The sequence below is a fragment of the Balaenoptera musculus genome, chromosome 8 (genome assembly GCF_009873245.2).
Source record: "Balaenoptera musculus isolate JJ_BM4_2016_0621 chromosome 8, mBalMus1.pri.v3, whole genome shotgun sequence".
Lineage (NCBI taxonomy): Eukaryota > Metazoa > Chordata > Mammalia > Artiodactyla > Balaenopteridae > Balaenoptera > Balaenoptera musculus.
The window spans coordinates 26,402,183-26,546,361 of NC_045792.1; the positions used below are offsets into that span (position 1 = coordinate 26,402,183).

The window sequence follows — 144,179 nt, forward strand, 5'->3', positions numbered from 1 at the left end:
TATAGATCTACCGTAATTAAACGATTTTTTACATAATAGTAGACTGGATAATGGTCCCCAAAGATATCAAGTCCTAATCCCAGGAACCTGCGAATATTATTTATATGGGAAATAAATGTGATTTGGTTAGGAAACTTGAATCCTGGATTATCTGAATGGCCCTAAATTCAATCACAACCATCCTTATAAGAGAGAGACAGAGGGAGATTTGACACATGCTGAAGAGGAGGCCATGTGTTCATGGAGACAAAGAATTGAGTGATGTGAACACAAACCTAGGGATGTTGGCAGCCACCAGAAGCTAAGAGGCAAGGAATAGATTCTCCCCTGGAGCTCTAGAGCCTCCAGAGGGAGTATGGCCTTGCTGACACCTTAATCTCAGCCCAGTGAAATTAATTTTAGACTTCTAGCCTCCAGAACTGTGAGAGAATACATTTCCATTCTTGTAAGCAACCATGTTTGTGGTAATGAGCAAGTTCACACAGAACAGATCCACATTCCCATCTCCCTAAGACTCTGGACTCTTCCCTTTATAGTACTCTGGGAAAGTTCTGACATTTCCACCTAGTTGACAGTAGGCAGCTATTGTGTCAACGTTACCATCATTTCCAGGTTCTCAAGCCAATACGTTAAATCACGTTTCCTGTGTGAATACACCAATATCAATATGCCTGGCCTATCTCATGTCATCTGTTTTGGTTTAATACCCTTAGAATCTACTCCCATACTTGTTCCCCAGACTCCTACCAGTGCAAAGTGATAATATCCTGTACAGGTGCCTTCCCTTGGGCCTAACCTTGTACTCGTCTGGGATATGCTGGCATCTAATTGATTATTTTCCAGAGTGTAAAGGTGGATAGTAGGTGTGGATCCTGATGTCCCCATATGAGATAATTTTCTTAGGCAAAGTCACTGAAAGCTTTTTTTCTTGGGTGTATGCAGTTGGGGTAAGACTGTTTCCGTCAGAGAGAAGGGGTTGCTTCTGTCAGCTACAAAGGACAAGATATTCCCCTAAAGCTGCCATAATAAGTTTTCTGATGTTTCACACTTGCTTTCAATTTATCCTTTTTCCTGTGTGTATACCCTGGACATCCAAAATGACTAGCCCGTGACTTCCTTGGCAGTCTAGGAGGCACGGGTTCGATCCCTGGTTGGGGAACTAAGATCCCACATGCTGCGTCGTGTGGCCAAAAATCAAAAAAGAAACAAAACAAACAAAACAGAACGACCAGCCCTCACAACAACCTCTGTAATCCCCATCATGGCCATAGTGACAAAATGCCACATCCACTTGATCTTCCTAACTCACTGTCCTCCAACACCTCACACCACCACTAGTGATAATGTGAGTAAATGTGAAATCACCTCTTGCCACAAGTATCCATTTCCCCTGACAAGGAAGGTATTTGTATATCCACCAAATGCATGCAATGCAATTCCAGAATCCTACTTTGAGGCTGTGTTTCTAGGAGCTACTCATGGTACAAATTACTATATTATACAGGACTGCAGCAGGAAACAGATGGCACACCCAAATGGAGTGAGCAAAGAGTGTAGGCAAGGATAAAGGAGATTACAAGAGATGGTGAAGCAGCCTGGGTTAAGCAGGAGCAAGATGTTTCTACTCAAAAGAAGAAAAGGCAAGGAAAACTGGTTGCTGAACCTATGAGATCTACTTCTGGGCTATGTCAGGAGCTGTGATGTAGAGGAATACAGCTGTTTCCAAACCACTGCATGGGAGGAAGGCAAGAAAATACACTCCCTGACCTCTTTCCCTTCCCACCCAGTCTTCTCCTAATGGTTTCTCCCATTTGCAACACTCAAGCAAGGAAAAGGGATTCTGGTTAATATTGTGCATAGAAGTCAACTTCCTGGGGTACTGAGCAGGGTGAAGGGTAGAGTAGATTTAGGGGGGGGAGAGCCAGTTTAGCAGGCTTCCTGCTAAGGCAGTACTAGGAAGAGCACAGAAAGAGTGCTAAGTATCAACAGAAATAACATGGTACTGTTAGGACCACCAAACTTCTGGGCTTCCACTAGTCTACTGCTTAAGGTCTAGGCCAGTAGAAGAGTGGCCTTACACCTAGCACATGGGTGCTTTCTCGGAGGTGACCTGCAAAGGTTTGCACTATGCCAAGCATTAGGCTCTACTTCTGATTAAGTATTCAACAAATTGCACTTTTCGTCCCCCTAATGTTGGTTCCTTTCTAACTTTTCCACTGAAGAATGATCCTAAAAGAACAGTGACTGCATATTCCTAGGCAGGAAAATTCCTTTGCAGTCCCCTGCGTCTTGTCTTAAAACTTGAGCAAGTTTGCATTCTATTTTACTATTATCTGTATTGCTTTCATCATAAAGATTCTTTCCGAAAATTTAGATAAAAATGAATGCCTCCAGGTGTCCTATTGTAACTCCTAAGGGTGACTGCTAACCCCTAAGGGTATGTATAATGTCCTTTAAATTTCTGCTTAAGTGAGCTGATTATTCTTACACTGTTGCCACTTTTAAGACATCCAATCCTGATGTTTCGATTCTAATAGGAAAATATAGGATATAAGTACATAACACTATGCACAGACTATGGATGCATACACAAGTAGTTAAGTGCATGAAACTACAAGTGATACAAGTTATCTCTGGAGAGGGAAAAAGGAATAGGACTGGGGGTGATGCCGAAACTTAGCCTTTGTGCACCGGTGCTGAATTGAATCTTGGAGACAGAGTTTTGTGTGAAGTAAAAAAGAAGAACTTTATTGCTTTGCTGGGCAAAGGGGGACACAGTGGGCTAATGCCCTCAAAACTGTGTGTCTCAACCTGGGAGGATTTGGTGAGGAGTTTTACAGCAATGGTTCAAGGGTGAGGTTGCTGATAAGGATCAGGGTGTGTGCAGGGCCTACATTCCTTTAATCTGGCCTCAGATGTTCTCCTGATGAGTTTCTTGTGGTTCTGGATGTTATCCAACTGTGACCTTCTCTCTGAATAATGAATGCTTCATCAAGTAGTTAATATCTTCCATTTGTTGGGGGTTTTAGTTCTGCAGAAGAGCTCAAACATATTGTTATGTGTATCCCTTGAGGCAGAACTAGGACCCTGCACTATTGTTTGACTGCTCCTCCCTTGTCTCTGCATCCCCTCCCTTTCCTGATTAGCAGCTGTTTGAATCTGCCCTTTGCAACTCAGGGAAGGTCATGGAGACTGAAGCCTATTCCCTACAAACAAGAAACAGGGAACACAGAAAGGCTTCCATGCCCAAGAGCCCCACAGAGTCCTGCTTGGTTTCAGGGGTGAGAGCTATTTAGCAATATCTTTGGGATAAAAAACTTGAGGCAAATATGGCAAAATAGTGTTAAACTAGTTGTTGGTGACACACCTGGCATTATTTCATGAAATCAGCAAAAACTACAAATAAAGGCTCCCAGGCCCAATCATCCCTGCCCCAGGATTGCTTATATTCATTTACAGCATATCACTGAATTTAGTACAGCACAGTTCAGACTCTGGATCTAGGCTATCTGGTTCAAATATGGAGTCCACTGTATAATGGTGGTATGATCTTTATTTAGTATGTTGCTTAACATCTCAGTACCTTATTCTTCCCACCAGTATACTGGGGATAATAGGACTTACCCTATAAGGTTATGAGGATTGAAGAGATTGATACATGTGAAGCACTTACAAAGGAAGACAGGTATTCTACTACAAACATTCTCAGACAGACAAAGAATATTAACTGGAGATATGTCCAAAGACTTCTGCCAATCCCAAATTCACAAACACTGATGGCATATTTTCCCCATAAAATGAAATAATTATTATCTCTCTTCACATCTCTTTTAATATGATCTAGTACTAGGAGATGGAATTGTTTTCAGGAATATTTTTGATCAAAGATGTATGTATATACATGTACATATAAATCTGTTTAGTTGTTCAAGTTCAGATGGCAGTCCTTCAGCCAGTGAGGGGCTATTTAGTTACCCAAATCTAATTAGTTTCTGAGGTTCAGATACTTAGTAATAAGGATGGTGAATATTTTAATTGAAAAATATATCCAAATCCATTCAATTCCTGAGTTTGAATAGCAAGGGGTATGTGAATATGTGTATGTGCACACGTACACACATAGATCCATTTTTAAAAATCAATCCATCAGAGTTCCCATGCAGGAAACTATTAACAGAAACCATTTTTTTTTGCCAGAGCTGAATTATGTTTACTGTACAAAGAAACTAAAACTGTCCAAAATGAGCTCAGGAATAGTGCGAGTGTGGACGGCAGCAAACGGTAGTGTTGACATGGTGAATGCATCTACAGCTGGATCTCCTATACCACTCTGCAAAAAAATGTATCTCCTGTGCCCCTTTTGTTCTCAGGAAGCTACTTGAGGATATGATCCACACAAATGAAGGAGTAAATCTAAGACAGACATGAGATATAGGAAATGGGAAATCAGGGAATCCAATATAGGGGAGACACAAGCAATTCCTAGGATGATGGTGAAAAGAGATTGCAGGATGACAGCTGTGCCCCAGCCACAGAAGGCAAAAAGTCCAGACTGGACAAAACAGATTATTGCTCCAGGAGCAATTTCTTCAAGATGGATGAAACTGATAAAACAACTGGTATGTCTGAACGTAGAGTTTTGGATTTAATTCCAATAAGTATATAGAAACCCATGTAAACAAAATAAATTATTAAGTCAAGGAAATAAAAATGCAGTACAGGGTAAGAATAACACATCACTTAGCTGTACAGTGTTACATAATCTTAATGATGTAAACATTCTTAATCACAGTCAATAATGTAAACACTGAATTACGTATGCTGGGAAAAGGGGAGCAGGAAGGGAAAGTGCAATGGTTGGGAAGCAGAAGAGCAAAGCTTTATATCAGGAATTAAAGAAATATCTCAAACTGTAAACAAGTAAAAGCAATATAAGCATGTTACCTGAAGATATGCTAATAAATAACAACAAAATAAAACCAGTGAAACAGCTTGCTCTGGGGACAGGAAATAGGAGAGGAAGGTCAAGGGAGTGGTATTTTTCATTTAGCAAAAGAATTTTTTATAGATCTATTTGATTCTAAACTATGTGAATCCATTTGATTCTATGTGAAACTTTAAGAAATAACAGAACCCCCCACCCCCGCCCCCCCAGAAATCTAGCACAGTACCTGGCTCATAAAAATTCAATAATGTTAATTATTTTATTATTATAATGACAAGAAAGATGACAATTTTTCATATCACCATTACACTCATGCTAGGGATAACAATGCTTCCTCTACTATAAATGCTATTTGATCTTTTTAAAACATGTTATTTACTATGCTTGGAATATCTGGGCATGCTTAATGAAATAAAAAATTATAAAACATTCCAAATTTTTTTTTTACTTAAGCAAAGTATCTAATTTTATACAATTTACACACAACTTTTAACCAATGAAACTATTTCACTTCTTGACATTCAACAATTATAAGACTTTTAACTCCCCAAGACATGCACTACAACCACAGAACAGATTCTGTCATCAATATGATGGTCTTGGCATCTTATATATAATGTTTCCACTTTAAATTAAGTCCTATTTAGCAAAATAGAAACAGGCTAAGATAATGAACAGGCAGTTTATAAAAAAAGAATACAAACAGTGAATAACAACACTGACATACCAACCTCATTTGTAATGAAAGAAACACAAATTTAAAAAATAAGGTACCATTTTTCACCTATTTTGGCATAGATTAATTTTTTTAAAAAAAGATCCTATCTACAGATGACCAGAGAGTATGTAGGTGGGGGGTGAGAGAGTGGTCACACATATAACAATAACTAGAAGTATAAATTGTACAGCCTTTTTAGAGAACGATTTGGCAATACTTACAGAGGCTCTAAAAATGTTTATTTAATTCCTTTGAACCAATCATTCCATTTCTAGAAATTTACTTTCTTAAGGACATAATTAAACACGTACCTCAAAATGTGGTTACAAGGATATTCAACGATCACTGCTTATAGTAAAAACTGCAGACATTCAAAATGTCTAACACAGAAGAAAGAATGAGTAAATTGTGGCACACCTCCGTTATGGCAGACAGTGGGCTTCCCCTAGATGTCATTCCCCCAGACTTTGCCTTAGCTTCTTCCTTACCCCAAAGTGTCAGAGTTCAACTTTCTCAGTGAGCTGATCTGAGTCAAGAGAAACTTTGGGGAAATTTTCTGGGGGCTCTTAAGAGGAAAAAATCTTCCTCACTGACAAAACTGAGATGTGAGAGGAAAAACAGCCTTTCCTGCCTTTTAGATGAAATTTTTATGAAGATGTGAAGCTGGAAGTTACAGCAGCAGCTCTTACAACCACGAGGGAGACAAGCCTAAGGCAAAACCAATAAGCTGAGGCTGAGGCAAAAAAAAGTGTCCTTAATGACACCTCTGAACTGTTTATGTGAGACAATAAATGTCCTTGGTTACTTAAGCTGATTATATTTGAACATTATTACCTCTGGTCAATAGCATCCTGATAGAAGCCATACAACACAATACTTTAGAGTCACTAAAAGTTATGCTACAGCAGTATATTTATGAACAGTAGATGTACAGTTCAGAGAAAAAAAAAATTAAAAATAGTATGTTCCCATTTAAAAAAAGAGTAACTATGTTAATATGGAATCGTTTGCCAAGAAAAAGGACTGGGAAGATACTCCAGGTTTTAGGGATAGTTACCTCTGAAATAGTTATCTCTGAAAGATAGGAATTCGAATGTTCCCTTCTTGTGAATTCACATTTTCTGTTGTTTTCTAAAATGAACATATATCACTTTAAGATTCTCCCACCAGTTTCTATTTCTTCAGTAAACCCAATGCGATTTTGGGGAGGAAGAAGAGGTAAACATGTATTCTAGTGAGCTATCCTGAACTGGGAGTCTGCCTTTTTAATAGGAAAAGTTGTTTCTTCTTTTTTAAACTGTTTTGTGAAATAAAATTTGATACTCTCAGGCATTTATTTTTAGTGAATACAGAAGATTACAGTTTTCATTTCCCTTTGTTACTTAGAAAATCATATCATGACTTTGTACCATTTCGTATTGAAATTTCTTCTGTGAAGCAAAAACAGTCCCAAAATGAAGGATCTTCAGGGGTCATAGGAACAGCAGATGATATTAAATCATTAAAGGTGAGAATAGTAAACTGCCTCTGGGTTGGTTTAGAATCATCTTGAAATGAAACCTAAAAGGGTAAAAAATTAGATTACCTCAATGTTATACTGCATAATAATCTTATGGTCAATTTTATAACTAGGAAAATAAGAAATCAGTAATCACATTTCAGCAATATTAAATTATACTTCAATAACATTAAATTACAACACAGTAGCATTTCTAGATAATTGCTTCTACTCCTTATATTAGTGTTGCCAATATAACAAATCAAGAAAAATATGAAATAACTTGATTCTCAAACTTTTTGTAGATAACAATAACCTGTGGTATTTGTTTAAAATGTAGATTTACTGAGCCACACATCCAACAATTCTGATTTAGTAGATGAGTCAAAAAGGATCCCAAAATATATAACTTTAACAAGCAGGTGGGTTATTCTGATAGAGAGGGACCACCAGGCAAACTTTTGAGAAATACTCTAGAGGGTGCGTCTGATAAAATACCCATAACCACACAGAGATGCAACACTTCATTAGGAAATGACTCATTCAACACTAAATTTAAACTATATCTTATACTCTGTGATAGAGCCTTTGTTCACAACTCAGCCCAGTGTGGACTGTCTTTAACATTCTATACATTCTACTAAAGATAGTACTTGGGTCTTCTACAGTGCTTTTACAAGGTTAATATCTATTTTATATGATGTAATTCTCATAACTATGCTGATATGGTTGTTACCCCAACTCTATAGATGGGGAAATTGAGGCTCAGTAAGATCAATCAATTTATACAAGCTTACAACACAGGTTAAATGGTAGACCTGAGCCTGAAACTCAGCCAGGTCTTCTGAATAGTACCCTCACCCTTTTCTCACTATGCCACTGCTGCCTAAATAGGCTGTCTCCAGGGAAATAAAAAGAAAGTACTGCCATGCGCAGACATTACAAAAAATATAAAGCTCTATGGAATCATAAGGTATTTGCAGAAAGGGTAATGCTGAGACTTTAGCACACAAGGACAGGTAACCTGGGTTGGAACATCTTCAGATTACAGGGGTCAATTTTAACATGTCATCCCTTTTAAAAGAAAATAATCTATGAAGAATTTTAATCTTTTTAATCTGTCAAAGGCATGATCTGTAGACTGAGCTTTTTTTCTAAAAGTAATGATACATACATATTGATCACACTACATTCTCTCACGCAGATTCCATAAAAATAATAATAAGCATATAGTTTCAATTATTGTGACATTATCAGTATTCCTTAAATAAATATTTCCACAGAATCACAACTATATGTAGGCTGAGTCAAGACCCTAAGGTTTCTTTTTTAAAAAATTTCTCAACTTACCAATTAATAGCAGAAGAAAGTAAAAATCGATTTTGATTGGAAGAATTGATGTTATGCTAGAATATATCACAAGATCTCTCACATTTTTGATACTTTGGAAATAATTTAGGAGAGTATTATAAAAAGGCGAAGGAGTTCAATTTGACAGATAATTCCATTACTCACTATCCCTCAACTTGGTACCCTTAATATTCAAAGACAGCCCCAATTCACCAGGAAATAAACCACTGTTAAGATGACCAAGACAGTGATTATCTTGAATATCTACTGAATATATGAATACTAGGACAGTAACACCAAAATTTTTTCTTTGTCATATTTAAGTGTATTTGAATGTGAAGAAGCAGGTAACATACTTCTAAAACATTTCTGTGAAATCCCAGATGATCTTAAGGATTAGATAATGAACACTTCTAAAGTCTATAATTAAAAAAAAAAAAAAAAGCCAAAACCTCTAACCTGATATAAACCAAATGATTATTTCCATCAATAAATAACAAATTCAACTTTAATACATGCTTTTTAGAAAAAACTCAGAGAAATCTTAAAATCTTACATTCTGATGTCTAGATCCATTTGGTTTCCTAAGAGCTACTGCAACAAAATGGTGCTCATCTATTTTGCTTTCCTGAAAAATAAAACATAAGTAAATAGAGAATACTAAATAAAGAAACTTAGATATATTTCTATTTACATTTTAAAAATTTCACTCCCCCCAACCATATACACACACACATACATATATATCTCCACTCCCCCTGACTTGAAGGAACAGTCACATATATTTCGGCCCTTTACTCTGTAATATTTCAATATATATTTCCTAATAGGGACATTCTCTCACATAACCACAGTAGTTAATAACTTCGGTAAATTTAACATTAAAATAATACTTAAATCTACTCTCTGTACTCCAACTTTTGTGAATTAATCCAGTAATGTCCTTTATACCATTTCCCCCCCTCCAGTACAGGAGGCAGTCTAGGGTCAAGTATTACATTCAGTTGTCATTGTCTTGCTAGCTTTTGTCTTTTATGATGTTAGTATTTTAAAATACAAGCCTCATCCCCCACTTTTTATTAATAAATGTTGGCTATTTTCAGTCTGATGGTTCTTAATGATTACATTTATATTATACATTCTTAACAAGAATACTACATAGATAAAGTATCCTATCTAGAGGCACATCTAGATAGCCATCTGCCCTCACTGGTGATGTTAGTTTTGTATATGCTTAAAGTGTACATTTAAAAAAATTAGACTGCAACATTGGTTTATAAGCATTTAGTTAACTACACACTACAGCCTATGGAAAATCATGGTGGAAATTCATAGGTAAGACTTAAAAAATATGTAATTTCCTATTTTCCCCTATGTATGAGACAAAGGGGGAGGGGGCTTTAAAATATAATAGACATTGAGGCAGTTAACAGAGAAAAGTATGAACAACTATTAAAAACTAAACAAAATTTCACCAAAAAGCCACTTTACTAAGGCAGTCTTCCATAAGACATGAGTTGAAACAGGAAACTACAATCAGAAATAGTATTACTTAGGGACTTTTCATCCTTCATCCTCTTCCTCATATCTTCATACGTTAAGATATCCAAATTAGCAAAAAAAAAATAAATAAATAAAAGAAATTCAAAAGAGATAAATTTAGGAAAACACTCCAAGAGAAGAAAAAATAACTAGCTAAGTATGAGAAAACGTTTAATAGGTCAAAGTTTGTTATTGTAAACAAAACTATTCTTTTTGAACATGGTTCTCCCATTCTTTACACTGAATGTATCAATATTATAAACACTGTAACATACAGAGATGTTTTGGCTATAATTATTTTTGGAAAACAACTTAGATCAGCAGTTTTGTAGTGTCTGTAAGGTGGAATATCAAGAGGTAACCGTGGGCAATCACTAGTTTTCATCCAGCCTGTCCACTAAAATGCCACTAAAATGCTCAATTTTTTTACTTACCTCATTATAAGCCAAAATTCAATGAGACTGATTTCAAAATATTCACCGTATCTACTCAGACCTCATCAACATCACATAAATATGAAATTTGAAAACAGCAAAACTAGAGAAGTTATTTTACAATGACTCCAGTTTATCAAACATTAATATTTGATGTCTCACTAGAATAAAAGTTCTATGAGGTGATCACCTTTGCCCTAAATCCTTTCTGCCTAGTACATCTATAATAAATATTAGTTGAAAAAAGAAATGAAACCAGCAAGCTAGCTAGCTAGTTAAGCCAGTACATTCAATGCTACTGAACTTAAGACTTAATTTTAAGACTTTATAAATTTTCAAAAATTTCCTAAGCTGATAGTTTTTTACCCATAAAATTATTGGGAATACCAAAATTTCCTTAAAATCTCCAACAAACCCAAAGGGAACAAGAATATTTTACTTTTTCAGGAGATAGTTTAGCATTAGATTACAAAGATTAACCTGCTTTAGTCAAATTGTATGTCATTTTCTTAGTATGTATTTTCACCTTATAAACAAAGTAAAATAAAAGTTTAAGGTATAACTTAAATCATTCAAGTTTTACAATGTTTTCCCAATGGTAAAGTACTGAAGAAATCTGTCATAAATGTTAATATTTCTACTTTTTAAAGCACTTCCTTTCAAAAGCAAAGAATTTCTGTTTCAACTAATCTCATCACTTGAAACTTTTTGGTGGTAAATTTAACTTTCGTAACAGAAACCGGTTATGAAAATTGAGAGCCTATGAAAACATGAGATTCCTCTTGGCATAAGAATTCATATTTCTTCTAGAGTATTAATTTCCAGGTGTGAGATACAATACTCAGGTAAGTGGAAAATCCTTTGGAGGATTTGTTGTAATAAATAATGGATTCTTGATTATGTCCACGCTAGCATTTTAGGTCTGTAACAGATACAGTGCTAAGTAAGATACTGCCCCTGCCTTCAGGGAGCCCTGGGAAAGTAAAGCAAGTAGACAACTACAAAAATTATGAGGCAAAATGTGGTATGTTGTAAGAAAGAAAAAAAAAGCTTGGTCTTAAATGAAATAAAGAAAAGGCACCTGAAATGGATTTAAATTGTTAAAGGAGAAGGCAAGGAGGAGATTGGGGCAGGGTGGATGGGTGGGTGGTGGTGAGGTCACAGAAGAATTAAAACAAATATAAATACAAGAGGGTTGGAGATATTTAAAGCAGAGCAGATAGCAGGTTGTGATCTGGCTGCAATGTGGAGTGTATATAGGGAAACAACGGCCAAAAATGAAGAAGGATGAAGCAAAATAATGCAAGAGGAACCCAGTTAGGAGGCTACTGCATTAGTCTAAGTTGGATGTAAACAGTGCCCACACTAAGAGTTTTCAGAGGGCAGCACATCACTGTTAATTAGAGGGATTGGTATAACAAGGGGAGGAGGAGGGGAACTGAAAATGGGTCTGGGTTTTCTTAATCCTCGATGACTGGATGGTGGTACCATCAAAAAAAGTAAAGTTAGAAAAAGAAAATAACTTGAAGGGCAATTATTATTTTGACTTATCTGCAGAATTTGTGGTGTCTGTGTAGTTTTCAAGGAGAAATACATAGCAGTGAGAAATAGGAGTCTGAAGAGTGAAAGAAACTGAGTTAAAGGTTTGGTAGTCATACGCAGAAAGGCAGTGTGCTTGAAACTGCTAAATGTGAGAGCGGATCCATGAAAACAGTAGATGCCTGGGAAAATGTCTATACTTAGAAGGTGGCAATGAAATGTACTTCTTAAATATAAGAGTTTTAGGGTTCAGTCTGTTGTCTTCTTTTCTATACACTTCTAGATGGTTTCACAGACTATCTTCCACTAACAGCTCTCGTTTAATGACAAGCCTATTCTTTCCTTAAAGCTCTCAGCTTCTATTTCATAGCTAAACTCTCGTCTTGAATGTTATTCAAAACACTAAGCAGATTTTTTTTTAAATCCTCATTTGTTTTATAATTTTCATTTCATATTCTTCTTTTGAGTCTCCAAGTAAATAAACGCTCATTTTTCTCCCGGGATGCAGAATTTTACCGTATGTCCTATGATGGCTCTGTCCTTTAGTTCTGCTTAAATGAGGATAGTATCCTTAGCCTTCTGCACCATTAATTTGTGTGCCAATAGATACCTTCCATATCCACACGTGCAGCCTAGACCCTATTTCTGGTATCCTGCAGGCACTCTTTTAATGCTGCCTACAGGAACAGGACTATTTTTTCCACTTAGCTTATCAGTTCTCACACTAGGAAGAGAATCTATGAGTCTGAAGTAGTTCAGTTATTCATTGGCTATATGCATTAATTAATGAAAACTAGTCTCTGACATGTACTATTTCTAGGGATTTGTCCCGTCTCCAACCCAGGTAACAGTACTTTCTAAAATACCTTTAAAGGTACTTTCTAAAATACCCTGTGTGCTTAAATTTGGTCATCAAATACTTATGGAGGAAAAAACCAAGCCATGGGGCTAATCATGTTTGGCTATGACTCTCTTTCAGGAAGTTGTGTCTACACAGTACAGAAAGGAGAGAAGAGCAAGATGGCTACAAAGTTGTCCTGTGCAGAGGTTTCATTTGGAGTTACCCATGAAAAGTAGGGAAGGGTTGAAACTTCTTCCTACCTTGTTTTCAGTTTACTAAAGGAGCTGGATTCTATAGAGTAGGAACAGAAGGCAACTTATTCTCTTTCACCATTTCCCTTTAAACAAGTTCTGACAATTCATTTTTCTCTTTCCCTGGATGAAATCTTGATCAGATCTCATAAATGACATTTCTGGTCATTCTCAGTATCGAATTTTCTCTGAAAAATGTTTGACCCAAATTAAATTTTATTCTCATTTCATAAGAAATTCTTCCTCCCACTATCCTAGCTCAAACCTAATTCAGGGTTGGAAGTCTCCAATAGGGAAAGGAATTGATTTCACCTCTCTTCCTAAATGCAGATGCTCCCTCATTCACTATGCTGCCACCTCTAGTTCTTCTAGTGTGGGTGAATTTAGTGTGTATGAGTGAGAAAGGAAAAGACTGAATGAAAGGGAGGAAAGGACAGTGAAGATCATTCATGCCACGGTTGTACACTGAAATCATAGCCCTTCCTCAGCTGCATACCTAAAGACTGGTTCTTTATCTTGTGGGGGTACCTGGAGATGCCCAGACAGGAACCTCCCGTCTGTTTCTTGACTCTAGGTATGCCTCCCCTGGCTCTACGCTCATCATTCTCCCCTCAAACCCTGGCTTCTGGCTATCCATACCACCAGATTCATTCTGTTAAGTTTACTCTCCCCTTCCAGGCCTGTTTATAGTATAAAAATAATCCACACTTAAATATATGCATCTAACATATATTATTTTTATATCTAACTGGTACATTGAATGGGCAAAACACCCAGGTACATTCAGTAAAGAATTTAATTTTTCTTCCATAGATGTCTTCAAATATGCCCTGCTGGATCTCCCTTCCCACCTCCTGAACAAGCCCTTAGACAAACCCCATAGCTCTTCAGTCACTTTCAGCTTAAAAAAAAAAATCCCATTTCAATTCTTAGAACACATTCTTCTCCTTGGCCTCACCTTGCTTTTCTGCTCTGGTTTCCTTAAGGTAGGTGGCAGAGAGAAAAGGGATAGAGGAAACAGGCAAAGTAATGATCAATGCTGTTGTAATCTAGTTTTTAGAACTCTGGGTCACATCAAGTATCCAAATGCTAGCTTAGTGAGCATCTGAGGAATTTTCAGAGAACTACTTCCAGTTCCTCTGTCCTGTACCACTGCCTGGAACTAGCAGTGCATTTAACAGCTGACTTCTTGTAATTCTTACCCTCAGCAATTAATACACAGTAGAATGCCCACTGCCTCTTTTTGGAATTCCTCTTGGGTCGGGTCCTTTCAAGACTCTTCAGGTCCATTTTCCACAGCATCTATTTGGTCCACAGGAACTCAGACATCTTTGTCACCCAAAAAGTTTAAGCACAGCTGGCCCCATCACTGACTCTTCCCCCCTCACCCTGCTACTAGGCCTGCTCCATCTGGCACCATAAAGGATTCCCCATGAATGAAATGGCTGACATTTGCCCCTTTCAGTATGAATTATTTTTTTAAAAAATTGTATTAAAAAATACAGTATCCTAAATATAATTTACTTTTTAATTCACAGAGTACCTTACATGGTATGTTAGCAGTTTTGATACAACTCTCTTTCTCAAGATACTTTCTGCCCTTGGATCCCCCTAACACTACTTTCTTATTTTACTTCTTACCATTTTGGTCATTCTTTCTCATTCTCCTCCCCACTCCACCTTTAAAAAGTATTCTCAGGACTCTGTTCTAGGTCTTTCTCAATTCTACCTTAGGTAATCTCACTGCTGCAACTGTAAATCCCATGGCTTCAACTACCATCCACGTGTTAATAATTATGATTTTTTTCCTTTAGCTCAGCCTTTCATTCTATTCGCCTGCTTGACACCTTCACTTAGATGTTTTTATGGTATCTCAAACTTAAATCCCACTTGTTCTCTAGTATTCAGTATCTCAACAGATGGTCGTATAAGTCACAGAATTGATCATAACATCTTTATCACCTCACTTCCTTAACCTCCATATACCATCATAGACAGAACTTGGTCTTAAAATACAATTCTGATCTTACCACTCTCTATTTAAACCTTGTTAAATTCCCTTGAGAAAATTAGTGAATCTCTGAGGGTTTTTAAAGTACAAATTGTTACACATAAGAGTGGTAGGCAGTCATGTTTCCTGCCACACAGACCAGATAAAGTTAAGAAAGCTGGTGTATAGAATGAGAAATGTGGGTGGGAGAAAACTAAAGCCAGGAAGGCAAAAGTAAAAGATAAAAAGAGTTCTGAGTTTTCCAGTCCCTAATTCTAGCCAATTCTGAAACCTGGTTATATAAATCACTCTAGTAACCTACAATAATGTCTTTTTGGCTAAAATGAATTTGTGTTAGGTTTTTCTCACTAGCAACCAAGAATTGCTAGTGACAGAAACCAAATAAAGAAAGAGACCAAAATATTAACCAACCCATAATGCCCTACATGATCTCATCAGCCTAACATAGCATCTCTCTCAAATCCCCTCAACACAGTACACTGACAAAATGGCATCCTTTAGTTGTTCATACACACAAAGCTGTTTTATTCCAGGGCCTCTTTTCCCTTCTCTTTTACTTAATGAAATATGACTTATCTTTCAAGTATCAGCTTAAATGTTATTGCGCTCATAGTATCCCTGACTTTACCTTCAGAGCACACAGACTGGATTCCAAATGTGTCTAGTTTCAATGACTAGCCTCCCCAAGTTAAGCATATACTCACATGCACAAAATAAGAAAATTCTTATAGTTATAGCAATTCTGATACATTTCTTACCTCAAATGCCCATTCTTTTTCTTCTTCCCCATCCAGAAACAAACGTGTTTCTTTATAAACTTGGCCTATATCCAGGTTTAATGGGGATATATCAAATTCAAGCCGCTGCAATTCAAATCCTAATCCAACACCTATTGCTTTTATGAAGCTTTCTTTCAGTGCCTAAGATACAGACAGACATTTTCTCTTAGAGCTTTAGTAGACAAAATTGTTCATAAAATCTACTGTCCCCAAAACATATGGATTTTTAATTCTTTACTACTTTACAGCTATAAGCTATTTATTTTACCCTTATAGTAGCATGGAAACAAACCAGTTGTGAGAACTTAAGACAAATCATTTAAGCTCCCTTTGCCTCCATTCCCTCATGTATAACATGTAATAATAGTAGTACCTTCTTAGTGGGGTTGTTATGATAATTAACTAACTTATGAAGGGCTTACAATAATGTTTTCTGGCACATAATATTATATAAGTGTTTGTTAAATAAAGTCTCGTGTATGAGATCCTTTAAGACAGATATATTTATAAATAATGATAAATAAACTGTCTTGTTTTTAGCTTTAAGAGTATCTTCTAGTTGAGCATTAAATATATGTTAAATTTTCTTAAATATAATATAATAATGTGTACATAAAAATCATGAAGTTCCCAAGTAATGACTTATTTACTTCAAACACTGTATGAACTACAGGTTTACCACAGGACTTTTGCTCCTGTTTTTAGCAAAGATAATGGAATCAACACAGGGGCTTACTCTCAAAACTAGAAAGAAATTATACCCAATTCCTATAAAACATATCCAGCTGAGTCCATTCATCCTTAAAGCTTCTGATTGTTTCCCATTCTTTGTTGGTAAACTTTCTTTTCATAATATGAAAAAATTCTGGAATTGAACCACGACCTGTCAATTGAGGAAACAGAGAATTACCAGAACTATTAGACAGCGCATAAAAGAAAACTATAGTCCAACTTTACTTTTGAATACAGTCACAATAAGCCTAAACAAAATATCAGCAAATCAAAATAAGTTGAGAAGGGTAGCTTAAGAGAACAGTGAAATTCTGTGAATTCTTAAATAATTAAGGGGAAAAAACATATGGTTATATAAATAGATGCTCACCAAAAATTTGATAAAATTTAGCAGCCAACCTATTATAAATCTTAAATAACTAGAGGAAATTTCCTATATATGATAGAATATCAGAAATCCAAAACATGTACTCTTAAAATAGAGCAACAGTATGCTGGGGTTTAAAATTTTGCTTTGCTATTTCACAGGAAAATCAGGGAACAATTTCTTTACTATAATTTTGGGGGAATTGGTAGAAAGCTAAGGAGTGTTCTTTTATCCTAAGTTATTAACATGACTGGAAAGTTAATATACACTTACTTCCTTCACAATAACTCTTTTTAAACATGCTTTCTAATATGACTTTTCCAAATAAAAACAGATTTTAATTTCTGTTCTATTGGCTCATTTTTAAAAAAATCTCAAGTATATCCTTAGCTCCACTGTTCCACAGACAATAAAATTTTACATAGCATCCTAAAAATAAATAGAACTCAAAGGATCTGACTCCCAGAACTAAGAGCTAAGACACAAATTAAAATATATGGTATGCCTTTCATATTATGTTTTTTCAAAATATTATAATTATGTGTTTGTCTATCTTTACTACTAAGCAGAAACCTTCTATCATCATTCATTTACTTATTCTACAGGTATGTAGAATGTGTACAAATACTATACCAATATGAATTGAACTAATGGTTAAAAACAAATCAGTCGTGGTTCTTAGCCTCACACAATTACAGCCTAATTGGTCAATCAGAAAGTCTGGCAACAAGGTAGGTGAATCACAAATGTTTACTATATGAATAAATGTACGTTAACTATTATGTGGTAAATTATTCCTAAATGCTCTATTGCCCTGTATCCTTAGTTCATGATTACATTACTTCCAGCAAGCCTCTTGAAAGAAGTCCCTCTGCAGATTCTGTTAACATAGCTTGTCTACTCCGCAACTCCCATTTCTAAAATACTCAACTCCAAAATCTGACATTTCCAACTGGCTGCAACCATAGCATGTCTGCAAAGAAGAAATATGTCAAATCCCCCTACTTAATGCTTTACTGGCATTTAACCACTAACTAACCCCATGAGAATTCAACACTTAGAACGACGACTGTATCATTCACTCTAAAAATACCCAAGTGCTAGATGCCAGGAATATGACGGTAACCAAAACAGACATGGGTCCTTATGTTCATAGAGAGTTTACAGTTTCTCCTACAGTAACCAAGTACCTTTCCCATAGTTACCTCAAGGGTAGAAAATATTAAAAACGAGCTCTCCCACAAAATTGTCTACAATTCCCCCACCATCCCTACTTCAAAACAGTCAAAACAGTCTCCTCTTGTTTACCTAGGAAATACTTCTAATGACCTTCCAGTGATATGTGGTTCTTCACTTCAAGGCAAAGATCCTCGTTTGTTTTCAAGTTCAACAGACTCATTTAATTAATCTGTCTACTCCTTAGCCCTCTACTATTCTTAAGAAAGATAACTTTACAATCCATTTTTATTAATCAACTAATGTTTATTGTTTGTATCTGTTCATATTAATGTTAAAAGGCTATTATTTCCTAAAAGCAGCCCTGCAAAGCTGTAAAGTCATTTCATGCAACAGCACTGAAATATTAAACTGGGACCTTAGGAGTCCCAGGGCAGGAGATTCTTACCCTTTTGGGTCTATGAACCCCCTTTGATAGTCTGGTGCTTATTCCTCAAGCCCCTTAAATAAAGACTGTCTTATTAAAATGCAAGCATCACTAGTACATACTGGCTTGACAGATAAAACACTAAAGAAAGTAAAGAAAGCAAGCTTGCAAAAGTTACAAAAGTAAATCTGGAGATTTTAAACACTGGGAGCACTATACCTACATAAATCGTAAACTGTTTCCTCTTGAATAGATTCGGGTACAAATAGTGTAAATAATAACAATGAGAAGAACAGCTACCTTGGATTTGGAAGACAGCATTATATATTTTGAGTGGAATTGTAGTTTTAACAGAATACTATCCAAAAAGCCTAAAATTTAAAAAGACATGCCTGTTGTCATCTATAGTGTCATTATGTTTGTTGGTTTCTTCAAATTATAATTCCATAACCTTCAAGAAACCCCCTGATTTTTACCTAAATATGATGGGGCAATCGAGGAAAAAATTTAAATATTCACGCTAATAAAAAAAAACTCATTTAATATAAAAAGCAATCTAGCACAACCACTGGAAAGCAATCATAACTGATCATGTACAGCTAAAAAAATATCCGATATGAGTGTGTTTTCATATACTTTTGAGAGCATCGTATCCCACAAAATAAGAGATTGACAGCAACAGAAAAAGATGACTTTGTAAATATTCAGCCAAAGACAACAGCGCCACATTGTGGCATTATGATGAAAATACACAGTGAATGAGTACTCTGTTAAGGACTTAGTTTATCTAGGAAATTGGAATTAAAAAAAAATCAGTAGGAAATACCAGAATAGTATGTTTGCCCCTCAAACTAGCTGAGACAGCACAATTATTAGACACATAAGTTGGCAAAGCCTCCTAATAATACCAACACATATTCATGTCTATTACAATCTTCGATTTAATAGACATATAAGAACTTAAGTAAAAAAAAGATAAAATAAAGATAAAATAACTGAAAAACTTATATAGAACCACTAACCAGGTTTAGAAAAGCCAGATCCCTCATCTTATAGCTTAATCTTTAGGGAAAGCAGCACTAGATATTAACTAAGTGTTCTGCAATGATCAACTAACCAAGGTCGCAGAGCAACTAGAAAGTTTATTAAACAGAGTAGTAACCTACAATAGTAACCTACAACAAAATAATTTATACAGTTGAGCCTTGAACAAGGCGGGTTTGAACTGTGAGGGTCCATGTCTTCCAAAACTCATGCCCACATAGAAACTAAAAATGTGACCTTATTTGGAAATAAGAGTCTTTGCAGGTGCAATCAAATTAGGATGGATTAAGGTGGGTCCTATATCCAATGACTGGTGTCCTTATAAGGAGAAACATTTAGACACGAAGTGAGAATACAGGGAAAAAGGCAACATAACAATGAAGGTAGAAAGTAAAGTGATATAGCTACAACCCAAGGAATGCCAAAGATTGCCAGGAAACTAGGAAGAAGCAAAGAAGAATTCTTCCCTGGAATCTGCAGAGGTAACATGGCCCTGTCAACACTTTGACTTCTGGCCTTCAGAACTGTCAGAGAATAAATTTCTGTTTTTTTAAGACACCAAGTTTTTGGTACTTTGTTAGGAGCCCTAGGAAACTAATACATACATGCACACAATTTAATTCATTTACACAGACACACTCATATACTCTTAGCTTTAGTGTTATGCCCCTGGAGTCAAATGTTCAAATCCTGGCTCTAACACTTCTTTACTATTATTTATTTAACTTCACTATGGCTGTTTCTTAAGCTATAAAACAGGGAAAAAGAGCTGGGTAGTTTAAGAAATAAACATACAAAGGGCCTGGAGCTATTAAGTACCTAATAAATGTTAGCTCTAAGGCTATTGTGGTAGTTGTTTTATATATATATCCTCTTTTGTGAAATGTTTTATCAAGTCTTTGTCCATTCATTAGATAAGTCTTTTTTTTTTAATGTATTTTTAAAAAATTAATTAATTTATTTATTTTTGGCTGTGTTGGGTCTTCGTTGCTACGTGCTGGCTTTCTCTAGTTGACGTGCGCAGGCTTCTCATTGCAGTGGCTTCTCTTGTTGTGGAGCATGGGCTCTAGGCACACAGGCTTCAGTAGCTGCGGCATGTGGGCTCTAGAGCACAGGCTCAGTAGTTGTGGCGCATGGGCTTAGTTGCTCTGTGGCATGTGGGATCTTCCCGGACCAGGGCTTGAACCCATGTCCCCTGCATTGGCAGGTGAATTTTTAACCACTGTGCCCATTAGGTTAGTCTTAAGTGGCTTTTCTATCAATACTTACAAGTATTTTAATTATTAACAATATTAACCTCTGTCTGTCTTATTTGCCCCAGTTTGTGAGAGAGAAGAGATTTAATATGAAATCAATCACATATGCTAACTTTGCGGGTTCTTCTTATCTTTCTAAGTTTAAAAGGCATCCTTCTTTCAGAAATCTGGCCAAATATACAATTCTATTGTGTTCTAGTAATTGTTATTAAAATTTAATTCTAATTAATTCTGTTGTACACTGGGTAACAAGGATCTAATGGCTTTCAGATGATTTTACTCATGAAAAAAAAAGTTGATGGGTTACAATCTTTCTTTTTGTTGGCTCTATAAATTACATCTAATACAGTGTTTCCCAAACACTAATATGTCTAACAATCACCTGAGAAATTGTCTGAATATAGAATCCTTGGTTGTATCTAAGAAATTCTAGTTGAAGAGGTCTGGGAGGGTTTCAAGGAACCTGCATTTTTTCAAGGAACCTGCATTTTTAACAGGCATCCTGGCTGATTTTAATATCCTGACCACCATTTCAGAAACACCATTCTATACATATAACAGTAACAACTATCACAACAAACTTAGAGCTAACATTTACTTATTAAGTACTTAATAATTCCAGGCACTTTACATGTTTATTCCCAATCTAGCCAATGCTGGTGGTGGTATAACTGTTGAGCCATCAGTATGTAAAACATATACACACAAGTTCTAGGGTAATTAAAGATTTAAATGTTAAAAAAAAAAATGCAATTTTAGAACAAAATCTAGGAGACTCTATAACCTACGGTTGGAGTAAATCTTTTACCAATTTAATTATTTTTTTTTAAATGAGACAGAGTTCAGAATTTATCAAGGAAAAGTTAGATATATTAATTAAATAAAAGACAAAATTCATATGGCAAAAAATACAACCAAATTCAAAAGATAAATAATAGAGTGGGAAAATAGTTGTAACAGATTTGGTCAATGAAGTGTCAATATCCATAATACATAAAGAGCTTTTATACATGGATTAGAAAAGATTAATAAGCAGTTCACAGAAGAGCAAATTCAAATAGCCAACAAGCTACCCTAGTAATTAGAGTAATGCACCATTTAATAAATAAACTAATCTTTAACCGCTGAACTGAAATATTATGTAGAAATACTGGGCACTAACTCTTAACCCTCCTAGCTGTCTATTCTTTTGCTAACACCACGCTCTTTTGTTTACAATGCCTAATATAAGTTTAAAAAATGGTAAGGCAAGTTCCCACTCACTAAACTTTGTATACTCTTCTTAGACATCAGTTCCTTCATAAAAACTTTAAATTCATTTATTAACCCTGTTCCATGGAATTTTTCAGATTTTGTACTTGCAAATCCTTAAACAGATATCAATAAAATCTAGTATTGAGAGGTCATATATTATAGAATGCAGTGTCTAAAAATATAGGCTTTGAGGTATGGGTTCAAATCCATGATATTCTACTTTTCAGCTTAGTTGCCTTGGGCAAATGTCTTAACCTACTCTATAAAATAACAATAACTTACAACTTAGGCTTAAGAGGGTGAAATAAGATAATGCATAGAAGGGATTTAACACACAGAAGTTGCTCAATAAATACTAGTTCTATGTTGTGATCCCACTCAAATCCTCCACACAGTGGAAAAGACCCATCCTGTAACTTGGAAAAGGGGAAAACTACCTGCCAGTAAAGACCTGGTTTTCCAGTAAGTTCAGAGCACAAAGAGAAGTGTGACTTATTTAAGCTGCTTGCTGGCTGTAAATCTCCAAGTTAAAAAAAAAACAAAAAACAAAAAACAACATTTTGCACATCCTGCAAAATGCAGATCCAAAAAGAATGTAGATCAGCTTAGAATGTAGATCACAAACAATAGTGGAATACAGATCTTCCTTGACTTATGATAAGGTTACGTCCCGATAAATGCATTGTTAAGTTGAAAATAGTTTAGGTCAAAAATGCATTTAATACCCCTAACCTACGGAACATCACAGCTTAGGCTAGCTTACCTTAAACGTGCTCAGAACACTTATATTAGCCTACAGGTGGGCAAAATAATCTAACACAAAGACTATTTTATAATAACGTGTTGAATACCTCATGAAATGTACTGAATACTGTACTGAAAGTGAAAAACAGAATGGTTGTACTAGTTGTTTTACCCTCGTGATTGTGTGGCTGACTGGGAGCTATGGCTCACTGCTGCTGCCCAGCATTATGAGTATGGAATGGCATATGGCTAGCACAGGAAAATGTCAAAATTCAAAATTCAAAGTATTGCTTCTACTGAATTGCTTTTAAACCATCATAAAGTTGAAAAATTTTAAGTTGGACACTACAGACTGTAGCAGCAACAAAGTTGGAAACCGAATCTGATGGATGCAAATGGAGGAGAGAAGAAGCTAGGGAGATAAATGCAGGGTGAGGAAGAAGACTTGAAGGAAGAACTATTTTTAATCACAACTCACTGATGAGAACAGTTTATATTCCAACTAGAATCTGATATGAATATCATTTTTCACTGTAGTTGCACTTTTTAATTTTTCAACAAATTTTAGGAATATTTTATGTGAAATTGAGAACTCCTATCATTTGTACATTCAGTAAATATTTACTGAGCACCTGCTATGTGCTAGACACCCTGCTAAGTACTAGGTATACTGTGGCAAAAACAAAACAAGCATAGCTCCTGAACTTATTTAATTAAGGAGAACAGATAATAATCAAATAACTAAGTTATAATTACAAATGAGAAAGGCCATGAAGGAAAACAAGATCAGGTGGTCAGGAAAGTCCTTTCTGAGGAGGTACTGGTACTGGCTACTTCTCATCCTTCCGGTCTAAGGTACTCTCGAAAGAGAAGAACAGGCAGAGGGATCAGCTTTTCTGAAATGACCTGAACAGGAAAAAGTTTGCTACATTCAAGGTAATAAAAGATGAGTATGGACAGAAAATAGTGAGCAGAGAGCGGCTAAAAATGCAAGTGGAGAGATAAATGAGAATAAGACGATACAGTCATGTTAAAGGGACTGAATTATGAACCAACCTAAAAGTTTTAAGAAAATTGCCTTAAGGAAATTTTTAAAGACCACTCTAACTCTGTACCGAAAATGTACTGAGAGAGAACAGAAGTGAAGAGGGGGAACCAAATAGGAAGCTATTAAAATAGTGCTATAAATAGTATGGTGGAAAGAGACAACAAATAGGCTCTACCACAGCTATCATATAATATCACCACTTACTTCATACTTACTGTACTTAATTTACATAACAACTGTTCAAGAGGAGCAGTTCTAAGATACAGTCATTTCAAAGCTATTAAATTAGTATTAAATCTCAAAATATTGAGTCATTTTGTCCTGCCAATTAATATCCAGCAAAGTTTATAACAAAAATGTGAACTTGAAAGTATAAACCCGTGGGGAAAAATATTTTCGGTCTTTTCCCAAATTTTAATAATTTTTATACTGTATGTCTTATCTTGCCTTGTAAACATGGGAACAAAACTGAACAATTCATACTTTTATACTGTATACAATCCTTACTTTTATACTTCTAACTGCAAAAGCCTTTAGTGGTAGATAAAAATTAGAAAATGAAGGAAAAACAACCAATATTTCTCAGTTGGGTACAGCAAATTATAAAGATGACCTACAAAACACCTCACCCCACCCCTGACCCCAGGGTTGGGATTGTATTGCACTGGCAATTTATCTATACTAGGCCCCCCAATATCTTATAATCCCTCTTCTCTGGATATCCATTAAACAATTATTTACTGAGTGCCAAGTATGCACCAGTTATTTCTGTATAAGTTTCCTCTCTCCATTAAGCACAGAATAATGTGGTGGTTACAACAGGGTCCTTAATTGTGGGCATCTGGCTAGAAGGGAGAAACCCAAAACTTCTTACATCCATTAATATATTCTCTCCTGCCTTGCCATAGCAGCAATGGGAGAACTGGGAGATGGCGGGAAATGATCTGCACCTAGCAGAAATGTCTAAAGTGATAAGGAAAGACTCCACAAGTTCCTACATGATGTTTACCTGCAGACAAAATGGGAGTAACGGAACTGAGTCTTACAATATACTCACGATGCCCCCAAAGTCTAACTCCATGTTGAGAGTTGATAATCTAATAACAACGCCCGGAATAAAGTACAATACTTCCCTTGCTCCTATACTGTTTTACCCTCCATCATTTAGCAACTCTTGGAAACTTCCCCTGCTCAATTTCCTCACTTACTCTGATAAGCAGAGCATTTCAAATGAATCGCCAGTGAAGTAAACCAGTGTCTACTTTCCTGAGAAATGATGCTGTGTCCATTAATCTTTCAGACACTAGTGACACAGTAACAATACTAATGACAACTGGAAAATAGCTCTTCCGCAATGCATTACTGGATACATCAATAGCTTTTTGGCAATGAAACAGCCAAATAGGAAAAGGCCTGGATACTGTGATGAGTCAAACAAGAGCAATGAAAAAAGATGGTGGATAAAAAAAGTCTAATAAAATATAATTAACAGAACCTTCATTGTTTGCTCAATTACCTTCCTATCATTTATTAAGTTTTAATTAGTAATTACTTGTTTATCTGGTATTGACCATAAGCCAACATTGCCCATTAAGCCAATTGTAATTAAATCTGTGTCTCACAGGCATAATTTCCAAGCAGATATCAACCTGATGAGCCAACCATTACTGTGTAATTGTGCTGACTGCATTCTAAGGAGTAATGGTCTCTCCAATAATTTCTGATTTTTAGGGAAAGGTCACATAAGGACCACAGAAAGCTATGAAGTTTATGGGCTCATTTGCATGCCCACTCTGAATCCTCTGTAACAGTGGTTCACAATAAGCCTTCTATGACCCTGCCAAAAACCAGACCCTCTCTTTGAGAAAAATGTACCTGTGCATACAAAATGTAGCAAACAATTTCAGGAGGTTAAAAAAAAATGACTTGATGCTTATCCAGGGTCAAGAACCCCTGTTATCATTAGCACAGCCTCCTTCTGAACAAAGTTAAGAATAGAGTTTTAATAGATTTATGATCAGGTCAGAGAAAAAGCTGCTGGTGGGAAAATTCAGAGTAAAGACACTGACAATAAAGATGAGAGAGGAGATTCACAGCAATACTCTGAGGCCTAACTACTGCAGCACAGAGTGCTTATTCATTCATTTGACAAATATTTATTGCACATTATTTTGAACTAGGTAGGGTGCCAGACGTGCTAGTAGATAAAGCTACTAGCTAACAGTTCCTGCTCTCATACAGCTTATGAGGACCACTGGGAAGACAATCAACATCCTGAAAAATAATTATAAAATGAAATATATAATTGGAATGAAGGAAATATACTTTATGAGAGCCTAGAACAAAAGAACCTGGCTTAGATTGAAGGTCCACAAAGCCTTCCCTAAAGTAAGACTAAAGTGAAAGCTAACCAGTAAATAAGTTACCTATGCAGAAATGGGGGTGGGGGATAAAGTTATTACAAATATTCTAGTCCAAGGGAAACATAAGCAAAGATCCTGTGGTAGACACAGTGTGGAGATTAGGAAACTGCACTATGAAATTAGGAAAATGTTGGTTCTCTTATTTTAACAGCTTTCTTCTTATCCTGTTACTTATCTTTTAATAAAAATGATAGTATGCTGTGTCCCACCCACCCCATAATATACGTAAGGCACTTAGGAAAATGCCTTGGCACACAGTAAGTGCACACTAATGTTAGTGATGATGAAAATTATAGAGTAGTTGAGAGAACCTGTGTTCTAGTAAAATTACCTAGGTATAATCAACCCCACAATAAATGTTAGCAGTTCCTACAGCCACCAATTACAAATTTCTAAGGCAAAATATAAACAACTTAAAATATTTTAATAATTGCTTGCTCTTCATTTTCATTTATATAAATGTGCTACAAAGAGCTATATTTAGATACAGTACAAATACATGTTATCTCTACTTAAGGACTACAATATACTTTACCACTGAGATTATTATTTTTTAAACAAACCAACAACTAATTGGTTAATTTTGGGAAAGACTTAAATGAAACCAAGTTCTTACAATACATATAATTACTATTTTTTTAATAGAATGATACTCAAAATTGACTCTCTGTTGAGCTCAATTTGATTGAACATTTATTACTTAAATAAAAAAAACTGAGCTATGGAAAAACTGTTCTTTAGAAAATTTAACAGTCTTTGAGAATAGTTTCAAATTTAGTCTTACTTAACAAGCTGAGGTATAATTCAAAAAGAAAACCTTTGTTTTCACTTTGCCTCTACGCAAAGTATTATATGAATCCCCAGTAATGGAGAATCTATCTTTTATGTAGAAGAACATTCAAGAAAATATATAGTAAACAAAGGATGTTGGGGCCCTCAAGCCAACAGCCACCCCCAACTGTGTTCCCTGAGGGGATTCAGGATGGAGAAAAGCAGGACACTGGCCCTAGACAATTAAGGTGCATATCAAAGGAATTATTTCAGTAAGCCCAAACTCTTGCATCTTCCCATACACAGAAAAGTGCTAAATTCATTAATGAAATGTCTGGTTTTCTTTAATTAACAGTAATCTTTTTATGTTCTGACTACCGGGCTTTGTTGCAAAAAACTCCTATATATCCTGGTTCCTCCCTTATTCTTTGAAGCAGTCTCTCAGAGCTATTTGAGAGGCTGCTTCCCGGACTTGAGTCCTCAGAAAGTCTGCAGAATAATTCTCAAGTTTTGGGTTGTGCATTTTTTTCAGTCGACAATACCCTGCTCTCTCAGATATACTACCCTTGAGTACTGAGCACATTTTTCCTAAACTTAAATATCTACATCTCCTTGTCTGATATTATTCAACAGGTAAGAACTAAGACAAGACACTTAATAACTCTTGTACTACAAAAATGCAACATTACCTGGAAAACTAGTCTTCATTATATCAATTCCAACTTGTAGCTCAGATTCCGCAGCAAGTACAGCATAGTCTCCTTGATGAGAGATGTTAAAGTTGAAATTGGGGTAAGGATTCAATGAGTCTTTCGCAAGAACTGGTTTTCCTTTTGCAGTTCTTTGCAAACGAATATTATTCCAAGGTATATTCAATTTCTCTGCAACTAATTTCCTTATCATCAGACGACCAGCCTGTTAATAAAACATTTGGTAAGTATTGATGTCTATACTAAAGATTTAGGTAACACTGCCTATAACATACAAAGTCTATTTTTGTGGTTTCTAAAATATTAATTTCTTAAAGTTTTTAAAAGTACGTAAGTATTAAATACCCTGCTTTAAGATTTAAGAAATGCTTATGAAGACAGACAAGTTAAAGTCCCTCTTTAGCAATTCCCTCCCTCCCCTTAACAAGTAACCAATGTTATCAAGTATTCATCCCTTCAGTCTTTTCTCTAAGTACCCAAAATATGTTCATTTGCTTTTACTATCTATCCATCTAGTTATATGAAATCCTACTATATGTACTATTCTACCATGTATAATCTTTTAAATTTCTAAGTGTTGGGGATTATTTCATGTTTGTATATAACCATCTGGCCTGTGCATTTCATACTATCAAGGTACCACAACTTGACTATTTCCCTGTTGTTGGATATTTTAGGCTGGCTCTAGTTTTACTATTATAAAAAAATTCCCCAGTGAGCAACCCTGTTATACTTACATCTTTGTGCATATGTGCATGTATTTCTAGATCATATATACTTATCACTGGGCTCGACAATTAGCAATGCATGACCTATCTTTTTTCACATATACCCCATCCACTCTCTCCTTCCATTAATTATTAAGAAAGAAATGGAGCTTCCCTGGTAGCACAGTGGTTGAGAATCCACCTGCCAACGCAGGGGACATGGGTTCGAGCCCTGGTTCGGGAAGATCCCACATGCCGTGGAGCAACTAAGCCTGTGTGCCACAAATACTGAGCCGGCGCTCTAGAGCCCACGAGCCACTACTACTGAACCCACGTGCCACAACTACTGAAGCCCGCGCAACTAGAGCCCATGCTCTGCAACAACAGAAGCCACTGCAATGAGAAGCCCGCACACGGCAACGAAGAGTAGACCCCCTCGCCGCAACTAGAGAAAGCCCGCGTGCAGCAACGAAGACCCAACGCGGCCAAAAATAAATAAATTAAATAAATAAATTAAAAAAATATATATATATTAAAAAGAAAGAAATGACTAAAATCACACAAAAATACCTAAGGATATAACAAGGCAGATAATACTTTGCAAAACCTTTCAAGTTTTTTCCCCTTCAGTTCTAAACAATGACTTAAATACGGCAAGACTTTGAATTTCACAATTTCTTACAAATTACAGAAAGTATAAAAATATTCACCAATATGCCTTCAAAAATCAATCAGCCCACATTTCAAACGAAAAAGTGCTTTGATAGAGGAACATTTTCAAGGTAACAGTCTTTGATGGTAGTTAGCAGCTGTTTCAAACTGCGCTATATACACAGAAGTCGTTTTGAAACCCGTTTCCATTTGTTGCTAAAAATACGTAAGTAAAATAAACAATTATATCTAAAGTACTGTTTCCCAAGCTATTTAGTCAGAAAGGTATGCCTAGGGCTGCATCCTTCCTTGACTTCAGTTTCACTGGTAAAAGGAGGCTGGTCTCTTCCAGTTCCACGGCGTGCAAGGCTAAAGTAAGTCATACTGTCAATATTTCTTAGGGCCTATCACGTGCAGGAGAATGGAGAATGGTGGGATACTTAACAGGCTAAGAATGTGCTATGGGCCCAAGCAAGGAAAAATAATTTTTTATAACTTAAAAATAAGAAAAAAACCATTGTGGGGAAAAAAACTACTTTGTAGGCCTTCTCAACACCTATTTTAGGGTTTAGCACGATCTCTATTTTCAATTACAACGGGGGAGGGGCTAATTTTTACAGCGGATGAGGCCTCCGAGGAGACTACAAAGACGGTGGAGACCAGGCCGCGCGCACACACCGGAGAGTCAGCAGCACCTACCACTGTCGCCCTGGGGCGGCCACAAGCTGGCGCCGACGCTAACGTGGGAGGGGGGAGTCTCTACAGCCCTGCCCACCATCCCCAACATCTGCTTCCTCGGCCCTCAATACGAAAGACCTGTAGTACCAAAGCTGCCTTAGCGTCGCGTGCAAAGACGAACTGGCCAATGCGCTCCTTCTCCTCGGGCTGGATCGATCGCACCGCGAGCAGCCATTCGGCTCGGCTCGGCAGCCAAGCGCCACAGGAAAAGGCCCAGCGCACGCCCTCCATTGCTGGCACCAAGCAGAAACGCTTAGCGGGGAAAACCATACACTGAAAACCTCACCGCCACCTCGGGCTTGATGGCGCGGACGCTAAAGGTGCCCCACCCACTTCCTCCCGGCGCCCGTGCGGAGGGGGCGGAGCGTCGCGCTACGTCAACTGCACGTTGCTCACCGAGAGCCCTCACTTCCCCGCCACCGACTCTGCCACCTCCTCCCCCGGGAGCGGAAGTGGAGACCCTCCTCTGCGCTTTGCGGCAACGCGTGACCGTCACGTGGGGCGGGGCTTCGGAGGCGAGCGAAGGGAGGGACAAAGGCCAGGAGCGTATAGAACGCCACTCACACTTGGAGAAGAGATAACGGGACAGAGGTGCAAGCCAATCGCAATCAGGCCTGTGGAGGCAGAGACTGGGGTGGAGACTTCGGAGACTGCAGTTCCAGGTGGGTGATTTCTAAGCTGTGAGGGAGGAGTGGGATGGTAGCGTCTTATTCCTGGGGACCAGGATGGGCCCCTATTATCCACAGAGAAGAGAATTTTCTTGGCTTCGGCTATCAATGCCGCTCCTTCGTGTTCCAGGGCGGGAGAGGTTTCTGAGGCAGGAAGGGGACTGCATGGTGCCCTTAAGAGTTGTGTTTCCCGCGGCCCTGAGTTGCCTTCCTCCCCCGTCCCCTTAGGCCGAAACTCATCTAGACACTCCAACCCTAGCATCCCACCCTGAAACCTGCCTTCTAAGGCTGGGGCAAAGACTCTGCATTGCCTCCAGTGCAGGGCGCGGACCCTGCCTGACTCCAAGGCTGCTACCAAGCAGCTAACTGTGTTGAGGCCATAAAGTGACCCAGGTGCGGTTTTTGTGGCTGCCAAGCCTGGGCCAGAGCCCTAGGGAGAAAACTGAGGATTCTGTTGTTGAGGTACCGGTGGTCCCATTGTTATCAGAGGTCTTTGCTCTGAAAGCAACAGAACCAAGTTGCATAATTTCAGGAGCCCTTCATAATTAACTCTGTGCCTTTGCTCAGTTATTTGCTTGTGATCAAAGATCCTTGCGGGTTTTAGTCCAGGGAAAAGTTCATCTCTGTAGATGAATTTAAATGCCTAACTTTGTGGTAGATTAAATGCGACACTGGGATTCAGCCAATTCCCTTCTTCCTTTGGCTGCCAGGGAACGTTAACTAAAAGCCGGCAGTAGTAATTAACACAGTTACCTGCTTCTTATTTCCATCATCTTTAAGATAGGTTTTATTCTGTTTTCATCTATATTTGCTTCTGTTAACTTTTCATGATACCATCATTCCCCTCCAATCATTTGCAAGTAAATGGGATCTTGAACACACACAAACACAAATCCTCAAAGGGCTGTAAAATGAAGTACTAGCTTCATACATCAGTTTTGCTAATACTATGTGTCAGGTGCTGTATCTGCTTACAATCTGGCAAAGAAGATAAAACATGTACAAAAAACTACAGTAAGAGAAAAGTAAAGATATATAAAGTATAAAGTACTATTACCCATACCAGCAATGATTGTAAGTCATTTGTCCACTTTTAACTTTATGTATCTAAGCACCATATTAACACTTTTCCATTCTTGTCTCTTTGAACTGACTTTTACAATTTTGGTATATTTACTTTTCTATTTCTAAAAACACTTCTATGTCCATTATATCCCATGCTCTTCTATGCAGTAATTTTTACTGATGGAGAAACAGATGAGAAAGAGAATTTGTGGAATTATTTAAACTCAGGTTTAGGAACTTATGGTCCACTCTTTTACCTTTCAGCTAAGCTCTGTGTAATCAATCTATAGAACCTAATAAAGGTAGGTAATGTAGTGGTTATTTGTACTTGTTTTCTCTACTCAGAATGTTCTCTTCTCCTCCCATCAGCACATTCCTTGTTCCTCTTTGTCATTCAGGTCTCAGCTCAAATGTCATACCAAAGAGAATGTCTCCACAGAACATGTATAAAAATCTCACTCTTCCCACTCCTTATCCCCCAGCCCTGAGCCTAGTACCCTAGTGGACACTCTTTATAGGTTTGTTTAATCCTCTTCCCTATCTACTTTTTAAATTCTTACTTGTCCATCAGGGCTTAGCTCAAGCCTTACTTTTTCTAAAGGACTACCACAGAGTACGTAAAAATATATATATTGTCTATATAATTCATTTGGCAGTTATTCTAGTACTGCCTTATTGGCCTGAATTATTTATATGTGTGTTATCTTGCAAATTAGAATGTAACTGCTCAAGGGGGAGTTCATGTGTACCTTGCCTTTTACAAATAGTATACTTCAGCAAATGTTTTTGATGAACTTTTAGAATAGATTTTACTCTTCATGAGCTAATACTGATATTTATATTCTGTCTACTTCCTTCCCTTTTTTCTTAAGGCAGTATAAAGTGTGCAGTTAATAGCTTGCCTAACTATATTCAATAAACCCAAAAATGTATTATAGTATTTTTTATTGCATTGGTTAGGGGGAAAAAGCACTAAAGTGATAGCTCAGCAAGCTTGTAGTAGTCATCTTTCCAGATCCTGATCTGTGGCTTCTTAGGATTCTGAGGGACTTGTGCTCTAGTTTCAGTTCTATCACCAATTATCTATGTGACTTTGGGTAAATCACATAACCTCTTCCAGGTATCAGTTTCAATGGAAAAGCATCAAGTGAGATTATCTCTAAGATTTGGTGATTTTTTAAGGTAATGTTCATTAGCTTTTTATTCTATTGCAATACCTTGATTTCCCCTTTTCTTTTAATTTCTGTATCCCTTCTATCCCAAAGTTCTATTGGTTCTACTACTAAAATAGAGCTAAAATCTATTTCTCTCCATCTCCAGTCTCTAGTCTAAACCACCATATTTCTCACCTGAAATACTAATTAGTTTTCTATCTTGCTCAAGAAAGGGAAACATTCTCTTGCTATGTCTGTCCTCCATGCCATAAGCACTCGTGAAACAACCTGTCTTCAGAGCTAAGTCTAGAAGTCCATTCTCTTAATCATAGTGCTATAGGCCTCCTTAATTAGACTGAGAAGGAGATAAGAAACTTGAAAAGTGTTGTGGCACAGAAAAGAATGGGGAACTAGTTAACAGTGTGAATACTTCTGAGAGGTTAATAAGATGAGGGGAGTGAAGTTAGCATTTGACTATAAGATGGTAGTGTGGTGACATTGACATGAGCAATTTTATTTATTTTCATTTTTCTTAGATTATTTTATTTATTCATTTATTTTATTGAAGTATAGTTGATTTATAAAGTTTCAGGTGTACAGCAAAGTGATTCAGTTATATATATATATATATATATATATATATATATTCTTTTTCAAACAAGACATTGAATACAACTCCCTGTGCTATACGGTAAGCCCTTGTTGTTTATTGTATATATATAGCAGTGTGTATATTTTAATCCCAAATTCTCAATTTATCTCTCCCCCCCTTTCCCTTTTGGTAACCATCAGTTTGTTTTCCATGTCTGTGAGCCTATTTATGTTTTTTAAATAAGTTCATTTGTATCATTTTTTAGATTCAACGTATAAGTGGTATCATATGATATTTATCTTTCTGTGTCTGACTTACTTCACTTAGATGATAATCTCTAGGTCCATCCATGTTGCTCCAAATGGCATTATTTCATTCTTTTTTATGGCTCAGTAATATTCCATTATATATATATATATGTATGTATATGTATATATATATACACACACACACACACACACACACACACACACACACACACACACACTACATCTTCTTTATCCATTCATCTGCCAGTGGACAGTTAGGTTGCTTCCATGTCTTGGCTATTGTAAATAGTGCTGCTGTGAACATAAGGGTGCATGTATCTCTTCTAATTAGGGTTTTTGTCTTTCCTGGATATATGCCCAGGAGTGGGATTGCTAGATCATATGGTGATTCTATTTATAGTTTTTGAAGGAACCGTCACACTGTTCTCCATAGTGGCTGCACCAGTTTATATTGCCACCAACAGTGTAGAAGGATTCCCTTTTCTCCACACCCTCTCTAGCATTTATTATTTGTAGATTTTTTGATGATGGCCATTCTGACAGGTGTTTTGATTTGCATTTCTCTAATAACTAGTGATGTTGAACATCTTTTCATGTGCCTATTGGCCATCTGTATGTCTTCTTTGGAGAAATGTCTATTTAGGTTTTCTGCCTATTTTATGTTTGGTTTTTTTTGATATTGTGTTGTATAAGCTGTTTGTATATTTTGGAAATTAAGCACTTGTTTGTTTGCATTGTTTACAAATATTTTCTCCCATTCTGTAGGTTGTCTTTTTGTTTTTTTTATGGTTTCTTTTGCTGTGCAAAAGCTTTTAAGTTTAATTAGATCCCATTTGTTTATTTTTGCTTTTGTTTCCATTACTCTAGGGGAGAGATCCAAAAAAATATTTCTGTGATTTATGTCAAAGAGTGTTCTGCCTATGTTTTCCTCTCGGAGTTTTGCATTTAGGTCTTTAATCCATTTTGACTTTATTTTTGCATATGGTGTCAGAGAATGTTCTAATTTTATTCTTTTACATATAGCTGTACAGTTTTCTTAGCACCACTTATTGAAGAGACTGTCTCTTCTCCACTGTGCATTCTTGCCTCCTTCATCGTAGATTGATTGACTTTGAGTGTATGGGTTTATTTCTGGTCTTTCAAACCTGTCCCATTTATCTATGTGTCTGTTTTTGTGCCAGTACCATACTGTTTTGATTACTGTAGCTTTGTAATACAGTCTGAAGTCAGGGCATGTGATTCCTCCAGCTCCATTCTTCTTTCTCAAGATTGTTTTGGCTATTTGGGGTCTTTTGTATTCCATGCAAGTTAAAAAAATTTTTGTTCCAGTGATATGAACAATTTTAATAGAGTGAAAAAGACGAACTTGATTGTAGTAGGTTGCGATGATAACTGGTGGCAAAGTTACTGCAGACAGTTCTTTAAAGAAGTTTTTCTGGGAGTGAAAAAATAGGATGGTAGCTAGAGGAGAGTAAAAGGTCAAAGGATAGATTTTTGTTTGATATTTGTTTAAAGATGGGAGATACTAAAATTTGTACACTGATCGAAAATGTTCAATGGAGTGGGAGAAATTGTGGATGTAGGAGTTTGTAGTTGTGTTCACCACTCTAAAGTGTACTCCAGAGTGGAGGACCTTGTCTCTATTGTTTTTGACTGTATGCCCAATATCTGGAATAGTGCTTACTACAGTAATAGTTACTTCATAAATTTTCTATTATTTGTTGAATAAATGAATGACTTGGACTCTATTTATCTTACCTTCTGTCAATTCATTATTCACACATCAACCAGAAAGATTATTTAAAAAAATAAATCAAATCATGTCACTGTCTAGTTCAGTCTTCCATAATTCCAGTTGCACTTAGAACAAAATTCCAGTTCCTTGTGGCCTATAGGATCCTGCATGAGGTAGCACCAACCTTCTGTAACCCTATTTCCCCAAGATTCTTGCTCTCATTAACTATACTCCAGCAATGCTGGCCTTCTCTCATATCCTAAAACTGAAGGACCCTTTCCCACTTTTGGGCTTTATACGTGATTTCTCTCACCAGCCCCTTACCTTGTCATCATTCGGGTGTCAGCTTAAATGACACCTTCTCAGAAAGGCTCTTCCTAATATTGTAGTGGATGAGAGCATGGGCTCTGGAGCCAGAGTGTCTGGGTTTACATCCCATCTCCTTGATTACTTGCTATCCATTATTATCTTTAGTGTTTTGTTCCAAGATACTGAAAACTCATTCTTCACATTTTAATTCACATACACATGTAATGGCAAATATGTCATGATTGCTGCCTGTCAAAAGTGATTGTAAGGTATCTATCTATCAATTTCAGATATCTTAAGCCTCATTTTCCCTGTCTATAAAATAGGGAATATAGTATTATCTATTTTATAGTAGTTGTTTTGAAAATTAAAGAGTGTGTAAAGCATGTGGTACAGAGCCTGGCACAGAGTAAGCACTACATAAGTGTTCGCTGTTAACATTGTCAGTATCTGAAGTTGAATACCACCCACTGTTCATTTTTATATCTATTTCCCAGTTGTTTCTTCACAGTATTTATTGCAGTTTATAATTTGACAGTCTTCTTTTCTAGATACTAAACATCAGGAAAGGAGGGATCATGTCTGCCTTTATTATCCATGCTCTCTCTAGTGCCTAATTCAGTACCTGGCATATAGTTAGCACTCTGTAATAAATATTGAATAGAATAGGCCAGAAAACATGCTCTATATTGAAACATCAGTGACCAAACTAATATCAGTGGAAGACCCAATGAAATCAAAGCCCACGTCAGTCACAGCACAGCTTTAGTTTAATATTCCACTTCTATCAAGTTGCATATGCTCTTTTGTCATTACTTAGTATCAAAGACTTGGTTCTCAGACTTGATTCTTATACTTTTATTGAATAATTTTTTTAAATCAAATTTTAATGGAACACATTAAAAGAAAAAACAAGAGAATAGTTTTGAAAATTGGTTCATTGTTTTCGGCAGGAAGGTATTTTGTTGAAGCTGAGATGCATTCTTATAAAATGACACAGCTTTTCATGACTTGGAATTTTTCGTACTTATGGAAAGCCCTTTTTAAAAAAAAATCATATCAACCTTGTACACACATTAAAAAAAAGTAAGTAAAATCAATTAGCTGAGATGCTCACATTCAGAGTCTAACTCTTCTAATTCACCTTCAACTCAGCATCTCAGTGTCCATGTTTTTCTACATAATATTGTTCTCTGTTATCAGGAACATTAATGATGTATCATTTCTTAAATAAGTGTCCATTTTTATCTATAGGGTTTTCTTCAAAGACACTGATATACATCCTTCATATTTTGATGCACATACACATGTAATGACAAATATGTTATGAGTGTTATTTAACTAAAGTGATTATAAGATACCTATCTATCAATTTCAGATATATTAAGTGTGAAAGAATGTGTCTTAAAATTAATGAAATATAATGTTGAATTTACAGAATATTCTGGAGGGAAAAAATTGCCTTACAGATCTTTTACCAAGATTTAAGAATTGTTTAACAATTAATAATGTTATTGGCAAAATATATGTTTTTACTGATTTTAACCATTAATATTTTATATACCATTTGGCAACGTTAATTTAACATCAGTATCATTTAAGCATCACAACAGTGCGATGTAATTGACGTTTCCACTTTGCAGATGAGGAAGCCAAAGCCTTAAAGAGCCTCAATAGGGGTCACTACTAAGTGCTGGATCATCTGTTCCTTCAGCTCTCAATCTCAGGTTCTTTGCCATTTGCAAAATATAAAAGTACAGACTTACTCAAACCCATTTTAAGAAATGAAAGTTTCAGCTTCTTGGATTTGTCATTCTGTGTAGAGTATACACGGCAGACTTTATCTTTTAACAACTTTTATAAAAGTGAATAGCTGTGTATGATCCTAGTATATTTGAGAATACTTGAAAATTTCTAGTAAAGTTTGCTTTTTGTGACTATCTTTGTAGAAGTAAGAATTTCTTTATACTTTATATCATTGCGTTTAATTCTTATTCATGAACAGTGAGACTGAATAATTGACTTAATCCAACACAGATCCAAATTACATTCATATTTTTAATGACAATGAACTTAATATAAAAAATTTGTGGTTGAGTTTTTTTAGTTGATGTTCTCAAGACCTATGCCACTATGAAGAAATATAGTTTTTATCCTTTTGAAAGTCTCAGGTTTGGATACCTTTTAGCTGTTTTGTTTTACATTCAACTTATTTTTAAAAACTGAGGAACCACCAAAAATAAAAGGAAATTTTCTTTGAATGTTCTAAGTGTTTTGAACAAGAACAAAACTGTAATGTCAAAGTAGTTTCTGATTTGAATTTATATATCTTTGTCTTTTTCTTTTAATTTTTCTTTTGAAATAATTACAGATATACAGGAAGTTACAAAAATAGTACAGAGAGATCACATGTATCCTTCACCCAATGTCCCCAGTGGTTCTATCTTACGTAATTTTTGTCCAAATTCAAAACCAGGAATTTAACATTGATACAGTGTGTATATAATTCCATGTCGTTTTATCACCTGTGTAGAGTCCTGTAACTGTTGCCATAGTCAAGTCTCCTTTGTGCATATCCACCTCCCCCAACTCCCCACAACAAAGTTCTCAATCCCTGGAAACCACTACTTTCTTTTTCATGTCTATAATTTTGTCATTTCAAGAATATTATAGAAATGGAATCAAACAATATGTGACCTTTTGAGATTGAGTTTTTTCACTCATGATAATGTCCTTGTAATCCATCTAAGCTGTTGTGTATATAGTAGTTTGTTCCTTTTTAATGGTGAGTTATACTTCATGGTAAGGATGTACCACAGTCTGTATACTCATTCATTTATTGAGCAACATTTTGGTTGTTTCCAGTTTTTGACTATATAAATAAAACTGCTATGAAAAGTTATGTACAGGTTTTTAAGCCCACATAAGTTTTTGTTTCTCTAGGATAAATGCCCAGGTCTATGATTATTGGGTAGTATGTTATATGTTTAGCTCCCCACCCTCCAGTTTTATTGAGATATAATTGATATATAACATTGTATTTTTGGTGTACATGATTTGATATATGTATGTATTGCTAAATGATTACCACAATAAGTTTAGTTAACATCCATCACCTACACTTACAGTTTTTTTCTGATTTGAACTTGTAAGGTCTACTCTCTTAGCAACTTTCAAATATTCAATACAATATTGTTAACTATAGTCATCATGCTGAATGTTACATTTACAGAACTTATTTATCTTATAACTGGAAATTTGTACATTTTGACCCCATTTACCCAGTTCTCCCTCCACACACACACCCGCACCTCTGGCTAACACCAATTTGTTCTATGTTTCTATGACTTTGGGTTTTTAGATCCCACATATAAGTTGACATCTTACAGTATTTGTCTTTCTCTGTCTGACTTAGCATAATGCCCTCAAGGTCAATACATGTTGTCACAACTGGCAAGATTCCTTCTTTTTTATGACTGAATAATTTTCCTCTGTGTGTGTGTGTGTGTGTGTGTGTGTGTGTGTGTGTATCATATTTTCTTTATCCATTCATTTACCCATGGACGTTTAAGTTGTTTCCGTGTCTTGGCTATTGTAAATAATGCTGCAGTGAAATGGGGGTACAGATATCTGTTCAGGATAGTGATTTGATTTCTGTTGGATGTATACCCAGAAGTTGAATTGCTGGATCATATGGTACTTCTATCTTTAAGTTTTTGAGGAACCTGCATACTATTTTCTATATTGTCTATACCAATTTACATTCACAACAAATGTATACAAAGTTTTCTTTTCTCCACATCCCCAACAGCACTTGTTATTGCTTGTGTTTTTGATAGTAGCCATGCTGACAATTGTGAGGTGATATATTGGGGTTTTGATTAGCATTTCCTTGTTGACTGGTGATGTTGAGTACCTTTTCATGTACCTGTTGGCCATTTGAATATCTTTTTTGAAAATATGTCTGTTTGAGTCCTTTGCCCACTTTTAGTTGTATTATTTGGAGTTTTTTTGAGTTTGTTATACATTTTGGAAATTGACACTTTATCAGATGTGTGGTTTCAGAGTATTTCAGAGTATTTTCTCCCATTCTATAGGTTGCCTTTTCATTTTGTTGATTGTTTCATTTAGTGTACAGAAGCTTATAAGTTTGCTGTAGTCCCACTTGTTTATTTTTGTTTTTGTTGCTTATGTTTTAGGTGTCATGTCCAAAAAATCATTGCTATTACCAATGTCAAGGAGCTTATTCTCTATTTTTCTTTTGAGAGTTTTATGGTATCAGGTTTTACATTTAAGTCTTTAATCAATTTTGAGTTAATTTTTGTGGATATTGTGAAATAGGGATCTAGTCTCATTCTTTTGCGCATGAATATACATTTTTCCCAACACCATTTATTGAAGAAACTGTCTTTTTACCATTGAGTTTGTAGCTTCCTTGTCAAACATTAGTTGAATGTATATGTTTGTGAGTCTACTTTTGGGCTCTTGTTTCTTTCCCACTAGTCTATGTGTCTGTTTTTGTGCCAGTACAAAACTGTTTTGATTACTATAGCTTTGTAATAGAGTTTAAAATCAGGAAGCTTTGCTCTTTCTCAGGATTGTTTTGGCTATTTGGCATCTATGGTAGTTCCATATGAATTGTAGGATTTTTTTTTTTCTATTTTTGTGAGAAATGCCTTGGGAATCTTGATAGGGATTGTATTGAATCTATAGATGGCTTTGTGTAGAACAGACATTTTAATAATATTAATTCTTCCAATCCATGAACGTGGGTTGTCTTTCCATTTATTTGTGTCTTCTTCAGTTTCTTTCATTAGTGTCTCGTAGTTTTCAGTGTGTAAGTCTTTCACCTACTTGGTTAAATTGACTCCGAAGTATTTTATTGTTATTGATGCTGTTGGAAATGGGTTGTTTTCTGTATTTACTTCTTAGTTAATTTGTTGTTAGCATGTAGAAGTCTGCTGATTTTTGTATGTTGATGTTGTGTCCTGTAACTTTACTGAATTGATTAGTGCTAACATTTCTTGGTGGAGTCTTTAGAATTTTCTATATATAAAATCATGTCATCTGCAAACAAAGACAATTTTACTTCTTCCTTTCTGAATCTGATGCCTTTTATTTGTTTTTCTTACCTGATTACTCTGGCTAGAACTTCCAGTACTATGTGAGAGTGGGTACCCTTATCCTGGTAGTGACATTAGAGGAAAAGCTTTTCAGCCTTTCACCACTGAGTATATTGTTAGCTGTGGGCTTGTCATATATGGCCTTTATTATGATGAGGTACTTTCCTTCTATGCCCAGTTCATTGAGAATTTTTACCGTGAATGGGTGTTAATTTTTCAAATGCGTTTTCTGCATCTACTGAGATGATCATATGATTTTAATCTGACTATTAATGTGATGAATCACATTTATTGGTTTGCATATGTTAAACCATTCTTGCATCCCAGGGATGAATCATGGGATATGATCTTTTTATTGTGCTGTTGAATTTGGTTTGCTAGTATTTTGTTGAGAATTTTTGCATCTGTATTCATCAGGGATGTTGGTCTATAGTTTTTGGTGTTTTTTTTTTGCAGTGGCCTTATTTGGCTTTGTTACCACAGTCATGTTGGTCTCGTGAAATGTGTTCAGGAGTATTCCCTCCTCTTCATTTTTTTTGGAAGAGTTTGAGAAAAATTGGCTTTAATTCTTCTTCAAGTGTTTGGTAACTTTCACCCATGAATCCATCTGGTTCTGGACTTATCATTGGGAATTTTCTTTTGATTACTGATTTAATCTTAGAGAAATTGGACTATTCAGATTTTCTATTTTTTCATGATTCAGACTTGGTGGGTGTATGTTTCCAGGAATTTATCCATTTCTTCTGGGTTGTCCAGTTAGTTGGCATAGAATTATTCATGGTAATTTCTTAGGATCCTTTGTATTTCTGTGGCATCAATTGTAATGTCTCTTCTTTTACTTATACTTTTATTTATTTAGGCTCTTAATCTCTTTGTCTCCTTCTGTCTCTGTCTCTCCCTCTGTCTCTCTCCCCTCCCCCTGGGTTAGTCAAAGTAAAGGCTTGTCAATTTTGTATATTTTTTTCAAAGAACCAACTCTTAGTTTTGTCATCCTGTTTTCTATTTATTCATTTCTGTTCTAATCTTTATTATTTCCTTACTTCTGCTAAGTTTGGGCTTATTTTATTTTTCTAGTTCCTTGAAATATAAAATTAGGTTGTTTATTTGAAGTCTTTCTTTTTTCTTGATATATGTATATATTGCTATAAACTTACCTCTTAGAACTGTTTTTGCTCCACCTCATAAGGTTTGGTATGTTGTATTTCCATTTTCACTTGTCTCAAGATACTTTTTAAATTTTCTTTTTAATTTTTTCTCTGATACATTGGTTGTTCAGGAGTGTGTTGTTTAATTTCCATGTATTTGCCAATTATCAAGGTTTCCTCCTGATACTGATTTATAGTTTCATATGATTGTGGCCAGGAAACATACTTGGTGTGATTTCAGTCTTCTTAAATTTGCTGAGACTTATTTTGTGGCCTAACATATATTCTAGCCTAGAAAATGTTCTGTGGACACTTGGTAAGAATGAGTATTCTGCTGTTGCTGGATGGAATGTTTGTATATGTCTATGAGGTTCATTTGGTCTATAATGTTGTTCAAATATGCTGTTTCTTTATTGATTTTCTGGGTGATCTGTCCATTGTTGAGAGTGGGTGTTAAGGTCCCCAACTATTACTGTATTCCTATTTATTTCTCCTGTTAATTCTGTTAGTATTTTTTTAAATATATATTTAGATACTCTGATGTTGGTTGCATAAATATTTACAACTGTTATATCTTCTTGATGGATTGACCCCATTTTCATTATATAATGCCCTTTGTCTCTTTTGACCATTTTTAGCTAAACGTCTCTTTTGTCTGATACAAATACAGCTATCCCTGCTTTCTTTTGAATACCATTTGCTTAAAATAGCTTTACCCATTCCTTCACTCTCAGTCTATGTGTGTCTTTAAAACTAAAGTGAATCTTTTGTAGTCAGCTTACGGTTGGATTTTTTTTTTTTAATCCATTCATTCATTCTGTGTCTTTTGATTGATGAATTTAATCCATTCACATTTAAAGTAATTATTAATAGTAAAGACTTTTATTACCATTTTGTTAATAGTGTTCGGACTTAGTTTTTTACCTTTCTGTCTTCTTTGTGACTTGATGACTTTTTGTAGTGGTATTCTTTGACTCCTTTATCATAATTGTTTGTATAACTGCTATAGGTTTTTTTCTTTCTGTTTACCATGAGGCTTACATAAAATTTCTCATGTTTTTAACATCCTATTTTAATCTGATAACATCATTTTGATAGCATACATAAACTTTACATTTTTACTTCTCCCCCTTTTCCATTTTAAGTTATTAATGTTTTAGTTAATATATTTTATATTGTGCATCAAATACATTATTGTAGTTATGATTACTTCTTTATGTTTATTTTTTAACTTTTAGAGTTATAAGTGAATTATGTATCACCATTACAATATTAGAGAATCTCACTTTGTATGTTTACCATTGCTAGTTAGTTTTACACTTACATTCATGTTTTTTTATGATGTGAATTAGCGTCCTTTCATTTCTGCTTGAAGAACCCCCTTTAGTATTTCTTTTAAGGCAGATATAGTGGTGATGAACTCCCTCAGTTTTTGTTCGGGAAAGTCTTTATCTCATTCATTTCTGAAAGACTGCTTTGCCAGTTACAGTATTCTTAATTGACAGGCTTTTTTTCTTTCAATATTTTGAATACATCACCCCATTCTCTCCAGGGCTACAAAGTTTCTGTTGAGAAATCTGCCTGTAGTCTATGGGGGTGGTCCCTTGTATATGATGTGTTGCTCTTCTGCTCCTGTTAAAATTCTTTCTTGCCTGACTTTTGACAATGTAATTACAATGTGTCTCGGTAGCTCTTTTGGGGTACAATCTGTTTGGTATCCTTTGGGTCTCGCGACTGTGGATGTCCATTTCTCTCCCCAGGTTTGTACAGTTTTCAGCCATTCTTGCTTTAAAAATATTTTCTGTCCTTTTTTCTTCTTCTAGGATTCTCATAATGCAAATATTATTCTTTTGATGGTGTCCTGTGGCTCTCATAGGTTTTTTTCACTCTTTTGCATTTTTTTTTCTCCTCCAACTGGATAATTTTAAATGCCTTATCTTCTAGTTCATTGATTCCTTCTTCTGCTTGACCAAGTCTGATGTTAAAGCTCTCCATTGAATTCTTCAGATCAGTCATTGTGTTCTTCAACTCTAGGATTTCTGGGTTTTCTTTAATGGCATTTATTTTTTGGTTGAACTTCTTATTTTGCTCATGCACTATTTTTCTCATTTTGTTTAATTGTCTGTAAAGCTCACTAAACTTCTTTGAAGGGATTATTCTGAAATCTTTGCACACAATTCAGAGATCTCCATTTCTTTAGGGTCAGTTATTGGAGCTTTATTACTTTCCTTTGATGGTGCCATGTTGGCTCAGCTCTCTGCTCCATTGCTGTTGTAAGCAGGGTGGTAGGTTGGGCTACGCAGCGTCCTGAGTGTTTTGATTAGTTTTTCTGGTTGGGCAGGCATGGAAGCTGTATTCAGCCCTAGGCCAGGCTCTCAATTTGCTTCCCAACTTGGGGGCTGTGTAACAGCATTCACAGCTGGTATGGCTTGCTGGCCAAGGACCTGAATCAGACAAAACTGTGCACAAAGTTCCTTGGTTAGAGAGGTTTACTAGCTGGGCTCTGCAGATGAACAGAGTCACTGGCTTGGTGCTCTTCAAGTGCTGCTGAACTGCTCTGTTTCCTGGATGCTCTGGCCAGGTTTCCAGGTAAGTGGGGCTGGGATTGTGCTCAGTAATAGGTAGAGCTAGGAATTAGCTTCCCCGCTTGGGCCAGCAGCAGCAGCAAAGCAGGCATCAAAGCCAGCAAGGTGGAGATTTAAGGTGGTGGAGGAGTAGGTGGACCTGGAGTTCATCTCTCTCCACAGGATGCATCAGGAATACATCTATAGGTGCAGTAATTCTCAGAACACTGGCTGAAAACTAGCAGAAGACCTTGGACACCAGAAACGACTATAAAGATTCCTGCATAACTGGGTAGGATGGAAAAAAAGTAGAGAGAAGGAGGAGAGGAAGTGGACGGGACCTGAACCCCGGGGTGGGGGAGCTGAAGCAGAGGAGAGAGTCCCGAATTTGGGGAAACCCCCTCTACGATGGGGAAATTGATTGGGATGGAAGGGAAGTATTTGAGGCTGTTGGAAGAGGGTGAAGCAGCCAATCTGCGGCAGATGGGACAGAGTGAGAAATACACTGGCGGTCCGTATCTTAGCCCTACATGCCCCGGACTGGAACTTGTGTTCACAGGTGTGCAAGGGGGCTGGGAGCTGGTGCGTGGGGATTGGAGAACAGGCCCAGAGCGAGAACTGCTGTTGTCTGTGGGGAGATGGACTGAGGGAACAAGAGAGAGGAAATCTGCAGCAGGGAATGACTATGGAGGAAGACTGGACTGCCATGGACACAGGGCGCTATTGCTGAGTCACACACAGGGGGAAGAGCCACTATTGTAACCTCTCTCTCCCCACACGCTGGTGCCTGCCAACGGACAATAAAAGAAGCTTGCTTAAGGCTACCTCTTGTTTTCCAGCTGCCAAGCAATAAAAAAAAGCCCCCTTAGAGCTGGCCCTCAGGTGCCGCCTGCAGGACAATAATAAAAAGCCCTCTCAGGGCTGGCCATCGCATGCCTGCTGCCAGGTGCCAGAAAAACCCTGGTCACGGCTGGCCCCCATGTGCCTTACGCCAGGTGCCAGAAAAGGCCCTCACTAGGGCCATATCTCTTGCGCCCTTGGCTGCCAGCTTCCCTGTGCATTTGGTCCTGCCGGGATTCCTGCAATCCAAGCAGTCATACCACCTCTGCACCCGGTCCTCACAGGGGCAGACCCAAGAGTTCCAAGGCAGCCTCAGGACCAGACTCCTGTGGGTGGAACACATGCCGAGGTGAGGATAAAACCAAAGCTGAATCCCAGGGACAGGGTGACTAAGGAAGAATATCGAAAATCTTTCTATCGGCTGTATAAGCTACAGATTAAATCCCTAGGATCAGTTATGTAGACCTTGCATCTATGGAGTATCTGAGTAGACAATGAGTGTTCCCACAAATGAAAACGGTCTAGCTCTGGCAGCTGTGGCTTCTGGGGGAAAGCACACGCAGGAATTGGGCCAGATCAGAGTTTGAGTGGTCCCCACAGGGCCTACAGCAGGTTCAGAGGCCAGCCCAGAAGCAAGGGAGAGCCTCCTGGGGAGGCAGAGGTGGGCTGTGGCTCACGGTGTGTGCAAGGACACTTACACTGGAGACCCCAGGGAAACATAATTATTACTATTAATTTTATTGTCTTGATTCATTCTGTTGTTGGTTTTAGCTTTTTTTTGTTTGTTTCTTTTTCTTTTCTTTTGTTTTAGTTTTTTTAGTGTTTTGGGATCTCTGTGTTCTATAACATATCTTTATATATTTTTTTTATACATTTTTGTTTTTACTTTTCTGTTTTTCTGTGTTCTTTTCCCTTATTTTTTCTTTCTCTTTTTCTTTAATGTATATTTTTAATATTTCTATTTATGCTTTGTCTTTCTGTTGTCCTGGGTTGTTTCCCTTTTTATTTTATTTTATTATTATTATTTTAAATCATATTTATCGGTTTTTTCTGTTTCCTTGCTTTATTCTTCACTTGGCACACTGCTTTGGTTTTGTTTTTCGGTTATGTGTTTCTTTTAGTTTCAATCCTAATTTGATTCCATTTTTGAGTTCTTCTATTTGTTTCATTGTTCTCTTGCTCTTTGTTTTATTTGGCTCTGTTTTCGTTTCTTTTACGTGTTTCCTTGTTTCTGTTTTTTTTTTTTTTGGTTTTGTTTTTACCATTTCTTCAGGGTTTTGTTTGTCTTTTATTTTTTCTTTAATATATTTTCTATTTTTTTTTTATATTTCTGTTTCTACATTGCTTTTTTTGTTGTTCTGTCGTCTTTCCCCTTTCTCTCTCTTTTTTTTAATACCGTTTTGGTCAGTTTGTATTGTTTTTCTGCCTCATTGTTCAGTTGGCACTCTGCTTTGGTTTTGATTTTTGGATTTGGGGTTTTTGTCAGCTTTCTTCTTAATTGTTTGATTTCGTTCTTGGGTTCTTTTGTTTGTCTGGATGTTCTCTTGCTATTTGATTCATTTGGTTCTGTTTTTGTTTCTTTTCTGTGTGTGTGTGTTTCTTTGTTTCTGTTTATGCTTCTTTAATTTTATTTTCTACCGTTTGTCTGGGATTTTGTTAGTTTTTTTTTTTAATCCAGTTTATTGCTGGGACGAGCCACTTGCGGGGTCTTGATCCCTTGACCAGAAGTCGGTCCTGAGGCTCTGGAGTGGGAGAACTGACTCCAGGATATTGGACCACTAGAGAATTCCCAGCCCCAGGGAAGATTCATCGCCAAGAGCTCTCACAAAGGGCTCTATCTGAATCCAAGACCCAGCTCCACCCAACTGCCAGCAGCTCCCAGTGCTGGATGCCTCATACCAAACAACAAACAAGACAGGAACACAAACCCACCCATCAGCACACAGATGACCTAAAGTCATACTAAGCTCACAGACACCCCAAAACACACCGACACGGCCCTACTCATCAGAGGGAAAAGACTCAGCTCTACCCACCAGAACGCAAGCACCAGTCCCTCCCATCAGAAACCCTACACAAGAAAATGGACCAACCCTACCAAGGCACAGAGAACAGAAGCAAGAGGAGCTATGACCCTGCAGCCTAGGGAAAGGAGACTTCAAATACTGTAAATTAAACAAAATGAGAAGACAGAAATATCTTACAGGCAAAAGAGCAAGGTAAAACCCCACAGGACCAAATAAATGAAGAGGAAATAGGCAGAATACCTGAAAAAGAAATCAGAGTAATGATAGTGAAGATATCCAAAAACTTGGAAATAGAATAGAGAAAATACAAGAAATGTTTAACAAGGACCTACAAGAACTAAAGAGCAAACAAACAGTAATGAAGAACACAATGACTGAAATGAAAAATACTCTAGAAGGAATCAATAGCAGAATGAGGCAGAAGAGCAGATAAGACAGCTGGAAGATAGAATGGTGGAAATAACTGCCACAGAGCAGAATAAAGAAAAAAGAATGAAAAGAATGGAGGACAGTCTCAGAGACGTCTGGGACAACATTAAGTGCACCAGCATTCGAATTATAGGTGTCCCAGAAGAAAACGAAAAAAAGGGTCTGAGAAAATATTTGAAGAGATTATAGTTGAAAACTTCCCCAACATGAGAAAGGAAATAGTCAAGTCCAGGAAGTACAGAGAGTCCAATACAAGATAAACCCGAGGAGAAACATGCCAAGACACATATTAATCAAACTAACAAAAATTAAACACAAAGAAAAAATATTAAAAGCAGCAAGGGAAAACCATCAAATAACATACAATGGAATCCCCATAAGGTTAACAGCTGATCTTTCAGCAGAAACTCTGCAGGCAAGAAGGGAGTGGCAAGATATATTTAAAGTGATGAAAGGGAAAAACCTACAACCAAGATTACCCATCAAGGATCTCATTCAGATTTGATGGAGAAATCAACAGCTTTACAGACAAGCAAAACTTAAGAGAATTCAGCACCACCAAACCAACTTTACAACAATTGATAAAGGAACTTCTGTAGGCAGGAAACACAAGAGAAGGAAAGAACTTACAAAAACAAACCCAAAACAGTTAAAATGTTAATAGGAACATACATATTTATAATTACCCTGAATGTAAATGGATTAAATGCGCCAACCAAAAGACACAGACTGGCTGAGTGGATACAAAAACAAGACCTGTATATATGCTTTCTACAAGACAGCCACTTCAGACCTAGGGACACATACAGACTGAAAGTAAAGGGATGGAAAAAGATATTCCATGCAAATGGAAATCAACAGAAAGCTGAAGTAAAAACACTCATGTCAGACAAACAGACTTTAAAATAAAGACTGTTACAAGAGACAAGTAAGGATACTATGTAGTGATCAAGGGATCAATCCAAGAAGAAGATGTAACAATTATAAATGTTTATGTACCTAACATAGGTGCACCTCAATACATAAGACACATGCTAACGGCCATAAAAGGGAAAATTGACAGTAACACAATAATACTAGGGGACTTTAACCACCCCACTTACACCAATGGACAGATCATCCAAACAAAATAAATAAGGAAACACAGGCTTTAAATGACACATTAGACCAGATGGACTTAATTGATATTTATAAGACATTCCATCCAAAAACAACAGAATACACTTTCTTCTCAAGTGCACACGGAACATTCTCCAGGATAGATCACATCTTGAGTCACAATTCAAACATCGGTAAATTTGAGAAATTTGAAATCGTATCAAGCATTGAGCAAACTGAAATTGTATCAAGCATCTTTTCTGACCACAATGCTATGAGACTAGATATCGATTAAAGGGAAAAAATGTAAATTATACAAACAAATGAGGCTAAACAATATGCTACTAAACAACCAAGAGATCACTGAAGAAATCAAAGAGGAAATCAAAAAATACCTAGGAACAAATGACAATGAAAACACAACAACCCAAAACCTATATGGTGCAGCAAAAGCAGTTCTAATATGGAAGTTTGTAGCAATACAATCCTACCTCAAGAAACCAGAAAAATCTCAAATAAACAACCTAACCTTAAACCTAAAGCAATTAGAGAAAGAAGAATAAGAAAAACCCAAAGTTAGCAGAAGGAAAGGAATTGTAAAGATCAGGTAAGAAATAAATGAAAAAGGAAGGAAACAATAGCAAAGATCAATAAAACTAAAAGCTGGTTCTTTGAGAAGATAAACAAAATTGATAAACCTTTAGCCAGACTCATCAGGAAAAAAGGGAGAAGACATATCAACAGAATGAGAAATGAAAAAGGAGAAGTAACAACTGACACCACAGAAATACAGAGGATCATGAGAGACTACTACACGCAACTATATGCCAATAAAATGGACAACCTAGAAGAAATGGACAAATTCTTTGACAGGTACAACCTTCCAAGACTGAAAGAGGAAGAAATAGAAAACATGAACAGACCAATCACAAGCACTGAAATTGAAACTGTGATTAAAAATCTACCAACAAAAAAAACGCCCAGGGGCAGATGGCTTCACAGGCGAATTCTATCAGACATTTAGAGAAGAGCTAACACCCATCCTTCTCAAACTCTTCCAAAACGTAGCAGAGGGAGGAACACTCCCAAACTCATTCTATGAGGCCACCCTCACCCTGATACCAAAACCAGACAAGATGTTCACAAAAAAAGAAAATTACAGGCCAGTATCACTAATGAACATAGATGCAAATATTTTCATCAGAGTACAAGCAAACAGAATCCAACAGCACATTAAAAGGATCATACACCATTATCAAGTGGGGTTTATCCCAGGAATGGAAGGATTCTTCAGTATATGCAACTCAATCAATGTGATACACCATATTAACAAACTGAAGGATAAAAACCATATGCTATTCTCAATAGATGCAGAAAAAGCTTGACAAAATTCAACACCCATTTATGATTAAAACTCTCCAGAAAGTGGGCATAGAGGGAACCTACCTCAACATAATAAAAGCCATATATGACAAAACTCACGGTGAAAAACTGAAAGCATTTCCTCTAAGATCAGGCACAAGGCAAGGGTGCCCACTCTCACCACTATTATTCAACATAGTTTTGGAAGTTTTAGCCATGGCAATCAGAGAAGAAAAAGAAATAAAAGGAATCCAAATTGGAAAAGAAGAAGTAAAACTGTCACTGTTTGCAGATGACATGATATTACACATAGGAAATCCTAAAGATGCTACCAGAAAACTACTAGAGCTAATCAATGAATTTGGTAAAGTAGCAGGATAGAAAATTAATGCACAGAAATCTCTTGCATTCCTATACACTAACAACGAAAATTCAGAAGGAGAAGTCAAGGAAACACTTCCATTTACCACTGCAACAAAAAGAATAGTATACCTAGGAATAAACCTACCTAAGGAGGCAAAAGACTTATATGCAGAAAACTATAAAACACTGATGAAAGAAAACAAAAATGATACAAACAGATGGAAAGATATATCCATATTCCTAGATTGGAAGAATCAACATTGTGAAAATGGCTGTACTACCCAAAGCAATCTATGGATTCAATGCAATCCCTATCAAATTACCAATGGCATTTTTCACAAAACGAGAACAAAAAATTTTACAATTTGTATGGAAACACAAAAGACCCCGAATAGCTAAAACAACCTTGAGAAAGAAAAACAGAGCTGGAGGAATCAGGCTCCCTGACTTCAGACTATACTAGAAAGCTACAGTAATCAAGACAGTCAATCAAGCCAATCAAGACTGGCACAAGAACAAATATAGATCAATGGAACAGGATAGAAAGACCAGAGATAAACTCACACACATATGGTCACCTTTTCTTTGACAAAGGAGGCAAGAACAGACAATGGAGAAAAGACAGCCTCTTCAGTAAGTGGAGCTGGGAAAACTGGAAAGCTATGTTTAAAAGAATGAAATTAGAACACTTCTTATCACTATACACAAAAATAAACTCAAAATGGATAAAAGACCTAAATGTAAGGCTAGACACTATAAAACTCTTAAAGGAAAGCGTAGGCAGAACACTCTGACATAAATCACAGCAAGATCTATTTTGACCCACCTCCTAGAGTATTGAAAATAAAAAGAAAAATAAACATATGGGACCTAGTGAAACTTAAAAGCTTTTGTACAGCAAAGGAAACCATAAACAAAATGAAAAGACAACCCTCAGAATGGGAGAAAATATTTGCAAACACAGCAACTGACAAAGGATTAATCTCCAAAATATACAAGCAGCTCATGCAGCTCAATATCAAGAAAACAAACAACCCAATCCAAAAATGGGCAGAAGACCTAAATAGACATTTCTCCAAAGAAGACATACAGATGACCAACAAACTCATGAAAAGCTGCTCAACATCACTAATTATTAGAGAAATGCAAATCAAAACTACAATGAGGTATCACCTCACACTGGTTAGAATGGGCATCATCAGAAAATCTGCAAACAATAAATGCTGGACAGGGTGTGGAGAAAAGAGAACCATCTTGCACTGTTGGTGGGAATGTAAATTGATAAAGCCACTGTGGAGAACAGTGTGGAGGTTCCTTAGAAAGCTAAAAAATAGAACTACCACATGACCCAGCAATCATGTGTTGGACCCACAATGCCCAACTACTGGGCATATACCCTGAGAAAACCTTAATTCAGAAAGATACATGTACCAGAATGTTCATTGCAGCACTATTTACAGTAGCTAGGACATGGAAGCAGCCTAAATGTCCTTCAACAGATGAATGGATAAAGAAGATGTGGCACATATATACAATGGAATATTGCTGAGCCATAAAAAGGAACGATACTCAGTTATTTGTAATGAGGTGGATGGACCTAGAGACTGTCATACAGAGTGAAGTAAGTCATAAAGAGAGAAGCAAATACCATATGCTAACACACATATGTGGAACCTAAAAAAACGGTACTGATGAACCTAGTGACATGGCAGGAATAAAGACACAGACGTAGAGAATGGACTTGAGGACTCAGAGGGATGAAGGGGAAGCTGGGACGAAGTGAGATAGTAGCTTTGACATATATACGCTACCAAATGTAAAATGGAAGGCTAGTGGGAAGCTGATTCATAGCACAGGGAGATAGTTTGATGCTTTTTGATGACCTAGAGAGGTAGGACAGGGAGGATAGGAGGGAGGCCCAGAGGGAGGGGATATGGGAATATATGTATACTTATAGCTGATTCACTTTGTTGTACAACAGAAACTAACACAACATTGTAAAACAATTATACTCCAATAAAGATATTTTTTAAAAAGCCAGCAAGGCTCATTGTTTGGGTCTTGCATCAGGCAGAATTGCACATTGAGTTCCCTGGCCAAATGAGATCACTGTGTTGAAAACACAAACTAAACAGCTTTTTAAGAAGCTGCCAAATAATTTCCGTTAGCAATGTATGAATGGTCCAGTGTCTTTGAATCCTTTCAAGCTTTTGGTGTTATTATTTTTAATATTATATTAGCAATTCTAATAGTAATAGTTCCCTGTGGTCTTAATTTTACATTTTCATAGTAGAATCCTCTGAGATATAGGGGGTTTGGTCCAGACCTGTGCAATAAAGCAAATATTGCAGTACAGCAAGTTATATGGAGTTTTTGTTTTTCCAGTGCATATAAAAGTTATGTTTATACTGTACTATTGTCTATTAAATATGCAATAGCACTATGTCTAAAAAAACAATGTACATACCTTAATTTTAAAATACTTTATTTCTAAAAAATACTAACCCTCATCTGACAGCACAGGGTTGCCACAAATCATCAAAACTACAATATCTGTGAGGTGCAATAAAATGAAATATGCCTTTAATGACTAATGATATTGAACATCTCTTAATGTGCTTATTTGCCATCTGTATGTTCTCATTGGTGAAATATTCCTTCATGCCCTTTGCCTATTTCTTAATTAGATTGTTTGGGTTTTTGTACTGTTGAGTTTTGAGAGTTCTTTATATATTCTAGATATGAATCTTTTATCAGATTTCATTTACAGATATTTTCTCCCAGCCCATATCTTGTCTTTTCATTATCTTAACATGGTCTTTCACAGAGGAAATGTTTTTAGTTTTGGTAAAATTCAACCTACCAATTTTTTTCTCTATTTTATTTCTTATACTTTTCCTGTCATATCTAAGAACTCATTGAGTAACTCCTAGTCACAAAGATTTTCTCCTATAATTTCTTCCTTCTAAAAGTTTTATAGTTTTAAATTTTATATTTAAATTTATGATGTATTTTGAGTTAATTTTTTTATGAAGTGTGATGATTAGATCAAGGCTCTTTTTTCATTTTTTTGCCTGTGGATGTCCATTTGCTTCAATATCATTTGCTTCAGTACTATTCATTGAATTGCTTTTGAACTTTGGTCAAAAATCAGTTGACTTTACTTGAGTGGGGCTACTTCTTAGTTATATTCTCTGTTCCACAGATCTATGTATTAGTCTTTTCACCAGTATCAGGCAGTCTTGATTACTGTAGACCTTTAAATCAAGTAGACTGATTCTTCTCACATTATTATTATTTTTCAAAATTGTGTCAGCTATTTTATTTTCCTTGTCATCCCATATATGTTTTAGAGTAAACTTATCTCTATCTCAAAAAAAAATTTTTTATGGGATTTTCATAGGAATTGTATTAAACTAGTATAATCAATATGGGGAGAATTGACATACTTACTATGTTGATTTTTCTAATTCATGAATGTAGCATATCTCTCCATGTATTTAGGTTTCTTTGATTTCTTATATCAGCATTTTGTAGTTTGCAGTGTATGAGTCCTGTACGTGTTTTGTTAGGTTTATACCTGTGAATTTCTCTGTCTCTTTCTCTCTCTCCCTCCCTCACTATTGTAAGTGGTATTATTGTTTAAATTGTGGTTTCCATGTGTTCACGGCTATTTTATAGAAAAACAATTGATTTTTGTATGTTAATATTATATCCTGTGGCATTGTTGAACTTACTATATATATATATTTATAGATTACCTGGGATTTTTCATAGACAATTTTATAACCTATAAATAGAGACAGTTTATTTCTTTCTTTCCAATATGTATGCTTTGTATAGGATTTTCTTGCCTTGGTGTGCTGGCTAGAGCTTCCAGTACTGTGATGAAAAGCAGTGGTAAGAGTGGATATCCTTGTCATTTTTCTCATCTTACAGTGAAGGTATTCAGTCTCTTACCATTTAGTGTAATGTTAGCAATATGTTTTATTGTAGATGTTCCTTATCAAGTTGAGGAAATTCTTCTCTATTCATTGTTGGCTGAGAGTTTTTCTTGTTAATAGGTGTTGGATTTTTAAATGCTTTTACTGTGTTGATATGATCATATGATTTTTTCTTTCATAGCATCCTTCAATGGTGGATTATATTGATATTTGAATATTGAACTACTCTTACATCCCTGGATATGGTTGTAGTATATAATTTCTTTTATTTATTGCTGAACTATTTTTGATAATTTTTAAAATAATTTTTACATCATATTTGTCTTTTTTATTTTTGTAGTAGTGTCTTTGGGATGCTACAGTAAAACTGACTTAATAAAATTAGTTGGGAAGTATTCCCTCCTCTTTTATATTGTGGATGAAATTGTATAGATTTGGTATTCATACTTTAAACATTTGGTAAATTTAATTTATTTAATAGTAACATGACTATTCAAATTTTATATTTCATCTTGAGTGAGTTGTGGTAATGTGTTTTTTGAGGAATTAGTCTATTTCATCTGAACTATCAAATTGTTATGTATAGAGTTGTTTATAGTATTCCTTTATCCTTTTGATGTTTTTAAGGTCTGTAGTAATTCTCTTGTTTCACTCCTGATATTAATAATTTGTGTTTTCTCTCTATTATTCTTTCTTTGTCATTCTTGCTAGAGGTTTGTCTACTTTATTGAACTTTTCAAAGAATAAGCTCTGTTTCATTGATTTTCTCTGCATTTTTAAAATTTTAATTTCATAGATAATTTGCTATGTATCATTTTCTCTCTCTTGCCTACATTGAGTTTATTTTGCTCTTCTTTTTCTAGTTTTCTTGAGGCGGGAGCTTAGGTGATTGATTTGAGACCTTTATACTTTCATAATGTAATCATTTCCTGAGATAAAGTTTTCTCTCAGCATTGTTTTAGCTACATCCCACACGTTTAAATATGTTGTGCTTTCGTTTTCATTAAATTCAATGTATTTTAAAAAAATTTCCCTTGAGACTTTCTCTTTGCCTCATGAATTGTTAACAAATGTGTTACTTCATTTCCAGGTGCGTGGAGATTTTAATTTTAATTTTTTTTTATTTTTATTTTTTTAAATTTTCTTTTGGTTGGAGTATAATTGCTTTACAATGTTGTGTTAGTTTCTGCTGTACAATAAAGTGAATCAGCTGTGTGTATAAATATATCCCCTTCCTCTTGGACCCCCTCCCCCTTCCCCAGTCCCACCTGTCTAGGTCATCACAGAGCACTAGGCTGAGCTCCCTGTGCTATGCAGCAGGTTTCCACCAGCTATCTATTTTACACATCATAGTGTTTTTATGTCACACCTAATCTCCCATTTCATCCCACACTCCCCTTCTCCCCCATCCACATTTCCATTCTCTATGTCTGCATCTCTATTCCTGCCCTTCAAATAGGTTCGTGTGTACCATTTTTCTAGATTCCACATATATGCGTTAATATACGATATTTGTTTTACTCTGACTTACTTCACTCTGTATGACAGACTCTGGGTCCATCCACATCTCTACAAATGGCCCAATTTCGTTCCCTTTTATGGCTGAGTAATATTCCATTATATGTATATGTACCACATCTTCTTTATCCATTCATCTGTTGATTAACATTTAGGTTGTTTCCATGTCCTGGCTATTGTAAATAGAGCCGCAGTGACCATTGGGGTACATGTAACTTTTTGAATTATGGTTTTCTCAGGGTATATGCCCAGTAGTGGGATTGCTGGGTCATATGGTAGTCTATTTTTAGTTTTCTGAGGAACCTCCATACTGTTCTCCACAGTGGCTGTATCAATTTTCATTCCCACCAGCAGTGCAAAAGGATTCCCTTTTCTCCATATCCTCTCCAGCATTTATTGTTTGTAGATTTTTTGATGATGGCCATTCTGACTGGTCTGAGGTGATACTTCACTGTAGTTTTGTTCTGCATTTCTCTAATAATTAGTGATGCGGAGCAGCTTTTCAGGTGCTTGTTGGCCATCTGTATGTCTTCTTTGGGGAAATGTCTATTTAGGTCTTCCTCTCATTTATTGAGTGGGTTGTTTGTTTTTCTGTTATTGAGCTGCATGAGCTGTTCGTATATTTTGGAGATTGATCCTTTGTCCGTTGCTTTCTTTGCAAATATCTTCTGACATTGTGAGGGTTGTCTTTTCATTTTGTTGATGGTTTCCTTTATTGTGCGAAAGCTTTTAAGTTTCATTAGGTCCCATTTGTTTATTTTTGTTATTATTTTCATTACTTCAGGAGGTGGGTCAGAAAAGATCTTGCTGTGATTTAGGTCAAAGAGTGTTTTTCCTATGTTTTCCTCTAAGAGTTTTATAATGTCTGGTCTTACCTTTAAGTCTTTAATACATTTTGAGTTTATTTTTGTGTATGGTGTTAGGGAGTGTTCTAATTTCATTCTTTTACATGTAGCTGTACAGTTTCCCCAGCACCACTTATTGAACAGATTGTCTTTCTTCATTGTATACTCTTGCCTCCTTTGTCATAGATTAGGTGACCATAGGTGCGTGGGTTCATCTCTGGGATTTCTATCTTGTACCTTTGATGTATGTTTCTGTTTTTGTGCCAGTGCTATACTGTCTTGATTACTGTAGCTTTTAGTATAGTCTGAAGTCAGGCAGCCTGATTTCTGCAGCTCCACTTTTCTTTCTCGAGATTGCTTTGGCTATTTGGAGTCTTTTGTGTTTCCATACAAATCGTAAAATTTTTTGCTCTAATTCTGTGAAAAATGCCATTGGTGATTGATAGGGATTGCATTGAATCTGTAGATTGCTTTGTGTAGTATAGTCATTTTCACAATATTGATTCTTCCAGTCCAAGAACATGGTATATCTCTCCATCTGTTTTTGTCATCTTTGATTGCTTTCATCAGTGTTTTATAGCTTTTTGAGTGCAGGTCTTTTGTCTCTTTAGGTAGGTTTATTCCTAGGTATTTTATTCTTTTGGTTGCAATGATAAATGGGATTGTTTCTTTAATTTCTCTTTCTGATCTTTTGTTGTGAGTATATAGGAATGCAAGAGATTTCTGTACATTAATTTTGTATCCTGCAACCTTACCAAATTCATTGATGAGTGCTAGTATTTTTCTGGTTGCATCTTTAGGATTTCCTATGTATAGTATCATGTCATCTGCAAACAGTGACAGTTTTACTTCTTTCCCAATTTTGATTTCTTTTATTTCTTTTTCTTCTCCGATTGCCATGGCTAGGACTTCCAAAACTATGTTGAATAATAGTGGCGAGAGTGGACATCCTTGTCTTGCTCCTGATCTTAGAGGAAATGCTTTCAGTTTTTCACCATTGAGAATGATGTTTGCTGTGGGTTTGTCATATATGGCCTTTATTATGTTGAGGTAGGTTCCCTCTGTGCCCACTTTCTGGAGAGTTTTTATCATAAACGGGTGTTGAATTTTGTCAAAAGCTTTTTTCTGCATCTACTGAGATGATCATATGGTTTTTATTCTTCAATTTGTTAATATGATGTATCATATTGATTGATTTGCGTATATTGAAGAATCCTTGCATCCCTGGGATAAATCCCACTTGATCATGGTGTATGATCCTTTTAATGTGTTGTTGGATTCAGTTTGCTAGTATTTTGTTAAGGATTTTTGCATCTATATTCATCAGTGATATTGGTCTATAATTTTCTTTTTTTGTAGTATCTTTGTCTGGTTTTGGTATAAGGGTGATGGTGGCCTTGTAGAATGAGTTTGGGAGTGTTCCTTCCTCTGCAAGTTTTTGGAAGAGTTTGAGAAGGATGCGTGTTAGCTCTTCTCTCAATGTTTGATAGAATTCACCTATGAAGCTGTCTGGTCCTGGACTTTTGTTTGTTGGAAGATTTTTAATCACAGTTTGAATTTCATTACTTGTGATTGGTCTGTTCATATTTTCTATTTCTTCCTGGTTCCGTCTTGGAAGGTTATACCTTTCTAAGAATTTGTCCATTTCTTCCAGGTTGTCCATTTTATTGGCATAGAGTTGCTTGTAGTAGTCTCTTACGATGCTTTGTATTTCTGCGGTGTCTGTTGTAACTTCTCCTTTTTCATTTCTAATCTAATTGAGTTGAGTCCTTTTCCTATTTTTCTTGATGAGTCTGGCTAATGGTCATTATGTAATGTCCTTCCTTGTCTCTTGTAACATTCTTTATTTTAAAGTCTATTTTATCTGATATGAGTATTGCTACTCCAGGTTTCCTTTGATTTCCATTTGCATGCAATATCTTTTTCCATCCCCTCACTTTCAGTCTGTATGTGTCCCTAGGTCTGAAGTGGGTCTCTTGTAGACAGCACATATATGGGTCTTGTTTTAGTATCCATTCAGCAAGCCTGTGTCTTTTGGTTGAAGCATTTAATCCATTCACGTTTAAGGTAATTATCGATATGTATGTTCCTATGACCATTTTCTAAATTGTTTTGGGTTTGTTTTTGTTGGTCCTTTTCTTCTCTCGTGTTTCCCACTTACAGAAGTTCCTTTAGCATTTGTTGTAGAGCTGGTTTGGTGGTGCTGAATTCTCTTAGCTTTGCTTCTCTGTAAAGGTTTTGATTTCTCCATCGAATCTGAATGAGATCCTTGCTGGGTAGAGTAGTCTTGGTTGTAGGTTGTAGTTGCTTATAGTAGTCTCGTATCATCCTTTGTATTTCTGTGGTGTCAGTTGTAACTTCTCCTTTTTCAATTCTATTGATTGAGTCCTCTTTCTTTTTTTCTTGATGAGTCTGGTTAAAGGTTTATCCATTTTGTTTATCTTCTCAAAGCACCAGCTTTTAGTTTTATTGATCTTTGCTGTTGTTTTTTTCGTTTCTATTTCTTTTATTTCTGCTCTCATCTTTATGATTTCTTTCTATTAACTTTGGGTTTTCTTTGTTCTTCTTTCTCTAGTTGCTTTACGTGTAAAGTTAGATTGTTTATTTGAGATTTTTCTTGTTTCTTGAGGTGAGATTGAATTGCTATAAATTTCCCTCTTAGAACTTCTTTTGCTGCATCCCATAGGTTTTGGGTCATCGTGCTTTCATTATCATTTGTTTCTAGGTATTTTTTTTATTTCTTCTTTGATTTCTTCAGTGATCTCTTGGTTATTTAGCAGTGCAGTGTTTAGCCTCCATGAGTTTGTGTTTTTTACAGTTGTTTTCCTATAATTGATTTCTAATCTCATAGTATTGTTGTCAGAAAAGATGCTTGATACGATTTCAATTTTCTTAAATTTTCCAAGGCTTGATTTGTGACCCAAGATGTGATCTACCCTGGAAAATGTTCTCAATGTGTGCACTTAAGAAGAAAGTGTATTCTGTTGCTTTCACCTGGAATGTCCTACAAGTATCAATTAAGTCTATCTGGTCTATTGTGTCATTTAAAGCTTGTGTTTCCTTATTTTCTGTCTGGATGATCTGTCCATTGGTGTAAGTGGAGTGTTGAGGTCTCCCACTGTTATTGCATTACTGTCGATTTCCCCTTTTTTGGCTGTTAGTATTTGCCTTATGTATTGAGGTGCTCCTATGTTGGGTGCATAAACATTTATAATTGTTCCATCTTCTTCTTGGATTGATCCTTTGATCATGACATAGTGTTCTTTCTTTTCTCTTGGAACATTCTTTATTTTTAAGCCTATTTTGTCTATATAAGTATTGCTCCTTTAGCTTTCTTTTGATTTCCATTTGCATGGAATACTTTTGTATCCATTCAGACAGTCTGTGTCTTTTGGTTGGAGCATTTGATCCATTTTCATTCAAGGTAATTATAGATATATATGTTCCTATTACCTTTTTCTTTATTGTTTTGGGTTTGTTTTTGCAGGTCCTTTTCTTCTTCTTCTCTTGTGTTTCCTGCCTAGAGAAGTTCTTTTAGCGTTTGTTGTAAAGCTGATTTGGTGGTGCTGAATTCTCTTAGCTTTTGCTTATCTGTAAAGCTTTTGATTTCTCCATCAAATCCGAATGAGATCCTTGATGGTTAGAGTAATCTTTGTTGTAGGTTTTTTTCTTTTATTACTTTAAATATATCCTGCCCCTCCCTTCTGGCCTGCAGAGTTTCTGCTGAAGAAACAGCTGATAACTTTATGGGGCTTCCCTTGTATGTTATTTGTTGCTTTTCCCTTGCTGCTTTTAATATTTTTTTGTGTGTTTAATTTTTGTTAGTTTGATTAATATGTGTCTTGGAGGTTTCTCCTAGGGTTTATCTCGTATGGACTCTCTGCAGTTTCTGCACTTTGGTGGCGCTTTCCTTTCCCATGTTAGGGAAGTTTTCAACTATGATCTCTTCACATATTTTCTCAGACTCTTTCTCTTTCTCTTTTTCTTCTGGAACCACTATAATTCGAATGTTGTGTGTTTAATGTTGTCCCAGAGTTCTCTGACACTGTCCTCCATTCTTTTCATTCTTTTTTCTTTATTCTGCTCCTCAGCAGTTATTTCCACCATTCTATCTTCCAGCTCATTATTTATTCTTCTTTCTCAGTTATTCTGCTATTGATTCCTTCTAGTGTATTTTTTGCTTCAGTTATTGTGTTGTTCATCACAGTTTTTTGTTCTTTTGTTCTTCTAGGTCTTTTTTAAACATTTCTTGTATTTTCTCAATCCATGCCTTCATTCTATTTCTGAGATTTTGTATCATCTTTATTAGTATCATTACTCTGAATTCCTTTTCAGGTAGGTTGCCTATTTTCTCTTCATTTATTTGGTGTTGTAGGTTTTTACTTTGGTCCTTCGTCTGTAACATATTTTTTTGTCTACTCATTTTTTTTAATGGGTGGGGCTTTGTTCCTCTCTTACTGGTTGTTTGGCCTGAGGTGTCCAGCACTGGAGTTTGCAGGCAGTTGGGTAGAGTGGGGTCTTGGTGCCAAGATGAGGATCTCCGAGAGACCTCACTCTGATTAATATTTCCTGATGTCTGAGGTTCTCTGTTAGTCCAGTGGTTTGGGCTTGTTACCCCCACCTCAGCAGCTCAGGCCTGACCCCCAGCCTGGGAACCAAGATTCTGCAAGCCGTGTGGCATGGCAAAAAAAAGAAAAAAAAAAAGGAGGATGATATTGAGGAATAAAAAATAAAATGAAAGTAGAAAAATAAAAAATATATTAGAAAAACTAGAAATATAAGTGAAACAACAACAGCAAGGCAAAACAGAACCAAAACAGCAAAAAAAAAAAAAAAAAAAAGAGGCAGGAACAAACCAAAAGGAGCAGAACAATCACAAAGAGTAAAAGATGAAATAAAATTAGAAAAATAAAAGACTTATTAGAAAAAATAAAGATATAAATGATACCACCACAAGGTAAAACAGAACCACAACATTTAAAAAAAAAAAAAAGAAAAAATGAAGAAAAGAAAAAGGGGCTGGAAAATGCCTTGGCTTGGGCCACAGACCTTAGGTGATGGTGGAGTTTAGGGCAGGGGTGGGCCCTAGGCTCAGGACCTGCACAGCTGTAAAGGACAACACGGCTGGAGGGGGCCTCAGAGCGTGGATTAGAGTGCAGGGGCAGGGTTTGGGCTCAGCACAGCCAGTGGTGGCCTTGGAGTGCAGAGGATCAGGCCCAAGACCTCAGCAGGCTCCGTATGGCCCAGGTGGGCGGGGGAAACACTGGCTTTGTTCCTTTCTGATCCTCCAATCTCCCAAGGGTCTCTCTGCATCCCCGTTGCTCCCCTCACTGTGGGTGGGCCACTCTAGGTGTGGGAACCCCTCCCCTCCCCCAGCCACCCCTCAGGGGCATCCATCCCATCCTGCCTCCATTTCTCCTCCCCCACGCCACGTCCTACCTGGTTTCTTGGGGGTTCTTCCCATCCCCTTCGGTGTCCATGGCCCCTCACAAGTGCCTGGTAGGTGCCCTAGTTGTAAGGAGATGTGAACTCTGTGTACTCCTATTTTGCCATCTTGACTCCGCCCCCTCAGATTTTAGTGTTAACCTTTCTCTTAATTGATTTCTAGTCTCATTTCATTGCGGCCACATAACATAATCTGTGTGCCTTCAATTCTTTTAAATCATTTAAGGGTAGGTCAAGATATGGTCACCTTTGCTATATGTTTCATAGGCACTTGAAAATCTTGTGTATTCTGTTGATTAGATTCTGTTGGTTGCTGGTGTTATTGAGTTCTTGTGTATCATTGCTGATTTATTGTGTTCTTGTTCTATTAATTTTAGAGAGAAGGACATTCAGGTCTCTAGCATTATAGCTATAATAAATGCATTTGTCTGTTTTTCTTTTCAGGTCTATCAGTTTTTACTTCCCATTACTGCAGCTCTTTTGTTTGATATGTACACATTTAGGTTTGCTATGTCTTCTTGCTGGATTGACATTATGTGATATATCTCTTTGTCCCTGATACTTTTCCTTGTTGATGTCTACTTCACCTGATATTAATATAGCCACACCTGTTTTCTTTTAATTCATGCTTATATAGTATATCTTTCTCTATCTTTTGACTTCCAACCTACTTATATCATTCTGCTTGAAGTGAGTTACTTTTAAGAAGTATAAAGTTGGGGTTATTTTTTTTTTTAAATCTACTCTGCTGATCTCTGTCTTTTAATTGTTATGTGTGTGTGTGTACCATTTACATTTAGTACAGTTATTGAATATGTTAGTACTTAAGTTTGGTTTTTGGTTGTTTGTTTTCTGTTTATTCTGTTTTTAATTTCTCTTTTTTCTTTTTTCTGCCTCCTTTGGGTTACTTGAAACTTTTTTAGGATTCCATTTTCCGTTTTCATTCTGCTATAATGATTCTGGGTGTATCTCTTTGTATAGACACTTTAGAGGTTGCTCTAGGAATTACATCATTTACATATATACCTGTATACATTCAGCCCTCCATATCTGTAGGTTCCACATCTGCACATTCGGAGGACTGAGCGTACTATGCCAGCCATTTAATATAAGGGAGTTAAGCATCTGAGGAGTTTGGTATTGGATGGGGAGGAGTGTCCTGGAACCAATCCCCTGTGGTTACCAAGGGACAACTGTATATAATATATATATGTGCATGTATATAATATATACTTTGTAATTGCTCACTGAGGTTTTTCTATGATGGCTGCCTTAAAATTCTTGGCACATAATTCTGACATCAGTGTCATCTCACTGTTGATGTCTGTTGATTGTTTTTTCTTATTTAATTTGATATATTCCTGGTTCTTGGTTCTATTGAGTACTATGTAAGACTCTAGATCTTATTTAAATCTTGTATTTTAGTGGGTCTTTTTTGACACTGCTCTTTTCGGTTTAGGTTACCACCTCATTGCTGCCAGGTTGAGGTGGAAGTCCAGACTTTCCACTATACCTCTGTTGATACCTAGGAGAGGAAGGGCTACTTTCTACGGCTGGACAGAATTAGAAGTTTAGGCTCCCCTCTCTGCATCCTCTGATACCAATCTCAGCCTCAGATTATCCTCTGATAACAAGAGGCACCTTGTTATTGCTCCTCACGTGGTCTCCAGTGACATCATTGGGGATGGCCTTGTTGCTGCTAATCGGTAGTGGAAGTCCTGATTCTTTACTCGGCCTCTGACTCTACTCCAGCCAGGAGGGGCTGGAATGCCATGTTACTGCCAGGTGGGGGTAGAAGTTCAGGCTCCCCACATGCCACATGATTGCCACTGATTGGGGGGGGGTTGCTGGTGGCCACTTGTTACCACGCAGTCCTGACTCCCCACTCAGCCTTCACCGACACCATTCCTTTGGGGAAGTGAGAGGAGAGCTGAGGCACCTCATTACAGTCTAGCAAGGGTGGAATTCTTGGCTCTCCATTCCACTTTTGCTGACCTTGGTGGGATAGAGCCCCAGTTTTTTTGTGGTGTTTGTCAAAACTTTTCTGTCTTGCTAGGTTGCTCTCTTTCCTGGTCCTTTGCCTAAAGAGATCATGTTTTTCTTGGATTTCTTTATGTGTGTGCCCATTGGTGTTCAGTGTTGTCAGCTTCTTCACTATCTATGATATATTAGGCAAAAATAAAACCCAAGGAACTCATCACTGTCTTGTTCCTTGGGTCTGAAGTTCACTAGCCAGCCTGCCTGTTTCTCTCCACTTCTTACAGACTCTGTATGTTTGTGATATATATTTTTATATATGTCCAGGGTTTTTAGTTGTGCTTAGCAGGAGAAACAGGGAAAAGTATGTCTACTATACTAAAGCAGAGGTCTCATTTTTTATAGGAGTAATATTTATAAGAATTAAATTAAATGCTGTGTGAGGCCCATGGCCCGGTACCTGACACATGGTACTGGCTGTATAAATGTTAGCTCTTATTTTTGTCATATATGTCTTTCTTATTCAGAATGATCTTAAATTGTCATGGTAAGTTTTGACCAGTACATTTATGGTTGGATCTTTTGAGCACTAAAATTACTTTCTGAGCTTTCATTTGATATTAAAATCCAGGGTCAGAATAGTATTGAAAAGAGCATGGACTTTGAGTGAAACAAGCATGTTTCTGTTAGTTTTGTGTCTTACACCTTATTGTTTAATCTCAGCCTCAATTTCCCATTTTGAAAAAGTCATTATTAATACTAATCTTAAAGGATTATGAGCATTGAATGAAATAGCTGTATAAATTACTTATTATAAATTCTAATATTTTCAAGTTTGTTATATCACAAATAAACTATGAAAATTGAGTCTCTAACCATTCATTTGCTTATCAGTGTTTACCTGTTAACAGAAATGAAAGTTTTGCCATATAGTATTGTTCTCTGATTTATTGCTTTAAAGGTCCAAAATGATTTGCTTTGATAGGGATGTAAGTGCTTAATTTAGATTGTTGTAATCATTATCAAAAATTTCCCTCCATATCTCCCCTTTTTTGTCAGTGTATTAACATGCTCAAATTTCTCCCATCTAAAGCAAAGCAATATTTCTTAGAATTACCCCTCTAGTCCCAACCTCACTGAACTTAACGAACAAATTTTGTATAAATTTTTCTTTTATTCCCTCTTAAAACCACTGTAATCTGGCCTCTCCCCACCCCACCCTCAAATCATCAATGACTTCAGTCCTTACCTTACCTAATCTCTCTCAGCTTTTGATAATATGGGAACTACTTCGTTCTTGAAATTCTCTTCCTTTGGCTTCCACCATCTTTTCTAATTTTCTTCCATTTCTTTCCCTGTTCTTTGTGAGTTTTTTCTCAGCTGTAGAACTTTTTCACCTGTATCTACTACAAATTGTATTTTCCATTATATTTTCAGTTTTTGTAGACCATCACCTGGTATGTAGCAGATGCTGCATAAATAATTCTTCAACTTAAATTGTCTATCCCTTAAGATTAGTTATCCTTGGTGTTCCATCCTTGGCCCTCTTCTCTACTAATTCTACTTATTTTCCTTGATTGATTTTTATTAATTTCAATGGCTTTAGTTGTCTTGTGGATCAGTTCCCTCTTTCCCTTTCATATATTTTCCAGTGCCCTTTCTCTTTGATAGTGCTTATAATCGTTGATTAAGTAAAGTCTCCATGTAGAAATTCACTGAAGCCAAATTGACAAAATAGGACATTTCAGCTTCTCTGCTTGACCATTCTACATAGAGTTAACATGGAGGGCTTTAACTTTTAACCACTTTACAAAAGTGAATACCTGTGTGTAATGCTGAAGTATTAGCTGATGCTTGAAAATTTCAAATAAAGCCATTTTACTTACATTACTAGTTATAGAAATAAAAATTACAATATACATATATCATTGGGTTCACTTCTTATCTGTGAACTATGAGCCTCAGTAACTGACTTAATCCAAGTTCCAAATTATTTACACATGTATTATAACTTGGTATAAATAATTAGGTATAAATTATATATACACATACAGTGATATTTAAATGTATTGCAAACAATGTTGCTTTTATTCAACATTGTACAGGAGGTCTTCGCTACTACTGTAGTACAAAAAAAGAAATAAAATTGGTAAAAAATAGGAAAGAAAAGCAACCTTAATATTTACAAATGATGTAATTTTTGTGCAGAAAACACTAGAGAATCAACAGATAAATATTTAGATTAATAAATGTGCTTATTGAGTTGCTGGGATTAAAATAAATATGCATCAATTAAGATAATCCTATTTGTTGTAATAACTACATCTCAGTGGCTTAACAAAATTAAATTTGTTTTTCATTAAAAAGTGTTTGGATTTTTTAAAATTGATATTCTCATTACCAATGCCAGTGAACATGCATATCTGTCCCATTAGATAGTAAGCTCCATGAGAATAGGAGCCACATCTTTGTTACTCACTGCTATATTCTTAGCAGAATGATCTTTCTAAAATGTAAATCCAGTGGTATAATGCCACTCCTTAAAAGTTTTCTAAATATTACTCATTACCTATAGAATGAAACCGAAGCCCCCTTGCATGGTATGTAAGACTTTGCATGAGCCATTCCCTATTTACTACTTAAGCTTTTTTTACCCTATCCCCTGTCCTCAACTTTGTATTTCTCCAAAGGGGCCATAATAACTCTTATCCATGCCTTTGCATTTATAACTTAATTTTTTCTCTTGGAAATGTCTTTCTCACCTTTGGTAACCATTTTCCTTTTTTTTCTTTTTTTTTTTTTTTAACAGCGCAAGTACTGTACTCATCAGGATGGCTTCCCCAATCCTCTTCCCCTCTCTGTTTTGTCCTTTCCACCCCTGAAAGCAAGTCTGAATGTTGTCCTTCCTCTATGCTTCCGTAACACTGCTCATATCTCTATTATGACCCTTATACAGTTTACTTATTTCTTTCCACACTAGCCTATAAACCTGTAAGAGCAGGGATTCTGTGCCTCATTTATCTTTATATTCCCAAATGTATGCACAGGTTTGAAACCCAGAAGATTTTAAATAAAAGTTTATAGAATAAGAAAGATCAGTGTTGAGGCTGTTGGGCAATTCAAGTGAGAATGATGAGAGCTTAAACTAAAAGAATGGCAGTAGGGATGGAGAGAAGCGGTTTTAAAATGGATGTATATGGTTGGTGAAAGACGGCTTCTAAGTGTCTAGCTTGGGAAGTGTAGCGGCCGTTCATCTAGATGAGAAATAGAAAAATAATAGAGTTATGGGGGGGAAAACCAACATGATACTACTTAAATTTTGGTAGTTTCCAGTGGTAATTATGACCACATTAAAGAATTGGAAAGTAGAGATACCCTTAAATGTCCAATAAAAATGTATTTTAAAATTAAGTTGTAGAAAAAAATTTTATGTATACACACACATACATAATCAATCACATACAGAATGAAAGTATTATGAAACAAGTATTCAGTATCTACCCAAATCGTTTCCTTCATCTTTCCCTGATTAGATGGCTTGGAAGTCAGGGTAGTAATTGCTGCTGTAGATTGTCCCATGTGGATCAAATATCCTTGCCAACACCTATAATCCTAAACTTTGAGGGAACTTTTAAAAACCCAAAAGAATCTAAGCTTATAGGAGATAAATTTATTTTTCCATCTTCAGCATCCAACTTCCTCTAATAAAGAAGGATTTAAATACATATCTTTAAATGGATGAGAATTCAGAGCAGTTCCAGTGAGTGTATAAGTGATAAGGACTGAGTCTTTCAACCAGTTCTGTGATTCCTTGAGGCAGGCCATGGAGAAACTCTATATTGCTGTTACAGATTATTGATGCTCTAGCCCATTGCTAGACTTGAGAAATAGACCAGGAGTAACACCCTGGCCTCATTGTGTTGTTGAGCAGATGCTTTGATCCTTTGCACAGCACTAACTCATGTCTATCTAGTGTAGATCACGCTGGTTACCTGCTCTGTTATACTACCCTTTGTGTAGTATAAATACTCCCTGGCTAGTCCCTTTAAGTATTCCTTTCTGTCATTATGGAGTCAGAAAGAGGAGGCTGGCTCAAGTCTCCACCAGTTGTCTCTCTTCTTTTCATTGATCCTGATACTCCATATAAAACTACTTTGCAATGATAGCTCTTATGTTCAGCTTTTCTCTTAAACCCTAGGAATTATTAGAGAACTGTTTCTGCTGTCCCTCCCCCTACCACCTTTTAAATGTAAACATTTTGATTAATGTCATTTAAATGATTTCTTTGGCTTTTATGTTAACTTTCTAATAGAAAATTCGTACTAACTTTCATTTATTTAGCACATAGTAAATGCTAAATTATTTTTTATTTTTAATCTTCTCAACAACACAACTAGATAGGTAAAGTTTATCCTTATTTTACAAATGAAGAAAATGAGAATCAAAGATCAGAAGTTACTTGCCTCAAATATATCTCAAGTATATTGCTGAGCCAGCATTGGAACTCAAGTCTATCCTCTTCTAAAGCCCTACTCCTTCTTCTGATTCATATTACATTATACCCCTGGGAAGATATATGATTTTATAGTTATTAGAAAAGGAGGAAAAACATGTAATTTTATAAACACAGTTTTACAGGTGACTTAAGAAGTATACCTTGTGAGGTGAGGAATTACTGGGGTATTCTTTTTCATCCTAGATCAGATGTTATCAACATTCTTTGTTGTTGTTGTTGTTGTTGTTGTTTTGTTTGGCCGTGCCACACATCTTGCAGGATCTTAGTTCCCCTACCAGGAATCAAACCCAGGCCCCAGCAGTGAAAGGGCAGAGTCCTAACCACTGGAGCACCAGGGAATTCCCTCAACATTCTTAAGTAAAGATTTGCACGTTGTGATGATTATCTTTGTACCCCACTCTAACTTGAAATATTCTTTTTCATCCTAGATCAGATGTTATTAACATTCTTAAGTAAGATTTGCACTGTTGTGATGACTAGGCCACAGGGTGCCCAGACATTTGGTCAAACATTGTTCTGGGTGTGTCTGTGAGGCTGTTTCTGGATGAGATTAACATTTGAGTAGATAGACTGAGTAAATTATTGCCCACTCTAATGTGAGTGGATCTTATCCAATCAATTGAAGACCTGAAGAGAACAAAAAAGCTGAGTAAGAAGAAACTTCACCTACTTGACTGATGGAGCTGGAACATTATCATTTCCTGCCTTTGGACTTGAACTGAAAAATCATCTCTTCCTAGGTCTCCAGCCTGCCAGATTTCAGACTAGAACTTATACCATCAGCTGTCCTGGTTCTCAGGCCTTTGGATTCAGACTGAAACTACATCGTTGGTTGTTCTGAGTCTCCGACTTGCCAGCCACAAATCTTGGGACCTCCATAATTTTGTGAGCCAATTATTTATATGTATATACATATATATTTATATATGCACACATATACATATGTACACACACACCACACACACATCACACATATACCAGTAGTTACATATATAACAAATAGGCTTATAGCCAAATATATAGCCTATTGGTTCATTGGTTCTATTTCTCTAAAGAACTCTGACTAATACAACTGTTTTCTGCCTTACTTTTCTTCAGAACTGCTCCCAAGCCTCTCATTACCTTTTTTCCCTCCACGACACCCACTCTCATTCTTAATATGTCTATTTACTTACAGTTACTCAGAACACTGCTCACAATATTACTGCAGGTAACTTATTTTTCCAATACTACTGTGAATTACATCCTATTAATGGCCCCTGTGCATGCATGCACACACACTCTTATACAGGCACATTATTCTTCATATAGTACATCAGCTAGTCAGTAACTTTCTGTGATAATGAAAATATTCTATGTTTGTGGTGTACAATATAATAGCCATTAGCCACATGTATTAGGGTTCTCCAGAGAAACAGAGCCAATTGGAAGGAGAGATAGATAGATAGATAGATAGATAGATAGATAGATAGATAGATAGGGAGATTGATTTACTGTGTGGAGTTGGCTTATGTTATTATGGAAGCTAAGCAGTCCTAAGATCCGCAGTCGGAAAACTGGTCCAGGAAAGCCAATAATAAAGTTGCAATCCAAGTTTTAGTCCAAAGGCAGGGGAAGTCTGATATTCCATCTCAAAGACAGTGGCAGAGAGAAAGAATTCTATCTTACTGGGCCTTTTGTTCTATTCAGGCCTTCAGTGGATTCAATGAGTCCCACTCACATTAAGGAAAACAATCTGCTTTCCTCAGTCTACTGATTCAAATGTTAAGCTCATCCAAAAACACCCTCACAGACACACCCAGAAACAATGTTTAGCCAAGTGTCTGGGTAACCTGTCACCCAGCAAGTTGACACATAAAAGTAACTATCATATTACATATGGCTACTCACTGCTTAAAATATGGCTAGACCAACCAAGAAACTAAATTTTTAATTTTTATTTAATTTTAAGTAATTTAAATATAAATAGGTATACATGGCTCACAGTTACTGTTTTAGACAACACAGTAGTAGATTGTCTCAGTCCTAGAATGAAGCTTTGACTGATGCTGTAGGACCATTCAGACTACTTCTCCAGTGTCTGGCTTCCACCTGGGCTTGAAACACCTCCTCTGAGAGAACACAGCCACCATGTAAGAAATCCAACTACCCTGAGACTGCCATGCTATGAGGAAGTATAAAGCTAGTCACATGGAGAGAGTATATCAAGAGAGGGAGAGAAAGCCCTATCTGTTCTAGCCATCCATCGCATTTGAAGGAAATGTGAATGAAGAAGCTGTTTTGGACCTCTAACCCAATCAGGCCTTCAGGTGACTTCAGCCAGAGCTGCCACCTGACTCTAACCATATGAAAACCCACAAGCAAGAAGTTCCATCTAAACCTGCAGAACCATGAGAGATAATAAACTGTTGTCTTAAGCCACTCAGTTTTGGGGTGATTTGCAAGGCAATAAATAACCAGAACAGAAGTATGCTAAGGAATCAAGGTTTCCTATTTTTCTGACTCCCCTAGATCCCAATCTTCTTTTCTTTCTGTTTCCTACTTTCTTGTTTTTTGTGGTGTAAACTTTTATGCTTAGAACTAAATTAGCAGTTTGGGAAAGTCACAGTTATCTGGCCTTCAAGCATCTTGGATTTCTGACCTCATATTTTTTCCTGCTTTCAAATAGGCCAACTTGGACCAATGTTTGCCTTTTACTTCCTCACTAAAGGCCATAGCCAGTTAATACAATCTAATACCCTGATATTTTTCAGTCAATTGTCTTTTAAAAGTCTAATCCCAGAAGACATATACCTATGCTTCAATATCAACATTTAAACATCTGCTTTGCTGCCAGAAGAAAATGGATGGGAGGGAGAGGGATGTGTTGGGTAAATATTCAAATGATAACTGCTATATAAGCAATACCTCTTACATATAACAAGACTAGTCATGTACTCAGATCCTATATAAGTTATTTATACAACTTATAAATTGTGCTATTTAACACAGTTATATAGCCTTGAACTTTATCCCTTAATAATGTACTTTTTATTCCAGTGAGCTCAATATTTATAAAAATTTAAGAAGAATTTATTGCTAAATGTCAGGAAAACAAGTGTTTAGGACACGATTTACTATTACGATTGTTCTTAGTGAACATTTTTTTGTGATTGACACTAAGAGGGCAAATTTTGGATCTGAAAATTTCATTAGGACTCTGTTACATCAGTGATTTGTTTTTTTCATTCCAGTTCGAAGAACAGGTGGAGTGGCTATGGATAATTCATATGATTTCAATCAACAAGGTTCATGTAATGGAATTCCATCTGAGAAGAAAAACAACTTCCTCGTGTCAGAAGATCATGGACAGAAAATCTTAAGTATACTACAGAATTTTCGAGAACAAAATGTCTTTTATGATTTCAAAATAATCATGAAAGATGAAATAATCCCATGTCATCGTTGTGTGTTAGCAGCATGCAGTGACTTTTTCAGGTACTTTACCTTGTCTATTTATTCCTCAGATTTTATGATGCCACTAATTAAGTTATTTTTTACGGCTGTACTCAATTTTCCCCCCACAGAACATGGAACAGTAATCTTTAATACTTAAAAAAAGATAATTAGAACCTAGATTAACTAATGATTTTTTAATATGAAAATATAAGAGTACCTTTTTTAAAGCTCAGGTCCTCCCAGGCTAGGATTGGGAAGTTCTATGGAACAATAGTCCCTTGAATTTTTCTGGAAAAAAATTGTTTTGATCTGGGATCAGTTTTGTTTGGGGGATCCCTGCACTGTATAATTTAGGAAAAGAGGAAAGGACAGATTGAGCAAAAATGGAAGCCAAGTTCAAAGAAAATGAGGAGACTGAGAAGAAAATACATTTCAGTCATGTATTATATCCCATGGATTGTCCAGGAGAGAGATACTCTAATGCAGAGAATTTCTCTTCTCTTTAGCCAAGATAGTCCTACAGTAGGGAAAAGTACTTCCAGAGCCATTTCTGGAGAGCACCCAGCTTGTTCTGATTCTAATTCTGAATATAATTTGGTTCCCCATGTAGATCGTCCTACGAGGAATGTCCTAGTCATGACACTGTAAGAATCCACTGTGATGACAGTGGGTTTCTGATTCTTAACAGTGGTTAAGGGTCATGACCTTAGTACTGTGGTAACTGTATCAAGGTAATACCTGTGAGGCCTATTCATTAGACAGACAAACCTCTCTTGCTGACATCCTGACCTTCAGCCCTCCTAGTCATACTGCAATAAACTCAAATCCTAATTGCAGTATTTTGCATTATGTTCAGTTTTAGAAACAATTTTTATTCTAAGTAAGCAGGGTTTAAATCTCTAACAAAACACCTGTTTCTGTAGGGTTTCCTGCTTTGAATTTGGGAGCAGTGGCTCAGTGCTGCATCACAGTTTACTGGGGACAAGGGGGGCTACAACTTTTACTAGCCTTTTGCCTAACTAGACTATATGTCTTCATGTATTCTTTTCATTTCTTCTCTCATGTATCCTAAATTATTCTTCTTCAGACTCTACTGGGGCCCTAACTGTTCTTATGCTCTCCCACTCTCAGGTTCCGCCAGTTTTTTCCCACCTCTCTTCTAATCCACTTTTTCTTCCAAGTAACTTTCTTGCTCCCTTATCTTTCATATCACCTCTTCATCAGAGGAAGCTGTACAGTATAATGGTTAAGTACTTGGCCTCTTAATGCACATGCCCTAAATCTAAATCCCAGCTCCACCACTTAACTAGGCTTGTGACCTTAGGTAAGTTACACAACCTCTTCAGGCTTCAGTTTCCTTATTTGTAAAAAATTAAGATAATAAAAATAGGACCTAACTCATAGAGTCATTATGAGTGTTGAATGAAATAATGTATATTAATGATTAGGTCAGTGCCCACTACATTCAATTAATGTTAGCTGCAATTATTATTATTTCCAAACCTAGCCAAAAAATGGAAATAATTTGGTATGAACACACAGTCTTATTTCCCCATAAAGTTTTCATGTTAACAAAATAAGAAGTTCATGTAAGCATTTGAACTGGCAGTCCTCTACTCTTTATGTTGAAGTTATTTATTAAATGTATTTGCACATAATATTTGTCCATAGTACTTTTGTTCAGCCTACTCCTAGCTTCTTAGGGATCTACTTTCAATTTTTAAAAATTATTGTTAAAACAACATGTTTTTCAAAATTCGCATCTGTTTTGAAGTAAAACAAATGACAGTTTTATAATGACCTAGATCCTTTATTATATATAGTATTTTACTAAATCAGTATATAGTTCACATAAAAATATGTACAAATGTAAATTGACAGTCTACGTTATTTACACTGTTGTATGATAAGGCCACTAATTCATCATTTTGTGTTATGATCAAACTCACTGGAGTATTGGGATATAAACTCACAGGAATATTGGGGTATATAAAATTAAAATAGAAAATTACATAGTGCATGGTAAATGCCCTTTATAATATTTTTGGAAAATGAAAACTGATTGAATATAAAGTCACTGGAGACAAGATTCAAAAGGAATCACACATATTGTGTAACCACTTTATGATAACATGGTAAATTTGAGATAGAAGTTAACTGGATACTTTAAAGGTGAGTAGGATGAAGTATAGAAATATATTACATGTGTCTTCTCAAAGAAAATGTGGAAGCTGGTGGTAAATTAGAAATACATACGATTTTAGAAAACTTTTTTTCTTAAAATGATATTAATAATAGTTTGCATCAATTAACTTAGTTATTCCTCTCACAACTCAGTGAAGTAGGTACTACTAGTATCCCCATTTTCAGATGAAGAATTTGAAGCACAATCAAGTTGTTAACCTCCCCAAGGTCACACAGTTAATAAGTGGTATAGGCTAGATACCCACCCAGGCAGCCCTGTTCTAGAGGCCAGGCTCTTATTATTACCCTAAACTGACTATAGATATCTTAATAATCTAATTATCACCACAGGTTAATGTTTCTAAGTTTATATACATTATTGAAATATCCTGCATAATGTGTAACATGTATAAATTTTTGTAACTATTTATTCGTTATTGTGTTAAGAAGTATTGAATACCCCTAGTAGAAAGGGGCGTTAGCATCCTTTTCCTAAGGGGTATTCTGTATTTGGAATGCTCCTCATATTTTTCAGTTGGACACTTGTGCTGTAGTAGCTTTAGTTACTCTCTATAGTAGACTTTAATAATGAAGTTTGGTTTTCCCCCAGAGTACTTGGGCACCTGGGCACTGCTCACAAAGGTGTTCTGGACAATACTGGAACAAATACAAACCAGTATTAAACCAGGACCAAAATCAGATGATCTTTAGTCTTAATGAATGTTCAGCTGGCAGTCTTTAGTTCTTTGTTGTAGCTCTTTCCTCTTTAATCTTTATCTTTATTTGCAGTTCTACTGAAAACCATCATAATGGGTTTGTTTAAAGTGTAAAAATGAATAACTCTGGATATGAAGTTAATATAAGGATTGACAGCAATATTGCTCTTACCAAAGCCAAATGTAAAATATATCTTAGTCTCCTGCCTAAATATTTCCAAATAATTTATATTTTTGCTTAAACTGAGCCAAAAAATTTCCTATTTCCTTAGAGTCTATCAGCTTTACCAGATGGGGATAAATTAGAACTTATTATGAAGAACTTTCAAGCTGGTCTAATTATTCAAATCTGGAGACCCATCTCCATCTCTCAGTGGCTATTTCTACAAAAAGCTTATTTTTAGCCTTTTTAGTTTGGTGTGGTACACTGTTGTTTAGTTTTATAAAGTCATATTCCCTTTTTCCTAAAGTGCTGTATGAAATGTGTTTTTAGACATGTATTCAAGTTTATCTTATTTGGTGGATTTCCCCACACAGACAGAGTCATTGGAAACATCTGATATCTCACTGTATTCCATCTTTTACATATTTCACTGCTGCCAAATTGAAAATTATTTTGAAAAAGACTTTTAAATCCTAAACCCAGAAGCTTTTATATATTTTAAGTAATTTTAGTTATCACCTGCAGAGTTGATACTAAATTAACCCATAAGTAAATAAATTCAGCCATTAGAGAGATTTTACCCTAATTTTATGAATAATATATAAGAACATCAAATCAGATGCAAAATTTGAATCTTTTTGTAGCCTTTGGATCCATTGCTGTGGGTCAGCTATAATGTATATATTCTGCAATATGGGAGTTATGTAATATGTATATTTTACAGATAAATAATATGGTCTCTATTATAGATATTAAATTAATTTATTAGGATGCTTTAAAAATATATTTTGTAAATGTATTTTACATCAACCTAAGAGTAAAGGAAACCTCTTTAAGGTAATATTGAAAATTATAGTGGAATAAAATATTCCTGTTTATTTGTTCTCCTGTGTTCTTCATTTTTGCAGGGCTATGTTTGAAGTAAACATGAAAGAAAGAGATGGTGGAAGTGTTACCATTACTAATTTGTCCTCCAAAGCAGTAAAAGCATTTCTTGATTATGCCTATACTGGAAAAACAAAGATAACAGATGATAATGTGGAAATGTTCTTCCAGTTGTCATCATTTCTTCAAGTTTCCTTCCTATCCAAAGCTTGCAGTGACTTTTTAATAAAAAGTATTAATCTTGTCAATTGTTTACAGTTATTATCTATATCAGATAGCTATGGCTCTGCCCGTTTGTTTGATCATGCTTTATACTTTGTACAGCATCACTTTTCTTTATTATTTAAATCCAGTGATTTCTTAGAGATGAATTTTGGAGTACTGCAAAAATGTCTGGAATCAGATGAATTAAATGTTCCTGAAGAAGAAACTGTACTGAAAGTTGTCCTTAGTTGGACTAAACATAACTTAGAATCAAGGCAAAAGCATCTGCCTTATTTGATTAAAAAAGTAAGATTATATCAGTTATCTGAGGAGACACTTCAAGGTTGTCTACTCAATGAAGAGTGTTTACTCAAAAGCACAAACTGTTTTGACATAATCATAGATGCAATTAAGTGTGTGCAAGGTTCTGGTGGACTTTTCCCTGATGCTCGACCATCCACAACTGAAAAATACATATTTGTTCACAAAACTGAGGAAAATGGAGAAGATCAATATACATTTTGCTATAATATTAAAAGTGATTCATGGAAGATACTGCCACAATCACACCTGATTGATTTGCCAGGATCTAGTCTGTCTAGTTATGGGGAGAAAATATTCTTGACAGGCGGTTGCAAAGGGCCATGTTGTAGAACAGTTCGGCTTCATATTGCAGAGTCATATCATGATGCCACTGATCAAACCTGGTGCTACTGTCCGGTCAAAAATGATTTTTTCCTGGTATCAACTATGAAAACACCAAGAACCATGCATACATCAGTTATGGCTCTCAACAGATTATTTGTCATAGGTGGAAAGACTAGAGGATCCCAGGACATTAGAAGTCTCTTAGATGTTGAATCTTACAACCCTCTTTCCAAAGAATGGATATCTGTTAGCCCATTACCCAGGGGCATATACTATCCTGAAGCAAGTGCATGCCAAAATGTAATTTATGTTCTTGGATCTGAGGTAGAGATTACAGATGCTTTTAACCCATCACTTGATTGCTTTTTTAAATACAATGCTACAACTGATCAGTGGTCTGAACTAGTAGCAGAGTTTGGGCAGTTTTTTCATGCAACACTAATTAAAGCTGTCCCAGTAAACTGCACACTGTATATATGTGACCTTTCCACTTATAAGGTTTATAGTTTTTGTCCAGATACTTGTGTTTGGAAGGGTGAAGGGTCTTTTGAATGTGCAGGCTTCAACGCAGGTGCAGTTGGAATTGAAGATAAAATTTATATATTAGGTGGTGATTATGCACCAGATGAAATCACAGATGAAGTGCAGGTCTACCACAGCAGCAGGTCTGAGTGGGAAGAAGTTTCACCAATGCCAAGAGCCTTAACTGAATTTTACTGCCAGGTGATTCAGTTTAATAAATACAGGGACCCATGGTTTTCTAATCATTTCTAAAAATAGTGTGTGATTAGACATTCTAAAACTATTGCAGTTCTAGAAACCTGCAGTAAATTTATTAACCTTAATTATTGTTAAGACGGTCTTTACAGCTTAATAACATAAAATGCACCTTCTATGAGATAATTACTATGAATGTATACCATATATGAATTAGCAGTTCCCAGAAACTTAAAATGCAAAATAAATTTTACCAAAAATTATATTGTATTTAATTTAATCTTGGAGAGTCTAGAATATTACTATTTTCATATGTAAATAAAACTCAGGCTTTGATGTTATGATTTTTAAAGTACTTTATCCATGAAACACTAGTTAAAAACAAATCAAACTTCACAGAATTATACAGTTAAGACGGGAGAAATCTCTCTAGGTAAAAATGATTTATTTACACTCTGTATTATATGAAGTGAAAAATAAATTAGAGGTGAGAATCCTATCTTGTTACTACAGGTATAAGAGTTGTCGAATTCCTGTTTATTCTGATCACTGGTTAGCTGCTTTTAAGCCCTTTCTTTTCTTTCACCATTTTTTAGTCAGAACATTTTCTGAAATGCAGTGTATTTCCCCAGCCTTCTAAACTGTACACGAAACATGGTTTAACTCTTTTCATGATTCGACTCTTCGTTAAGAGCATAATGTACTGTGCTGTAATGCCATAATGCCATTGGCAGTTCCTGAAATGTCTGAAAATTTGCTGATTCCATTAGTTTTCAGTGTTAGTTGGTTTCAGTTTTTAGCAGTTATTATACTTTATTTTCTGGCTCAAGCTCAGTAAATTAACATTTTTGATTTAATTAATCAGTTCTAAGTTATACCTGACCTGAGTTTATCTTGACATGTAACCCATTTAGTGAAGTTCTTGGTTTCTGGGATCGTAGTCCTAAAATACTTTTTCTGTATCATTGCCAGTTTCCAATGTAAGTGAGGATGTAGAAAATCTGACCTCTAGATTAGTGGACCACTCTTGTTGGCATTTCTTAAACTTTTACATATCCAAATTTGAGTTATAATAAGAAATTTCAGCGTTTAAATGAGTACCATATCAGTTTTCTGTGATGATACATACCAGCTGTAAAGTGCTGTGTATGTTTACTACTTCAGTAAATTATTCACAGTGAATTATTTTTTAATTTAAAAATATGACTAGCCTTTTGGTATTGATAGTAGTATTTGAAACTTGCATCTTGTTAGATGTTTAATCATCTTTAACCCAAACAATGAAAGAGTGTTAATCATCCTTGTTTTCAGCTAAGATGATTCTGCCTTGTAAGAAGATATGTTTCTTTATCAGTTTCACAGATATAGGTATTTTAGGTTTTAAGATCCCTGACTTATATCTCAGGTAATGTGCAGATTGTATTTCTGTGGAATCAAATGTAGTTTCCCACACACTGTAGTAAATGTTAATCTGTTGTAAATGTACATATTCTTTAGAAGTGGAAATATACTTAAATGAAGGTCCTTTTATTTTACCATATACATTTTTGCAATCATAAGTTTCAAATATATTTTTAAAAATAGAACAGAATATTAGACTGAATTATCGTGCAATTCCAAAATCAGGGATTGTCTGTAATCAGATGACAGTTGCATAAAAAGTATTCTGTAGAATTGGTGGCTTCCTACCTTAGTTGGCTCTGCCCTTTCCTCTGTGTGTGTACTGTGTGTGTAAGAAAAAAAGAAAATTCAATGGAGGCTTTCTTTTATGTGTTACGTGGCATTCTGGAAACAAGTTATTTGAGAAAGACCATAACACAGTGGGGACTAAATTGTTAACTTAAGCATATATAAACAAATATTTCCAGAAAGGAAGAACTAAAGCAAAATAGAATGCCTTCCTGATCTTGTTTCATTATTTTATCTTGATTTCTACCATTCTTCTCATTGGCCATTGATTTCTGATGTTACTAGAAATATCCTTGTTATCAAGGCCTAGGTGGCTCCCTGTGCATTTGATTTAATACACTTTCTAATGCACAAGGCTTTCTGCTTTAGTTTCTACAATTGCTGCGGGTTACTTGTTAATCATTTTCACTTATTGCCATCCCTTTACATCTGTACCTGAGTGCTCTTCATCAGTTACAACTGCAAGAAAAGTAGTCTGTCTAGTCATAAAACCCCAAACTCTTCCTTTACTTACTGTTCTTTTTCCTTGGCACCATAGCAATCTGTGCTGGGCTTGGCTCTGTTAATAATTGATCTTGTTCTCTCTAATTTTGCATCATCTGGTAAAGGTAACAGTTTCATTTGATCTATCAAATGGTTGTTGAAAAATGGTTCTGGGTGTTCAAAATCCTCAAGGAACGGAATCACATACACACATGGTCAGTGACTGAACTGTGATTATTGATATCTTTCCGATCTTGCCAATCACTGTGGCTTCACTAAGAACCATATATGTTATTCTGGCCTTACCCTCCATTCTGGATTTCTGACATGCAAATCTCAGTGATCTCTCAAGTCTATTCTCAGTACCCAGAAGGAGCCGTCTTTCCTGTCTGTAAGGTTAGGAAATAATATCCTTTTATCTATGACTTCTTCTCTTAGTCTTTTTTTTTTTTTCTTTAAAGTCTGCTTTCCTTTCATTATCATCCTTCAGCCAATGCTGCAGTGTAAGATACAAAATAATTATGCTCATTATCCAGATTGCTTTCATTCTTGTGGAAAAATTCTAATTAACATTTCTAAATCCTTTATCATTTGTCCGTGTCCACTACATTTGGCTTATGCATGCAGAAAATTTCCAATATTGTAATGTCTTCTAAAATTGAAAGTAGGTATGTGTCACTATTAAATATAAAAAAGATTAAATTCAACATTTATATGAGATCAAAGTTAATGAAAATTTTTAGAGTGATCTTCAAACTTGATTTACAATGTGGAGCACCTTTTGTTCATCTATTGCCTGTGAGACTAAGCAGTATGAAGAATATTTGCCTAATCAAAATTAACTGCATTCCCATAACACTCAACTCTGGTTGGGGAGGGAAAGAGGTCTTTATCACAGCAGTATTCAGTATATGTTACCCTTGAAAGCTAGAATATTATTTGAGAGCAACCACATCCTGCAACATGATTCTATTTTTCCCAGATACCAAGAAGAGCAATTGAATACACGTACAGGGTACCTAGCTCAAGGCATATGATTTGAAAATCAGAGTCCAGTATAGAGGGAGACATCTGTTTACCTTTTGAGATTTGGAAGCAATAAATGTAATGATTAAACATATTGTTGAATACATGGTGTTACTTTTAGATCATCATTCTCAGTTTAATTGGATCCAATGTTTGGAAACTCGTATGTCTAGAATTGAATGTGTAAGACTCAAAAATGTCTTCCAATGGGCAGCTCTTGAGAGCAACCTAAAGACAAAGGCTGAAATTTATAAGGAAGGAGATTTCTGTTCAACATAAGAAACAATTTTACTCCACTTTATAAAGCCATATTTAGAATAAGACTAGTTATCAAAGACTGTGGCATATGACAGATAGATGATTAGCCCAAATAAATTCCTACACAGGAGTACACAACCAAAGATTTCTACATTCTATTTACACATTTTGATCTTAATAGTTTTCTGACTCTTGACTAATTTCTTCCTCCTTCAGTTTATTTAGCGTTTAGGCATTCTGAGTAACTTGATTTCAATGATTCTGCATACTCAAGATTTCAATAAGACATGAATCTTAAAATTACATCATTTTAGGAGCATTCTTGTTGAAGGAAACTTGTTCTTTTTTTTTTTTTTAATCACTCAGGAAGAAGTCTGTAAAGGGTGCTGACATTTATAGTGAGCTGCTAATAGGGATTTTTCCTTCTGTCTACCATAAGTGCACATTTGTTTTATAGTGACTAGAAGCTGAAAGACCAGTACCTAAATTTCTCCTGAATTGTTATTTCACTGCAAATGTAGCTATATAGCTAAATGTAATGATTCTAATTAAAGATTATGTGATTGAAAGAATATCTTTATATCTTAAAAATCTATATATGTTTATAAATTATATTTGATGACACTATGATGCTTAATCAAATTTAATCTATAAATAGGGAATTTAATCACAGCATATTACACACTAATCAAAAGATAACTTTTCTAAATCATAGATTCATCTTCAAACTTGAAAATAACCTCAGAATCTAATACAGTTTCCAACCTTGTATAGAAAGCCCCTCTAAATTCTAAAATACCCTTGACAGATGATTTTTTTTTCAAAATCTAATTCAGTTCTTTCAGGGTAAGAGCTCACTACCTCCATTTTTGAACAGTTCTATTAGAAAGTTCTTCCTAACATTGAAAGCAACTCTGCCTCCCTGTAATAACTTTCCCTTTCAATCCAAAACTTTCTCCAAGTATTGGAAACAGCATGTCTTCCATTCCTCTAAAATCAAGTCCTCACTTTCCTTCTTGTTCAAATGCTTAACACTTTAAAACTTGCCACAATGGCCAGGATTACATGCCTTCTCCTTGTAGAGTTGCCTCAGAGAATCTATCCTAGCTCTATTGCTTTTTTGGTGTGTTGAGCATAACCAGCGTTGCAGAATCTCTTGAAAATGCAATCATCTCATTCCCTTAACCAGTTCTCTAGCTTTTATAAATCCAGTATCGGCTAGAACCTTGCTGTATCTCTCTCCTTCTACCCCCTATCAACATAATCACAAACATATTTTCTGAGAGAGGAATTCTAAAATCAAATTTTAGTGTCTTTTGATCATTTGTCATTCGATATGGTTTTCAGAATTTTAAAAACGCTTCTAAAAGAGACCCTAAAAAGTATACAAAAATAGAAACCAAAGCAGTCACATCCTTGGTAGTTAATGAAGGGACAATTTGCTCACAAATGAATAAAAACCAGCCTTATGGTAACAATCTAAGTTTGGAGATTCATCTGTGCTGATTGTTCAGTTGGATAGAGCATGATAATTCCATAAAACAATGCCATTATTAAATAACTCTATAGGTCAGGTAGCTTTATTCATCTCATTAACTTTGACAACATTCTCAGTCATATCTAACTAGCTCAACAAATTATGCTATTGGTTCCAAGGGTAACAAGGTTGCTGGAATAACTCAGAGTACATTCTCTGAGTATCACATTGTGGTGTAAATATTTCTTTACATGTCTGACTTCCTTATTTAATTGGAAACTCTTAGGAATAGGGACATATATTTATCATTTCTGGACCTAGCAATGAGCACAGTGCTTGCATATAATAAGGCATTTAATAAACTAACATTCTATTAAGCCAATATAAGAAGCAAAATTTATTATAGTTATATTGTTATTGAATGGGTTAGATATAGATGTACATTTTGCAATTTATTTTCATGTACAAAAGAAATTAATTTACATTAGGATTTTACATTTAAGAATTCTTCACATTGTACTTTAGTTATCTACTAATGTATGTGTTAATTCTTTTTGTATAATATTTGATATCTTTCTCATGTTCAAAGTCTGAGCTAGGTAATTTATACAACTTTTTGTTAGTATATGTTGTATATTAATTTTTGTTAGTATATGGAAAAGTTACTAATGAAGTATTCTTTGAGAATGAAATTGCATTACACAGTACATTGCCCTCGTTTGGAGAACATGTATAGTTGGTTGTATAGTTGTATAGTATATGTATATTTGGTTCTTGAAAGTGAAATTATACTTTAAAATAATTTATTTCCTTAATTTTTTAGTGCTTGAGATGATTTGTTCTCTTTGAATTTTAATTATAATATTTAATTCTGTGTTTCCTTTCAAATGCAATAATAGATAAGACAATGACTGAAAGTTTCATTAGTAAACATGCAACACCCATTTCTCCTACAAGAGCATAATAGCTCTAGTGACTTTTTTCCCACTTGGGGAGACTGTTCAAAGCTACTTACGTTGCATACATAAGTGATTTACTTCATTTCCTATTAGTAGAATATGGGCTTTTGCCATATGCTATGAGACATAAAATCAGCCTTTTTGCAGGTCCATGTTAACCATATTAACATGTAGTAAAACATTTCAATTATATAAAATAATTATTAATGTATTAAAGTGTATCTCAGAAAAGAATATGTATATATTCTGTTTGTATTTATTGTTATTAGAAATAAAAAAGGTAGAAAAAAGTGGATGCTAAAGCTCTCATTTTCTTGCCACCCCCTTCCCTGGATGCTCTGAGTAGCTCTAATGAGTCTCAGAATTCCTGAGAGAGTAGTGGTGGTGGGGGGTTACTGTCAGAAGGGGCTCTGTAGCTATGATGACATATCCAGCAACATAGACTTCAAGGTGGACATCCTGGTCTGAACGAATAGAATACAGATAGATCTCAAATGAGTCATAGGTGGGGAGAGACCTCGAGGTTCTGACTGAACTAACAAAGAACAGACTAAATGTCCATGAGCCACAAATGAAAGCAGTAGAAGCTAGCTGAAGGTACAGGGCCAGGCACTGTCCAACCCTGCTTCACTGGACATCAGCCTCACAAGAATCAGCGAGCTACCAGGGTATAAGCCTTCTTCCTACCTCATGTGTCCAAATGCTCGGGGGGAAGCTAGTGAAGGGGTCCAGAGTCTGAGAGACTAAGCCGTACCATAAAAAGACTTTTAAAATGTTTACATTGGACATTTGCTCTCTTAATTCCAGTTCGTATAATTTTTCCTCTTTCTGGACTGGCCCATTAGCTATCATGTTTCTGGTGTTCCCATGCAATGAGTTGTGATTTACTAAACAACCTTGGCGCCCAAGCCCTCTTCTGGACTACTGCTCAGGTTGAAACAGAGTTCATCTTTGAAAACCCAACCCTTAAAAAATCAACTGTCCCTATCCCACATGCTTGCATAAGGCTAGTTACTTTCTCTGAATTTCTTAGGCTCTCTTAGCAAATCCTTGGTCCAACCTTATTGCTCCAGCCTTATTCCTTTATTACCTCCAATTCTCCATGTGCTTCCAGATTTTTGTAGTTTACTTTGCCATCAAATATTGACTCATCACCTTCTCTTTAATCCCCCTAGACAGAAGCCTTTAACAAAGTTAATCTAAAATGTAAGGATATTGTAGGGAATTTACCTGTTACCAGGTTGTTGGGGATGCTCCCCTCAAAGGAGAGGTCTCCTCTCTTGGTGAACATTTTAACATTTGCAAGCTTTCCTCTCAAGTCATTAAACAGAAATGTTAATAATCTCGGTCTGATGCATTGGCATTTGAAGTTCTTTCCCTAAATTCTGAACTGCCTGAATTTGTCCCTTTCTCCCCACTACAGGAGAAAAGCCCCTTAATGACAAAATTTAATCTCCATATTCACAGAAAATAAGTTGCAAAACCCATTTAAACTAGCAGTTTGTCCCCTTTCCAACCACTAAGTAACTAAGAGTTAATATTATGCTACAGGCTCTTATGCAGTTACAGTATGTTACAAATATGTTTTGTAAAAAACTATTTGTAGCAATTTAGCCAATATACAGATTTTAATAGATTTATATGTATATTTTTCAGAGAAAATAATAATCCTAAAAAGTAATTATTCTTTTCACTATGAATATGGAGTTTCAAAATAATGTTTATAAAGTGTTTTGAGGTTTTTGAAACTACAAAATATTGAATTTTTAGGCAATGTGGCACTAAACCAATCTACCTAATGAACATTAATTAATCAAAACTTCAGGTTATTTTAATTATTTTTATTTATGTTTATAAAACCCATATTTCCAGGATAAAGTTTTTTTGCACTTATTAAATTTTGCAATTCTAAAGACTTCTATAAAGCTTAATGAAACTAAACCCAAGATAGCAAACTTAAAATTCATGAAAAACTTAAGAAATTTGTGGGACCTATCTTAAAATAGAATTTAAGCATAAATATTGAACAGATCATCCTAGTATTTACAGTGTTAGATATCACTGGACCTGATAAATATTTTTGCATTTCTTCCAAGTTCAGGGCTTGTTTAAACTGATTTTGCTCTAGTAGTCATTAGTGAATCTTCCATGGGAATTTATTTACCCTTACCTAACCTGACCAAAACATATGGTGCAAAATTAATTTCTTCCCTTGATAAATGAAATATTGAAGCTCTAACCAATAATTATTTTTATGGGATGTCTACCCAGGAATATATGTGTCAGGCAGTATTGCTTAAACTTGCTTCAAAAAACATATCTGGGAGTCTGTTAAAAATACCGAATCCAGGACCTTACTCGTAGGGATTTTCAGTTAGTAAGTCTAAAAGATTCGGGTCCTAGGAACTAATATTTTTAACAAGCACTGCAAAATATTCTTATCAGTAAGCAGGCCTGGAAACATACTGGGGTAGAGATTGAGAACCCAGCTCTCAGGTCAGGAAGGTCTGGGTTTATATCTCAGTTCCACCACGGAGTGGTTTAAAAGCTGTATAAGCTTGAGCAAGTTACTTAAACATTCTGTGCCCCAGGTTTTTTATTGGCAAAATTGAGATAATAGTTGTACCTCCCACAAAATGTTGTTGTGAGAATTAGATCAAATAATGCAGGTGACATGCTTGGCAATGGGAGGTGTTCGATAAATGTCTTTTGTCTCCTCTCTTTTTTCTTGTTTGATTTCAGCAGAAGCCATCTTCCCCTAACTCTCCAACACACTACCACAGCCTTACATTCTACAATTAGAGATAAAATTTTAAATCTGAAAAGTACCCAAATCTACCTTGGCAGAGGGAATTGATGGGACAAAGTAAAACTTTGCCTAATACACAGTTTAGCTTTGACTTGGCCCTAACCATTCCCTCTTAGGCTCAACCATGGGTATCTCATTTATTAATTTATTCATTTAACAACCATTTCTTGAGTTCCTAATGTGTGTCATCAGTATAATAGGCTTGAGGGTACAATAGCAAGAAAATCAGATGTGTTCCCTATTCTCCTTGAACTCACTAAGTATTCTGCTTCTTCTGCAAGTCCCTCCAGATTTGATTTTTGCCTGGTCTCTATTGATAACAAACACTTTCAATTTGGCCCCATTTTTGTTTTCCACTCTCTCTTTCAGGGCCTTGTGCCTTAGTAAGTTCTTTGGCTTCCACATCTGCTCTGCCCAGATGAGAATTCCCTTTTTCTCCTTGACCCACATCTCTCAAGTTCAACAGTGGCTCCTGTGGCTGATGCCAGATGGAGAATGAAGCCCAGATCTCCTGTATACACATGAGCAGAGGGTCAGACAACTAGATTACAGAACCTAAAGCTGTCATAAAATGGGTGAGAGCTCTTAGAAGTCTACAAGGAATTTCAAATCTATTGAATGTTTTATTTTCACAAACTGTAATGTAGAAGAATATATAAATCTTTGAACACAATTCAAAAACTTTTTTCTCATTCATTTCCCACCCTGGTATATGTATTCAGCCCTATATAATATGTCATGTTGACAAACTCTCATATATCATGCAGAGTACTATTTTAATATTTTTTCACCTGGTAAATTAAGATTACCATTTCTCACCAGTTCCCCAAGCATTCAGTTTCCCTCTCACTGAAATAACACAGACTTAAGAAAATGTGCAGAGGTCAGCTTAATGATATTTAGAAATACAAAATGAGGATGGTCAGTCATGAAAAATTCCACTTATGTATAACGATCCCTCTCATTAATAATCTGAGTCCACCTAGATCTTGCAAATGTAATTAATGCAGCATCAGGAGAGTAAACAAAAGCAGAGGCAAGTAGTATAAATTCCATGTGACCAGGAATACTGATGATAAAATGCAGTCAGGACCTCAGTAGTAAGGGGAGGGCTGAAGGATAGAAACTAGTGATTGTATAAGAAGAGTTAGATCAGCAGCTGCTGTAAGTTGTTATTCCTCGACCCTGTTCTGCTCAGCCAACATCTCTAGCCTTAAGTGGGCTACACTTACATATGGCCAGGAGTTATGACAATCTATGTCTTTGGGGGGAGGGGGGAAAGGCAGAAGGATATCTTATGGGAAGTAGGAGGGATCTGGACTTGCAAGTTTTGTTGAGTCCAAAGAATAGACACTCAAATCCAGTGCCTGGGGCCCAGATTTCCTTGTTATAAACTTCCATTGTATCATAGAGATCTCTCTGAACAAGGGTGAGAAGCTTGCACATGAAGACCCTAATGCTTAATAAATGAAAATTGTTCTTTCTACTTCAAGTGCCTCAATTTATTTAGCTGGGCCTAGGTGAAGTCCACACTTCTGCAGAATAACAGTGTCATAGTTTGAATGGAAAAGCACATGGCATTAAGGTGTCGCATAAAAAAGGCCAGCCAGCTACCCCAGACAGGTCCTCATAGGATGGCAGGACTTTTTTGCCACCATGTCTGTATCAGTTACCTATTGCTACATAACAAACTACCTCAAATCTAATGGCTTAAACAATGCTATTGCTCATGATTCTATAGGTCAGGAATTTGGGCAGGGCTCAGAAGGGACATCTTATCTTTGTTCTACATGAGCTGGATAGATTCACATAGGGATGGAGGCCTCACACATCTGGTGCCTTTGTGCTAGCAGTCAATGGGACAGCTCAGTTCTCTTCCATGTGGCTTCTCTCCTCGTGTAGTCTCTTTCCTCTAGGGCTGCACTGTCCGATATGGTAAGCACTATCCACATGTGGCTGTTTACATCAAAAATTATATTAATCAAAATGTTTTAAAATTAAAAATGTAGTTTCTGAATTACAAGTCACACTTCAAGTACTCAGTAGTTATGTGTGGCTAGTGGATGCCACATTGGACAATATAGAGTATTTCCATCATAGCAGAAATTTCTGTTAGAAAGCACTGCTCTAGGGCCTTTCTCTCCATGTGGCTCCAGCAGGATAGCCTGAACTTCTTTCCATGGTACCTGGCTTCTCTCTAACCTAGCTATGACAGCATAGTTACAGAGCCTCAAGACCTGGCCTCAGACGTCCCAGACACCACTTCTATATTCTACTGGTCAGAGCAATTCACAAAACAACACAGATTTAAGGGGTGGGAAATAGACTCCATAGCACATAGCAAAGACATATTGTAAAGGATACAGAAACAAAGAGGTATGATTTATTGCGTGTCATTTCTAACAATCTACCAACATATCAAATCCAATTCTGAGTTCTCTCTAGGAAGTACTCACAGGTCAGAATCTGGACTCTTTTGAGCCTCTTCTCTCTTTACTCACATTCTCTGCACTATTTTTGGTAGCCGTATTCCCTCAGACCTCTGCTTCTATATCCTCTCTTTCTCCCTTACCATTGCAAGATAAAATTACATCATAAGGTAAAAATTGCTTAAATTCCATTGTCAAAGTTTATGATCACTGCCATGCTTACATGGCATGCTCAAATCCTTTGCCCCTCTCTTGCTTTGTCATACTTACTACACAAAATCAAAACTGAAGTGATCTGATGAGAACTTCTATAAATTCCCACCACCAACCACATCTACCCACCTCCTGGCATCTTTGTTCATATACTCAGCATTCCCCCTCTTTACAATAGATGAACTGTTCTTGTGGACACTCTCTGCTTGTGAGTAGATCAAATCCCCTCTCACTTCAACAATTCTTCCCCCTTTCTCCTTCAGCATCCCCATTTTTATGTATCATTTCCACCAGCATACAAACATGTTGATTCCATATACCTTCCAGCAACTGCCCCATTTCAACTGCATCCATTTTAAAATCTTTCTTCTCTGAGGTTTTTGCCAATCATTTCACCAAAGCTGCTTTTGTTAAGGCCATCAGTGGCCTCATGATACTTCTTGATACCTGACTTATCAGCAGCTTTTTATCCATTTCATCACTCCCTCCTCCTCGATATACTTTGCTCATGGGGCTTCCAGAATTCCACCCTGTTCTGGCTTTCTTTTTGCCTAACCCCACCTCAGTCTCCTATGCTTCTTCCTTCTCTTCTCCCACATCTCCTAATGTTAGAGTGCCCCAGAGATCAGCTCTTAAGACTTCTTTTCTTTTCCATCTACACGAACTCCCTGGGCAATCCTATCCAACAGCAAGAACTTAAATTCTATCCATTTTGTTGTCAAATCCAAGTTCCTATGCCCAACACACAGTGACGCCAAACAAACTGAAATGTTTGGAGCAGAAATGTATATTGCAAGGACAAAGCAAGGAGTATGGGATGCTCATACTCAAAAGATCTGAACACCCCAATGGATTTCAGGGAAGCGTTTTTAAAGACAAGGTGAGGGAGAGAGTCGCAGGGTACATGATCAGCTCATGCACAGTTCTCTTACTGGTTGATGGTGAAGTCACAGTGTTCTGTCATAGGGGTTAACATCATTAATCCTCAGGTTCAGCTGGTCTGGAGGCTATATGCTGGTGGAGATCATGCAGTTAGCTTTTATTCATCTGGTAGGAGGTTCATTATCTGGAAAACAACTTGGGAATGTGCATCAGATTCTGTTATCTATGTCCTTCAGGGAGAAAATAAAGATTCTGTGACTCAGTTATATGGCTGATCTATTGTTTAAGTTGTTACCAGTTCTCCTGGCCCAACTGCCATTTTTTGTTATTACATATTCACAATCTTTCAATCAGAAATTCTTGAACCATCCTTTTGTGACTCAGGGGAGGCCTGGGAGACTAAAGGTTTTCTACAAATGAGAGACAGGAAGAGGACATGGGGGCAGGGGAGGTCTGTACCAGAAAGGGCCCAAAGGTTCCTGCTTGGTTACACATTTGTTGATGGCTTCCAAATGTATAGTTCTAATCGACATGTATCTCAAAATTCCTACAAACTATCTCTTTTATTTTAATTTTTAAATTTAATTTTATTTAGTTTTTTATACAGCAGGTTCTTATTAGTCATCAATTTTATACACATCAGTGTATACATGTCAATCCCAATCGCCCAATTCATCACACCACCATCCTCACCACCCCACGGCTTTCCCCCCTTGGTGTCCATACGTTTGTTCTCTACATCTGTGTCTCAACTTCTGCCCTGCCAACCGGTTCATCTGTACCATTTTTCTAGGTTCCACATACATGCGTTAATATACGATATTTGTTTTTTCTCTTTCTGACTTACTTCACTCTGTATGACAGTCTCTAGATCCATCCACGTCTCAACAAATGACCCAATTTCATTCCTTTTTATGGCTGAGCAAACTATCTCTTTTCATATACAATATTCACCAAAAACTTAAGGTTTCCAAAACTAAACTACTATACTCTCTTACAGCTCTGTAATGGCATCTCTACTCTATTTCCTCAGGACAAAGTTTTTTGTTGTTTTTTTCTTTTATTTCTTTTTTCCTTTTTTCCTTCAAGTATACTTGATTGTGTTAGTTTCAGGCGTACAAAAAAGTGATTCAGTTACAAATATTTTTTGCTTGTTTGTTGTATTTGTTTGTTTGTTGTGTTTAGGTAAGAAGTGGATTTATTTAGAGAGAAACACACTCCACAGACAGAGTGTGAACTATCTCAGAAGGTGAGAGGCATGGTTAGTTTTTATGAGTTGGGTAATTTCATAGGCTAATGAGTAGGAGGACTATTCCAATAATTTGGGGGAAGGGCATGGATTTCCAGGAATTGGGCCACCGCCCACTTTTTGGCCTTTTATGGTTAGCCTCTGAACTGTCATGGCACTTGTGGATGTGTCATTTAGCATGTTAATGTATTACAATGAACATATAATGAGGCTCAAGGTCTACTGGAAGTCGAATCTTCCACCATCTTGGACCTAGTTGGTTCTAACCAGTTTCTGTAATGTCCTATGGCTATGTCATTCTTTTAAAGGTTGTGCCCTGCCTCCTTCCCTCCTGTTTCATCCTCCCCTCAGACATTTTACTCCCATATTCTTATGGGAAGCAGAGGGGCAAAGGTCCATCTTCTGTAACAGCTGAGTAGGGGTGTTGACCCTGCCTGTCAGGGAGTAAAAATCTCTGGATGCCTGATCTAGGTGCCCCAGGGGCAGGAGAGCTATTTGTTTTAAGTTGGTATGGGCTGGAACCCTCTCATAGCCATCATCTTGATGTGGAACTGTTATAACTGTTTCCTTAGCCTTCCTATGAATCTTCTTGATGATGAAGCACTTTTTGTAACAGCATCAGAGTAAAAGATAACTATCTATAAATGACAAAACACTTAAAAGACACTGTTAAACCTCTGATTACAGTGTAATTAATGAACATGGTTACAATAACCAGAATTACAAATGACTACATTAACATACCAAATAATCCTAGTTAATTAGTATTTTTCTTCCTGCTGATAAACTCTGTAACAGGAATAATATAAACTTGAACTTCAGTAAACCTAGGTACTACAGAAGTATTATATTTAACACTGATAACTCTAAAGATATGTCTATATTAATCAAACCAACAAGCTTAAGCCAGCTTTAATAGCAGATATTAATTTAATGTTGAATATTTCCTAGATCGCTTGAACCCAAAATTCATTTTGGCTGGTTATCTTCATATTTATGGTATTTGTATAAGCACTTAAGTCCCTTTAAGCCAATTAAATAGAGCTCTTTTATGAATTAATTTTGGCAATACCATACATCTGCAACACACATACAGATACATAAAAACGCACAAACAAACACAGAGACCTCATAGCTCCCATTTCAGCCATGAATCAGGCACAACAACATAAAATCCATCAGTTACAAGGGGTTGGATTCAAATTGGTCTTCTGGCAGATGGAACAAATCAAGGTTACCTGTCTAGATGGCTAAACACTTTTTACTAATGTTTATAAAAAGACACTTAGGATTCTATTTATCCAAATACTAAATTACTTTACCCATTTTTTCAAATTTTGCATTTTAAAAAGATGGTGGACGTAAGGGTTACTAGAGATGACCAGGTAGAACATTTTCATCTCAAAGGCACAGGAAATTCCTCCTAGGATGACTTTGTTCCCTTGAGGCCAGAAAAATATTTTTCTTCTTTTTCTTCTTTCTCAAAGAATTGGGTAGCCACCTCAATGATATCAAAAGACTGACACACCCATTCACCTATGTTGTAAGGTTTTATTTTCTCTCAAAATTCCTATCAGGCTCTGAATATCATCTATGGTTAGTTTAGTTAGAACGGTGGCCTCCCATTTTAGTAATCTATTTACAAACACTTTCAAGGATCTTCCTGGTTAAAGAAATTTGTGCCTTATATGTAGACACTCTATAACCCTTTTTAACTTAATAACCAACAACTGGATATCTTTGGCCAAGCCCAGAACCTCGATATTCCTCACTCCAGGGTCCACTAAGGCTTCTATTTCAGCTCCAGATTCAATCTGTTCCTTTCCACTTTCTGTTAGAATCATCTGGTGATGAGGGTGGTTACCTTGCCCCTCGAGAAACAGAGTGGCGCCTAGCTTAGGTAATAAATCTCTTCCCGTTAAAAGGATGGGACAATCAGGCACAAACAGAAAGGAATGTAAAAACAACTGGCCATTGATGTTGCACAAAAGGGGTTCCAGGAAAGTGTGCCCCTGCCTCTTCCCTGACACCCCCATTACGTACTCCTTATGATTGCTAAGGTTTCCAGTCTTTTTGGTTAAGACTGGAAAGGTTGCAACAACATCTATAAGAAATTTTATCAAGTGGCCCATCACATCAATGACCACCCAAAGCTCGACACTAATTATGTAGATGGTATTTCTAGGCAGAGTCATTTTTGGGCTCTGTCCACTTCAGTTTTCTGATTGCAAAACCATCAATGGCTGAGGGACCCCCATTGCTTTCTGGCATCTGGGGCATTCCCTCTTTCAATGCCCTGGCTGTTTGCAAAGGGTGCATTGATCACAATCCTTCCTCCATTGTCCCTTTTGTCCACACAGGGTACACTGGTCCTGTATGGGTACCCATGGGTCTAGTGGTCCACCAGGGCCAGATTGGCCCAGAAAAGCTGACCGCCCCCCCCACTGGTGGTCTCTGAGAGGACAAAGCCACTGCAATCATTTGGGCCTTTTGCATATTTCTCTGGGTGTGTTCAGTCTTTTTGGTCATATCCCTATTATTAAAAACCGAATAAGCCAATTGGAGCAAATCATTCATCAGAGTCTGAGGAGCAGCAGTTGCTTTCGGAATTTTGTGCCTGATGTCTGGGGTACACTGGGCTATGAAATGTATAACCAAAAGGGCCTGTCCCTCTGGGGAGGAGGGATCCACATTTGTATACTTACTAAAAGCCTCCATTAGTCTCCCTTGGAAGACTGCAGGATTTTCGTCCTGTCCCTGTTGGACCTCTTACACTTTTTCATAATTAACAGGTTTTACTGTAAGTTTCTTCATAAGCTCTATTAAACAGGTAATCATAGGGTCCTGTCTATCCCTATCAATAGAATTCACCTGGTAATTCCTTTGTGAGTTCACCTTGGGACAGTGTTGTTCCCCACCTGGTGTACTGCATGGCGCCATAGGGTGGGTCTGTTAAAATGTCCTCTGTGTCTTTCCTTGAGTTATCCCTCTGAGCTACACATGTCTTAATTTTTAGGGGGGTCCATTGCCTAAATACAAGGCCATGAAAATTTGAACATACGGTACCTCACTCCATTTAAATTTCCTAACTCAGATTGTGGCCAAACCTGATTACATAACCTAATAAGTTTTTTCCTTTTCCATTCCTGTTGTCAGAATTTTTCTCAATCTTGGAATGTATGGCCCAGGGTGGTATTGGTCGGGATTGATGCAGCATGATCCATTTCAGACCCAAGCCTGAGGTGATGTCTCTAATTCCCATGCTATCCAAAATTCCACTTTCATGACAAAACCCACCAGGAAATTTGGTCAAGATTGGCACTTAGGATTTTAGATGCTATCCCTTCCAAAGTAGTCTCCCAACCAGGTGATAGTGCCCCAAAAGTTGATGCAAACAAATGTACAGAAGGTGGCCTCAACAGGGTTTACAATGAGTGGAAGTTGGTCTAGCTATAAGTGGGAAGTAAAGGGTCAGCACTTATCAATAGAAAGTACATCTTGGCAGCCACACAGGTCTTCTGGGATTTAGAAAAGAAAGAAATGGAACAGGCATGAATATAGAATGTAGGAGAAAAACCGCATAGTCAAGATGAGTATAGATTATCAAATCCTGCAACAACAATTCTGTCCTGGACCTGCTGTTATATGTGCATAAGCATAGCCATTCCACACCATCTTTCTATAGCAAACCATGCCAGTTGACATCATTCCTCTGGTCTGGACCTAGGTTCCCGATCAGAGCCCCAAAACATTTGGGGTTGACCAGCCTGACAAACATAGGCAAACATTGGCAGAGCAGCCTCTCTGGTACAGCTGGCTCAGTGTCCCTTCTAACATGTCAGCTGAAACCGTGCACCTCAGATTGGACTTGAACCCACGTGCAGGGACTAGAACCCAGCCAGAACCCACTCTCTTTTAATTGAGATCACACACTGTCTCAGGACTTGAAGCTCAGGTTATTTATGTCTAATCGCAGAAAGAATTAAGTGAGAGATAAAGTATAGGTAAAAAGTGGATTTATTTAGAGAGAAACATACTCCACAGAGTGTGGGCCATCCCAGAAGGTGAGAGGAGATATATATATATATATATATATATATATGAAGATATATATATATATATGAAGAATATATATATTCTTTTTCATATTCTTTTCAATTATAGCTTATTACATGATATTGAACATAGTTCCCTGTGCTATACAGTAGGTCCTTGATGTTTATGTATTTTATATATAGTAGTGTGTATCTGTTCATCCTAAATACCTAATATATCCCTCACTCACTTTCCCCTTTGGTAACCATCATTGTTTTCTGTGTTTGTGAGTCTATTTCTGTTTTGTAAAAAAGTTCATTTGTATCAATTTTTTGGATTCCTCATATAAGTGATATCATGTGATATTTGTCTCTCTGTGTCTGACTTACTTCACTTAGTATGATAATCTCTAGGTCGATCCATGTTGTTGCAAATGGCATTGTTTCATTCCTTTTTATGGCTGAGTAATATTCCATTATATATATATATATATATATATATATAAATATGTGTATATATATATATGCATATATACCGCATCTTCTTTATCCATTCCTTTGTTGAAGGACATTTAGGTTGCTTCCATGTCTTGGCTATTGTAAATAGTGCTAAAATGAACACTGGGGTGCATGTATCCATTTTTTAAAAATAAATCTTTATTGGAGTGTAATTGCTTCACAATGCTGTGTTAGTTTCTGTTGTACAACAGAGTGAATCAGCCATATGCGTAAATATATCCCCATATTCCCTCTCTCTTGAGCCTCCTGCCCACCCTCCCTATCCCACCCCTCTAGGTAATCGCAAAGCACTGAGCTGATCACCCTGTGCTATGCTGCTGCTTCTCACCAGCAATCTCTTTTACATTTGGTAAGGTATATATGTCGATGCTACTCTCACATCATCCCAGCTTCCCACCCGCCACCCGTGTCCTCAAGTCCATTCTCTATGTCTGTGTCTTTATTCCTGCCCTGCAAATAGGTTCATCTGTACCATTTTTCTAGATTCCACATATACGTGTTAATATATGATAATTGTTTTTCTCTTCCTGACTTACTTCACTCTGTATGACAGTCTCTAAGTCCATCCACATCTCTACAAATGACTCAATTTCATTCTTTTTTATGGTTAATATTCCATTGTATATACGTGCCACATCTTCTTTACCCATTCACCTGTCATTGTAAATAGTGCGGCAATGAACATTGTGGTACATGTCTCTTTTTGAATTATCGTCTTCTCAGGGTATATGCCCAGTAGTGGGATGGCTGGTTCATATGGTAGTTCAATTTTTATTTTTTAAGGAACCTCCATACTCTTCTTCATAGTTGTTGTATCAATTTACATTGCCACCAGGCGTGCAGGAAGTTTCCCTTTTCACCACACCCTCTCCAGCATTTATTGTTTCTAGATTTTTTGATAATGGCCATTCTGACCAGTGTGAGGTGGTACCTCATTGTAGTTTTGATTTGCATTTCTCTACTAATTAGTGATGTTGAGCATCTTTTCATGTGCCCCTTGGCCATCTCTGTGTCTTCTTTGGTGAAATGTCTATTTAGGTCTTCCACCCATTTTTTAATGGGGTTGTTTGTTTTTTTTGTTATTAAGCTCCATGAGCTGTTTATATATTTTGGAGATTAATCCTTTGTTTGTTGTTTCATTTGCAAATATTTTCTCCCATTCTGAGGGTTGTCTTTTCATCTTGCTTATGGTTTCTTTTGCTGTGCGAAAGCTTTTAAGTTTAATTAGGTCTCATTTGTTTATTTTCATTACTCTGAGAAGTGGGTCAGAAAAGATCTTGCTGTGGTTTATGTCAAAAAGTGGTTTTCCTATGTTTTCCTCTGTAGTGTCCGGTCTTACATTTAGGTCTTTAATCCATTTGGCATTTATTTTTGTGTATGGTGTTAGGTGGTGCTCTAATTTCATTCTTTTACATGTAGCTGTCCAGTTTTCCCAGCACCACTTATTGAAGAGGCTGGCTTTTCTCCATTGTATGTTCTTGTCACCTTTGTGGTAAATTAGGTGACCATATGTGTGAGGGTTTATCTCTGGGCTTTCTATCCTGTACCATTGATCTATATTTCTGTTTTTGTGTCAGTACCATACTGTCTTGATTACTGTAGCTTTGTAGTGTAGTTTGAAGTCAGGGAGGCTGATTCCTCCAGCTCCATTTTTCTTTCTCAAGATTGCTCTGGCTATTCGGGGTCTTTTGTGTTTCCATACAAATTGTAAAATTTTTCTTCTAATTCTGTGAGGAATAACATTGGTAGTTTGATAGGGATTGCATTGAATCTGTAGATTGCTTTGTGTAGTATCGTCATTTTCACAATATTAATTCTTCCAATCCAAGAACATGGTATATTTCTCCATCTGTTTATGTCATCTTTGACTTCTTTCTTCAGTGTTTTATAGTTTTCTGAGTGCAAGTTTTCACCTCCTTAGGTAGGTTTATTCCTAGGTATTTTATTATTTTTGTTGCAATGGTAAATGGGATTGTTTTCTTAATTTCTCTTTCTGATTTTTTTTTGTTAGTGTATAGGAATGGCAGAGATTTATGTGCATTAATTTTGTATCCTGCTACTTTACCAAATTCATTGATTAGTTCTAGCAGTTTTCTGATGGCATCTTTAGGATGTTCTATGTATAGTATCATTCATGTTATCTGCAAACAGTGACAGTTTTACTTCATTTCCAGTTTGTATTCCTTTTATTTCTTTATCTTCTCTGATTGTCATGGCTAGGATTTCCAAAACTATGTTGAATAAGAGTGGTGAGAATAGGCATCCTTGTCTTGTTCCTGATCTTAGTGGAAATGCTTTCAGTTTTTCACCATTGAGTATGATGTTTGCTATGAGTTTGTCATATATGCCCTTTATTATGTTGAGGTAGGTTCCCTCTATGCCCGTTTTCTGGAGGCAACACCCATAAATGGGTGTTGAATTTTGTCAAAATCTTTTTCTGCATCTATTGAGATGATCATATGGTTTTTATTCCTTAATTTGTTAATTTGGTGTATCACATTAATTGATTTGCGTATATTGAAGAATCCTTGCATTCTTTTAATACATTGTTGGTTTCTGTTTGCTAGTATTTTGTTCAGGATTTTTGCATCTATGTTCATCAGTGATATTCGTCTGTAATTTTCATTTTTCTGTTATATCTTTGTCTGGTTTTGGTATCAAGGTGATGGTGGCTTCATCGAATGAATTTGGGAGTGTTCCTCCCTCTGCAATTCTTTGGAAGAGTTTGAGAAGGATCAGTGTTAGCTCTTCTCTAAATGTTTGTTAGAATTTGCCTGTGAAGCTATCTGGTCCTGGACTTTTGTTTGTTGGAAAATTTTTAATTACAGTTTCAATTTCATTGCTTGTGATATCTCTTTATATTTTCTAATTCTTCCTGATTAAGTCTGGGAAAATTGTACCTTTCCAAGAATTTGGCCATTTCTTTGTGGTTGTCCATTTTATTGGCATATACTTGTTTGTAGTAGTCTCTTATAATCCTTTGTATTTCTGTGGTGTCAGTCGTGATTTCTCCTTTTTCATTTCTAATTTTATTAATTTGCATCCTCTCCCTTTTTTTCTTGATGGGTCTAGCTAAGGGTTTATCAATTTTCTTTATCTTCTCAAAGAACCAACTTTTAATTTTATTGACCTTTGCTATAGTTTCCTTCATTTCTATTTCATTTATTTCTGCTGTGATCTTTATGATTTCTTTCCTTCTACTGACTGAGTTTTTTTTGTTCTTTTTCTCTCATTGCTTTAGGTACAGGGTTAGAGTGTTTATTTGAGATTTTTCTTGTTTCTTGAGGTGAGATTGAATTGCTATAAACTTCCCTCTTAGAACTGCTTTTGCTGCGTCCCATAGGTTTTGAGTCATTGTGTTGTCATTGCCATTTGTTTCTATGTAGTTTTCTATTTATTCTTTGATTCCTTCATGGATCTCCTGGTTATTTAGTAGTGCAGTGTTTAGCCTCCATGTATTTGTGTTTTTCTACAGTTGATTTTCCTGTAATTGATTTCCAATCTCATAGCATTGTGGTCGGAAAAGATGCTTGATACAATTTCAATTTTCTTAAGTTTTCTGAGCCTTGATTTGTGACCCAAGACGTGATCTATCCTGGAGAATGTTCTGCGTGCACTTGAGAAGAAAATGTATTCTGACACTTTCACGTGGAATGTTCTATAAATATCAATTAAATCCATATGTTCTATTGTGTCATTTAAAGCTTGTGTTTCCCTATTTATTTTCTGTTTGGATGATCTGTCCATTGGTGTAAATGGGGTGTTAAAATCCCCTACTATGATTGTGTTACTGTCGATTTTCCCTTTCTTGGTAGTTAGCTTTTGCCTTTTGTATTGAGGTACTCCTATGCTGGGTACATAAACATTTATAATTGTTATATCTTCTTCTTGGATTGATCCCTTGATCATTGTGTGGTGTCCATCTTTGTCTCTTATAACATTCTTTATTTTAAAGTTTATTTTGTCCTATATGAGAATTGCTACTCCAGCTTTCTTTAGATTCCCATCTGCATGGAATATCTTTTTCCATCCCCTCACTTTCAGTCTGTATGTGTCCCTAGGTCTGAAGTGGGTCTCTTGTAGACAGCATATATATGGGTCTTGTTTTTTATCCATTCAGCCAGTCTGTGTCTTTGATTGGGGCATTTAATCCACTTACATTCAATGTTATTATCAATATGTGTGTTCCTATTACCATTCTCTTAATTGTTTTTGGTTTGTTTTTGTGGGTCCTTTTCTTCTCTTGTGTTTCCCACCTACAGAAGTTTCTTTAGCATTTGTTTTAAAGCTGGTTTGGTGGTGCTGAATTCTCTTAGTTTTTGCTTCTCTGAAAAGCTTTTGATTTCTCCATCGAATCTAAATGAGATCTTTGCTGGGTAGAGTAATCTTGGTTGTAGCTTTTTCTCTTTCTTCACTTAAATATATCCTGCCACTCCCTTCTGGCCTGCTGAGTTTCTGCTGAAAAATCAGCTGATAACCTTATGGGGATTCCTTTGTATGTTATTTTTTGATTTTCCCTTGCTGCTTTTAATATTTTTCCTTTGTGTTTAATTTTTGTTAGTTTGATTAATATGTCTTGGTGTGTTTCTCTTAGGGTTTATCCTGTATGGGACTCTCTGCACTTCCTGGACTTGGGTGACTATTTCTTTTCCCATGTTAGGGAAGTTTTCCACTATAATCTCTTCAAATATTTTCTCAGACCCTTTCTTTTTCTCTTCTGCTTCTGGGACTCTTATAATTCAAATATTGGTGTGTTTACTGTTGTCCCAGCGGTCTCTGAGATTGTCTTCAATTCTTTTCATTCTTTTTTCTTTATTCTGCTCCTTGGCAATTATATCTATCATTCTGTCTTCCAGCTCACTTATTTGTTCTTCTGCCTCAGTTATTCTGTTATCTATTCCTTCTAGTGTATTTTTCATTTCAGTTATTGTATTGTTCATTTGTGTTTTTTGTTCTTTAGTTCTTCTAGATCTTTGTTCAACACTTCTTGTATTTTCTCAATCTGTGCCTGCATTCTATTTCTGAGATTCTGGATCATCTTACTATCACTACTCTGAATTCTTTTTCAGGTAGATTGCTATATTCTCTTCATTTATTTGGTCTTGTGGGTTTTTACCTTCCTACTTCATCTGTGACTTACTTTTTTGCTGTCTCTCTTTTTTTTTTTTTTTTTTGATGGGTCGGATTTTGTTCCTGTCTTACTGGTTGTTTGGACTGAGGCTTCCAACACTGGAGTTTGTAGGCTGTTGGGTAGAGGTGGGTCTTGGTGCCAAGATAAGGACCTTTGGGAGATCACCCTCTGATGAATATTCCCTGAGGTCTGAAGTTCTCTGTTAGTCCAGTGGTTCAGACTTGGAGCTCCCATGACAGGAGCTTTGGCCTGACCCCTTGCTCATGAACCAAGATCCTGCAAGCCAGATGGGGTGCAAAAAAAAAAAAAAAAATGAGAACAATAACAAAGAGTAAAAAACAAAATTAGACTAGGAAACTAACAGATATGTTAGAAAGAATATAAAAATAAAAATATAGATGAAACAACAACTGGAAGTTAAAACAGAACCACAAGAGTAAAAAAGAGAAGAAAAAAAAGCACGGAAAAGGCCTTGGCTGTGGGGGGCGGGGCTTAGGCAGGGGTGGGTTTATGTCATGGGCAGGGCCTATGCTTAGGACCCACAGGGCTGTAAAAGGCCCTGGGTGGGGGAGTGTGTGTGGGGTGCTTAGGCTCAACAGAACACAAGGGGCCCAGGTGTGTCTCTGGTCTCAGAGGGCTGCAGACGTGGCCTGGGATCCCAACCGGCTTCCTAGACCTGAGTGGGCAGGACAAATGCCCTCCACTCCTCTCCCACTCCTCTGGTCCTGGGGAGTCCCTCCCACCCGCCTCTCCTGTTCTCCCCCAACCTCCCTCTTACATCCCCAGGACCACGCAGCCTGGAGGAGGCTTTCGAGGGTGTCTCTGACCTGGGAACCCAGCAGGTTTCCCTGCTGAGTGGGTGGGGCAAATGTCCTCCACTCTTCTCCTGCTCCTACAGTCCTGCAAGGCCCCTCCCACCTGCCTCTCCTGTTCTCCCCCAGCCTCCCTCCTACACCCCCAGGATCAACCTGGTCTGGAGGGGGCCTCTGAGATCGTAGGACCTGGCCCAAAAGCCAGGCAGGCTTCCCGAGCCAATTGGGCAGGGGAAACGCTCGGTGCACTCCCCCATGATCCAAGCTCCCAAGGGGCCCGCCAGGCATGGGGACCACTTACCCCTGCCAGAGACACCTCAGGGGTACTGGTCCTGTCTGGCTTCCACTTCTCCTCACTCCTGAGTCCCCTCACGTCCTACTAGTTCACTTGGGAGTTCCTCCCATGTCCTTGGGCATCAAGGTCCCCCACCAGCATCCAGCAGGCACACTAGTTGTGGGGAGAAGTGAACTCCGCATCTTCCCACACCTCCATCTTCTGATTCCAAATCTTTATGTTCTTTCTGTAAGTATCTTTTTTTTTAACATCTTGATTGGAGTATAAATGCTTTACAGTGTTGTGTTAGTTTCTGCTATATAACAAAGTGAATCAGCTATACGTATACATATATCACCATATACTCTCTCCCTTTCATCTCCCTCCCAAACACCCTACCCCACACCTCTAGGTGGTCACAAAGCACAGAGCTGATCTCCCTGTGCTATGCAGCTGCTTCCCACTAGCTACCTATTTTACATTTGGTAGTGTATATATGTCAATGTTATTCTCTCACTTCGTCCCAGCTTACCCTTCCCCCTCCCCATGTCCTCAAGTCCATTCTCTATGTCTGCGTCTTTATTCCTGTCCTGCCCCTAGGTTCTTCAGAACCATTTTTTTTCTCTTTTTAGATTCCATATATATGTGTTAACATACCATATTGGTTTTTCTCTTTCTGACTTACTTCACTCTGTATGACAGACTCTTGGTCCATCCACCTCACTACAAATAACTCAATTTCATTTCTTTTTATGGCTGAGTACCATTCCATTGTATATATGTGCCACATATTCTTTATCCATTCATCTGTTGATGGACACTCAGGTTGCTTCCATGTATGAGCTACTGTAAATAGTGTTGCAATGAATATTGTGGTACATGGCTCTTTTTGATTTATGGTTTTCTTAGGGTTTATGGCTGGTAGTGGGATTGCTGGGTCATATGGTAGTTACATTTTTAGTTTTTTAAGGAACCTCCATACTGTTCTCTATAGTGGCTGTATCAATTTACATTCTCACCAACACTGCAAGAGGGTTCCCTTTTCGCCACACCCTCTCCTGCATTTATTGTTTCTAGATTTTTTGATGATGGCCACTCTGACCAGTGTGAGGTGATACCTCATTGTAGTTTTGATTTGCATTTCTCTAATGATTAGTGATGTTGAGCATCCTTTCATGTGTTTGTTGGCATCTGTATATCTTCTTTTGGAGAAATGTCTATTTAGGTCTTCTGCCCATTTTTGGATTGTGTTGTTTGTTTTTTTGATATTGAGCTGCATGTGCTGCTTGTATATTTTGGAGATTAATCCTTTGTCAGTTGCTGTGTTTGCAAATATTTTCCCCCATTCTGAGTGTTGTCTTTTCATCTTCTTTACGGTTTCCTTTGTTGTGGAAAAGCCTTTAAGTTTCATTAGGCCTCATTTGTTTATTTTTATTTTTATTTCCATTTCTATAGGAGGTGAGTCAAAAAGGATCTTGCTGTGATGTATGTCAAAGAGTGTTCTGCCTATGTTTTCCTCTAAGAGTTTTATAGTGTCTGGCCTTACATTTAGGTCTTTAATCCATTTTGAGTTTATTTTTGTATACGGTGTTAGGGAGTGTTCTAATTTCATACTTCTACATGTACCTGTCCAGTTTTCCCAGCACCACTTATTGAAGAGGCTGTCTTTTCTCCATTGTATATACTTGCCTCCTTTATCAAAAATAAGGTGACCATATGTGCATGGGTTTATCTCTGGGCTTTCTATCCTGTTCCATTGATCTATATTTCTTTTTTTGTGCCTGTACCATACTGCCTTGATTACTGTAGCTTTGTAGTATAGTCTGAAGTCAGGGAGCCTGATTCCTCCAGCTCCATTTTTCTTCCTCGAAATTGCTTTGGTTATTCGGGGTCTTTTGTGTTTCCATAAAAATTGTGAAATTTTTTGTTCTAGTTCTCTGAAAAGTGCCATTAGTAGTTTGATAGGGATTGCATTGAATCTGTAGATTGTTTTGGGTAGTATAGTCATTTTCACAATGTTGATTCTTCCAATCCAAGAACATGGTATATCCCTCCAACTGTTTGTATAGTCTTTAATTTCTTTCATCAGTGTCTTATAGCTTTCTGCATACAGGTCTTTTGTCTCCTTAGGTAGGTTTATTCCTAGGTATCTTATTCTTTATGTTGCAATGGTAAGTGGGAGTTATTCTTTAATTTCTCTTTCAGATTTTTAATCATTAGTGTATAAGAATGCAAGAGATTTCTGTGCATTTATTTTGTATCCTGCCAAATTCATTGATTAGTTCTAGTAGTTTTCTGGTAGAATCTTTAGGAACCTCTATGTATAGTATCATGTCATCTGCAAACAGTAACAATTTTATTTCTTCTTTTCTGATTTGGATACCTTTTATTTCTTTTTCTTCTCTGCTTGCTCTGGCTAAAACTTCCAAAACTATGTTGAATAATTGTGGTGAGAGTGGACAACCTTGTCTTGTTCCTGATCTTAGAGGAAATGGTTTCAGTTTTTCACCATTGAGAATGATGTTGGCTGTGGGTTTGTTATTTATAATGTTGAGGTAGTTTTCCTCTGCCTACTTTCTGCAGAGTTTTTATCATAAATGGGTGTTGAATATTGTCAAAAGCATTTTCTGCATTTGTTGAGATTATCATATGGTTTTTATCCTTGAATTTGTCAATCTGGTGTGTCACATTGATTGATTTGTGTATATTGAAGAATCCTTGCATTCCTGTGATACATCCCACTTGATCGTGGTGTATGATCCTTTTAATGTGCCATTGGATTCTGTTTGTTAGTATTTTGTTGAGGAATTTTGCATCTATATTAGTCAGTGATATTGGCCTGTAGTTTTCCTTTTTTGTAACATCTTTGTCTGGTTTTGGTATCAGGGTGATAGTGGCCTTGTAGAATGAGTTTGGGGGAGTTCCTCCCTCTGCTATATTTTGGAAGAGTTTGAGAAGGATGGGTGTTAGCTCTTCTCTAAATGTTTGATAGAATTCGCTGTGAAGCCATCTTGTCCTGGGCCTTTGTTTGTTGGAAGGTTTTTAATCACAGTTTCAATTTCAGTGCTTGTGAGTTGTCTGTTTATATTTTCTATTTCTTCCTGGTTCAGTCTTGGAAGGTTGTGCTTTTGTAAGAATTTGTCCATTTCTTCCAGGTTGTCCATTTTATTGGCATAGAGTTGCTTGTAGTAATCTCTCATGATCGTTTGTATTTCTGCAGTGTCAGTGGTTACTTCTCCTTTTTCATTTCTAATTCTATTGTTTTGAGTCTTCTTGCTTTTTTTCTTGATGAGTCTGGCTAATGGTTTTATCAATTTTGTTTATCTTCTCAAAGAACAAGCTTTTAGTTTTATTGATCTTTGCTATTGTTTTCTTCATTTCTTTTTCATTCTTTTCTGATTTGATCTTTATGATTTCTTCCCTTCTGCTAAGTTTGGGGCTTTTTTGTTGTTGTTCTTCTTTCTCTAATTGCTTTCGGTGTAAGTTTAGGTTGTGTTTCTTAAGATTTTTCTGGTTTCCTGAGGTAGGATTGTTTTGCTATAAACTTCCCACTTGGAACTGTTTTTGCTGCATCCCATAGATTTTAGGTCATCATGTTTTCATTGTCATTTGTATCTAGGTATTTTTTTATTTCCTCTTTGATTTCTTCAGTGATTTCTTGTTTATTTAGTACTGTATTTTATAGCCTCCATGTGTTTGCATTTTTTAGTTTTTTTCCTGTAATTGATATCTAGTCTCACAGCTTTGTGGTCAGAAAAGATACTTGATATGATTTCAACTTTCTTAAATTTACCAAGGTTTGATTTGTGGCTCAAGATATGATCTATCCTGGAGAATGTTCCATGAGCACTTGAGTAGAAAGTGTATTCTGTTGTTTTTGGATGGAATGTCCTATAAATATCAATTAAGTCAATCTTGGTTAATGTGTCCTTTAAAGCTTGTGTTTCCTTATTTATTTTCATTTTGGATGATCTTTCCATTGGTGAAAGTGAGGTGTTAAAATCCCCTACTATTATTGTGTTACTGTCGATTTGACCTGTTATGGCAGTTAGCATTTGCCTTATGTATTGAGGTGCTTCTATGTTGGTGCATAGATATTTACTATTTTTATATCTCCTTCTTGGATTGATCCCTTGATCATTATGTAGTGTCCTTCTTTCTCTCTTGTAATAGTCTTTATTTTAAAGTCTATTTTGTCTGATATGAGAATTGCTACTCTAGCTTTCTTTTGATTTCCATTTGCATGCAATATCTTTTCCCATCCCTTCACTTTCAGTCTGTATGCATCCCTAGGTCTGAAGTGGGTCTCTTGTAGATAACATATATACAGGTGTTGTTTTGTATCCATTCAGCCAGTCTATGTCTTTTGCTTGGAGCATTTAATCCATTTACATTTAAGGTAATTATCAATATGTATGTTCCTATTCCCATTTTCTTAATTGTTTTGGGTTTGTTTTTTTAGGTCTTTTCCTTCTCTTGTGTTTCCTGCCTAGAGAAGTTCCTTTAGCATTTGTTGTAAAGCTCATTTGGTGGTGCTGAATTCTCTTAGCTTGTGCTTGTCTGTAAAGGTTTTAATTTTTCCTTTGAATCTGAATGAGATCCTTGCTGGGTACAGTGATCTTTGTTGTAGGTTTTTCCCTTTCATCACTTTAAATATGTTCTGCCACCCCCTTCTGGCTTGTAGAGTTTCTGCTGAAAGATCAGCTGTAAAACTTATGGGGATTCCCTTGTATGTTATGTGTTGCTTTTCCCTTGTTACTTTTAATATTTTTTCTTTGTATTTATTTTTTGATAGTTTGATTAATATGGTCTTGGCATGTTTCTCCTTGGATTTATCATGTATGGGACACTCTGTGATTCCTGGACTTGACTTACTATTTCCTTTCCCATATTAGGGCAGTTTTCAACTATAATCTCTTCAAATAATTTCTCAGTCCCTTTCTTTTTCTCTTCTTCTCTGGGACCACTATAATTCTAATGTTGGTGCATTTAATGTTTTCCCAGATGTCTCTGAGGCTGCCCTCAATTCTTTTCATTCTTTTTTCTTTATTCTGCTCTGCAGTGGTTATTTACACTATTTTATCTTCCAGGTCACTTATCCGTTTCTCTGCCTCAGTTATTCTGCTGTTGATTCCTTCTAGATAATTTTTAATTTCATTTATTGTGTTGTTCATCATTGTGTGTTTGCTCTTTAGTTCTTCTAGGTCCTTGTTAAACGTTTCTTGTATTTTCTCCATTCTATTTCCAAGATTTTGGATCATCTTTACTATATTACTCTGAATTCTTTTTCTGGTAGACTGCCTATTTCCTCTTCATTTGTTTGGTCTGGAGGGTTTTTACTTTGCTCCTTCATCTGCTGTGTATTTCTCTGTCTTCTCATTTTGCTTAACTTACTGTGTTTGGGGCATCCTTTTTGCAGGCTGCAGGTTCATATTTCACGTTGTTTTTGGTGTCTGCCCTGCGTGGGTAAAGATGGTTCAGTGGGTTGTGTAGACTTCCTAGTGGAGGGGACTGGTGCCTGTGTTCTGATTGATGAGGCTGGATCTTGTCTTTCTGGTGGGCAGGACCATGTCTGGTGGTGTGTTTTGGGGTGTCTGTGAACTTATTATGATTTTAGGCAGCCTCTCCACTAATAGGTTGGGTTGTGTTCCTGTCTTGCTAGTTGTTTGGCATGGGACGTTCAGCACTGGGATTTCTGGCCGTTGGGTGGACCTGGACCTGCGATGGAGAGCTCTGGGAGAGCTCTAGCTGATTCATATTACTTGGGGCTGGGAGGTCTCTGGTGGTCCAATGTCCTGAACTTGGCTCTCCCACCTCAGAAGCTCAGACCTGACACCAGGCAGGAGCATCAAGACCCTGTCGGCCACAAGGCTCAGAAGAAAAGGGAGAAAAAAAGAAAGAAGAAAATAATAATAATAATAATTTAAAAATTTATTAAAATAAAAAAATAATAATAAAAAAGAAGAGAGCAACCAAACAATACACAAATCCACCAATTATTACAAGTGCTAAAAACTAATCTAAGATAAACATAAAATCAGAAACAAATCAGTCACGGACAGCAAACCTCAAGTGTACAGTTGCTCCCACAGTCCACTGCCTCAATTTTGTGATGATTCATTGTCTATTCAGGTATTCCCCAGATGCAGGGTACATCAAGTTGATTGTGGAGTTGTAATCCAATTCTCCTGAGGCTGCACATAGAAATTTCCCTTTCTCTTCTTTGTTCACACAGCTCCTTGGGTACACCTTTGGTTTTGGCCCCACCTCTGCATATAGGTTGCCCTCAAGAATCTGTTCTTCCCAGACAGGATGGGGTTAAAGCAGCGGCTGATTAGGGGGCTCTTGCTCATTCAGGTTGGAGGAGGGAGGGGTACAGTAGTTATATTTGTAATGCAGGGTGAGTCTGCAGCGGCAGAGGCTGCCTGACATTGCAAACGCCTGAGGCGCACCATGTGTTCTGGGGTACTTGTCCCTGGATCATGGGACTCTTGCTGTGGCATGCTGCACAGGCTGCTCCCGGGGAGGGTGTGGATAGTGACCTGTGCTTGCACACAGGATTCTTGGTGGCAGCAGCAGCAACGTTAGCATTTCACATCATCTCTGGGGTCCGAGCTGATAGCCCTGGCTTGCGCCCATCTCTGGAGCTCGTTTAGGCATTTGCTCTGCCTTCCATGGGCAGACAGGGAAGGAATCTCCTCTTCTCACGCACCCCAAAACAATGGTCCCTTGCCTCGTAGGCAGGTCCAGACTTTTCCCCAGACTCCCTCCCAGCTAGCTGTGGCACACTAGCCCCCTTCAGGCTGTGTTCACACAGTCAACCCCAGTCCTCTCCCTGGGATCTGATCTCCAAAGCCTGGACCTCAGCTTCCAGCCCCAACACACCCCAGCAAGTGAGCAGACAAGCCTCTGAGGCTGGTGAGTTCTGGTCAGCACCAATCCTCTGTGCGGGAATCTCTCTCTTTTGCCCTCTGCACCCCTGTTGTTGCGGTCTCCTCCATGGCTCCGAAGCTTCCCCCCCACCCACCCCCCCATCTCCGCCAGTGAAGGGTCTTCCTAGTGTGTGGAAACTTTTCCTCCTTCACAGCTCCCTCCCAGAGGTGCAGGTCCCATCCTTATTCTTTTGTCTCTGTTTTTTCTTTTTTCTTTTGCCTTACCTGGGTATGTGGGGATTTTCTTGCCCTTTGGGAAGTCTGAGGTCTTCTGCCATTATTCAGTAGGTGTTCTGTAGGAGTTGTTCCACATGTAGATGTATTTTTGATGTATTAGTGGGGAGGAAGGTGACCTCCACATCTTACTCTTCCGCCATTTTGAAGGTTCCCCAAGCTGCAGGTATTTTTTGAATTAGAGTTTTCTCCAGATATGCCAGGAGTGGGATTGCTGGATCATGTGGTAACTCTATTTTTAGTTTTTTAAGGACCCTCCGTACTGTTCTCCTTAGTGGCTACACCATACTGTTCTCCTTAGTGGTTTACATTCCCACCAACAGTGTAGGGTAGTTCCCTTTTCTCCACATGTTCTCAATTGTTATTATTTGATGATGGCCATTCTGACTGGTGTGAGGTGATAACTGATTGTAGTTTTGATTTGCATTTCTCTAATAATTAGTGATATTGAGCAGCTTTTCATGTGCTTTTAGCCATCTGTATGTCTTCTTTGGAAAAATGTCTATTAGATCTTCCACGCATTTTTGGATTGGGTTGTTTGTTTTTTTGATATTGAGCCACATAAGCTGTTTGTATATTTTGGAGATTAATCCCTTGTCAGTTGCTTCATTTGCAAATGTTTTCTCTCATTGTATAGGTTGTCTTTTTATTTCATTTATGCTTTTCTTTGCTGTGCAAAAGATTTTGTTTAATAGATCCCATTTGTTTATTTATTTTTCATTTCCCCAGGAGGTAGATCATGAATGATCTTGCTGCGATTTATGTCAAAGAGTGTTCTTCCTATGTTTTCCTTTAAGAGTTTTATAGTACCCAGGCTTACAGTTAGGATTTTAATCCATTTTGAGTTTGTTTTTGTATATGGTATTAGAGAATGTTCTAATTTCATTCTTTTACATTTAGCTGTCCAGTTTTCCCAGTACTGCTTATTGAAGAGACTGTCTTTTCTCCATTGTATATTCTTGCCTCCTTCGTCATAGATTAGGTGTCCATCAGTGCGTGAGTTTATCTCTGGGCTTTCTATCCTGTTCTATTGAGCTATATTTCTGTTTTTGTGCCAGTACCATACCGTTTTGATTACTGTAGCTTTGTACTATAGTCTGAAGTCAGAGAGCCTGATTCCTCCAGGTCTGTTTTCCTTTCTCAAGATTTCTCTGGCTATTTGTGGTCTTCTGTGTTTCCAAGCAAACTGTAAAATTTCTTGCTCTACCAGTGATAGTTTTACTTCTTCCTTTCCAATATGGATTCCTTTTATTTGTTTTTCTCTGATTGCTGTGGCTAGGACTTCCGAATCTATGTTGAATAAAAGTGCCAAGGGTGGGCATCTTTGTCTTGTTCCTGATCTTAGAGGGAATGTTTTCAGCTTTTCATCCCTGAGTATGACGTTAGCTGTGGGTTTGTCATATATGACCTTTATTACATTGAGGTATGTTCTCTCTTTGCTAATTTTCTGGAGTTCTTATCATAAGTGGATGTTGAATTTTATCAAAACCTTTTTCTGCATCTATCCAGAGGATCAAATGGTTTTTATCCTTCAATTTGTTAATGTGGTGTATTAATTTGCAGATATTGAAAAATCCTTGCATCCCTGGGATAAATCCCACTGGATCATGGTGTATGATCCTTTTAATGTATTGCTGGATTTGATTTGCTAGTATTTTGTTGAGGATTTTTGTATCAATTGGCCTGGAATTTTTATTTTGTGTTTTTTCTTTGTCTGGTTTTGGTATGGAGGTGATGGGGGCCTCATGGAATGAGTTCAGATGTGTTCCTTCATGTGCATTTTTTTTTGAATATTTTCAGAAGGATAGGTTTTAACTCTTCTCCAAACGTTTCGTAGAATTCACCTGTGAAGCCATCTGGTCCTGGACTTTTGTTTGTTGGGAGTTTCTAAATTACTGATTCAATTTCAGTACTGGTAATTGGTCTGTTCATATTTTCTATTTCTTCCTGTTTCAGTCTTAAGAGATTGTACCTTTCTAAGAATTTGTCCATTTCTTCTACGTTGTCTTTTTTACTGGTGTATAGTTGCTCATAGTAGTCTCTTATGATCCCTTTTATTTCCATGGTGTTGGTTGTCCCTTCTCCTTTTTCATTTCTGATTTTATTCATCTGGGCCCTCTCCCTTTTTTTCTTGATGTGTCTGCCCTATGCTTTATCAATTTTGTTTATCTTTTCAAAGAGCCAGCTTTTAGTTTCATTGATTTTTTCTATTGTTGTCTTAGTCTCTATTTTATTTATTATGTCTCTAATCTTTATGATTTCTTTCCTTCTACTAACTTTGGGTTTTGTTTTTTCTTCTTTCTCTAGTTGCTTTAGGTGTAAGTTTAGATTGTTTATTTGAGATTTTTCTAGTTTCCTGAGGTAAACTTGTATCTCTATAAACTTCCCTCTCAGAACTGCTTTTGCTGTATCCCATAGGTTTTGGATTGTCTTGTTTTTGTTTTCATTTGTCTCTAGGTATGTTTTGAGTTCTTCTTTGATTTCTTCAGTGATCCGTTGGTTGTTTAGTAGCATATTGTTTAACCTCCACGTGTTTGTGTTTTTGCAGTTTTTTTTCTTGTAGTTGGTTTCTAGCCTCAGAGCGTTGTGGTTGGAAAGGATGCTTGATATGACTTCAATTTTCTTAAATTTACCGAGACTTGCTCTGTGGCCCAGCATGTGATGTATCCAGGAGAATGTTCTATGTGCACTTGAAAAGGATGTGTGTTCTGCCGCTTTCAGATGGAATGCTCTATAAATATCAATTAAGTCCATCTGGTCTAAAGTGTGAATTAAGGCCTGTGTTTCCTTATTTATTTTCTCTCTGGATGACCTGTCCATTGATGTAAGCAGAGTGTTGAAATACCCCACTATTATTGTGCTACTGTTGATTTCTCCTTTTATGTCTGTTAACATTTGCCTTATATATGAGGGTGCTCCTATGTTGCACACATGTATATTTACAATTGTTATATTTTCCTCTTGGATTGATCCTTTGCTCATTATGTAGTGTTGTTCTTCTTTGTGTCTTGTAACAGTCTGTATTTTAAAGTCTATTTTGTTTGATATAATTATTGCTACTCTGGCTTTCTTTTGATGTCCATTTGCATGGAATAACTTTTTCCAACACCTCACTTTCATTCTGTATGTGTCTCTAGATCTGAAGTCAATCTCTTGCAGGCAACATATATACAGATCTTGTTTTTGTATCCATTCAACCTATGTCTTTTGGTTGAAGCATTTTGTCCATTTACATTTAATTATTGATATGTGTGTTCTTATCGCTATTTTGCCAATTATTTTGGATTTGTTTTTGTAGGTGTTTTGTTCCCCTTTCTACTTTTGCTCTCTTTTCTTGTGATTTGGTGACTATCTTTAGTGTTATGTCTGGATTCCTTTTTCTTTTTTTTGTGTATATCTACCATAGTTATTTGGCTTGCAATTACCATGAGGTTTCATTATGAGTCTATATATATATATATGTACACATATATGCACACACATACATGATTGTATTAAGTTGCTGATCTCCTAATTTCAAATGCATTTTAAATATACCCCATTTGTACTCTCCTCCACTCACAATTACTGTTTTTGATATCATATTTACATCTAATTATTTTGTGTATCCCTTAACTACTTATTGTGGATACAAGTGAGTTTACTACTTTTGTCTTTTAAGCTCCCTACTAGTTTGTGTGTGGATGATTCCCTACCTTTACTCTATGTTTGCCTTTACTGGTGAGCTTTTTCATTTCATAATTTTCTTGTTTCTAGTTGTGACCTTTTCTTTTTCACCTTGAAAATTTCCTTTAATATTTTTTGTAAAGGTGGTTTAGTGGTGCTGAAATCTTTTAGCTTTTGCTTGTCTGTAAAGCTTTTGATTTCTCCATCAAATCTGAAGGAGAGTCTTGCTGGGTAGAGTATTCTTGGTTGTAGGTCTTCCCTTTCATCTCTTTAAATATATTATGCCATTCTCTTCTGGCCTGCAGAATTTCTGCTGAAAAATCAGCTGATAGCCTTATGGAGTTCCCTTGTATGTTATTTGTTGCTTTTCCCTTGTTTCGTTTAATAGTCTCTCTTTATATTTAATTTTCATCATTTTGGTTATAAGGTGCCTTGGGATGTCTCTCTTTGAATTAATCCTGTATGGGATTCTCTGCACTTCCTGGACTTGGGTGACTGTTTCGTTTCCCATATTAGGGACGTTTTCAGCTATTATCTCTTTAAATATTTTCTCAGGCCCTTTCTCTCTCTCTTCTCTTTCTGGGACCCGTATAATGCAAATATTGGTGTGCTTGATGTTGTCCCAGAGGTCTCTTAAACTGTCCTCATTTCTTTCATTCGTTTTTCTTTTTTCTGTTCTGCAGTAGTGATTTCCACTACTCTGTCTTCCAGTTCCATGATTCCTTCTTCTGCATCTTTTAGTCTATTACTGATTCCTTCTAGTGTATTTTTCATTCCAGTTATTGTATTCTTCAGCTCTCTTTGGTTGCTCCTTATATCTTCTAGCTCATTGTTAAAAACCTGTAACTTCTCGCTCTGTGCATCCATCCTCCCGATTTCTTTGATCATGTTTGTGATCCTTATGCTTTCTTGGGTAGACACTTCACTTATTTCTTCTTCTGGGGTTTTATCTTACTCTTTCATCTGGAACATAGTCCTTACCACCTCATATTGTCTAAGCTGCTGCTTGTATTTTTATGTATGTGGTAGTTTAGTTACATTTCTCAACTTCGGAGCAGTGGCCCTCTGTTGGAGTCATACTATATGCCACAACAGTGCACTCCCCTCTCAGCATCCAACCTATATGCTCTAGAGGTTCCCTCTAAGAGGGCTTCATGGGTCCTTCTATTGTTGCAGGCTGACATTGTGGGTGGTCTAGTTGGCTTTGTTGAGTCCCTGACTTTTGCCTATGCTTTGGGCTGCCTGGTCACATGTTGGCTGGTTGTAGCATCCATGATGTCCTCAGGGATAGTGTTGGCTCACTGGTGGGCGGAGTCAGGGTCCCAAAGACTCTGGAGCTGTTGCCGACCCAATGCCAGGTAAAGCCAGATTTGGGGGTTAGTGTAAGACCACTGGTCGAGAGAACTAGTTCCTGGAATTTGGATGCAGGGTCCTGGGATCACAGACCTTGTTTCAGATCATTGTTGGAAGGGGTGCCAATTCCTGACACAGTTGAGTATGGGGTGCAGGGTGTCTTGGAGGTGGCATTGGCCTGTTAGTGGGCAGGACCAGGGTCCAGCTGGTCCCAGGGTAGGGACTGCCCTGTGTTGTGGAATTATGATTTTCTTGCTTCTGGTTGCCTCCTGGTAAGTGAGGCTGGTCTAGAGGCTTGTTCAGGCTTCCTGGTGGGAAGGGCCAGTGCCTGTCCAGTGGTGGGTGGTGCTGGGTCTTATACCTCTGGTGGGCTGGGCCTTGTCTAGTGGTGTGTCCAGAGGCAGTTCTGGGCTCTTTAGTTGTTAGTCAACCTGTCTGCTTATGGGTGGGGCTGTGTCCCCACCCAGTTAGTTGTTTGGCCTGAGGGTTCCCAACACTGGCATCTCCAGGCTGTTGGGTGGTGCTAGGTTTTGGGAATTCTGAGCGAAAATGGCAGCTGCTTACAGCAGCAGTGTTCATGGTACTGAATGTTCCCCAATATGTCTGACACCAGTGTCTGTGTCCCCAGGATTAGCCACACTTCCCCCTCCCTGCCTCTGCAGGAGACTCTCCAAGACCAGCTGGTACATCTGGCCTAGGCTTCTATCAAATTATGGATTTTGCCCTGGGTTCCAGTGTGTTTGAGATTTTGTGTGCATCCTTCAAGAGTGAAGTCTCTATTTCCCCCAGTCTTGTGGGGCTCCTGCAATTATGCCCCACTTGCCTTCACATCCAAATGCTCTGGGGGCTTGTCTTCCCAGTTCCAGCCCTGCAAGCTGCAGAGTCTGATGTGGGGCTCAGAACTCTCACTCCTATGGGAGAACCATGGCAATATAATTATTCTCCAGTTGTTGGTTACCCTACTGCAGTGTATGGGATTTGATTATAATCTGAATCTGCCCTTCTTCCCCATCTCACTGAGGTTCCTTCTTTATGTCTTTTGCTGTAGAAGATCTTTTCTGGTAGGTACCAGTTTTTTTCATCAATGGTTGTTATGTGGTTAGTTGTGATTTTGGTGTGCTTGTGAGAGGCTGTGAGCTCAGGGTCTTTCTACTCTGCCATCTTGGCCACTCTCCATATAATAGATATATATTTTTTAACACAAAAAGCCCCTCAAAACCTCAGGGAATTTCCTTACTAACTTTTGTGGCCCTTAATTGCCATTATTCTCCTACTTATTTCACCAAAAAACAGGCAAAAATATTCTCCTTTATCTACTAAAATTTGATTTAAATGTAACATCTCATAAATTAAAGCTGTTTTTGTACAGGTTTAATGTAAAAGACTGATTATTAATAAAACAAAGATTGCTTTACTTTTGTTCTACTCTCATAGTTTTCTGCTAGATATTTTTCTATTTTTAAGCATTTTTTTAAAGTTTGATTAGCATGTAACAGGAGATTGGTTCAAGATGGCAGAGTAGAAGGACATTCTCTCATTTCCTCTTGTGAGAGAACTGGAATCACAGTTAACTGCTGAACAGTCATCGACAGGAAGATACTGGAACTCAGCAAAAAAGATACCCCACAGCCAAAGACAAAGGAGAAGCTGCAACGAGATGGTAGGATGGGTTCAATCACAATAAATCAAATCCCATAGCGGTTGGGTGGGTGATTCACAAACTGGAGAACAATCACACGACAGAAGTCCACCCACTGGAGTGAAGGTTCTGAGCCAAAAGTCAGGCTTCCCAACCTCAGGGTCTGGAAACAAGAGGAGGAATTCCCAGAGAATCAGACTTTGAAGGCTAGCAAGATTTGATCAGGAGTTCGACAGGACTGGGGGAAACAGAGACTGCATTCTTGGAGGGCATACACAAAGTAGTGTGTGCATCAGGACCCAGGGGGAAGGAGCAGTAACCCCATAGGAGACTGAATCGGACCTACTTGCTTGTGTTGGAGGGTTTCCTGCAGAGGCGGGGGTGGCTGTGGCTCACTGTGGGGACAAGGACACTGGCAGCAGAAGTTCTGGGAAGTACTCCTTGGCATGAGCCATCCCAGAGTCCACCATTAGCCCCACCAAAAACCTGTAGCCTCCAGTGCTGGGTTGCCTCAGGCCAAACAACCAACAGGGAGGGAACTCAGCCTCACCCATCAGCAGACAAGGGGATTAAAGTTTTACTGAGCTCTGCTCACCAGAGCAACACCCAGCCCTACCCACCACCAGTCTCCCCAATCAGGAAGCTTGCACAAGAACTTAGATAGCCTCATCCACCAGAGGACAGACAGCAGAAGCAAGAAGTACTACAATCCTGCAGCCTGTGGAACGAAAACCAGATTCACAGAAAGATAGACAAAATGAGAAGGCAGAGGACTATATACCAGATGAAGGAACAAGATAAAACCTCAGAAAAACAACTCAATGAAGTGGAGATAGGTAACCTTCCAGAAAAAGAATACAGAATAACGATAGTGAAGATGATCCAGGACCTCAGAAAAAGAATGGAAGCAAAGATCAAGAAGATGCAAGAAATGTTTAACAAAGGACCTAGAGGAATTAAAGAACAAACCCCCAGAAGGATTAAAGAACAAACAAACAGAGATGAACAATACAATAACTGAAATGAAAACTACACTGGAAGGAATCAATAGCAGAATAACTGAGGCAGAAGAATTGATAAGTGACCTGTAAGAAAGAATGGTGGAATTCACTGCCGCAGAACAGAATAATGACAAAAGAATGAAAAGAAATGAAGACAGCCTAAGAGACCTCTGGGACAACATTAAAAGCACCAACATTCACATTATAGGGGTTCCAGAAGGAGAAGAGAGAGAGAAAGGACCCGAGAAAATATTTGAAGAGATTATAGTCGAAAATTTCCTTAACATGGGAAAGGAAATAGCCACCCAATTCCAGGAAGTGCAGAGAGCCCCAAGGCAGGGTAAACCCAAGGAGAAACACGCCAAGACATGCAATCAAATAGTAATCAAATTGACAAGAATTAAAGACAAAGAAAAATTATTAAAAGCAGCAAAGGATAAATGACAAATAACATACAAGTGAATCCCTATAAAGTTAACAGCTGATCTTTCAGCAGAAACTCTACAAGCCAGAAGGGAGTGGTAGGATATATTTAAAGTGATGAAAGGGAAGAACCCACAACCAAGATTACTCTACTCAGCAAGGATCACATTCCAGTTCGATGGAGAAATCAAAAGCTTTACAGGCAAGCAAAAGCTAAGAGAATTCAGCACCATCAAACCAGCTCTACAACAAATTCTAAAGGAATGTCTCTAAGTGGGAAACACAAGAGAAGAAAAGGACCTACAAAAACAAACCCAAAACAATTAAGAAAATGGTAATAGGAACATACATATCAAAAATTACCTTAAATGTGAATGGATTAAATGCTCCAACCAAAAGACACAGGCTCACTGAATGGATACAAAAACAAGACCCATATATATGCTGTCTACTAGAGACCCATTTCAGACCTAGGGACACATACAGACTGAAAGTGAGGGAATGGAAAAAAGATATTCCATGCAAATGGAAATCACAGGAGAGCTGGAGTAGCAAACTCATATCAGATACAATAGACTTTAAAATAAAGAATGTTGCAAGAGACAAGGAAAGACACTACATAATGATCAAGGGATCAATCCAAGAAGAAGATGTAACAATTATAAATATATATGCACCCAACATAGGAGCATGGCAATACATAAGGCAAAGGCTAATAGCTATAAAAGAGGAAGTAATAGTGGGGGATTTTAACAGCTCACTTACACAAATGGACAGATCATCCAGACAGAAAATTAAAAAGGAAACACAAGCATTAAATGACACAATAGACCAGATAGATTTAATTGATATTTATAGGACATTCCACTCAAAAACAGCAGATTACACTTTCTTCTCAAGTGCACACAGAACATTCTGCAGGATAGATAACATCTTTGGTCACCAAACCAAGCCTTGAGAAATTTAAGAAAATTGAAATAATATCAAGCATCTTTTCAGAACACAATGCTATGAGATTAGAAATAAATTACAGGGGTTAAAACGTAAAAAAAACAAAAAACAAAAAAACACATGGAGGCTAAACAATACATTACTAAGTAACCAAGAGATCAACTAAGAACTCAAAGAGGAAATCAAAAAATACCTAGAGACAAATGGGAACAAAAATGTGATGATCCAAAACTTATGGGATGCAGCAAAAGCAGTTCTGAGAGGGACGTTTATAGCAATGCCTCAAGAAACATGAAAAATCTCAAGTAAACAATCTAACCTTACACCTAAAGAAACTAGAGAAAGAAGAACAAACAAAACCGAAAGTTAGCAGAAGGAAAGAAATCATAAAGATCAGAGCAGAAATAAATGAAATAGAAACAAAGAAAACAATACCAAAAATCAATAAAACTAAAAGCTGGTTCTTTGAGAAGATAAAAAGATTGATAAATCTTTAGCTAGACTCATCAAGAAAAAGAGGGAGAGGACTCAAATTAATAAAATTAGAAATGAAAAATGAGAAGTTACAATGGACACTGAAGAAATACAAAGCATCATAAGAGACTATTACAGGCAACTCTATGCCAATAAAATGGACAACCTGGAAGAAATGGACAAATTCTTAGAAAGGTATAACCTTCCGAGACTGAACCAGGAAGAAACAGAAAATATGAACAGACCAATCACAAGTAATGAAATTGAAACTGATTAAAAATCTTCCAACAAAAAAAAGTCCAGGACCAAATGGCTTCACAGGTGAATTCTATCAAACATTTAGAGAAAAGCTAACAGCCATTCTTCTCAAACTCTTCCAGAAAATTTCAAAGGAAGGAACACTGCCAAACGCATTCTACGAGGCCCCTGTCACCCTGACACCAAAACCAGACAACGGTACTACAGAAAAAGAAAATTACAGACCAATTTCACTGATGAATATACATGCAAAAATCCTCAACAACATACTAGCAAACAGAATCCAACAACACATTAAAAGGATCATATACCATGATCAAGTGAGATTAATCCCAAGGATGTAAGCATTCTTCAATATATGTAAATCAATCAATGTGATACACCATATTAACAAATTGGAGAATAAAAACCATATGATAATCTCAATTGATGCAGAAAAATTTTTGACAAAATTCAACACCCATTTATGATAAAAAACTCTCTAGTAAGTGGACAGAGAGGGAAACTACCTCAACATAATAAAGGCCATATACGACAAACCCATAGCAAACATCATTCACAATGGTGAAAAACTGAAAGCATTTCCTCTAAGATCAGGATGAAGACAAGGATGTCCACTCTCACCACTATTATTCAACATAGTTTGGAGGCCCTAGCCACAGCAATCAGAGAAGTAAAAGAAATAAAAGTAATCCAGATTGGAAAAGAAGTAAAACTGTCACTGTTTGCAGATGACATGATACTATACATAGATAATCCTAAAGATGCCATCAGAAAACTACTAGAGCTAATCAATGAATTTGGTAAAGTAGCAGGATACAAAATTAATGCACAGAAATCTCTTGCATTCCCATACGCTTACAACGAAAGATCAGAAAGAGAAATTAAAGGAATAATCCCATTCACCACTGAAACAAAAATAATAACATGCCTAGGAATAAACCTACCTAAGGAGGAAAAAGACCTGTACTCAGAAAACTATAAGACACTGATGAAAGAAATCAAAGATGACACAAACAGATGGAGAGATATATCATGTTCTTGGTTTGGAAGAATCAATATTATGAAAATGACTATAGTACCCAAAGCAATCTACAGATTCAGTGCAATCCCTATCATATTACCAATGGCATTTTTTACAGAACTAGAACAAAAAATCTTAAAATTTGTATGGAGACTAAAAGACCCTGAGTAGCCAAAGCAATCTTGAGGGAAAGGAATGGAGCTGGAGGGATCAGACTCCCTGACTTCATACTATACTACAAAGCTACATAATCAAGAGAATATGGTACTGGTGCAAAAAACAGAAATATAGATCAATGGAACAGGAGAGAAAGCCCAGAGATAAACCTATGCACCTATGGTCAACTAATCTATGACAAAGGAGGCAAAGATATACAGTGGAGAAAAGACAGTCTTTCAAGAAGTGGTGCTGTGAAAACTGGACAGCTACATGTAAAAGAATGAAATTAGAACACTCACTAACACCATACACAAAAATAAACTCCAAATGGATTAGAGACCTAAATGTAAGACCGGACACTATAAAACTTTTAGAGGAAAACGTAGGAAGAACACTCGACATAAATCACAGGAAGATCTTTTCTGACCCACTTTCCAGAGTAATGGAAATAAAAACAAAAATAAACAAATGGGACCTAATGAAACTTAAAAGCTTTTGCACAGCAAAGGAAACTATAAACAAGCCGAAAAGACAACCCTCAGAATGGGAGAAAATATTTGCAAACCAATCAATGGACAAAGAATTAATCTTCAAAATATATAAACAGCTCATGCAGCTCAATATTTAAAAAACAAACAACCCAATCAAAAAATGGGTGGAAGACCTAAACAGACATTTCTCCAAAGAAGACATACAGATGGCTAAGAGGCACATGAAAAGCTGTTCAACATCACTAATTATTAGAGAAATGCAAATTAAAAACTACAATTAAGTATCACCTCACACCAGTTAGAATGGGCATCATCAGAAAATCTTCAAACAACAAATGATGGAGAGGGTGTGGTGAAAAAAAGGAACCCCTCTTGCACTGTTGGTGGGAATGTAAATTGATACAGCCACTATGGAGAACAGTATGGAGGTTCCTTAAAAAAACTAAAAGTAGAATTACCATATGACCCAGCAATCCCACTACTGGACATATACCCAGAGAAAACCATAATTCAAAAAGACACATGCACCCCAATATTCATTGCAGCACTATTTTACAATAGCAGGTCATGGAAGCAACCTAAATGTCCATCGACAGATGAATGGATAAAGAAGTTGTGGTGCATATATACAATGGAATATTACTCAGCCATAAAAAGGAACGGAATTGGGTCATTTGTAGAGATGTGGATGGACCTACAGACTGTCATACAAAGTGAAGTAAGTCAGAAAGAGAAAAACAAATACCATATATTAATGCTTATATGTGGAATCTAGAAAAATGGTACAGGTAAACCAGTTTGCAAGGTAGAAGTAGAGACACAGATGTAGAGAACAAACATATGGACACAAAGGGGGAAAGGTGGGGTGGGCGGGGAGGTCGTGGGATGAATTGGGAGATTGGGATTGACATATATACACTAATATGTATAAAGTAGATAACTAATAAGAACCTGCTGTATAAAACATAAAATAAAATTTAAAAATAAGAAATAAAATCTCTATGTTAAAGAAATATTTATTTGAATTTCAGCAACAACCAAAAAAAAAAAAAAAAAAAAAACATGTAGCAAAGTGTGTCTCATGTTGTCCATGCCCTAGTGCTAGAAAACATCCTCATACGTCTTGTGCATTAATAGTACTGGCCTTTCCTTCTTCTTGAGGGGTGAAGGGGGCTTTATTTTAATAGAATTTGGAAATGGTGTCAGAATCCAAGATTACATTACTATAGCAACAGAGAGTAATGGAAAGACTAAATGTCAAACAGATTCACTGTTGCCATAGTGACAATCAGTTGCCTTACCAAATATGTTTACTGCTACGTTCTGGTTCCATTTTTAAAATATCTATATGAATGCTTCAAAAGGGGAGAAGAAGTCAAAATGATGAGAGACAGAGAGAAGCTCTTCAAGAGATGAAAGCAATTTGTTTCACTATCCATTATTTAATAAGAAGCCAGAGTCCACAAAAAGCCTACAGGGGAAAGAGAAATAACCATTTCTGTTCAAATAAGTATCTTTTCTTTTTGCAGTCAGAGAAATTGAAGCATGGAGTCTAAGGCATGTCTGTATTGTCATTTCATGCTATTTCAAATCATTTTTTTCTGAGCTCATGAAAATAGGTAATTCTGTCACCTTGAAATGGAAGAGTTTTTAAGCAGTACCACCTGAGGACAGCACATGCATGCCAGACAGCTGAACCTGAGGCAAAATCATTAAAGCAAGCAACAATTTATTTTAGCCCCTTTGACTATCTTTTCCTTTTCCTTTCAGCAGCCTCCTCCCCTTGCTGACAAAACATTCTCATTACAGTAAATCATCAAGGCCCTCCCCATCCCAGAACTTCCTAGTGACCCCAATTTGTACCTTTCTCTACTTCTTCCCATAATTATTTCCACTAGACTAAAGCTAGGGAGGGCAGTGCTCACTCTTACCATTGAAAATGCAGGTATCAGTAATGTGCTGGCTAACTATACTTCTGTAGTAGGCAGGGTAATTTCCCATGAAAGATGTCCACATCCTAACTCCCAGAACATATAAATATGTCACATGGCAGAATGGATTTTCCACATGTGATTAAGGATCTTGAGATGGGGAAATTATTCTATATTATCTTGGTGGGCCCAATTTAATCACAAAGTGTGCTGATAAGTAAAAGAGAGGATGAGAGTATCATAGTGATGCAGTGTGAGAAGACTTAACAAGACATTGTTGGCTTTGAAGAGAGAGTAAGGAATCATGAACCAAGGAATGTGGGCAGCCTCTAGAAGATGGAAAAGGCAAGGAAATGAATTTTAACCCAGTGACTCCAATTTGGAATTCTGACATCCAGAACTATAAGAGAATAAATTTGTGTTGTATTAAGCCACCAAGTTTGTGTTTTTATTAAAGCAGCAATAGGAAATTAGTGCAACTTCCACATCTACATAAAGGAAATGAGCTCTCAGAGAGCAGTGGTTTTGAAATGCTTTTGATTTGGCCCACTTAAATTCCGTTTAAAAACTTTTCCTTCACCCACTACAGCTATCCTTACTTTCCAGTGAGCAAAAGAACTCTAATCATACTGAAAATGTACAAAGTAACAATAAAAATGAGAAATAGCAATCATTAAAAGACAAAAAATCAGCAAAAGTAAAAAGTTTATGAATATATTAACAGCAGTCAAAATCCACAACCAGATTAAACCAACACAGATAATTCAATAACAATTTTCCCTCCAGAAAACTTTGGGGATTCCAATGATCTGCATGTGCCCCTACCCAAAGAGGAAGTTTGCAATGTTGTCAATAACTATGTGAAGTCATACTCTCACTGAACTCATTATGTGGTAGTTTTAGTTTATGAGCATCAAATTTTATTAACCCTTAATAACATACTAGGTAGTCTACTTGGAATTAGCCCTTATCCATATGAAAATTAGTCCTTATCCATATGAATAGGGCTTTTGAAATGGACCCTTAAGAACGAAAAATCAGCCCTTGATTTGGAACATCTCTAAGACAAACAGTAGGAGATCAAACTTTGACAAACAATCCATAGTCATTCTTCCTGCAACTTTTGTACAACGTATTAGAGAGAAAATACTTATTGTGTGCATAAGATAAGGAACTGTGAAGAGGGGTTGAAAGAAGGTGAAAGAAAATAATTTCAAATTTTGAGAGATGATCCCATTCATTATGTAAGTCATTATAAATTGATTCTTTTTCTTGGAACACTTTGGTTTAAACTTTTATTTTTCATTCATCTATTCATGTTTCACAATGTATATCTAGAATATAAGGGATATGATATTATCACAACTTAATCTAGGTTTAACAATGAACAATTGTTACAGTTTAATCCAGGTATTAGAGTTACCCTACCAGACAAAAATAATTTGGTTGCTATATTTTCAAAAATCTCCATAGAAAACTGATAGCAGATGTTCCAGATATTAAGATGGGAGCCACTGAATCACAAGAGTGGAAGGGTCTCTACAGGTGACCAGCTTCAAATAATTTAATAAATGTTTGAATCTCATCTACCCAGCACCACTAAGAACTTTCTATCGAAACAATCCCATTTCCTTTAATTAATTTTCAAAACAGGATTTCAAGCCTCTTCACACCTTGGTCCTTTAGAATACTTCTAGTATTCTTTTTTAAAATGTGATATGCAATATTCTAGATATAAAATGGGATCTCCCCATAGCAGATCAAACCATAATTTTCCTTATTAATGAAGGCTAAGATTACACTAACCTGCTGTTTATTTTGATTGTCACATTTATTCATTCAACAAAAATGTATTGGGAATCTACTATGTGAACAAAACAATAAAAAAATCCCTGCTCTCATTGAGTTTACACTACATGACCTATATCATTGACTTGTAAATGTATAAGTCCTAAATTCATTTTGAATTTATTTTAAATCTATCCATCCAGGTTCCTGCCAGCTTCACACCACTTTTTTTTTTTTTTTAGGGGAACGCTATATATTTATTTATTTATTTGGCTGTGTTGGGTCTTTGTTTCTGTGCGAGGGCTTTCTCTAATTGCGGCGAGCAGGGGCCACTCTTCATCACAGTGCGCGGGCCTCTCACTGTCGCGGCCTCTCGTTGCGGAGCACAAGCTCCAGACGCGCAGGCTCAGTAGTTGTGGCTCACAGGCCTAGTTGCTCCGCGGCATGTGGGATCTTCCCAAACCAGGGCTCGAACCCGTGTCCCCTGCATTGGCAGGCAGATTCTCAGCCGCTGCGCCACCAGGGAAGCCCCACATCAGTTTTAAGCCACTGCTTGTCCATGAGATGTTTGCTTCTGCTCTGTTCCGAAAATTTTCTTAAAGTTTTCATAGCTTACCATGTGTAAGAGTTGCCATTCTTTCACAATAAACAGATCTTTAAATGAAAATATTTTTATTCACTTTTTACACTTATCATTTAACTCAAAATTATTTACTATTTCCTTTCCTTCTTGAAAATTATAATCTCAAGTGAGAAAAAGCAGAATAATAATGAGGTATCTTAGAAAACTAAGCAACAACAAAAAACCAAAAGATACAACCTCAGCACTTTGAGAATGATGAAAAGAAAAAGAAATTATGCATAAATACAGGAAGCTAAGCATTATTTTGTAGTTAATTGCCAAAATGAACAGCAGCACACTACTGAGGACACTTATTAAGAAGCACATCACCTGGTATTCTCTATGTTGGCTATTGGATTACACTTGTTTTCATTCATACATGTGGACTTTAAACATTATTTTTAATTATGCCATAAAGAAAGCTGAACATGCTTTTTGTTTTATGCAGAAAACAAAATTATTTTGAAGCATCACTGACTAAAGCAATAACTTATTTCAAGGCACTTTTCAAAAACATGAGTCACTACTTTTGCTGGAAAGCAAGACTCCCTAAGGTCGTTTGATTCAACATTCACTAATCCACCAGGAGTTTCTCACAACTAACAAAGGAAGGGAACATTCTAACATGACTGGTTGTATTTCTCCCTCACCACCAAAACTAATCAGTCTTTTTGATTTTCTTTCTTCAGTGTTTTTTTCAAAACTGTTTCATTCTATCTCCTCTGTGTTGTGGTTCTCAACATCTTTTGCCTATAGAAAATATGGTCTCCTTAATAATCTCCCTGCACCAATCCATCTTGTTCACTGCTGTCAAGGTTCTTATCTTGAAGCATAGATCCCATTTTGTTACTCTCTTCCTCAAAAATCTCTACCCCTCATCCTGCTCCTTATTGTTCTTTTTTATACCAACATCTCATTTATAACTTCTGAGTTTTTACAAGGTAATTTTTATTTTGTTTTCTTATCACTAACAAGCTCTTTACCCTGCCTCTACCTTTTATCTGGGATTTTATACATGTGGGGATTTTTGTCTCTTTGTATTGTTTGCCTAGGGGAGAAAAAGGGAGTGAGGGAAGGTGGGGAGTCTATGTGTTTTTAGGCTGTGCTACATTCTAATGAATATGTGGATTCCTGTCTCTTTAGTAGGAAGGTAGGTAATAGTATTAATGAAACAAAATTCATATTTTATGGCAAGACAAGAAAAATTTAAACATAAAATTTTCTCTCAGCCCATTTGGGCCTCCTCTCTCCTCTTTAGTGAGCACTGTACATGCGCACTATTTGTTAACCAGACCTTAGAAGACACAGGAATGCCTGCTCAACTGAAAAGAGCAATTTTTCTCCTGGCACCAGCAAGGTAGCTCCTTAGGAGATAACATTCCTTTCTCAATCCTGTAAAGGGTCACGATGACCCCACTACTCACCTTGTATGTGCAGATCTGGACTATGTAAACTGTCAATATGTTACTTTGATGTATAATCCTTTTCTCAAAATGTATGTAACTGTTGCTTTGAACTCTAGTGGGTAGAACAGTCTTAAAAGCTTTCTGAAAGACTGCCGCTGAATTATAATTGTCAGGTTGACTACAATAAAATTCTTTATTTCTTTTTTAGGTTGACTATTATTTAAGTTTTCATCGACAGTATCTTGGACAAGCATTGAAAGTTGGTGAGAAGATTAGACAGGACAGTAAAGTATGCCTGACAAGAAAAAAAAACTTCAGTGACAATACAGAAGGAGGGGTTTAAGTGAGAAATGGGGAAAGAACAGCAGGCAGAGTTGGAGCTCTGGTGGCTGGTAGATGTCAGTATCACAGCAACACAAGGATTTACAGTAGAGGCTGTGTTAAAAGTAGTCTTGAGCCATTTCTCTAAGAATAATTAAATCAGCTTGGTGCAAAATACTGTACAATCCATGGTGGTATTAGAAATTTACTAGATGGATATATTTAAAAGTCATTATAATGCAAGTTTAAAACCATATACATTTATTGAATCTGTTTTGTTGTTTTCCTATGGAGCAGTTTGGTGTGGTGGAGACATCACTGTGTAGAGATTAAGAGAATCTGAGTTTATGGAAGATTATATGTTCCAGAGACGACCACAATAATATCTCCCACCCTCCACATTCTTCTACAATGTGACCTTGCCACTCCCCCATTAAGAGAGGGAGTCTATTTGTCCTCCTCCTTGAATCTGGGCAGGTCCTGTGACTACCTTGACCAAAACCAAAACAAACAAAAATCCCCAACCACAACAATAAGAAAACCAGCAGAAGCAGTGTTATCATGCCAGTTCCAGCCATAACCCTTAACCGGCATGGCAGCTTCCACTTCTGTCTCTTGCAAGGCAGCCACCACATAAGAAGTGTGACCACCCTAATACTACTAAGTGTGTAAGAAGTCTATACATGGAGAGGTCCTGGAGGATAAAATGTGATGTGGAGATGGAAAGACACCATGAAGCACTGAGGTGGCAGACATGTATGTGAAGAAACCATTTTGGAAGTTGAATCCTCACCTGCTGGCCCAGCTGATGCTTCACAGGTCAGAAACAAACCACAAGCCAAATGCTTCTGAAATTCCTCATCCACAAAATGGGAGGGGGGTGGCAAATGTAATGGTGGTTCTAAACCGGTAAATTTGGGGATGTTTTGTTACATAGCAATAGATAAAAAACATAGAGTCTAATTTCATTTCTGTCTTTTAGTAATCCAGTGAATGAAGAGGTCCACCTCTATAAGATGGGAACGCCAATCCTTGTCTATCTACCTCATATACTTGCCTTGATGTTCAAAGAAGATAAATAGGTGAAAGTGTTGAGGAGGCAGGATATTATTATTGTTCCATGAGAAATGTCTATGTGTCTATATTACTAATTTGTGTTTGCCCATGTATGTATGTTTTCATTACCTCATGATTGTTCTTTCCAATTATAAGCTGAGATATTTGAGATTTGGTCACTGTATTCCCTTTGTGGTAGCTTTCAATTTAGGTGGAATATCTTGTATTAAACATAGAAATTATCCTACTATGTTATTTTAATAACAATCTTTTAAGCAATATTAGCATTTTTCATTCCAAATATACATTTTTGTTCTATATGATTAGAAAGCATACTACATTTTTAAGTTATCAAAATAATTTTCTAATTGTTTGACCGAGTCACAAAGCCTTAAAGGAATTCTATGGTTCATTTTTTCTTGACTAAGGTAATTTGATTGTATTGGCTGTTTTTCTTTCTATAGAGTAAGCATATTTCTAATTTATAGTCAGCTGAGTGACTCAATCTGTAGAATTGGTCAATAATGTATTTCAATCATTCTCAAACTTTGAGACATTTTAGTTAATGACAGAAGGGCTCGCTTTTCAACAATTCAGATGGATAATAACCTTATAATGTTGAACAAAGGTTAAATTTTTTCTAGTAATAAAGTAGAAATATTGATCAAATAAAGTTTCACAACTATGCTACTTCCAACTATGGTGTCTTGGAATTAAGTGTTCTAGTCAATTTAATAATCTGGTTAATAAAAACTTTTATAGAGAGGCAGTGTGTTTTCAAAAAAATAGTTCTAGGTCCTATCCTGAGCTGCTCATCTTACTAGTTGTGTGTCTTCAGACAAGGTATACAACTATCTACACCTCAGTTTACTCATCTTTTAACTCATAAAATGGAGATTATGGTATCTATATGATTAGAGTGTGATGAATAAGAAATGTATATAGAGTATCTATTATTATTCTTTATGTCTAGAAGTTTTCATTGGCATTTGCTGTTTGATATCTATCTTGGAGGCAGGACTGGGCATTTTGCTGCCTATATCACTAATATCAGCCTTGTCACTTCTATAACTACTGCTATCACCCTTTACTCCCACTACTTGTTATTGCTCATGATGGGTCAGAGGCAGACCCTCTCTTCACCAGAGGGTCCTGAAAAGGATAACCTCATATTTTAACTTTTCTCATAGTCATTTTTTTCTATATAAGCGTCCCTTGAGCTTGGTTAGTGGAAATTTGAATCCCGCCCACAGTCAGTCACAGTGCCAGAAGAGCTCCCAGAGGTTAGGGCAGCCATTGTTGTTTCCCTCTACTCCACCCCACGAACACATAACATATTTCTTTGAGATTCTTAATTTTAGTGTCTATTTGGCAGTCCCACAGTCTATAGGTGCAGGGAAAAGGACTCCCAGTGACTTACCCCTCTTCATTCTGAACTTTCCAGTAGATACAATCTTTCTCCTAAAGCCTTAGGGACATAACATTGAAAGGTTTCTGATTGCCTGTAGATGGTTTCCTGTATGGCAATTCCTCTTTTAGCACTTGCTACTCCAAGTAGAGAATCATCTACTATATCAAGTTGTAGAACTGGGCTTGCCTTGAGAGTATTATACGGCTGTGCTTAAGGTCTTATACAGCCTAAGGGACTGAATAAGAAGTTTCTTCTTTGATTTGCCTTTCTAACATGGTTTAAAAGGAACGAGAATAAAAAGGGAAAGAAAGAAAACAGTGCACTGAGTTTATTCCATTTATGAAAAATATTTCAGCAAGCAGGCCACACAAATTTTCATTAAAAAATTAGATCAATACAGTAATCAAACAAAAATCCACTAAGCTTTGAAACAGCAGAGCTACACAACTATGTTGTCTTTGCATTTAGTTGTTAAGGGATAAAATATTCAGAGGAAAGATGAAGTGAGTCCTTGGTTTTAAATAGATTTAACCTTGCAAATACCATTTGTATATGCAGCCTCTACTACTAGAAAGACATGATGGTCAAAAGCGTAATTTACTTTACCAAAATATCAGAACAAAACATTAAATAATGTTTTTGAGAATCCTGAAATATTATCATTAAATGTTTAATAAGCACCCACAGGATGGACTGTACTCTGTTAGGTACTTTGGGACCCCTGTAATTTTAATTAGAGCAGTTCTTGTCCTCAGAAACTTTATTTTTAATTTTTTAATTAATTTTTATTGGAGTATAGTTGCTTTACAATGTTGTGTTAGTTTCTGCTGTACAGCAAAGTGAATTAGCTATACATATATATATATATATCCCCTCTTTTTTTTTGGATTTCCTTCCCATTTAGGTCACCAGAGAGCACTGAGTAGAGTTCTCTGTGCCATACAGTAGGTTCTCATTAATTATTTATTTTATACATAATAGTGTATATATGTCAATCCCAATCTCCCAATTCATCCCCCCCTTCCCCCCCCCCCTTGGAATCCATATGTTTGTTCTCTACGTCTGTGTCTCTATTTCTGCCTTACAAATTAGTTCATCTGTATCATTTTTCTAGATTCCACATATAAGCAACATTATATGATATTTATTTTTCTCTTTCTGACTTATTTCACTCTGTATGACAGTCTCTAGGTCCATCTGTGTCTCTGCAAATGGCACAATTTCATTCCTTTTAAGGGCTGAGTAATATTCCATTGTATATATGTACCACATCTTCTTTATCCATTCCTTTGTCAATGGACATTTATGTTGCTTCCATGTCCTGGCTATTGTAAATAGTGTTGCAACGCACATTAGGGTGCATGTATCTTTCTGAATTATGGTTTTCTCTGGGTATATGCCCAGGAGTGGATTGCTGGGTCATATGGTAGTTCTATTTTTAGGTTTTTAAAGGAATGTCCATACTGTTCTCCATAGTGGCTGTATCAAGTTACATTCCCACCAACAGTGTAAGAGGGTTCCCTTTTCTCCACACCCTCTCCAGCATTTATTGTTTCTAGATTTTTTGATGATGGCCATTCTGACCAGTGTGAGGTGATACCTTACTGTAGTTTTGATTTTCATTTGTCTAATAATTAGCGATGTTGAGCATCTTTTCATGTGTTTGCTGGCCATCTGTATGTCTTCTTTGGAGAAATGTCTATTTAGGTTTTCCACCCATTTTTTGACTGGGTTGTTTGTCTTTTTGATATTGACCTGCATGAGCTGCTTGTATATTTTGGAGATTAATCTTTTGTCAGTTGCATCATTTGCAAATATTTTCTCCCATTCTAGCCCTCAGAAACTTTAGAATGAAATAAGGAAAGAAGCAGGTAAACATTAAGTATAGTATATATTGATTTATGTAATATTAAGTAATTTATTTGTTAGATCACTGAGCAAAGCTACCATTTTAAAATTGTGTTATGTCATCCTGTTCTATTTAACTTTAAATCCATACCCTAAGCTAAAAAGCCACAGAATTATATTTGTAAATAAATATACAACTTAAATTTCAAAATTGGAGTATCAATAATAAAAACTAACCCTCATATCGTGCTATTATAGGCCTGGCACTATTCAATGGGTTCTATATATGTTAACACACTGAATTCTCACAATGATCCTGTGATGATGACACTACTAATATTTGCATCTTTCAGAGGAAGAAACTGAATCACTAAGATGCTAAATAGCTAAGTGATTGAGCCCTCTGACTCCCTAAACCAAATTCCTAGTGAAGGGAATTAAGAGTGAAAGAGGAATGACTTGTTCAAATAAAAATAATTCCACATTGCAAAATTGATGTTTAAATCTCTCAAATATTCACAAACACAAGACAACTAAATGTATAAGACAAAAAACATTAGTTTAAGAAAACTATGAATTTTGAAAATAAAGAAATTATAGGCATTTTTCTGATGAAGTACCTACTTCAATCCATTATGGACCAATATGCTAGAAGGAATTAGTTTATGTAGCAGATTTCTTTCAAAATGGGATACAGGTAAGGAAAATAAGATAAGGAGGGAAGACTAGTAGAGGGAGAAAGGGTAATAACCTTTCTTGACAATTTGACCTGGAACTGGACTTAAGATATGATTTACCTTCAGAAAATAAATTTGTCACCTGGAACAGTTAATGTTGATTATCAAATTGCTCTATAATGTATTTAAATTTATTTTGGCATTGGTTCTGACACTGATACAGGTAAAATATGCAGTTTCTAAAACTTCATTTAGTTATTCAATAAATATCTATTAGGCACCCATGATGTACCAGGTATTAGGTACTTGAGATATATCAGTGAAACAAGAGACAAAGAATGCTGTCCTTAACAGAAATTAAAGCCTATTAGAGGGAGATATAAAATATAACTATATAGTATGTTAGAAGTTGAGCAGTGCCATGGGTAAAGGAAGAGCAGAGTGTGAGGGGTTGGAGGCTTTAGGGGAAGTGGGATGGTTGTAGGTTTAAACAGAGTATTAAAATAAGTGTCATTGAGAAGGTGACATTTGAACTTAGCTTTGAAGGTGGAGAGGGATTTAGCCATACAGAAAGCTGGGGGAAGAACATTCCAACCAAAGGAAACAGCCAGTGTAAAAGCCCTCAGGAGGAACTACCTGTGGTGAGTGAGTGAAGTGGAGAATAGTAAGAGAGGAGGTCAGAAACATAAGAGGGAACAGGTCCACTGTATGGGCTTTGATTTTAGAGAAATATGGAGCCATTGGAAGGTTTTGAGCAGAAAAATGAGATGATTTGATCTATATTTATCTTAATGATGTCACTCTGGATGTTGTATTGGGAACAGATTGCAGGGGTGGAAGAGTGGAAGCAGAGAGAATAATCAAGAGGCTATTAAAATAATCCATATTGGATATGACTGTGGCCCAGATAGAAGCAGAAGAAGTGGTAATTCTGGTTATTTTCTGAAGGGAGAGCCTACAAGAATTCCTGATGGATGGGACATAGGGTGTGAACAAGAAAAGTTGAAGATGTCAACAAAACATTTGGTCTGAGGAGTGAGCAGCAAAGAAGGTGGAGTAGAAAGACCCTGAGCTCACCTCCTCCCACAAGTATACCAAGATCACAAAAAGGTGCAGAACAACCATCAATGAAAGAGACTGAAACTTACCAGAAAACTACAACTAAAGACATAAAGAAAGAACAATGAAACAGGTAGGAGGTGTGGACTTGTGGTATGATCAAATCCCATAAACCCCAGGCGGGCAGCCCACAGATTGGAGAACAGTTAAATTGCAGAGGTTCTCCCATAGGAATAAGAGTTCTGAGGCCCACATCAGGCTCTCCATCTTGAGAGTCCAGCACCAGGAAGAGGAGATCCCAGAGCATATGGCTTTGAAGGCCAGTGGGGCTTAATTGCAGGCACTCCAAAGGACTGAGGGAAATAGAGACTTCACTCTTAAAGAATGCCCACGAAATCTCACCTACACAGGAACCAAGAGCAAAAGCAGTAATTTGGTGGGAGCCTGGATCAGAGCTACCTGCTACAGTTGGAGAGTCTCCTGGGGAGTCTGTGGCTCACCCTGGGGACATAGACACTGGTGAGGAACATATTAGAGAGTATTTATCTGTGTGAAACATCCTAGTGGCTGACATACTGGGTCATTAGCACCAAAACCTAGCCACATCCAACAGCCTGTATTCTCCAGTGCTGGGACGCCTCAGGCAAAACAACTATCTGGGTGGGGACACAACTACACCCATCAGCAGACAGGCTGCCTAAACACGTTCTGAGCCAACAGCCACCTCAGGACATGACCTTAGACACAGCCCTGCCCACCAGAGGGCCAAGGCCAAACTCCACCCACCAGTGGGCAGGCACTGACCCCTCTAACCAGGAAGCCTGCACAAGCATCTAGAACATCCCTGCCCACCAGGCGGCAGACACCAGAAGTAAGAAAAGTACAATCCCACAGCCTGCAGAACACAAAGCAGGCCAGAACCTACCCTGGAAAGAGCTGGTCCCTGATCCATGCGTGAAAACAAGGGAGTGTACTGCTGGGACACATAGGATCTCCTACAGAGAACAACTTCTCCAAGGTTGAGAAATGTAACTAACCTACCACATACATAAAAATACAAAACAGCAACTTGGATAACATGAGGTGGCAGAGGACTATGTTCCAGATGAAAGAGCAAGATAAAACCTCAGAAGAAGAACTAAGTAAAGTGTCTACCCAAGAAAGCATAAGGATCACAAACATGATCAAAGAACTCAGGAGGAGAATGGATGGACAGAGTGGGAAGTTAGAAGTTTTTAACAATGAGTTATAAAATATAAGGAGCAACCAAACAGAGTTGAAGAATACAATAACTGGAATGAAAAATACACTAGAAGGAATTAGTAATAGACTAAATGATGCAGAAGAACGGATCATTGAGCTGGAAGACAGAGTAGTGGAATCACTACTGTAGAACAGAAAAAAGAAAAACGAATGAAAGAAATGAGGACAGCTTAAGAGACCTCTGGGACAACATCAAGCACACTAATATTTGCATTATAGGGGTCCCAGAAAGAGAAGAGCGAGAGAAAGGGCCTGGGAAAATATTTGAAGAGATAATGGCTGAAAACGTCCCTAACATGGGAAAGGAAACAGTCACCCAAGTCCGGGAAGTGCAGAGAATCCCATATAGGATTAATTCAAAGAGGAACATCCCAAGGCACCTTATAATCAAAATGATGAAAATTAAAGATAAAGAGAGATTATTAAACGAAACAAGGGAAAAGCAACAAATAACATACAAGGGAACTCCATAAGGCTATCAGCTGATTTTTCAGCAGAAACTCTGCAGGCCAGAAGAGAATGGCATAATATATTTAAAGAGATGAAAGGGAAGACCTACAACCAAGAATACTCTACCCAGCAAGACTCTCCTTCAGATTTGATGGAGAAATCAAAAGCTTTACAGACAAGCAAAAGCTAAAAGATTTCAGCACCACTAAACCACCTTTACAAAAAATATTAAAGGAAATTTTCAAGGTGAAAAAGAAAAGGTCACAACTAGAAACAAAAAAATTATGGAATGAAAAAGCTCACCAGTAAAGGCAAACATAGAGTAAAGATAGGGAATCATCCACACACAAACTAGTAGGGAGCTTAAAAGACAAAAGTAGTAAACTCACCTGTATCCACAATAAGTAGTTAAGGGATACACAAAATAATTAGATGTAAATATGATATCAAAAACAGTAATCGTGAGTGGAGGAGAGTACAAATGGAGTATATTTAAAATGCATTTGAAATTAAGAGATCAGCAACTTAACACAATCACGTATGTATGTATATATACATGTATATATATATATATATGTATATATATATATATATACATATATATATAGACTCATACTGAAACCTCATGGTAACCACAAGACAAATATCTATGATAGATATACACACAAAAAAGAAAAAGGAATCCAGACATAACACTAAAGATAGTCACCAAATCAAAAGAAAAGAGAACAAAAGTAGAAAGAGGAACAAAAGACCTACAAAAACAAATCCAAAACAATTAACAAAATGGCGATAAGAAAACACATATCAATAGTTAAATGTAAATGGACTAAATGCTTCAACCAAAAGACACAGACAGGTTGAATGGATACAAAAACAAGACCTGTATATACGTTGCCAACAAGAGACTGACTTCAGATATAGAGACACATACAAAATGAAAGTGAGGAGTTGGAAAAAGTTATTCGTGCAAATGGAAATCAAAAGAAGGCTGGAGTAGCAATATTTATATCAAACAAAATAGACTTTAAAATACAGACTGTTAGAAAACACAAAGAAGGACACTACATAATGAGCAAAGGATCAACCCAAGAAGAAGATATAACAATTGTAAATATGCATGCAACATAGGAGCACCCCCATATATAAGGCAAATGTTAACAGACATAAAGGAGAAATAGACAGTAACACAATAATAGTGGGGTATTTCAACACTCTGCTTACATCAATGGACAGGTCATCCAGACAGAAAATAAATAAGGAAACACAGGCCTTAATTCACGCTTTAGACCAGATGGACTTAATTGATATTTATAGAGCATTCCATCTGAAAGCAGCAGAATACACATCATTTTCAAGTGCACATGGAACATTCTCACAGATAGATCACATGCTGGGCCACTAAGCAAGCCTCAGGAAATTTAAGAAAATTGAAGTCATATCAAGCATCTTTTCCGACCATAACGCTATGAGGCTAGAAACCAACTACAAGAAAAAAACTGCAAAAAACACAAACACGTGGAGGCTAAACAGTATGCTATTAAGCAACCAATGGATCGCTGAAGAAATCAAAGAAGAACTCAAAACATACCTAGAGACAAATGAAAACAAAAACAAGACAATCCAAAACCTATGGGATACAACAAAAGCAGTTCTGAGAGGGAAGTTTATAGAGATACAAGCTTACCTCAGGAAACTAGAAAAATCTCAAATAAACAACCTAAACTTACACCTAAAGCAACTAGAGAAAGAAGAAAAAACAAAACCCAAAGTTAGTAGAAGGAAAGAAATCATAAAGATTAGAGACATAATAAATAAAATAGAGACTAAGACAACAATAGAAAAAATCAATGAAACTAAAAGCTGGCTCTTTGAAAAGATAAACAAAATTGATAAACCATAGGGCAGACACATCAAGAAAAAAAGGGAGAGGGCCCAGATGAATAAAATCAGAAATGAAAAAGGAGAAGGGACAACCAATACCATGGAAATAAAAGGGATCATAAGAGTCTACTATGAGCAACTATACACCAATAAAATGGACAACCTAGAAGAAATGCACAAATTCTTAGAAAGGTACAATCTCTTAAGACTGAAACAGGAAGAAATAGAAAATATGAACAGACCAATTACCAGTACTGAAATTGAATCAGTAATTTAGAAACTCCCAGCAAACAAAAGTCCAGGACCAGATGGCTTCACAGGTGAATTCTACGAAACATTTGGAGAAGAGTTAAAACCTATCCTTCTGAAAATATTCAAAAAAAAAATGCACATGAAGGAACACATCTGAACTCATTCCATGAGGCTCCCATCACCTCCATACCAAAACCAGACAAAGAAAAAACACAAAATAGAAAATTCCAGGCCAAGTGATACAAAAATCCCCAACAAAATACTAGCAAATCAAATCCAACAATACATTAAAAGGATCATACACCATGATCCAGTGGGATTTATCCCAGGGATGCAAGGATTTTTCAATATCTGCAAATTAATATACCACTTACAAATTGAAGGATAAAAACAATTTGATCATCTAGATAGATTCAGAAAAAGGTTTTGATAAATTTCAATATCCACTTATGATAAGAACTCCAGAAAATGGGCATAGAGGGAACATACCTCAACGTAATAAAGGTCATATATGACAAACCCACAGCTAACATCATACTCAGGGATGAAAAGCTGAAAGCATTCCCTCTAAGATCAGGAACAAGACAAAGATGCCCACCCTCGGCACTTTTATTCAACATAGATTCGGAAGTCCTAGCTACAGCAATCAGAAAGGAAGAACAAATAAAAGGAATCCATATTGGAAAGGAAGAAGTAAAACTATAACGGTTAGAGCAAAAACATTTACAGTTTTCATGGAAACACAGAAGACCACAAATAGCCAAAGCAATCTTGAGAAAGGAAAACAGACCTGGAGGAATCAGGCTCTCTGACTTCAGACTATAGTACAAAGCTACAGTAATCAAAACGGTATGGTACTGGCACAAAAACAGAAATATAGCTCAATAGAACAGGATAGAAAGCCCAGAGATAAACTCACGCACCGATGGACACCTAATCTATGACGAAGGAGGCAAGAATATACAATGGAGAAAAGACAGTCTCTTCAATAAGCAGTACTGGGAAAACTGGACAGCTAAATGTAAAAGAATGAAATTAGAACATTCTCTAATACCATATACAAAAACAAACTCAAAATGGATTAAAATCCTAACTGTAAGCCTGGGTACTATAAAACTCTTAAAGGAAAACATAGGAAGAACACTCTTTGACATAAATCGCAGCAAGATCTTTCATGATCCACCTTCTGGGGAAATAAAAACAAAAACATAAATAAACAAATGGGACCTAATTAAACTTAAAAGCTTTTATACAGCAAAGGAGACCACAAACAAAAGAAAATGACAGCCCATAGAATGGGAGAAAATATTTGCAAATGAAACAACTGACAATGGATTAATCTTCAAAATATGCAAAGAGCTCATGCAGTTCAGTATCAAAAAAACCAACAACCCAATCAAAAAATGAGTGGAAGATCTAAATAGACATTTTCCCAAAGAAGACAAACAGATGGCTAAAAAGCACATGATAAGTTGCTCAATATCACTAATTACTAGAGAAATGCAAATCAAAACTACAATGCGGTATAACCTCACACTGTTCAAAACAGCTATCATCAAAATGTCTACAAAGGATGAATGCTAATGAGGGTGTGGTAAAAAGGGAACCCTCCTACACTGTTGGTTGGAATGTAAACTGGTACAGCCACTATGGAGGACAGTATGGAGGTTCCTTTAAAAACTGAAAAGAGAGGTACCATATCATCCAGCAATACCACTCCTGGGCATATATCTGGAGAAAACCATAATTCGAAAAGGTACATGCACCCCAGTGTTCATTGCAGCACTATTTACAATAGCCACAATGTGGAAGCAACCTAAATGTCCATTGACAGAGGAATGGATAAAGAAGATGTGGTACATATATACAATAGACTATTACTCAGCCACGAAAAAGAATGAAATAATGCCATTTGCAGCAACATGGGTGGACCTAAAGATTGTCATACTGAGTAAAGTAAGTCAGACAGTGAAGGGCAAATATCATATGATATCACAATGGTACAAATGAACTATTTACAAATCAGAAATAGAGTCACAGATGTAGAGAACAAACTTATGGTTACCAGTGGGGGAAAGAAGGGGAGGGATAAATTGGGAGATTGGGATTGATATATACACACTACTATATATGAAATATTGAATAAATAACTAATAAGGACCTACTGTATAGCATAGGGAACTCTACTCAATACTCTGCAATGGCCTATATGGGAAAAGAACCTAAAATTGAGTGGATATATGTATATGTATAGCAGATTTACTTTGCTGTACACTTGAAACTAACACAACATTGTAAATCAACTATACTCCAATAAAAATAAAAAAAAAAAACAAAGGAGGGTGGGGGGACAGGCAAATTAGTAGGTAGGTGGGTAGATAATCCTTACTTCCCCATTCCCCCAGCCTTCATTGTCCATTCCATTTCATGTCTCCTCCAAGCTTTATGCTAAATGTTTAGTATTTTTGGAAGGCATTGTGAATGTGAGCAAATTGAGGATTCAGGGAGGGGAAGGGGAATAATTGGTTGTGAAGTGATACTGTAAGCAGAACTGTGAAGAAAATTTAAATGTATTTATTTGTTTAAAAAAAAAACCTTTAAAGATATGAAGAAAAAAAAGTGTCACTGTTTGTAGATGACATGATACTATGCATAGAAAATCCTAAAGATGCCACCAGAAAACGATTGATACTAGAGCTCATCAATGAATTTGGTAAAGTTGCAGGATACAAAATTAATATACAGAAATCTGTGCATTTCTATATGCTAAAAACAAACTATCAGAAAGAGAAATTAAGGAAACAATTCTATCTACCATTGCATCAAAAAAATAAAATACCTAGGAATAAACCTACCTAATGAGGCAGAAAGTTCTGTATTCTGAAAACTATAAGATGCTGATGAAAGAAATTGAGGATGACACAAACAGATGGAAAGATATACCATGTTCTTGGATTGAAAGAATCAATATTGTTAAAATGACTATACTACCCAAAGGCAATGTACAGATTCAATGCAATCCCTATCAAATTACCAATGGCGTTTTTCACAGAACTAGAACAAAAAATTTTTTCATCTGTATGGAGACACAAAAGACCCTGAATAGCCAAAACAATTTTGAGAAAGAAGAATGGAGCTGGAGGAATCACGTTTCCTGACTTCAGACTATACAACAAAGCTACAGTAATCAAGACATTATGTTACTGGCAGAAAAACAGGCACATAGATCAATGGAACAGGATAGAAATCCCAGAAATAAACCCACACACCTATGGTCTGTTAATCTACAACAAAGGAGGCAAGTATATACAATGGAGAAAAGACAGTGTCTTCAATAAGTGAGCTGGGAAAACTGGACAGCTTTGAGTAAAAGAATGAAATTGAAATATTCTCTAATACCATATACAGAAATAAACTCAAAATGGATTCAAAAGCTAAGAAAGGCCAGATACTATAAAACTTCTATAGGAAAACATAGGCAGAACAGTGTTTGATACAAATCGCAGCAATACTTTTTTGTATCTGTCTCCTAGAGTAATGGAAATAAAAACAAATATAAACAAATGGGACCTAATTAAATGTAAAAGCTTTTGCACAGCAAAGGAAACCATAAACAAAATGAAAAGACAACCTACAGAATGGGAGAAACTATTTGCAAATGATGTGACCAACAAGGCATTAATTTCCAAAATATACAAAGAGCCTACACAGCTCAATATAAACTAAACTAGACTCTATGACTCATTTTCCCTAACTATAAACCCTTTTAAAGAGATAGTACATGTGAAGTACTTAATAGTGTCTAGTATTTAGTTAGTGTCCAGCAATTGTAGTAGTTGTTACATTTTGTAGCTGGGAATTATAGAAATGGAAGGAATTCAGAAAGGACATAACATGGGTCTATTTTGTTTTATGTTTTTTGTCTTTTGTTTCTCAAATCATGAAGCTTTTGAGAAATCAAATAACTTGATATAGAAGAACATGCTATTTGAACAGGCAGAACATGACTCTGAAGTAGAACATCATATAGTGGAAAGAACCTAGAGCAGGAGCTGGTAGACTTCTGATATGGTCTCAGATTAGCCACTAATTAGTTACTAGATAAGCCACAAATAACTCTGGACACGCTTTCTCTTTTGGAAAATGGAGATTAAAAGATAACATCTTGAGAACAGAAATGAAAGGATACACACTATAAATAAAAGCATGATAATAAAATAGTCTTTTAATTGATCTTTTCATGAAGTTAGAAGTTATATTGAAAAATGATTTATCACTAGGATCCCCCTATCTACCTTATTAACTATGGTTTAAATATGTATTTTCATATCTTGTACTTGCATATATATGAATGGTGTAATGTGTTAAATAGTATAAAGACAGTGTTGTATGCTTGTGAATGTGGGATAAGTTAAAATTTGAGGCACTGTTTATTTCTGGATCTTGTGAAATGCTTTTCCCCCAAAAAGTCTTGCCAGGAACCACTACTCCTGTCTTTAAAAAATTTAAATAAGTTGAGTAACCAAAGGCAAGTTTTCTAGGCCAACTTAGGACCCTATTTACATTTGTGTTATTGTTACTGCATATTGATCACAGCCACTATTACTCCCCATAAACAAATAATGTGAATAGGAAAAAAAATCAAGAACAAACTTTTCTCACAGACAATACAGGCTGTGGTGTTTAGCAGAAGGCATTCCATGGAAACTGGTGAAGTGAAGTAAAAGCAATGGGAAATGTAGTATAGAAAAGCTTATATAAAACAGATAACTAATAAGGACCCACTGTACAGCAAACTCTACTCAGTACTCTGTAATGGCCTATATGGGAAAAGAATCTAAAGAATCTAAAAAAGAGTGGATATATGTATATGTATAACTGATTCACTTTGCTGTACACCTGAAACTAATACAACATTGTATATCAACTATGCGCCAATAAAAAGTTTTAAAAAAACCTTTCAGTCAGCTGCTAACCAATGATAGATTCATTGACTAAGGCTACTGTTCAGAGGAATTATATGACCATTGTCCATCCCACAACCTGAAATCTAAATTTGTTTGGGAATAAACTGTGAATTCAAGGTCTTTGCTAGGTGCTGGGGGCAAAAGAAAGACATGATCCCCGCCTTTGAGGAGCTTACAACACAGCCCAACAAATGTTAGGAGAAAGACAGTGTTTTGTGGGGACACTTTTGTTATCCCTCTACTTCACTAAAATCTTTTCAAACGTTTTGGCATCTTTAAAACAATCACCTTGCAAGTAGTGCAAGGACACTTATTTTTAAAATGAGTTGAGGAAAGAGAACTGGCCAGTGATTTTTGGAGTTTGGAGCTCCCAACTCCAAAAATCTGTGAGATTCTTATAAAAGGAACTTAAGAATACACATCCATTTTGAGTGATGTTACAGCATGGAGTTTAAATGTAGGCTAACTGGGTTTAAATTCCAGCTCTGCCACTTACTAATTCTGCAACCTTGGAAAGATACTTAACATCATTTTGCCTCAGTTCCCTCATCTAAAAAATGTGAGGAATACCAGTAGACTTCCTACTTAGGGTTATCATAATAGTCCAATAGATTAATGTAAATGAAGCCCTTAGATCAGTGCTTAGCACAGAGCAGTCTTCAAAACTTATTTTTTAAATAAGTTGAGGAAAGAGAACTGGCAAGTGATTCTTGGAGTTTGGAGCTCCCAACTCCAAAAATCTGTGAAATTCTTATAAAAGGAAGTCAAGAATGCACATACATAAGCACAACCAAGAGATTATAAAAAGTCACAATAATTTCTCAAACTGAGAAAACAGTATGATCAATCTTTACTATTAAAATGAAATTTATGCATATGTTTTTCTGTTGATACATGATGTAAAAAAGGCTAGATCAATTTTCACTAAATATTAAGGGTGTATTTGGGATGGGTAGTTAAAATATAGGCTATTTGGCATAAATAAAACTCATTCTGCAGGGGACTCAAAGAAACAGGTGGTCATCCTACAAAAGTGCTAAAATTGTTATTCAAGAGGCCTCTGACTGTTAAACAGGAGAGATAAACCAAAAGCGATTTTTAAAAATGAGCTCCAAACAGATAGTCACCAGGGCACATATTCCAAATTACAAGAGTAGATTTGCAACTGATCTGGTTCTTTCATGGGCAACTCCATGTATAGGTGTACTGGAATGAAGAACAGAATGAGATATATATATGTGTGTGTGTGTGTGTGTGTGTGTATTTTTTAAATTCTACACTTTCTTCCTTTTCTTTTTTTAAAAATTTATTTATTTTATTATTTATTTAATTTTTGGCTGTGTTGGGTCTTCGTTGCTGTGCGCGGGCTTTTCTCTAGTTGCAGAGAGCGGGGGCTACTCTTCATTGCGGTGCGTGGGATTCTCACTGCAGTGGCTTCTCTTGTTGTGGAGCATGGGCTCTAGGCACGCGGGCTTCAGTAGTTGTGGCTCGCGGGCTCTAGATTGCAGGCTCAGTAGTTGTGGCACACGGGCTTAGTTGCTCCGCGGCATGTGGGATCTTCCCGGACCAGGGCTCAAACCTGTGTCCCCTGCATTGGCAGGTGGAATCTTAACCACTGCGCCACCAGGGAAGCCCCAGAATGATATTTTAAAAAAATATATTTTTATGATTCTCCTAATAACCATTGACCTATAGTATTTCATAGGCTATTCCAGTAGAAACCAAACCTCCCACCATAAATAAAAATGGCAACCTAACCACAGCTGATGCTGGTTGGAATGCCAGAAACCATTTGACTTCTCAAGATTTGACCAAACTGATCTTTGAAACTAAAATTTTCCATCCCTACCTCTTGCTATAATAACTACCATTTAAAAATAGCTTGTGTTCTAACACTTCCTATTTTTCCCAGTTATAACGAAATCAAAATCTAAAGGAAATTAATTGCAACAATTTCTATAGGAAACATATGGGCTTTCCATTCAATGTAAATTTTTTAGAAACATGAAATTTGCTGGTGAAAAGTTTTCAGTGTTATTTTACAAACCATTATAACTTACCTGATGGATGATGAAAATTGCAAGCAATATTATCACAGAGGACAAAACAGAGTGAGTTTTCTTTTGTCAGTTTTCAGGTCAATTCATCAAATATAATTTTGTCAGACTAAGTGCCAGGTAATGTGCTACATGCTGAAGATAAAAAGGTAAAAGGTAATAGCAATATTGAATGATATCTAAATAGAACATGTATAGGTGTAAAACTCATATGAAAAAGGAAAAGATCTGTTCTAACATTATCAAGGAAGAGTTGGTTTTAAAGGGGAATAAGAGTGTGTCATAAGGACAAGGAGGAAGCAGTACCTGTGCCAAGGAAGAAGAAACAGCATGTGCAAAGGCAAAAATGGAGACTGAAAACAGCATTGATACAGTTAAGTGCAACTGTTGGTATATAATAAAGGTTATAACATGTTCACTGGGTTATTTTTTTCTTAAC

General features: G+C 36.7%; 2 protein-coding genes across 3 annotated transcripts; one reads left to right on the plus strand and one right to left on the minus strand.

Annotated features, from left to right (window-relative positions):
* Positions 1-5,184: 5,184 nt before the first annotated feature.
* Positions 5,185-30,299, minus strand: AASDHPPT (aminoadipate-semialdehyde dehydrogenase-phosphopantetheinyl transferase). Its single transcript, XM_036860643.1, has 6 exons — positions 30,044-30,299; positions 27,840-28,065; positions 16,670-16,791; positions 15,888-16,049; positions 9,068-9,139; positions 5,185-7,223 (listed from the first exon to the last, which is right to left on the minus strand). Exons 1-6 carry the CDS (start codon positions 30,224-30,226, stop codon positions 7,059-7,061), a joined length of 930 nt encoding a protein of 309 aa, XP_036716538.1. The 5' UTR covers positions 30,227-30,299; the 3' UTR covers positions 5,185-7,058.
* A 66-nt stretch (positions 30,300-30,365) lies between these two features.
* KBTBD3 (kelch repeat and BTB domain containing 3) lies at positions 30,366-84,012 on the plus strand. 2 transcript variants are annotated; one of them, XM_036860641.1, is made up of 4 exons: positions 30,514-30,618; positions 69,685-69,829; positions 72,178-72,421; positions 76,354-84,012. In XM_036860641.1, the coding sequence occupies exons 3-4, from the start codon at positions 72,201-72,203 to the stop codon at positions 77,954-77,956; spliced, it is 1,824 nt and encodes a 607-aa protein (XP_036716536.1). In that variant the 5' UTR covers positions 30,514-30,618; positions 69,685-69,829; positions 72,178-72,200; the 3' UTR covers positions 77,957-84,012. The 2 variants fall into 2 exon arrangements, with proteins under 2 accessions (XP_036716537.1, XP_036716536.1); XM_036860642.1 differs by lacking the exon at positions 69,685-69,829 and having other exon boundaries at positions 30,366-30,618.
* The last annotated feature ends 60,167 nt before the right edge of the window (positions 84,013-144,179 follow it).

Excerpts from the sequence above, each read along its gene's own strand:
- AASDHPPT (XM_036860643.1), bottom strand. The coding sequence starts at position 30,226 with ATGGTTTTCCCCGCTAAGCGTTTCTGCTTGGTGCCAGCAATGGAGGGC. Across the intron at positions 28,066-30,043 it reads GCGACGCTAAGGCAGCTTTG|GCTGGTCGTCTGATGATAAG; the intron begins GTACTACAGGTC and ends TTTTATTAACAG. Across the intron at positions 16,050-16,669 it reads ATATGTTTTATAGGAATTGG|GCACTGAAAGAAAGCTTCAT; the intron begins GTATAATTTCTT and ends TCTGTATCTTAG.
- KBTBD3 (XM_036860642.1), top strand. The coding sequence starts at position 72,201 with ATGGATAATTCATATGATTTCAATCAACAAGGTTCATGTAATGGAATT. Across the intron at positions 72,422-76,353 it reads GCATGCAGTGACTTTTTCAG|GGCTATGTTTGAAGTAAACA; the intron begins GTACTTTACCTT and ends TCATTTTTGCAG.